General features: G+C 36.2%; 3 protein-coding genes and 1 pseudogene across 5 annotated transcripts; 2 read left to right on the top strand and 2 right to left on the bottom strand.

Annotated features, from left to right (window-relative positions):
• The first annotated feature begins 14,564 nt into the window (after positions 1-14,564).
• Positions 14,565-75,462, top strand: OSTN (osteocrin). Of its 3 annotated transcripts, none has more exons than XM_047732990.1 (5): positions 14,565-14,669; positions 45,503-45,601; positions 47,881-48,095; positions 70,326-70,422; positions 74,313-75,462. In XM_047732990.1, the coding sequence occupies exons 2-4, from the start codon at positions 45,503-45,505 to the stop codon at positions 70,408-70,410; spliced, it is 399 nt and encodes a 132-aa protein (XP_047588946.1). In that variant the 5' UTR covers positions 14,565-14,669; the 3' UTR covers positions 70,411-70,422; positions 74,313-75,462. The 3 variants fall into 3 exon arrangements, with proteins under 3 accessions (XP_047588946.1, XP_047588954.1, XP_047588937.1); XM_047732998.1 differs by lacking the exon at positions 14,565-14,669 and adding an exon at positions 32,828-32,892 and having other exon boundaries at positions 70,326-70,437; XM_047732981.1 differs by lacking the exon at positions 14,565-14,669 and adding an exon at positions 32,828-32,892.
• Positions 65,871-67,162, top strand: LOC125102160 (calcyclin-binding protein). The gene has a single exon (XM_047732966.1). The coding sequence runs from the start codon at positions 66,078-66,080 to the stop codon at positions 66,768-66,770; it is 693 nt and encodes a 230-aa protein (XP_047588922.1). The 5' UTR covers positions 65,871-66,077; the 3' UTR covers positions 66,771-67,162.
• A 2,882-nt stretch (positions 75,463-78,344) lies between the features above and the next one.
• UTS2B (urotensin 2B) lies at positions 78,345-96,920 on the bottom strand. Its single transcript, XM_047731998.1, has 5 exons — positions 96,910-96,920; positions 95,568-95,671; positions 90,594-90,692; positions 87,785-87,880; positions 78,345-78,370 (listed from the first exon to the last, which is right to left on the bottom strand). Exons 1-5 carry the CDS (start codon positions 96,918-96,920, stop codon positions 78,345-78,347), a joined length of 336 nt encoding a protein of 111 aa, XP_047587954.1.
• Positions 96,921-97,953: 1,033 nt separating this feature from the next.
• Positions 97,954-98,765, bottom strand: LOC125101672 (60S ribosomal protein L7a-like; annotated as a pseudogene).
• Positions 98,766-128,019: the final 29,254 nt, after the last annotated feature.

The following is a 128,019-nucleotide window of genomic DNA, read 5'->3' on the forward strand; positions in this document are numbered from 1 at the left end:
GGATCCATATTTGAACTCTCTACTATGTTCCATTGGTCTATGTGTCTGTTTTTGTGTAAGTACCATGCTGTCTTGGTGATCACATCTTTATAGTAAAGCTTGAAGTCAAGCAACATGATGCCCCCAGCTTTGTTTTTTTTTTTTTTTCAACATTTCTGTAGCAATTCAAGGTCTTTTATGGTTCCAAACGAATTTTAGGATTGTTTGCTCCAGCACGTTGAAAAATGTCGGTGGAATTTTGATCGGGATGGCATTGGAAGTATAGATTGCTCTGGGCAGTACAGACATTTTAACAACGTTTATTCTTCCAATCCATGAGCATGGAATGGTCTTCCATCTTTTTGTGTCTTCTTCAATTTCTTTCATGAGTGTTCTGCAGTTCCTTGAGTACAGATCCTTTATCTCTTTGGTCCGGTTTATTCCCAGATATCTTATGGTTCTTGGTGCTATAGTAAATGGAATCAATTCTCTAATTTCCCTTTCTATATTTTCATTGTTAGTGTATAAGAAAGCAACTGACTTCTATGCATTGAGTTTGTATCTTGCCACATTACTGAATTGCTGTATGAGTTCTAGTAGCTTTACTTTAAAAAAAAATTTTTTAAAGATTTTATTTACTTATTTGTCAGAGAAAGAGAGAAAGCAAGCATTCACAAGCAGGGGGAGGTGCAGAGTTTCTGCACTGAGCAAAGAGCACTATGTGGGACTCGATCTCAAGACCCTAGGATCATGACCTGAGCCAAAGGCAGATGCTTAACTGACTGAGCCACCCAGGTGCCCCTTTTTGTTACTTTCAATAATAAAATAGAAAATGGCATATTATCAATCAAGGGCTAATCAAGGTAAATATCACATCACTCATTTAACCAGGGAAAAATTAATATAAAGGATTTTCCATCTGTAGAAGGTAATTAACTAATAAAAGAACCATATTGCAGACAATGGGTATGGCAGGCCTGAGCTGCTTGCAAGTGGTTGATTCTAAGGAAGTAGGGCTGAGGATGGAACTAATTCTCTCTCACTGAATAGTAATAATAATGGAGAACTGGTAGGGACCCAATAGAGAGAGTCTTCCTGCCTCCATCACCTTGCATTTTCACTCTTGTGTCCTTTGTTGATGAAGGGTTATATTCTCTATCTCCCAAGATCCCCACAATCCAGCAGGGCAAAGAAGGGTAGGTGTGAAACTGAGAAACAGGAAGTGGGTCACTGGCACCTATGTGGAAGTACAAGTTTACAGAATGTACATAAGTGTCTCATATGGGTCTTTTAAAAATAGACTCAATTAACTTTTGTCATAAGATTATATCAGATTCAGTGAAGGCATTTTTCTATCAGAGGGCTAAATTTTTGAGACACAGGCTAGCTGCTTCTTACTGATCAAAGTTGATAATAGGACACTGTCTAGAGGATATAGAAGAGTGAGTTGGAAGCATGTTTAGAATAAATATTGCTTTAATTGTAGACCATTTTTTCTCTAGAGAAAAGTTACCTGAAATAAGAAATTTTAAATGGGCTCCAGTTGGTATTAAAATAACAATACCAAATGATGTTCTCTATTCTGATTTTAGCCAGTATTGTAAGTACTTCTAGATCCCTTCAAATTCTACGAACTTATTTTTCTGTTCCCAAAGCGTGTCAGACATTTGCTCACAAATAATTCCTCTCAGTGTTATCTGCCATTTTTTCCCTGTACTTCTCCAGACCAATGAAAAGGAAATGGCTGCTGAGAATGTTGAAATCACCAGAAGCCAGAGAGGCACTATAAAGGCAGCTAGTATACTAGTGCCCACTCCAAAATTGCTGATGCCTACACAGAAGATAGCATGATGTCTATGCTGTTGTCAGAGTTGCCAATATATGCCAAAGCATAACATCTTCCCTCACTTTTACTCTGGTCCATTACTGGAGGGCGTTGCCACTTAGACTACTGTGTCCACCACCACCATGGTTTTTTACACACATGCTGTACACCACATACCTTTAACAGAAAGTTACTCACATCTTCTTTTTTCTGTTCTCATTAGGACTCAAGGACATGTCCACAAGAGAAGGGTTAAAGAAAAATCCCCTCTTCCAATGATCTATGAACTTTTTTTTTTTTAATGAGAATACATTTTTTATGTACCTTAACCTACTCTGCTACTCAGAGTTCTTTCCCATAAAGGTTTTTGGTTTCTTATGCAAAGAAATTCCAGGTGAGTCCCTACTGTTGAACTTCCAGACATGTCTTAAACATATCTAAATTCTATAGTTACAGTGAGTTCCTAAGACATAAAAATTAAGTTTGTTTTTCCACCCCCCAAAATGGAGATTTAACATTTGTCATGTGAATTCTGCTATTACCAAAAAATAATCTTCTTAAGTGTTTCTCCCTCTAGCCAGTGAATTTCTCAAAGACAGAATTGTTATTCTGATTTTCTAGTCATTTTGTAAGCACTTAACACAGTGCCTAGCACAAATAGGCATTCAACTAATGTTTGTTGTTCAAGTTTGCATAGCAATGGACTGAATTAACAAATCAAGTGAAAATCTAATGTTGTCTCCATATTTTAAGGTTCATTGTTTTGGCTTAGTTTACATTTACTGATTCTCACCTGCTTTTCATATATCAACATGTTAAAAAAAAGAATAGAAAAGATTACCCTTAGTAATATGTGTGGAACTATTTCCTTAAACAATTATATTTGGAAGTTTTTTCCACTTTTACACCAAGATTTGGAAACTGATGGAAAAGAAGGGCCAGTAATAGCTGTTGCTAATGGTAACATATCCTGAGGACAAACAGGAGGGAAATCCTGGGAAGCAACATGGAGAAAACTGTAGAGTTACAGGGAGGATATCAGAGTAAAAATAGAATAATTTAGAAATCACCATCTTTCTTTGAATGGATATCCTGGCAGTCAAAATCCCCAAACAGAAGCTACTTGAGCCAAGACTTCCTTTGAAACCACTTCTATTTCATGGAAACTAATTTTTAAAATGCTCAGTGGTTTAGGAACATGAAGAGTCAGTTTACAAATCATCATCCACTTCATGAAAAGAAAAAGAAAAGAAATCATCAAGAACCCGGATTTGAAAACCATATAACGGAGTTAAACATTAAGTCATGTGACAAATTAGAGGGACACCCGAGTAATTTCAACACGGTCAAATCATCAGCCTTCAGTCCTCATAGTGATTATGCTCTCAGCTTACATACATCTCTGCATTACTGTGGCGTCCTAATAACATCTGTTAAAAATCCTGACATGTTGGTAATGTGAGGAGAGGACATCCTTCAGTGTACCTATGCCAATAAGCAAATGTCTGTTCCTAGTTACAGAAGTTTTTAGTTCTTTTGACTATATATAGCTCATACTTTTCTAATCTTTGTACTTCAGAACAGAATAAATATAATAGCTCAATGAAAACAAGCAAGCTGTGATTATTAAATAGTTCATATGTTGGTTTGAAAACCCAGGTCTATGCTAATATGCTCTGATAACGGGCATAAGGTGAATATGTGTTAAATCTAGACTTGATAGAAGAGCTGTACTTAATGTATTTTAAATATGAAGCAATCACCTTGTTATTCAGATTTTTAAATTTTTCCATTTCTAAGATTAAGAGGACATCCCTAATTATTATGTATTCTGGCCCCAATTTAATATTCACTTTTCCCAGAGCATGCATTTTAATCCATGAATGACTTTACATATAGTGTTTCCTCATCACTTAGTATTTTCACACATTCTTCAAATCTTAATTCAAATATCTCCCCCAGGCAGAGGCAACTGGGTTACTTCCTTCCTGTATGTTCCCACTGAAGTTAGTGTAGCCCACTCAACTTGTTTTTCAATCTCCTGTCTCAGAATGAGTTTCTCAAGCACAGGAGTAGCATGTCTTGCCTCTTTAGGCCTCTATTATTTAGTCCAGTTCTGGAACATAATTGAGAAAAACAGTAACTTGTTAAATGAGTTCATCTGCCTTCTGGATCTTCTCTGCTCTAATACCTCATCCCACTAATATATAGGTGTTTTCTTATGTTTCAGACACAGAGGACTATTTACCATTTTAAAATCTTTCATAATTTCTGTTACAATGGCCTTGTTCAAAGACTTGTATCAATCTGCATGGGCCATCTCTTGGTTGAAACAGAAGACTTTCACAGATACCCAACACAGCAACCCGTCACTGTGTTCTCTGTCATGTCTTAAGGGGCTCCTGAGAACTTCCTCAACTGTCAAAACCTCTAGCATCAGAGTATCTTCACTTATATCACTGCTCAGTTCTATTTGAACTTCTAAATACTTCTGAAAAAGATCTACTATTAATCTCTCTTCATGTTAGTGTGCTGATATTCTCCAATGTGCCAATTATCTAAGAATTAGAGGTTCAGCACAACCCCTACAGTGTACTGGATATGGATTTGGAGCCTGCCACTTAACATCTGTTTGTCATAAGTTTTCAACTGAAAAATTGTAATAATGATCGTAAACACTCTGAAATATCACTATTTTATAAAATGCAATCGAATGTGAAACTATAATGATGGTCAACATTTATTGAATACATATTAAGCATTTATATTTGCTTTATGTACATTATTAAATTTAATCATCCCTACAGCATTCCAGAATAGGCATTAGTGTCCCTTTCTACAGAAAATTTGCCCAAACGTGTGTGTGTGTGTGTGTGTGTGTGTGTGTGTCTGTTGAAGAGAACATATCTAGTGCAGTAATCTGGTCAGAGTTATTTGAAATGTAAAAAGTGAACAGCTAGAACAAGGAAATAAGACTATTCAGTTAATATGGATGCTCATCAAGTTTAATGAGGTTATTAAGACATAAACCAGCAATCAGCTTTCAAAAAGGAACTGGTATTTTTAACAAAAATTTTAAAATCTAAGAATATTTTTGCAAATAACCAAAAAGGGCTCATGAGATGAAATTTCTGAAGAGGCCATATAATCCTGATAAAGCTAAAACAAATTGTCAGCTCAGTTAAAGGAAAACTTACCACTACCCAACACAAGTCAGATATCAAGCTAGACCTCTGTGCTGGAGGCAAAGGTGATTATGTGCTATTGTTACTGTCAAAGACCTTACAGTCCAGTGGGAGAATCATAGATGCAATCAAATTTTAAGTTAATAGTGAAGGAAAGGGCACTTGTATTATGGAATGTCACAGAAAGAGAAAAACTAACCCAACTGGAGAGATTAGGAAAGGATTTGCAGAAGAGAGAGCATTTTTGTGGTCTTTGGAAGCTAAGTAACAGTTGAAAGATGGGGAAGAAAGGATATTTAACATAAGGGTATCATGTACTATTTAGAAAGATTATCTTGAGGGTCTAGTCTATTTGGAAAATATTGAGATGTTCTATTCTAGTTAACAAGTATCCAAAAGACATGTGTCCCAAAAATGGAAGCTAAATTCTGAGCAAGTATTATCATATGACCAATACACATTAATCATCAGAATTCAAACAATAAGATAAAACACTGGTTTATAATTTATGTCCCCAGACAATATGTACCCAGAGAGCAGCAAAATCTGTAAAGATAGAAATTAGCTCATGTTTTGCATTTCTTCCTGAAATTTAGCCAAATTTAGAATGCAAAACAATCATACTTCATTCCTCTTTGAAAAGATCTATGCAATAGGAAATGAGAAGAGTGTCTTTGAAAATAAACTAATTGTGGAATTAAATGAAATTTCATTATTCTAATTAACTAAAGTCTATAATTCTAATTTAATACTTAGTGAGTAAATTATATTTTCATACCATTTCTATGGATATTTCTCTTTCTAATCACAATTTCCCTACTTTCTCTACATATCTCACTTCATCTTCATAAAGAAAAAAATAATTTCTACCCCTGGTCAGGTGGAGTATTCTGAATGAAAAGCAATTCCTATTAGGATGTGTTCTGAAATAGAGCTCAGAAGTGGGGGCATTTACCTTGATAGCTTGGAAATAGAGAACAGATGTCAGAAGCTATGCATCAAATATTAAAATCAAGTGGAAATTAAAAAATAAAATAGTCAAATTAAATGGTGAAGTGATCAGTAGGAGTCAGTAAATAAAACTAACTGGTTTGAGAAACCAGAAAAACTAAGCATAAAAGTCATGGAGTGAACAGGAAAGGAATTATAGAAAGGGATTTGTAGAAAGGAAGTGGTCTACAAATGTTCCTGAAATGGATAAAGAATAACTCCAATAAGCCAAACACAGGTTTGGTCAGGTTTGTATGTCAGGAGTATCTGATAGAGCCTGAAATTAGAGAAAAAGTAGCCATCCCTTTACACCAGAGGATATGAATGCTGCATACTTTTTAAACTCTAGCTTTCACATAGTAGCTGAAGTCTATCTGGTCTATCCACAAGGTCCCTAGATGCAAATTTCCTAATAGCAGAGATAAAGTTCTCTGAAGAGAAACATTTGGAAAATCATAGTTTTCTCTCTGCCCCAATAAATAATGAGTTGATAAGGAAGAGAAAATGAGGCCTTTGAGAAAATGAAAGCTAATTTCTAAAGATAGTCTAAATCAGATGAGATGATAATAGAATTGTACTGCTTTTCATCTTTAATTCATTTACAATGCTCTTGAATTTAAGTACAAAATTGTGTACTAGGTATCCAGAATCAATATTTTAAAATCAACTAAAAAAATAGAGTTAAATAAATCAATTTTGCTTGCATTTATAAATGGATAGTACTTTAATTTTAAGATACTAGATCTAGAAAAACATTTCCAACAGACATTTCAGAATAGTTTGATACATCAATAGCATTGCATTCTAAATCCCCAGTTCACAGGGAGCCTTCTCCCTGGGATCTGGAATTCTCTGGACTAAGGGAACAAAGGCTGGGCCAGATTCTATAGCTCTGCATTTGATTTTTCCTTCCTTAATCTACCTAGCCCTACTTCTAAAGAGAGATGTTTCTTCTTTTTTTAATAGATATGTGGTTAGTATAACTTGTTCCATACTCTTTCTCTGAATTTTCCCAAATACTTTCTTTACCTAGCAAGGTTCCCGGGGAAAAAACAAAAGAAAAGAAAGAATGAAAAAATAGGGGTGTTAAGTCAAGGTCACTAGCTCTAATTAAAGGGTGAACAGAAATTACTTGTATTCAGAAGGCATATGGTATATAATTGGAACGGTGGGCTCTGAACAACTCAGGTTGAAAGCCCACCACTATCACTTCCACTTGGGTGACCTATCATAAGTCACGGAAGCGCTTCTTGCCTAAATCACTTCTTTTTAAACTTATGGTTAATAATAATGCCTCCTTCTTAGAAGTACTGTGAAGATTAGACAAGAGAGCTGGCACTGAGAAAGCACTGAGTGAATGTTAGCAGGTATTGTTATTATTAGATCTCACATTTTGGTAATGTGGAAGTAAATGGGCCATTTTTTGTTCCAATTTCCTTTACCTTCACATAAATATCACCCTTCTTCATTCCTACCTTCATAGGAATGCAGGCCCATCTAGTTGTTTAGATCAGTTAATCATAAATAATAAAAAATGAAATAGGTGCTATTTCCTCAATGAGAAAAGTTTAAATAAGTCATAATTACCTAATATCATTATGCCAAAGAAGCTGCAAATAAAATAATTAAGGGAAACAATTTATTGGGAGTTTTGTTGCTTAATGATCTCGGAGTCTTTGAAAAGTGATTTATTAAGTTTTAAAACACCTTATCCTTTATAATTTTTTTTAAGTTAGAAGATACTTATTTTTTTTTATTTTATTTTTTATAAACATATATTTTTATCCCCAGGGGTACAGGTCTGTGAATCACCAGGTTTACACATTTCACAGCACTCAACATAGCACATACCCTCCCCAATGTCCATAACCACACCCTTTTTCCCAACCCCCCTCCCCCATCAACCCTCAGTTTATTTTGTGAGATTAAGAGTCACTTATGGTTTGTCTCCCTCCCAATCCCATCTTATTTCATTTATTCTTCTCCTACCCCCTTAACCCCCCATGTTGCATCTCCTCTCCCTCATATCAGGGAGATCATATGATAGTTGTCTTTCTCCGATTGACTTATTTCACTAAGCATGATACCCTCTAGTTCCATCCACGTCGTCGCAAATGGCAAGATTTCATATCTTTTGATGGCTGCATAGTATTCCATTGTGTATATATACCACATCTTCTTTATCCATTCATCTGTTGATGGACATCTAGGTTCTTTCCATAGTTTGACTATTGTAGACATTGCTGCTATAAAATTTCGGGTGCACGTGCCCCTTCGGATCACTACGTTCATATCTTTAGGGTAAATACCCAGCAGTGCAATTGCTGGGTCATAGGGTAGTTCTATTTTCAACATTTTGAGGAAACTCCATGCTGTTTTCCAGAGTGGTTGCACCAGCTTGCATTCCCACCAACAGTGTAGGAGGGTTCCCCTTTCTCCGCATCCTCGCCAGCATCTCTCATTTCCTGACTTGTTAATTTTAGCCATTCTGACTGGTGTGAGGTGATATCTCATTGTGGTTTTGATTTGTATTTCCCTGATGCCGAGTGATATGGAGCACTTTTTCATGTGTCTGTTGGCCATCTGCATGTCTTCTTTGCAAAAATGTCTGTTCATTGCTGCCCATTTCTTGATTGGATTCTTTGTTCTTTGGGTGTTGAGTTTGCTAAGTTCCTTATAGATTTTGGACACTACCCTTTATCTGATATGTCATTTGCAAAGATCTTCTCCCATTCTGTCAGTTGTCTTTTGGTTTTGTTCACTGTTTCCTTTGCTGTGCAAAAGCTTTTGATCTTGATGAAATCCCAATAGTTCATTTTTGCCCTTGCTTCCGTTGCCTTTGGCAATGTTCCTAGGAAGATGTTGCTGCGGCTGAGGTCAAAGAGGTTGCTGCCTATGTTCTCCTCGAGGATTTTGATGGATTCCTTTCTCACATTGAGGCCCTTCATCCATTTTGAGTCTATTTTCGTGTGTGGTGTCAGGAAATGATCCAATTTCATTTTTCTGCATGTGGCTGTCCAATTTTCCCAACACCATTTATTAAAGAGGCTGTCTTTTTTCCATTGGACATTCTTTCCTGCTTTGTCGAAGATGAGTTGACCATAGAGTTGAGGGTCCATTTCTGGGCTCTCTATTCTGTTCCATTGATCTATGTGTCTGTTTTTGTGCCAGTACCATACTGTCTTGATGATGACAGCTTTGTAATAGAGCTTGAAGTCCGGAATTGTGATGCCACCAACTTTGGCTTTCTTTTTCAATATTCCTTTGGCTATTCGAGGTCTTTTCTGGTTCCATATAAATTTTAGGATTATTTGTTCCATTTCTTTGAAAAAAATGGATGGTACTTTGATAGGAATTGCATTAAATGTGTAGATTGCTTGAGGTAGCATAGACATTTTCACAATATTTATTCTTCCAATCCAGGAGCATGGAACATTTTTCCATTTCTTTGTGTCTTCCTCAATTTCTTTCATGAGTACTTTATAGTTTTCTGAGTAATGATTCTTAGTCTCTTTGGTTAGGTTTATTCCTAGGTATCTTATAGTTTTGGGTGCGATTGTAAATGGGATGGACTCCTTAATTTCTCTTTCTTCTGTCTTGTTGTTGGTGTAGAGAAAGGCAACTGATTTCTGTTCATTGATTTTATATCCTGACACTTTACTGAATTCCTGTACAAGTTCTAGCACTTTTGGAATGGAGTCTTTTGGGTTTTCCACATATAGTATCATATCATCTGCGAAGAGTGATAGTTTGACTTCTTCTTTGCTGAATTGGATGCCTTTAATTTCCTTTTGTTGTCTGATTGCTGAGGCTAGGACTTCTAGTACTATGTTGAATAGCAGTGGTGATAATGGACATCCCTGCCGTGTTCCTGACCTTAGCGGAAAAGCGTTCAATTTTGCTCAATTGAGAATGATATTTGCGGTGGGTTTTTCCATAGATGGCTTTGATAATATTGAGGTATGTGCCATCTCTCCCTACTCTTTGAAGAGTTTTGATCAGGAAGGGATACAGTACTTTTTCAAATGTTTTTTTAGCATCTATGGGGAGTATCATATGGTTCTTGTTCTTTCTTTTATTAATGTGTTGTATCACATTGATTGATTTGTGGATGTTGAACCAACCTTGCAGCCCTGGAATAAATACCACTTGGTCGTGGTGAATAATCCTTTTAATGTACTGTTGAATCCTATTGGCTAGTATTTTGGTGAGAATTTTTGTATCTGTGTTCATCAAGGATATTGGTCTGTAGTTCTCTTTCTTGATGGGATCCTTGTCTGGTTTTGGGATCAAGGTGATGCTGGCCTCATAAAATGAGTTAGGAAGTTTTCCTTCCATTTCTATTTTTTGGAACAGTTTCAGGAGAATAGGAATTAGTTCTTTAAATGTTTGGTAGAATCCACCAGGAAGCCGTCTGGCCCTGGGCTTTTGTTTGTTTGGAGATTTTTGATGACTGTTTCAATCTCCTTACTGGTTATGGGTCTGTTCAGGCTTTCTATTTCTTCTTGGTTCAGTTGTGGTAGTTTATATGTCTCTAGGAATGCATCCATTTCTTCCAGACTGTCAAATTTGTTGGGATAGAGTTGCTCATAGTATGTTCTGATAATTGTCTGTATTTCTTTGGTGTTAGTTGTGATCTCTCCTCTTTCATTCATGATTTTATTTATTTGGGTCCTTTCTCTTTTCTTTTTGATAAGTCTGGCCAGGGGGTTATCAATCTTATTAATTCTTTCGAAGAACCAGCTCCTAGTTTCATTGATTTGTTCTATTGTTTTTTTTGGTTTCTATTTCATTGATTTCTGCTCTGATCTTTATGATTTCTCTTCTCCTGCTGGGTTTAGGGTTTCCTTCTTGTTCTTTCTCCAGCTCCTTTAGGTGTAGGGTTAGGTTGTGTACCTGAGACCTTTCTTGTTTCTTGAGAAAGGCTTGTACCACCATATATTTTCCTCTCAGGACTGCCTTTGTTGTGTCCCACAGATTCTGAACCGTTGTGTTTTCATTATCATTTGTTTCCAAGAATTTTTTCAATTCTTCTTTAATTTCCTGGTTGACCCATTCATTGTCTAGAAGGATGCTGTTTAGTCTCCATGTATTTGGGTTCTTTCCAAATTTCCTCTTGTGATTGAGTTCTAGCTTCAGAGCATTGTGGTCTGAAAATATGCAGGGAATGATCCCAATCTTTTGATACCGGTTGAGACCTGATTTAGGACCGAGGATGTGATCTATTCTGGAGAATGTTCCATGTGCACTAGAGAAGAATGTGTATTCTGTTGCTTTGGGATGAAATGTTCTGAATATATCTGTGATGTCCATCTGGTCCAGTGTGTCATTTCAGGCCTTTATTTCCTTGTTGATCTTTTGCTTGGATGATCTGTCCATTTCAGTGAGGGGAGTGTTAAAGTCCCCTACTATTATTGTATTATTGTTGATGTGTTTCTTTGATTTTGTTATTAATTGGTTTATATAGTTGGCTGCTCCCACATTAGGGGCATAGATATTTAAAATTGTTAGATCTTCTTGTTGGACAGATCCTTTGAGTATGATATAGTGTCCTTCCTCATCTCTTATTATAGTCTTTGGTTTAAAATCTAATTGATCTGATATAAGGTTTGCCACTCCTGCTTTCTTCTGATGTCCATTAGCATGGTAAATTCTTTTCCACCCCCTCACTTTAAATCTGGAGGTGTCTTCGGGTTTAAGATGAGTTTCTTGTAGGCAACATAAAGATGGGTTTTGTTTTTTTATCCATTCTGATACCCTGTGTCTTTTGATTGGGGCATTTAGCCCATTAACATTCAGGGTAAATATTGAGAGATATGAATTTAATGCCATTGTATTGCCTGTAAGGTGACTGTTATTGTATATTGTCTCTGTTTCTTTCTGATCTACTACTTTTAGGGTCTCTCTTTGCTTAGAGGACCCCTTTCAATATTTCCTGTAGAGCTGGTTTGGTGTTTGCAAATTCTTTCAGTTTTTGTTTGTCCTGGAAGCTTTTAATCTCTCCTTCTATTTTCAATGATAGCCCAGCTGGATATAGTATTCTTGGCTGCATGTTTTTCTCGTTTAGTGCTCTGAATATATCATGCCAGCTCTTTCTGGCCTGCCAGGTCTCTGTGGATAAGTCTGCTGCCAATCTAATATTTTTACCATTGTACGTTACAGACTTCTTTTCCCGGGCTGCATTCAGGATCTTTTCTTTGTCACTAAGACTTGTCAATTTACTATTAGGTGACGGGGTGTGGACCTATTCTTATTGATTTTGAGGGGGGTTCTCTGAACCTCCTGGATTTTGATGCTTGTTCCCTTTGCCATATTGGGGAAATTCTCTCCAATAATTCTCTCCAATATACCTTCTGCTCCCCTCTCTCTCTCTTCTTCTTCTGGAATCCCAATTATTCTAATGTTGTTTCGTCTTATGGTGTCACTTATCTCTCAAATTCTCCCCTCATGGAACAGTAGCTGTTTGTCCCTCTTTTGCTCAGCTTCTTTATTCTCTGTCATTTGGTCTTCTATATCGCTAATTCTTTCTTCTGCCTCATTTATCCTAGCAGTGAGAGCCTCCATTTTTGTTTGCACCTCATTAATAGCTTTTTTTATTTCAACTTGGTTAGATTTTAGTTTTTTCTCCAGAAAGGGTTTTTATATCTCCCAAGAGGGTTTCTCTAATATCTTCCATGCCTTTTTTGAGCCCGGCTAGAACCTTGAGAATCGTCATTCTGAACTCTAGATCTGACATACTACCAAGGTCTGTATTGATTAGGTCCCTAGCCTTTGGTACTGCCTCTTGTTCTTTTTTTTGTGGTGAATTTTTCCGCCTTGTCATTTTGTCCAGATAAGAGTATATGAAGGAGCAAGTAAAATACTAAAAGGGTGGCAACAACCCTAGGAAAAATGCTTTAGCCAAATCAGAAGAGATCCCAAATCGTGAGAGGGGAGAAAGGGGATAAAAAGGTTCAGAAAGAAAAAAAAAAAAAAGAAAGAAAGAAACAATTAGAAAAAGAAAACCAATAAAGAAAAAATATAAAAGGAAAAAATATATATATATATATATATATTAGATAAACTAGTTAAAAAACGTTAAAAAAGAAAAGGGTAAAAGTTAAAATAATTTAGCAGAAGAAGAGAAAAAAAATTGGCAAAGAAAAAAAAATTAAATTAACTGCAAGGCTAAAGAATCATGGGGAGAAAGCCAGGAGTTCTGTGCTTTGCTTTCTCCTCCTCTGGAATTCTGCTGCTCTCCTTGGTATTGAAACTGCACTCCTTGGTAGGTGAACTTGGTCCTGGCTGGATTTCTGTTGATCTTCTGGGGGAGGGGCCTGTTGTAGTGATTCTCAAGTGTCTTTGCCCCAGCGGAGTTGCACCGCCCACCAGGGGCCAGGCTGAGTAATCAGCTCAGGTTTGCTTTTGGGAACTTTTGTTCCCTGAGCACTTTCCGTAGAGTTCCAGAGGACGGGAACGAAGATGGCAGTCTCCCAGTCTCCAGCCCGGAGGAGCCGAGAGCCCGGGGTCCCACTCCTCAGTGCACCCTCAGAGAATAGCACCCAATTACTCCTGTCACCCTGGCCTCCGGCCATGCTCCGAGCTGACCGAGCCTCTGACTGGTTCAAGGTAACCCCGAGCTTAGAGCTCACTCCTCGGCTCTGTCTCTGTAGCCAGCTTCCCCATTCTAATACTTGTAAGCTCTGCGAAACTCAGACACCCCCGATCCTTCTGTGACCCTGTGGGACCCGAGGCCACGCTGACCCCGCATGGGCTTCACCCCGGTTAAGCCTCTGGAGCGATGTCCCTCAGTGGAACAGATTTAAAAATCCCGATTTTGTGCTCCGTTGCTCTGCTGCTTGCCGGGTGCCGGCCCTTCCCCCCACGGTCTATTTTCCCGTCGCTTTGGATTCACTTCTCCGCCAGTCCTACCTTTCAGAAAGTGGTTGATTTTCTGTTTCTAGAGTTGCTGTTCTTCTCTTCGATCTCCCATTGGATTTGTAGGTGTTTGCAATCTTTAGATAAGCTATCTAGCTGATCTCCCGCTACCTGAAGTAGTCTCAGCCTGCTACTTCTCTGCCATCTTGACTCCTCCCTCCTTTATAATTTTTAATTAAGCAATTAAGTACTTCAATATTTGAACTTCAATGTTTCTCGTTTTCTGTGATTTTTTAGTTCATTCTGTTTCTTTTATAAAATAATGAAATCTTTTCCAATAATTTAATGTGTTTTTGTTGCTATTTCATGCTAGGCTTTAAACATGAGGGAAAAATTAACACAATAGCAGCACCCCACTGCTGCTCTGAGATGGCCCAATGAAGCTAGAGAGTATCATGGGGCAGACTGTGAAGAGGATGGCTTTGCTCACACCCACAGAGCTTTCATTCATCAACTCCGCACAAAATTAAACCCCAACTTCATATTCAACTTCATATTACCATACCCACATTTATAATTAGATTCATGGCTAAAATATACATTTTAATGAGAGGTATCTGGTTTTGCTTCCATTTGGCAGGTCAGTGAATTCTAGTAACTTGACAGACAAATGAGGGAGAGTTTATTTCAGGTAATGAGCAGTCAGTGTAAATGCTGAAACAGAGACTCAATGTGAAGTGGAAGAAACAGCATTCTTTTATATTCTACGAAATATAGAGAAACAAGCATGTATGATTCCTACTAGAGGAAATACTTCATGGTGATTGCTGTAGGTAAGATAATTTTAAGCCTGCACTTTGATAACTGCTTTTTTCTTATATACATTCATGGAAACTGAAAGAAGATGTGAATGTTGGATGTAAAAAAAAAAAAAATTTACTTTTGTGCATTTATGATTTTAAGTGTGGACCTTAAAGGTCCCTTCTCTAATGTTGGCCTGTGGATGGTAAGATACCTCCTTATTCAAAAAACATGTGTTCACATATTTAATGTTAGGGTGAGATCTGTCAGCCACTCTTCAGGCACCCTGGCAACTAAAGTAATATGACAGAAGGTAAATCTCTCAAATCATGTTTAAAATAGGCTTTCATAAAGTCTTTTTTTCATACCATTTGTATAGTACCAATTGCACTGAAATGTCATTATTTTTAAAATTAACCTCTGTAAGACCTTAAGTTCCTGGAAGACAAGGACTATGTTTTACAAACTCTTTTTCCTGCACGATGACTTTCTTGGGACCTGATACACAGAAGATTCTCCCGAAATATTTATGGAAATGAAAGCTGACAACAGTGTAGATGATGTAGACACAGTGTCAAATAGGCAATTGTCTCACTTAGTAAATGGGAGTCTGGAAGACTGGAAAAGGACTTAGAGATCATTTGAATAAGCTCCTTATTTCACTGATAAAGAACCCAGGAACCCAAAAACGTGATACTTGTTCAAAACCAGCTCAGGATAGTAAAGATCGCATTGACACTTCCAAATTCCAATTACACCAGCTCATGGAAGAAAAAAATGGTGCAAATGAGTATCTTACTTCCAATCCACAAAGGGAAAAACTGTGGGATACTTCTAAATTGAATCATGCCTGGCCATCAGAAGTCCAGTTTTGCAGAAGGCTGTGGGACATGAAGATTCTGCATGAAGAAAAAGGTAGTTTGCTTGCCTCTGATGAACATCTGTTCACCTATAGTACACAAAGTCTTAAAGACATTGTAAATGCTAGTGTGTGTACTTATGCATTTAAGAGGAAGAATGGATAGCAAAAGAGAGCAAGCTTTGAATAAGAAAATATTGCCAAAGAAGTATTAATTATATGAAAATATAAAAATACATATAGCATTCAGACATAAATTTTGACTTGCTAAAAAAAAAGTTGAATGAAAACATTATCTTTACCAACTAGTTTTTTTTTTAATTTTTATGTATTTATTTGACAGACAGAGATCACAAGTAGACAGAGAGGCAGGCAGAGAGAGGGGGAAGGACACTTCCCACTGAGCAGAGAGCCCAATGCGGGGCTCCATCCCAGGACCCTGGGATCATGACCCAAGCTGAAGGCAGAGGCTTTAACCCATTGAGCCACCCAGACACCCCTAGGGTATGTGTTTTATATTTTATATTTTAAAACTTCCATATATATATATATATATATATATATATATATATATATATATAAAGATTTTGTTTATTTATTAGAGAGAGAGAGCATGTGTGAGCAGGGGGTAGGGGGAGGAGAGGAGAGAATCCCAAGCAGATTCCCCATTGAATGCAGGGCCTGATGTGAGGCTCAATCTCATGATCCTGAGATCATGAAATGAGACAAAATCGAGTTGAACCAAGTGAGTCACTCAGGTACCCCTCATATGTATGAATTTTGATCACTATATAAGAGATTATCTAAACAAGCCTTTCTCTCATCTATTTGAACATAAGTATATATTCATTTTTCATTTTTGTTTATTGAATCACAAAGCTTAGAAGGAACTTCTTAATCTCACCTCCCTTTTGCTGTGATAATCCTTTCTTCAGCACATCTGATATTTCCATTTTTTCCCAAGTAGCTTTTGATGTGGGGGCTGTTTTTTGAGAGGAATAGTTTCTTGTTTTGTTTTGTTTTGTTTTTTAGTTTTCCCTGATTTTTTTTTTAGTTTTTTTTTTATTTTTTCAGCATAACAGTATTCATTATTTTTGCACCACACGCAGTGCTCCATGCAATCCGTGCCCTCTACAATACCCACCACCTGGTGACCCCAACCTCCCACCCCCCACCCCTTCAAAATTCTCAGATTGTTTTTCAGAGTCCATAGTCTCTCATGGTTCACCTCCCCTTCAAAATTCCCTCAACTCCATTCTCCTCTCCATCTCCCCTTGTCCTCCATGCTATTTGTTATGCTCCACAAATAAGTGAAACCATATGATAATTGACTCTCTCTGCTTGACTTATTTCACTCAGCATAATCTCTTCCAGTCCCGTCCATGTTGCTACAAAACTTGGGTATTCATCCTTTCTTTTTTCTTTTCTTTTTTTTTTTTTTTTACAGCTTTATAAACATATATTTTTATCCCCAGGGGTACAGGTCTGTGAATCGCCAGGTTTACACACTTCACAGCACTCACCATAGCACATACCCTCCCCAATATCCATAACCCCACCCCCCTCTCCCAACCCCCTCCCCCCATCAACCCTCAGTTTGTTTTGTGAGATTAAGAGTCACTTATGGTTTGTCTCCCTCCCAATCCCATCTTGTTTCATTTATTCTTCTCCTACCCCCTCAACCCCCCATGTTGCATCTCCTCTCCCTCATATCAGGGAGATCATATGATAGTTGTCTTTCTCTGATTGACTTATTTCGCTAAGCATGATGCCCTCTAGTTCCATCCACGTCGTCGCAAATGGCAAGATTTCATATCTTTTGATGGCTGCATAGTATTCCATTGTGTATATATACCACATCTTCTTTATCCATTCGTCTGTAGATGGACATCTAGGTTCTTTCCATAGTTTGACTATTGTAGACATTGCTGCTATAAACATTCGGCTGCACGTGCCCCTTCGGATCACTACGTTTGTATCTTTAGGGTAAACACCCAGCAGTGCAATTGCAGGGTCATAGGGTAGTTCTATTTTCAACATTTTGAGGAAACTCCATGCTGTTTTCCAGAGTGGTTGCACCAGCTTGCATTCCCACCAACAGTGTAGGAGGGTTCCCCTTTCTCCGCATCCTCGCCAGCATCTGTCATTTCCTGACTTGTTAATTTTAGCCATTCTGACTAGTGTGAGGTGATATCTCATGGTGGTTTTGATTTGTATTTCCCTGATGCCGAGTGATATGGAGCACTTTTTCATGTGTCTGCTGGCCATCTGGATGTCTTCTTTGCAGAAATGTCTGTTCATGTCCTCTGCCCATTATTTGATTGGATTATTTGTTCTTTGGGTGTTGAGTTTGCTAAGTTCTTTATAGATTTTGGACACTAGCCCTTTATCTGATATGTCATTTGCAAAGATCTTCTCCCATTCTGTCAGTTGTCTTTTGGTTTTGTTCACTGTTTCCTTTGCTGTGCAAAAGCTTTTGATCTTGATAAAATCCCAATAGTTCATTTTTGCCCTTGCTTCCCTTGCCTTTGGTGATGTTCCTAGGAAGATGTTGCTACGGCTGAGGTCGAAGAGGTTGCTGCCTGTGTTCTCCTCAAGGATTTTGATGGATTCCTTTCTCACATTGAGATCCTTCATCCATTTTGAGTCTATTTTCGTGTGTGGTGTCAGGAAATGATCCAATTTCATTTTTCTGCATGTGGCTGTCCAATTTTCCCAACACCATTCATTGAAGAGGCTGTCTTTTTTCCATTGGACATTCTTTCCTGCTTTGTCGAAGATGAGTTGACCATAGAGTTGAGGGTCCATTTCTGGGCTCTCAATTCTGTTCCACTGATCTATGTGTCGGTTTTTGTGCCAGTACCATGCTGTCTTGATGATGACAGCTTTGTAATAGAGCTTGAAGTCCGGAATTGTGATGCCACCAACTTTGGCTTTCTTTTTCAATATTCCTTTGGCTATTCGAGGTCTTTTCTGGTTCCATATAAATTTTAGGATTATTTGTTCCATTTCTTTGAAAAAAAATGGATGGTACTTTGATAGGAATTGCATTAAATGTGTAGATTGCTTGAGGTAGCATAGACATTTTCACAATATTTATTCTTCCAATCCAGGAGCATGGAACATTTTTCCATTTCTTTGTGTCTTCCTCAATTTCTTTCATGAGTACTTTATACTTTTCTGAGTAATGATTCTTAGTCTCTTTGGTTAGGTTTATTCCTAGGTATCTTATAGTTTTGGGTGCGATTGTAAATGGGATGGACTCCTTAATTTCTCTTTCTTCTGTCTTGTTGTTGGTGTAGAGAAAGGCAACTGATTTCTGTTCATTGATTTTATATCCTGACACTTTACTGAATTCCTGTACAAGTTCTAGCACTTTTGGAATGGAGTCTTTTGGGTTTTCCACATATAGTATCATATCATCTGCGAAGAGTGATAGTTTGACTTCTTCTTTGCCGATTTGGATGCCTTTAATTTCCTTTTGTTGTCTGATTGCTGAGGCTAGGACTTCTAGTACTATGTTGAATAGCAGTGGTGATAACAGACATCCCTGCCGTGTTCCTGACTTTAGTGGAAAAGCTTTCAGTTTTTCTCCATTGAGAATGATATTTGTCGTGGGTTTTTCATAGATGGCTTTGATAATACTGAGGTATGTGCCCTCTATCCCTACACTTTGAAGAGTTTTGATCAGGAAGGGATGCTGTACTTTGTCAAATGCTTTTTCAGCATCTATGGAGAGTATCATATGGTTCTTGTTCTTTCTTTTATTAATGTGTTGTATCACATTGATTGATTTGTGGATGTTGAACCAACCTTGCAGCCCTGGAATAAATCCCACTTGGTCGTGGTGAATAATCCTTTTAATGTACTGTTGAATCCTATTGGCTAGTATTTTGGAGCGAATTTTTGCATCTGTGTTCATCAAGGATATTGGTCTGTAGTTCTCTTTTTTGATGGGATCCTTGTCTGGTTTTGGGATCAAGGTGATGCTGGCCTCATAAAATGAGTTTGGAAGTTTTCCTTCTATTTCTATTTTTTGGAACAGTTTCAGGAGAATAGGAATTAGTTCTTCTTTAAATGTTTGGTAGAAATCCCCCGGGAAGTCGTCTGGCCCTGGGCTTTTGTTTGTTTGGAGATTTTTGATGACTGTTTCAATCTCCTTACTGGTTATGGGTCTGTTCAGGCTTTCTATTTCTTCCTGGTTCAGTTGTGGTAGTTTATATGTCTCTAGGAATGCATCCATTTCTTCCAGATTGTCAAATTTGTTGGGATAGAGTTGCTCATAGTATGTTCTTATAATTGTCTGTATTTCTTTGGTGTTCGTTGTGATCTCTCCTCTTTCATTCATGATTTTATTTATTTGGGTCCTCTCTCTTTTCTTTTTGATAAGTCTGGCCAGGGGTTTATCAATCTTATTAATTCTTTCAAAGAACCAGCTCCTAGTTTCGTTGATTTGTTCTATTGTTTTTTTGGTTTCTATTTCATTGATTTCTGCTCTAATCTTTATGATTTTTCTTCTCCTGCTGGGTTTAGGGTTTCTTTCTTGTTCTTTCTCCAGCTCCTTTAGGTGTAGGGTTAGGTTTTGTACCTGAGACCTTTCTTGTTTCTTGAGAAAGGCTTGTACCGCTATATTCCTCTCAGGACTGCCTTTGTTGTGTCCCACAGATTCTGAACCGTTGTGTTTTCATTATCATTTGTTTCCATGAATTTTTTCAATTCTTCTTTAATTTCCTGGTTGACCCATTCATTGTCTAGAAGGATGCTGTTTAGTCTCCATGTATTTGGGTTCTTTCCAAATTTCCTCTTGTGATTGAGTTCTAGCTTCAGAGCATTGTGGTCTGAAAATATGCAGGGAATGATCCCAATCTTTTGATACCGGTTGAGACCTGATTTAGGACCGAGGATGTGATCTATTCTGGAGAATGTTCCATGTGCACTAGAGAAGAATGTGTATTCTGTTGCTTTGGGATGAAATGTTCTGAATATATCTGTGATGTCCATCTGGTCCAGTGTGTCATTTCAGGCCTTTATTTCCTTGTTGATCTTTTGCTTGGATGATCTGTCCATTTCAGTGAGGGGAGTGTTAAAGTCCCCTACTATTATTGTATTTTTGTTGATGTGTTTCTTTGATTTTGTTATTAATTGGTTTATATATTTGGCTGCTCCCACGTTAGGGGCATAGATATTTAAAATTGTTAGATCTTCTTGTTGGACAGATCCTTTGAGTATGATATAGTGTCCTTCCTCATCTCTTATTATAGTCTTTGGCTTAAAATCTAATTGATCTGATATAAGGATTGCCACTCCTGCTTTCTTCTGATGTCCATTAGCATGGTAAATTCTTTTCCACCCCCTCACTTTAAACCTGGAGGTGTCTTCGGGTTTAAGATGACTTTCTTGTAGGCAACGTATAGATGGGTTTTGTTTTTTATCCATTCTGATACCCTGTGTCTTTTGATTGGGGCATTTAGCCCATTAACATTCAGGGTAAGTATTGAGAGATATAAATTTAGTGCCATTGCATTGCCTGTAAGGTGACTGTTATTGTATATTGTCTCTGTTTCTTTCTGATCTACTTCTTTTAGGGTCTCTCTTTGCTTAGAGGACCCCTTTCAATATTTCCTGTGGAGCTGGTTTGGTATTTGCAAATTCTTTCAGTTTTTGTTTGTCCTGGAAGCTTTTAATCTCTCCATCTATTTTCAATGATAGCCTAGCTGGATATAGTATTCTTGGCTGCATGTTTTTCTCATTTAGTACTCTGAATATATCATGCCAGCTCTTTCTGGCCTGCCAGGTCTCTGTGGATAAGTCTGCTGCCAATCTAATATTTTTACCATTGTACGTTACAGACTTCTTTTCCCGGGCTGCTTTCAGGATCTTCTCTTTGTCACTAAGACTTGTCAATTTTACTATTAGGTGACGGGGTGTGGACCTATTCTTATTGATCTTGAGGGGGGTTCTCTGAACCTCCTGGATTTTGATGCTTGTTCCCTTTGCCATATTGGGGAAATTTTCTCCAATAATTCTCTCCAATATACCTTCTGCTCCCCTCTCTGTTTCCTCTTCTTCTGGAATCCCAATTATTCTAATGTTGTTTCTTCTTATGGTGTCACTTATCCTTCCAATTCTCCCCTCGTGGTCCAGTAGCTGTTTGTCCCTCTTTTGCTCAGCTTCTTTATTCTCTGTCATTTGGTCTTCTATGTCACTAATTCTTTCTTCTGCCTCATCTATCCTAGCAGTGAGAGCCTCCATTTTTGATTGCACCTCATTAATAGCTTTTTTTATTTCAACTTGGTTAGATTTTAGTTCTCTTATTTCTCCAGAAAGGGCTTTTATATCTCCCGAGAGGGTTGCTTTAATATCTTCCATGCCTTTTTCAAGCCCGGCTAGAACCTTGAGAATTGTCATTCTGAACTCTAGATCTGACGTATTACCAATGTCTGTATTGATTAGGTCCCTAGCCTTTGGTACTGCCTCTTGTTCTTTTTTTTGTGGTGAATTTTTCCGCCTTGTCATTTTGTCCAGATAAGAGTATATGAAGGAGCAAGTAAAATACTAAAAGTGTGGCAACAACCCCAGGAAAATATGCTTTAGCCAAATCAGAAGAGATCCTGAATCGTGAGGGGGGAGAAATGGGATAAAAAGGGGTTCAGAAAGAAAAAAAAAAAAGAACTATTAAAAAGAAGAAAGCCGATAATGAAAAAATATAAAAAGACCAAAAAAATATATATATATTAGATAAACTATTTTAAAAACGTTAAAGAAAAAAACGGTAAAAGTTAAAAAAATTTAGCAGAAGAAGAGAAAAAGAAAAAAAAATTGAAAAAGAATAAAAAAATTAAATTAACTGCAAGGCTAAAAAATCATGGGGAGAAAGCCATGAGTTCCGTGCTTTGCTTTCTTCTCCTCTGGAATTCCGCCGCTCTCCTTGGTATTGAAACTTTACTCCTTGGTAGGTGAACTTGGTCCTGGCTGGGTTTCCTGTTGATCTTCTGGGGGAGGGGCCTGTTGTAGTGATTCTCAAGCGTCTTTGCCCCAGGCGGGGTTGCACCGCCCTTACCCGGGGCCGCGCTGAGTAATCCGCTCGGGTTTGCTTTCAGGAGCTTTTGTTCCCTGAGTGCTTTCCGTAGAGTTCTGGAGGACGGGAGTGAAGATGGAGGCCTCCCGGTCTCGGGCCCCACTCCTCAGTGCGCCCTCAGAGAACAGCGCCCAATGACTCCCGTCACCCTGGCCTCCGGCCGCGCTCCGAGCTGACTGAGCCTGCAACCGGTTCAAGGCAACCCCGAGCTGAGAGTTACTCCTCGGCTCTGTCTCTGTACCCGGCTTCCCCGTTCTAATACCGGTAAGCTCTGCGACACTCAGACACCCCCATCCTTCTGCGACCCTGTGGTACCTGAGGCCGCGCTGACCCCGCCTGGGCTTCACCCCAGTTAAGCCTCTGGAGTGATGTCCCTCAGCGGAACAGACTTTTAAAAGTCCTGATTTTGCTCCGTTGCTCCGCCGCTCGCCCGGAGCCGGCCCCTCCCCCCGCGGTCTATCTTCCCGTCGCTTTGGATTCACTTCTCCGCCAGTCCTACCTTTCAGATAGTGGTTGATTTTCTGTTTCTAGAGTTGCTGTTCTTCTTCTCTTCAATCTCCCGTTGGATTTGTAGGTGTTTGCAATCTTTAGATAAGCTATTTAGCTGATCTCCCGCTACCCGAAGTAGTCTCAGCCTGCTACTTCTCCGCCATCTTGACTCCTCCCCGAGAGGAATAGTTTTATTGTCAAAAAGTATTAAATAAAAATGTTACTGATAAATAATCCATTGTTTCCAATTGAATTCAAATCTATCTTCCTGTATTTTACTACTCAAGAGAATTATAATGATTTTTTATAGATATTTGTTCTAAAAAATCCATACTTCTAATGATCCTTAGATTAACTGCTGTACAGACCCAACCCTATGCTGAGCCCCCATTGGGACATTCTACTTTCTTTGTATCTCTGTTAAAGTATGGTACAGTCTTACCAACATAAAATAAGACTATTACCTCTATCCTTTAGATATCATATCCACGTTTAAAAATTTTCTTAACACTTTCAGGCATCTATATCATAGTGTTTATTTATACTGGGTATGTTTTCTTAGGGTAAAGCCTTGCTTTACTAGTTACTTCAAGAATTGGATCACTTTGTGGGTGACACTTCCTACTTACTTGAGAGGTCCCAGTATAAATACTGAACAAAATTTACTTATTTTGATACGTCTGGGGATCCTTCCCAGTGTGCATTCATAGAAACAAGTTTGAGGGATGCATAATTCACAGAGACATTACCTCTTCACAGTGATGGAAGTTGATGGCCTAAATAGATGTATAGCAGGAAAGGCTGGGATGCCCAGAGCTATCATTGGTGTTGTACAGTGTCATTGGTGTAGTGCAGTGGAAAACAGTCTTGAGTAGGGTTTAGAGGAAAGATTTTGGAGTAGTCTTCCAGGCACACAAATCCCAGGTCTCACATTTATACCTGTAGGACTTTGAACATATTCCAAACCAAGTTTCCCCGTGATTTAATTTTGGATAATACCTACCTTGTAAGGTATTCTTTAGGATGACATGGAGAGAAACTACAGAGTAGTTGTTAGAAACAAAAACTTTAACATCAGAAAAGTTTGACTGAAATCTTGTCTTTACTATTAACTAGTTTCTTGACTTCAGCTAAGTTTTGGTTTCTCTGTAAAATGAAGATAATCATAATGTCTCCTTCACCGTATAGAAGTGGAGACTTAAAAACAATGCTGTCACATAGTAAGTTTTCAATAAATGTTGATTATTATAATGACCTCAAAAACATAATGTCTGTATCAAATTGATAATTTGATCTGTATCAAAAAGATAATCAATAAATTATTCTTATTAATCAGTGTCTACCCCTATAATTGTCTATAACTTTTAGACAAAGAATGCCTGACTCAACATAGGAAAACATGAGAAAAACATTTCATATAATGTTGGAAAATGTTCCAGAGTATCAGGTGGCCCTTTAGGGAATTACCTTATAAAAGTAGTGTAAATAAGCTTAAAAAAAAAAAATAGGAGAACTAAAATCTTCGCAAAATAATATGGAGACCATCCTGGAGTTATCTGAATTTCAATTTTGTCTTCTCCATTCAAATATAGGTGCCTTGAGAACAGGGTCAGGACTTCCACAAACCCAGCAAAACTACCTGAATATTAATGCAACAGGTAAATATAAATCTTTAAACTTCAAGTTTTTTTCAACTGTATAATGGTGTTAATAATAATAATTGCCTATTATCTAAGAGTATTGTCGTATCCATAAGAGAACAGTTATGATAGCAGTAATATAAATTACATAACGACTTGTAAATACTGAAGTGCAATATGCCGATAGGTCATTATATCATTCTATGTTTAGGTACTGCGTGTGCATGAGAGAGAGAGAGAGAGAACTAGTATATATATTAGTTGGTCTTCTAGTGAGTTTCTGGTGTCCCAGCATTTCCATGTCCTTAAATTGATTAAGTTAGTGGTTTGAACTGCTAGAATTTAGCAGACAGATTCCTGTAATTAACGTAACCGGTGGGAGGGATCTTAATGGGGAAGGGTGTAATGAGCAGAGTATCAAACAGCAAAGGTACTCCATCAGGCTCAGCAAATGGTGTGGCTGTAAAAACTATTTTGAAATACAGCCAACCAGACCTGTTGAAGTTTTAGCCCTATAAAATAAAGTTAATGTGCTTTCCTCAAAGGGGGTCTGTAAAGCTCTCAACGGTTGTAGAAGACTCTACAGAAAGTACATAGGTGCAGTGTGTTCTAGGTGTGGAATAAATCAAAAATTTAGGCAAACCAGAGTGACACGGAGAGTTCTACAGGGACCAGAGGTAGCGTTCAGTCTTCTGACCCTGAAAATCATATGAAATGAAAATGTGGCTTGCTGGAGTTCACTTCAAGATAAATATCAATGGAAATATGAGGAAGCTTGTGAAAGCAGTTCTCCCACTTATGAATTTTGTTACAGGGATGCTTTATACAGATGATAAATGCAGTAGAAAAGGAAGAACCTAGCTGGGAGACATGCTTTGCATCTCTCATGCAATCTTGCATGCATCTTGTCTGCATGTCTACAAAATTGGGATGATAATAAAAACAATATTGTTAGAAAAAATAAACAGAAAGGGATTATCAAAATATTCCTATACTGCAAAACACACAAAGAATGTAGGGCAGAAGACTTGTGTTTCCACTTAGCATATAGGAAGCCACATGACAATGTCACTTTCCCAACATCAAACAAAGCCACAGTTTTTTTCAGTGCATCAGGAGCCTGAGGTCAATAGACAACCAGGGGTAGATATTTCAAATGGTTACAGCCCCTTTGAGAGAAAAGAGGGTGCACAAATTATTTAACCTTTGGTAGAACACCTAAGGAAGAGGTCACCATAAAAGTGGTTTAAAAACTGATACTTTAATATTCTTAAGTAAATATGTAGGCTACATGAGAATTTATATTTCTTAGAAACTCAAGACAAGCCATAGTGAAATCCTCATTTATTTGCTAGGCCTATGACATGCTAAAATTAAAAACAAAAAGTATCAGGGACTGGATTCAGCATAGGAAACAGTAAGCGAATTTGAAGTTAGATCTATAGAAAATATTTTTACTGAAATACAGAGAAGAAAAAGAGTTTAAAAAAAAAATCAGACCTTCCAGGAGGTAGAAGACGTCAAAGGATCTAATATATGTGTAATTAGAATAACAGAAGAAGAAAAGAAAATGGGACAAAAGAAATATTTGAAAAGATAATGGCCAACTTTCTCCCTAAGTTAATGAAAGAAACCGACCAGAAACTCAGATACCTTCAGGATAAATATAAATAAAACTATAATCAAACACATCATAGACAAACAGATGATAGTAGCCTTTCCATTAGACATGATACAATCCAAAAGAAAATAGAATATGAACATTAAAGTACTGAAAGAAGAAAAGCAATCACCTCAGAATTCTATCCTGAGCAATAATAACATTTAAAAATAAAAATGAATTAAGCACTTCCTTGGACAAAATGCTATAAGAAATGTTAAAGGAAGTTCTTCAAGCAAAAAGAAAATGATACTACATGGAACTGTAAATCTAAACACACACAGAGCAGGATCAACAACAGTAAATGTAGTTAATATGAATTTTTAAACATTGTAAAAATCATTAAAAATAATTAACTGTACAAAACAAAAAGAGAAAAAAAATTGTGGGCTCATAACAGGTAAAATTAAGATGCATGACAGTAATACCCTAAAGAATGAGAGGATAAAGAGGAAGGCTACTGCTGAAGGATTGTTACATTATGTATGAAGTGGAAAAACATTTGAGGAAGACTGTAGCAACATAATGATGCAAATTGTAAACCTGTAGCAACAATGTAAATAATAGACAAGAGGTGTAAATTATAATCCAAAATAAGGCAGAATGAGAGGCAACAGGGAACAGATGAAACAAAACAAAATAATTTTAAAGACTGGGGTTTTAAATATATCAATAACTACATTAAATGCAAAGGTCAAAACACACCAGTTGAAATTTAGAGATTGTCAGAGTGTCAGATGGGATAGATTGACTAAAGGTGGAAGGAGGTAGGGAAGAGATACACCATGCCATCAATAATCAAAAAAAAAGCTATAGTGAATTTATATCTGTCTGAATAATGTCAGAAAAAGTAAACTTCCAAACAAAGATTTTTGCCAAGGATACAGAGGTAAGTTACATAATGATAAAGGGATATAAAAAGGCATAAACATGAAAGGCAAAAGCTGATAGAACCAAAAAGAAAAACAGAGAAATTTTAGACTTGGAGACATTGGCAATCCTTCCTCAGTAATTCGAAGAACAAGCAGACAAAAACCATTAAAAGTATAGATTTGAACATTATCAGCCAACTTAGCTGAGATTTAGAATATTCCAGCCAATAATAATAGAATATACATTATTTTAAAGTACACATGAACCCTCACCAAGGCCAACAATTATATTACTGGCGATTAGACAAATCTTGACAAATTCATAGGACTTAAAATAATGCAAAACATGTTTCCTTAATACAAAACAAACTAGCAGTCAATAACCAAAAAAAATATGAAAATAAGCAAATATTTGGAAATTAACTGACATATATTCTAAAAAATCAGTAGTCAAAATTTTAAAGAAAATTAGAAAATATTCCGAATTACATAAAACATGAAAACAGAGCATATCAAAATGTATAGGCTATAACTAGAGCAGTGCCTAGAGGAAAATATAGTATACTACATGCCTATGTTAGAAGAAAATAAGTATCTATATTCAATAATCTAATCATCCATATTAAGAAAATTGAAAAAGATGAGCAAATTAAACACAAATTAGGAAAAAGGAAGAAAACAATACAAAGTAGCAATCATTAAAATAAAATGACCAAATTATGATTCTTTTAATAGATAAATAAAATTTATAGAATTTTAGAATTACTAATTTAAAAAAAGACTGACAAAATAAAAATAAAAAGAATACCAGAGTTAAGAAACAAATAGGGGGACATCACCACAGATTGCACAAATATCAAAAGGAAAAAAGAAGTATAAATAACTTTAATAATTTCATGAAATGAATATATTATTTGGAAGATGAAAGCCAAGAGAGTGCACTCAGGAAAATCAGTTACAATGATACAAAGTATTACTATACTTACTAAAGAATTTGAAATTTTAGTTAAAAACCTTCCCACGAAGATATTGGCACAGATTACCTCATTTGGCAAATTCTACCAAACATTTCAGGAGGAAATAATATAAATTTCACACAAACTCTTCCAGCAAATAGAAGAGGGTTGTTATTGACAGATTGTCTATGTCCCTGAAAAATTCGTGAATTGAAACTCTAACCCCCAATGTGATGTTATTTGAAGGTGGAGCCTTTGGGAGGTGATTAGGCCATGAAAGTAGAGCCCTCATGAATGAAATATTGTCTTTATCAGGGAGCTTCCATAGAGCTCTCTCATTCTCCCTGTCATGGGAGACCACAATTTAGGAACCAGAAATTAGGTACCCACCAGACACCAAATCTGCAGACACCTTAATCTTGGATTTCCCAGAACTTGGAAACTAATGTTTGTTGGTTAAGCCACCTAGTCTATGATTATTTGTGTTACAGCAGTCTGAATGGACTAAGGCAGCATGTAGTTTTTCCCAATCATTTTATGAGACCTGTTACCAAAACTTGAAAAATATGTTTTAAAGAGATAAAGGACTTATACCCCTCATTAATAAAGATCCTTAAAAAGTAGTATCATGTCAAATCCAGAAAAGGATAATATGTCATGACTAAGTGGAATTGACGTTATAATTCACTAGGGAATAAGGGGTTAAAGGTGGATAAAACTGGTAAAGCAGGTCAAAGGGTCAAAAGGTACAAACTTCTAGTTATAAAATAAATAAGTTATGGGGATATAATGTACAGCAGTAGACTATAGTTAATAGTACTGTACTGCATATTTGGAAGTTGCCAAGAAAGTAACTCTTGAAAATTCTCATCAAAACAAAAAAATTATGATTTTGTGTGGAGATCAATGATAACTATTGTGATCATTTCGTAGTGTACACAAATATCAAATCATTACATTGCACACTTGAAACTAATATATTATATGTCAATTATACCTCAACAAAAAAATTAAACAGGAATAAATATAACAAAATAAGTGCAAGATTTATATGCTTTTAAAAACTAAAAAATTGTCAGTGGAAATCAAAGCTCTACATAAAAGGGATCAGAATGATTTCTTAGAGCACAAAAAGCATGATCAATTAAAAATGCTTAATTGGACTTTATCAAATTAAAAATACCTACTCTGTGGAAGAATATGTTATGACAATGAAAAGAAAAGTCACAGAGTGGAAAAAAATTGTGAAACAAATCTTATAAAATTCTTGTGTCCAGATAGCTCAAGAACTCTTACAACTGAATATTAAGCAAAAGATGTGAACATTCACCAGAAATATACAAATGGGAAATAAGTACATGAAAAGATTCTCAGCAGCATTAGTCATTAAGAAAATACAAATGAAAACACAGTGAGATACCAGGATGCATTTATTAGAATGGCTAAATTTTTGAAAATGGCAAAGAATATCAGATGGTAGCAAGAGTGCTGAGCAAATGGAATGCTCATACATGTCTCGTAAGAATGAAAATGATAGAACCACTTTGGAAATCGGGTTCACTATTTCCTATGAAGTTAAACATACACTCCCAACATGATTTAGGAATCCAGTATCTGAATTTGTCCAGGTGAAATGAAAACTTAAATATCAACTCAAGGACTTCTACATTAATGTTTATGGCAACTTTATTCATAATCACTCCAAAGTGGAAACTACCCAAATTTTCACCGACTCGTGAATGAATAAGTAAATTGTGGTACACCCAATCCAGGAGCACACACTCTTGTTAAGAAGAAAAAAGTGTTGATACATTTAGCAGCATGGATAAATCACAGAAGCTTTATTCTAACTGAAATAAGCCAGACACCAATGACTACACACTGTATAATTTCCTACAGCCTTCTGGAAAAGGCAAAATTACGGGGACAGAATCGAATCGGTGGTTACCAGGACCTGGTGGTTGGGTATCAGTTTGACTGTAAAGAGACAGGAAGGAGATTTGGTGAGGGTCATATAGACAAAGTCTATATCTTGATTTTAGTGGAGGTTACATAATGTTTACATTTGTCAAAACTCCTAAAACTGTACATTTTAAAAGGTCAGACTTTGTGTGTATAAATTGCATATTAATAAACTTGACTTGGAAAAAATGTTAAGAAGTATCAGATTTTAATTCAGGTAAATCGTGGCTTTTGCAGTCACGCTGGTCTTCACAAAGGAATTCATTTTGAATGTCTTTTAACACAGTTTTGAGGTTAAATAATGTGCTGGTTCTTTTATCTACCCCCATTCAATCCCTTTTCCAGTTGGGTTTGACTGAAGGTAAACAAAACAGGAGATTATACTGAGAAAGCAGAGTGAAATTTTGGTGTTTATTTCCTAAGTTCCCTCCTCTGTAGTTTGCTCTTGACTGGCTGTGTCCCTTGAGGAAAGGTCACATTTCTGCCAAGCAACTTTGTCTACCCATATCCCTCTACTTCCCTTTAAGCCTACTTACCTTTAAGCCTAGGGATACCTCCTATTATTGGTTCTGTGAACTCTGCTATCCTCTTTGGTTCCTCTACACCTTGCCCACATTAAATTCTCCTCAAATTATTCCATTTCAACATGCCATCCCTTTACTGTCACAATCCTGACAGATACAGAGGTGAGGTTCAACTCCTGATTCCATCATTTTGTAGCTGTGAGCCCTTGGGCTATGCATTTCACATATTTGAGCATTAGTTTTTTTCATCTGTTAAATATGAATAGTAATACCTCTTCGGCAAGGTTTTTATGCAAATTAAATAATGATACACTAGCTGAAATTTTTTCATTAATATTTTCTCCCTTTCTCATCTTAGTCTCTCCCTTCTATCACTGGATGCATATTCTCTTTCAGTTTCTTCATATGCTCCTGTTTCTACTTTTTCAAGGTAACAGAATTTCCCTATCATGTATAAATGCATAAGCAATTTACATAGGGATATATAATGTACAGAACCCTGTATAAATGGCTTAAATGTTCCATGGTTATGTTCCTGGAATAACCTTGCTATTTCTACTGCTGCAGAACAGTTAAGTCAAACTTTTGAATTAGGTCAACAAAATCCACAAATAGGGTGGAATCTTTGGACTGTCTAAGCAGGGACAGATCTGGAATAAATCAGCCGCAGATATCACTTGTCAGCATGCTGAGAGAGGCATTTCAAATAAGGGTAGAAGGTACGTCAAGAATATTGGCTTCTTGTAGCATTACGATGCATCCGTTAAATCTATACTGAGAGTTTTCCATCATGTGGATTCAAGCTCACATAATCGTTTTATGGCAGTAATGTCTAAACAAGGGTCCACAGTTAGGCTGTATTTTTATCTTGACTTGTGAACTATCACTGCCAACTACTCAAATTTCAAGCTTGTTGAGACATATGTTATCCCTGAAAACCCTTCAAAAAAAAAAAAAAGTATTTTACTGTGCCACCAATTCAGCGTGCTCTGGTCAGTTCCCCATCTAGATCCAAATTAACCATGTAATAGTTTCTACATTGGTGACTAGTATTTTAAATGACTTTTAAAGCAAAACCAAAAAGAACAATTTTATTTCTATTTGCACAAAACATAATCTGGCTTGGATTCCTTTTCTAGCTTTTTAAAAAGTGAGACAGGATGAAGCTGCGGAACAAGAACTGGATATGAAATTAAGATATGCATTTGAAATCTGGTTCTACTACTAGTTCCTAGCTGTGGCCTTATAAAGTCACTTAATGTATCTAGCCTCAGTTTCCTTATCTGTCAGATGGAGACATAGTGTCAAATCAAATGCACTAATAATGATCTAACAGCATAATACCTCTAAGACTTAATAACTTATCTTTTTACAATCTGTGTGGGTAAGCTTGCAAATGTGCTTAGTAGGAAATGGGAAAGAAAATTTTCAGACAGAGGCAGGAATGTTTTGGTGAAAAGGAAATTAAAATACTGGAGAGCTGGGAAAGATAAGAATGATTGCAACATCTGCATTTATAGCCCACATGTCACAGTTCAGTATTTATAGGTTTGTTAGTGACAACCTTCCCAGTATAGCAATGTTAATTCTGAAGTCGCTGTCAGTTTCACTGACACAGCACTGTGCACCTGACCGAGGCTGAAACCACTCACCGTTTCCATAGATGATCATTGCATTTAAAGGTCCAAAAAATACACCAGTAAATCAGTTTGCATTTCTGATTACAATCTCCCTAAATCTTACTTTGAAATACCCTAGTGAGTTTCTTTCTGACAAATCCGAGTGCATTTTTGTTTCCCAAATATGATTTGTAATTATCCAAGCTAGACTAAAACCTCAGGGAGAAGTGATGTGTCTAGGGCTGAACACGATAATAAATGTATACTTAAATTTTCCAGAGCCCAAGATCCTGTGCTACTTAAATACCATGATCAAAGCAATAGATAAAATAAATATGGAGAAGAGTAGGAGAGGGAAAGAGAAAAACTGAGAGAAATAAAATAAGAGAGTTGGGGGAGAGATTGAAGAGAGGCTTGGGAAAATGTTCAGTGGAAAATCTAGAAATGATGTAAGAGAAAGCAAAGGCAGGGATTGGAGTAAGGGGTGTATAACTGAAACTATAAAAACTCAGAGAGAAAACTCACCATCAGGGCTGAGTTTGGGAGAAACTGCACAGAGAGGACTCTAAAGTTAGAATCTCCTGATTTTTCACAAGGTAAGTTAAATTTAAAAGCTATGAGAAAAATTTAGGGTTTTTTTTTTCTTTGAGCTAGTTTTTTTTTTATTTTCACGTACTTCTTAAATGTTTTGATTATATCTTGATTTTGAATGTTTTTGGTAATATTTCCCTCTCTAAAATGAGTAGAAAATCTAAGAAGATAATTTTTAATACAAAATTAAGGAGGAGCTAATTGTTCAGACATTTGATATTTATTAGATTATTCATTGCTTTTCTCTACAATTTCAAAACAAAAAGGACAACTCAAGATAATGATTCTCTATATATGCTAATAGTCTTAAGTTTGCTTTCATTGAAGATGTCCAATTTAGTAAATGCTTAAATGTATAAAAGTGGTCTACTTTTAAAAGCCTAGGTAGAAAAGAAAGGTTTCTCTCATCTTTATTTCTATCAAAGTCGGAGCTTAAGATATATCCCTAAATTAATCAAATTCTAAAGTCAATATTCTATATTCTTCAAACCTAAAGTATCCTCTGTTTTTCTTCCTGTGAAACTCAAATATATACAAGTATGATATTAATAACAGTTTAGAGTGGACTGAAATCATGTCTACCCTTTTGTATTTGAAGTGCTTTTGCTATTGAATGAATTGAGAGTTAATCTGACACATACATTTGAGCTGTGTTTAACAACAAATTTAAAACTTTATTTCAGGTTTTGATCTGTGGGATTCGTGTATACTCAATTAATTCAGTTTTGCCGATGCAAAATATTGTTCCTTCAAATTACAATGATAGACTCTATAGGTTTAGGAATATGATAATTATTTGTTTCTAAGTTACCTTCCTAGAAGTTAAATAATTTTAACAATAATTTATGATAATTTTAATGACCATATAAACTATAAATTGAGAGGTCTCCCCAAAAACTTCAGGCACTGTGTGTGTCATTTTACTTTGATACTACTCTTCATCACTCTTATGGAATTTTTCTAAAGAAACTCTCCCGTGGATATGAATTCAAGTCTCCTCTTTGTAAGTGAATCACACTGTGGTGTCCTTCAATAAGGCATTTGAAGTTGACATTTGTTTCTCCCCCCTTTTTTCTTAGAGTTTTGAAGTGATTCCTATATAACGAATCATGGGCAGTAGAGAAGCAGATATATTTAGCAGACTAGATGTAGGGTCCTCAGAAATATAATTTTAACTTCTTATTCAAATACTTTCAATGACTTGAACTTTTGATTAATAAAATTAGATTAATTGAACTTGTCCCAAAGGAATAGAACTCAAAGTAAGCAGTCCCAAAACACTGTCCCAACTTTGTCACTATGTAGTTTATAACTTCAGGCAAGACTTAAGCCCAGATCTGGACTCAATAATATCCTTTTACTAAAGAAAGAGACAAAAGAGCCGGAAGTACCAGGGCTCTTGAGTGGGAGAATGACCAAGGGAAGCTCCCACATTATCCTGTTTTCCTATATTAGAGAATGAAGTCTCAGTTTCACAGTATCTTGGGCTTCATCGTTACACATCACTTAATTTAATCTTCTTGCCTATATTTCATCTCTATCTACTGGACAACTTGTGCTTAGAGACTCTGCTGGCCTCAGAGAAACATAGTTTTGGGGTCAGGAAACAGACTTCTGATCCCAGTCCTGACTTCAGCTCCTTTCACTCAGCCTTCCCAGGGTTTCATTTCCCCCTGGATACTGGGAGGTAATAAAAGGTGAGCCCTAAGTTCTCTCTTAGCCCTGGATACCTCTCTACACAGGCCAACTTCTCTGTAGCTGAGATCTCTGTTCTTTGGAGGTCTCTTTTAACTGAGCCTTCCCTCTTCTTTTGCCAGATAGTTGTCAGGGTACCTCTCTGAAGCAGTAGTTAGCATCACCTGCCAGTAGTTGCCCAGTGCCTTGGTTGGCTTGAACTGGCTATTGCCCAGCCTTACTCTTATCAGTGTCCCATCAACCCAGCCCTCCACAGGATGCTGCTCCCACAAAAATAGTTCCTCCGCTAAGCTTCCCCATGCTCCCTCCTCTTTTTTGTCCATCTTAAATCTTTCCTTCATCTCTTCTCCCTTGGCCAACTTAACTGTCTCTGAGCCTTGCTCTCTCATTGTTGAGAGTATTAAATTCAACAGTTTCCAAAAAGCATCCCCTCTCTTTCTGAAATTCTATGTTCCCTGACACATAAGGCTGTAACCATGTGGAAAATCCACTTTTTATTTCTTTTTATTTTTTAATTTTTTTACATTTATTTGACAGAGCTCACAAGCAGGGAAGTGGCAGACAGATGGGAGAGGGAGAAGCAGGCTCCCCACTGAGCAAGGCACACAATGTGGGGCTCGATTCCAGGACCTTGGGATCATGAACTAAGCAGAAGGCAGACATTTAACCAATGGAGCACCCAGTTGCCCCTAAAAAAATGAACTTTTAAAATACCATCCATGCATGGCATGGCAATGGCAACCTGGCTGTTGACCTACAAAGTCAGAACTGTGGTTCCCATGAGACCACTTTGGTGGTTGCATTTCCCTGTGAACTCTGACTTGTCTATCCACACCAGAGCTCTAAGAGGCATGCTCTCTTCCTCTGCCTTCTCTGTGGTCCATTCCTTCCCAGCTCTTCCCTGCTAAGTGTAGTTCCAGTGACAAGATCCTTCATTCCCATAATATCCATGGTGGATTTGCTTTCATGACACATATAACTATGCTATACCATCAATATCACAAAAACTGTGAAAATCATCATCTTTTTTTTTTTAAAGATTTTATTTATTTATTTGACAGAGAGATCACAAGCAGGCAGAGAGGCAGGCAGAGAGAGAGGAGGAAGCAGGCTCCCTGCTGAGCAGAGAGCCCGATGCGGGGCTCGATCCCAGGACTCTGAGATCACGACCTGAGCCGAAGGCAGCGGCTTAACCCACTGAGCCACCCAGGCGCCCCTGAAAATCATCATCTTAACAACATACAATTTTTTTAAAAAGTCAATAAAGATTTCTTATGAACTACAAAACAAAAATATGTATCATAAAATTATATTAAAATTCAATTAAAAATTCACTTTTGTTACTGTAATTAGAACTTGAATAATTATGTTTTGCGTATAACTGAGGTTAATTCCCTTTGTTTTTTCCCATTATGATATTCTGTTGTATGCTAATATTTTCATAGACATATTTCATTAAAATATTATTGCTAAAATTAATGATAATGCATAATATTCTGTAACACCAAATGCTGGAGTGGTTGTCACTTATAACGTTGGTGAAATTTCTTCCCTCATTCAGTATTACTTTGTTAAAATTTATTTTCTACCACCTTGTTGTAATTCTAGATTTCAAGTAGCTTTGTTTCTTAAAATGAACAAGGATAAAGAAAATATTTTTCATAACAAAAAAGTAGTATGGCATATTTTGTTAAGTGGCCAGATTTAGAAGGCAATATCAGGATAATGATAGCTATTATTTGCATAATTAATTTGTGCTAGTCACTTGTACTATTTGTAATCCTTATAATAAACCGACAGAGTAAATCTGTGCCCCATTTTCCTGATGAAAATATTAAGATAGAGAAGCTAAGTAGCATGCCCAGTCAAGAATCATATCCATATCTATGTAACTTAAGGACCAACCTCTTTCTACTAATTGACTCCATTGTATTAGAAGGTATATACATAGGACGCCTGAGTAGCTGTCAGTTGACTGTGTATCCTCCGCTCAGGTCATGACCCCAGCCCTGGGATCCAGTTTAGCATCAGGCTTCCTGCTCAGTGGGGAGTCCGCTTCTCCTTCTGCCTACCCCATGCCCCGCTTGTGCACTCTCTCCTTCCAACAAATAAATAAATAAAATCTTTATAAAAAAGAAAGTGTACACGCTGTACAAGGAATTAGGATACCAGTATTCTAAAGTAACTCAGCTTATCTCAGTACATCTATTTTAAAAAGTACAATTATAGTATTTTTCATGTAGATCAAGCATGATTGATGTGGTGATGAAAGGAGATAAATTAATTTCAAAATAATAAAGTGCTATGCAAATGTTTAAAAAATGGTTACTTACAACAATTGTACTTGAAAGAAATGGAAACATTTAGGAAGAGTCCGGTGTTGCAAGAAGAAATTCCAGGGCAGCGCAAGCAGTCCAGGGGTCTCTACTTTGACCAGGCTGGGAACGGTTGGAAGACAGGGAGGGTGTCTTACTCACTTTTATATTTCTGGAGCTTGAGATATAGTATATACCTAATAAGTGCATCCTTTGGAATATGATAAAATTTATATTTTTGCCCTTCACGTACATTTTAGACAGTATTTTTTATTGATTATATTGGTTAGTTTAATGTAATTAAACTGTAAGTTAATATTTTAATTAAATATTATACATAGGTACAAAATGGGGTAAAAGGAAAAGAGGTGGTAATGTTCCACAATATCCTAAGGCTCATATGTGCCATCTTTAATTGCATTTATCCATTGAAGGTCTTTTTATGACAGATAAAAAATTCCCCATGTATCAAATGGCCAAGCAGCACATTTATGTACAACTCTACCAGCTCTTCCCTATCCATAATTTTAACGACTCTTGTTTTTCTCATTTTAAAACATTAGAATTAGACCACATATCCCCTTAGCAGAATTGTCTATAATCATACACTAAATTTTTTTTCTATTTCCAGGTGAAATCATTTTATTTCAAGAAACTTGCATTAATTCAGGGATCTAAACACAAAGTTTTGATAAGGAGAAATCTTAAACACAGCTGGGATAATTATTGGAGAATATTGATTCATGTTGCTTTTGTTAGAATGAGAATCTGAGATGTGAAACATTAATGGACTTACTGGACTTACTGGAATTCTGGCATGAACTTCACCACATATTACTGGGATTGTGGAATTTGGGCAAATCTCTTCCCTTATCCAAGCCTTAGTTTCCATATCAATAAAGCTGGAATGTTAATATCTGCTCTGCATTCCTATTTACCTCCCACATGAGGCTACTTCATTCATTCATTCGTTCATTCATTCAGCACATCATGTTGACTCTAAATACCTTGTTAAATATATTTACCTGAGCTTTTTAGTGATGCAATCTTCCTTCCTTTAAAGTGTCGTCATAGATTTCCTTCTTAAATTTTTGCAAGAAAGAGATTAGTAGTATGATTAAAAATTCCAACCAAGCAAAAAAGAGATTTAACAACAGAATTCTGAAATTTTCGAAGGTTATAGTGTCAAAAAAAAAGGATGAAAAGGGTGCCAAATAGAGTAAAATCAATTAACACATGTATAGTAGTAAATTGTCATTATTCCTGATTCATAGCATTCAGAGAAAGTTCTTTTAAAATGCAGGTGCCTGCCACATGAAGAACACGTCATTCATAAACATTTTACTTTATAAGTAAAATTTACTTTATAAGCAGTTTGTTTTGGAGATGGAAAAATGTTTTAGACTTTTACAAATCGGTTATACTTGAAGGAGAATGAAACTAAGAGTCTGAAAATGTAAGTTGCTTTTCTGGCTCTTCTAACCGGCTCTGTGATTTTAGAAAACTTACTATTGGTGACTGAAAAGCAATGAAAAATGAGAAAGAACACGTTCCTGATATTTTAATTAAAACAAACAAACGAAAAAGGAAATGTTAAACTGCTGTCTCAATTTGCACCTTTCTTTCAGGATCATACTGGAAACAGAAAGCAAAATACCCACCACACAATTTACTGAAAAATAACAAATTTTACAGAAAGAATTTTAAATAAACATCTCAGCAACACAAGCATTTTTCTCCGATATATATTTGTGAGGATCCGAAAGCAATTCCCCACTCCTAAAGTTCTAAGTGCCACAGCTACACTGGGTTCTCTTGTTTGTGGGGCTAAATTCGCCAGAGGCGGGGGAACTGAAGCTACAGGAAGGAAGAGACCTCCAGCTCACCTGGTCTGAGTCTCTGCCTTCCAGCAAACAAGTGTCTCAAACACCTGGCTCTTCCACTCTTCATAGAAAACTAGCAGCAGCCTTCTTACACTCTGTTCAAATATCACCACTCATTGAAATATCAGAATTATCTGTATTACGCCAAACTATAAAATGGCTCTTGGTTGTTTAACATAAATGTTGCACCTCTTAATTGTTTAAAATAAGTGTTGTAGGTTGTCTTTATGAATGCTCCCAAATTTTCAGTTCCCTATTGGGTTGTTGAGTATAAGCTTTATGTTCCCTGGAAGGATTTGGCTTCAAAGATCTACCTTCAGCCTCATTATAACCCTTTTGGTATCCTATAATTAATTTTTTCACATTATCTTATAGTTTGCAAAGCTATTCATGGACAATTTAAAGTTCCCATTGAAAATTTTTTACCTATCATTAAATAAGAATAAAAGTGATAAGGTTTTTTCATAAATAATTATATCTTTACATATTTTCAGTAAATAATATTAAATATACGATTAAAGGCACTTATTGCTGTTATGTGGCAATCCTAAAAACCACCTCCGTAACATTTATGCTATTTGTAATTTAATTAAATAATTTTCAATTAACTGAAATTGAAATGTGAATTCATAAAGTGAGTTTTATTAGACAATTTTGACAATTTAAGCATCTTGTTCAGGGTCACCAGACCAATATATAACACAGCAAGGACACTTCTCTCTATCCTTCAAATCTAATTCTGAGCTTTTTCCTCATCATCACAGAAATATTTTTCTGATGTTATTGAATACTTATTTATTGACTGAGTTATATTTTTAAAAATACTCAGCATAATGACTTAAGCATGATGAAAAAAACAAGTAAGCGTTTGAAAGTACATTAGATGTATCATAGTTCATCCATTCTGATGCACATTTTAACATCTCAGAAATTGGAATGAGTCTTACAATTGATAGCATGTCATAATTTAATTTATAGCATTTTTTCCTCCTAAAATACACGCATAAAATGGGATTTTTTTTTACTATAAATGCCATCTTAAAATGAAAAATTTGGAGGCCCTCCCCCTTTCCAGCTGGAAATACTTTAAATTCAAGAGGAACATGTTCATGTCAAAACCTAGAGACAATCTTATGCATAGACTGGCTGATTTGAGGGACAGAAGAAAGGCCTTTCTAGATAAAGCTGCACCAACTGTTATCATTATGTACAATGTCTGCATTTATACCAGAAAAGAGCCAGATACACCAACAGTCTCTTAAAAAGCTAGAAGCAACATTAGAAGTCATTTAGACCAAGCACATTTCACTCAGCCTAGAAAGGAAAGGGTTTGTCTAAGCGATATGGTCAAGCCAAGGCAGAACCTGAGTCTCTCCAGACCTGGAACAGGTCTTTCTACGACAGTGAGCCACGAGAACTTTGTCTTAAGCATTGTCCCTATTAGGTCCTCTTTTGAAATTAAAAAAAAAAGAAAAAAAAAAAAAAGATAGTCACTCTGTTATCTACTCTTCCTGAAGCTTTCCTTTGTTTACAAAAAGACCTGGGTGACTATAATTTATGGAGCATGGTGCCGGGCACACTGAACTTATTGTTTTATAGATTTACTCAGGGCCAAGCTGACACCAATTGCTTAGATACCCACCATCACTTTCTAACAAGACAGTGAGTAGTGTATGTGTGGAGGGGGGTGGGGGCAAGGCACATAGGGTCATTTCATAGTGTCAGAACCAGGGACACTTTACATGTCCTATTAAATCACACTTAAAAAATGTAAAGTTTTAATTACTTTGTAAGTCTTTTATCCTTTATCTTTAAGCCCTTTGTTTTTAGTTTTTGTTGAAAATAAGTGTGCAGTAAAGTCTATTTTGAATATTTCCAATCAAGTAACTAGGGTAAATTTAAAAATCCCAAAAGTTACTGGAGTAAATTAAAAATTCCCAAACTCAGTACTCTTGAGACTTTCTAATAGATCTACTATCCATTAGTCAGACATTAATGACAAAGACTCAGGTTGAAGGGAAATTTCCTAAATCACCAGAGTAGTTTGTTTTTTTTTTTTTCAACACCAACCCTCAAGATAGATAGTTTAAAAGTGTGATTAAAAAGTGCATGCAATTGGGACGCCTGGGTGGCTCAGTTGGTTGGACGACTTCCTTCGGCTCAGGTCGTGATCCTGGAGTCCGGGGATCGAGTCCCGCATAGGGCTCCCGGCTCTGCGGGGAGTCCGCTTCTCTCTCTGACCTTCTCCTCACTCATGCTCTCTCTCACTGTCTCTCTCAAATAAATAAATAAAATCTTTAAAAAAAAAAAGTGCATGCAATCAGATACTGGTTCACACTCTTTCTCTTTTCAGTTTAACTTCTTACTCAAACACCTCCTCTGATTCCTGTTTGCTCTCTCTTTTAGATCTGTGGTTCTTGATCTTTTCTTTTTTTCTGCCTCAGCCCAAGTGTGAGATCTTTTTTGGTAAGAACAATGACTCATTACCTCACTGATTCTTAACAATGCAAACATCTTTCCTCATTTTAACAGAATTCTCATTTAATTCTAGCCTAAATATAATCAAATAATTTCTTGGCTACTGTACTTTCAGAGCCTTTAATAGGCCAATATGCATGTTCAATGATCCTTTAAGGAATATACAATATGCGTTGCTTCCAAAACTTAAATGACGAAACTTCACACACACACACACACACACACATACACACATGAACAACCTTGCTCTCCTCACTACCATTCCAGCTAGAGTTTGGAGGATCCCTTTGGGTTATAATTTTGACATGTGGAAAGGTCTTTAAGACAAAGGTTGAGAAGTTACACAACATGAATATTTGTTTATTCAGCAATATTATTTAAAAAGTGAAAATGCAAGAACATAGTAAACCAGTGGGCTAACAACAAGTAGAGGAAGCGCCTAATTCTGTAAGGCAGATCCCATGCCCACTGTCTCTGTTGAAGCTCCTCACTAGCCAGAGGAATATTATTCAAAAATCGCTCAATCCAAATTACTGATGTCCTGAAAACTTTGCAAACATCTCTACTCTGGTTATTCCTATAATGAACATCCTTCAGTGTTCTTTCTGTGATTTGGAGTGTACATGGGGCCTACTAGATTTTAAATCATAGGCTATATTTATCCAGTATCAACAAAATAGGGAAATGGAGCTGAACCTACTCTTTCCCTTCCCTCCCTATAATTTCCTCTTTTCTAATTTCGTGGCAATCAAGTTTCAACGAGTTAATCAAATGTCTTTTGTGTGGCAGGTGCCAGGGTGTTTGTTTTTATTAGTGTACCAACTGCCATATTTAGGAACTTGGCCTTTTGGTTAACTGGCTACAAGCATGGGTTTAAACCATTAAATGTGTGTATTTAAACTCAGCACTTATTTTTACATCCCCCTATCCAAATAATCAGGATGTGGTTATCTGTAAGATGATACATTATAACTTTTTTCCTGTATACACCCAAGCACAAAAATATATGCCTCAAACATAATCATCAATATTATAAATGTCCATCATCCTATGCCATTTATAATATTGAAGAAATGAAGAGAAACCTGGTTTGTAAAACATACATAAAAATAGTTAAAGGAAATCCGCATGGCAAGACTTATAAAACTGGGCAGTTTTACACATTGAAACTGTTTTCAACATGATAAAAAAATGAGGGAGGAAAACATCACAATTGTACTTTATCTTTGATTGAATGAAAGAGCTATTTTTAAGAAATAAAGATATGCCAGAAATATGAAATCATTTTTAAAATAGTTAAAGTTTTGATAGATCTTCCTTTACATTGAGGGAAGTTAAAGAGACATCAGCATAATCAGAAGGGAAAAAAATACAATTCTGTGACACATGTTCTGAAGAATAGGTAATGCGCTTTTTGTTCATCTTTTTACCAGATAACTGTTATATTCTTTCTTATTATTTTTCTACTGTCTCAATTTAGAGTCATCAACATGATTTATTACTTTTTGATACTTATAAAAATACTCAGCTCAGATATCAATTTGTCTGAAAGAGAACAGAGAATTTACTGCACCCTTCCAGAAAGGGTGGCATATAGAGAAGAAACTAGTGATTGACATTACAAGAGCCCAAAATATTTATTGGTGTCATACTGAAGAACTAGTTTAGACAACATAACATGAAAAGTGAAATTATATTTGATAAATGTTATCAACATTGCTAAAATATGTTTTTATTTTAAATGTTAATAGAGGTGGTTCACACAGATGCAACCCTGTCTATAAGAAAACACTTATTTGTCTATATTCTAGCAGATAGTCTTTATTGCTAGATCTACAATGTTACACCATTTTATGTTAAAAGATTTTACAATTTTAAAACAATTTTTGTTTACAACAAATTTATAATGTTATAACATTTTATTGCTAAAATCTACAATGAGATTTCACAGTAACAGAATTGTAAGGAAGTCATAAAAAAATCTTGGGTCACACCAAAGCAAATGTATTTACTAAAGAAATACTTAGTAATACCTCATCAGTGTTCTTTCACTTAAAATGACAAATATATTATGGGATAAAGAAGTTTACACAAATCAGTAGAATCCTATCAAAGCTCTTTTGAGGTGAGAATTACTCCTTGCTTCATCAATACTAAAAACAAAGCTCAGTTAGATAAAGTATCCACATCCAACATCACTAATACTGAAAGCCACAAAGAGACTCAAATCCAGTTCTTCAGATCCATCTAAGCAGCCCATCCTTTTTTATCCCAGCAGCTTTCCAAATGACTTTTTTTTGGAAATAAAAGTTTCCTGAAACTTCTCATTCATAATGTATGACCTGGTTGACAGGTTGTGGGGGGAGACTTTTCCGATACCATGTACCAAGTGATGACGTCAAGCCTATTCTATTGTAACCCACAGCCTGCGATCTTCCCTAAACCAGGCAACACCTCCCCTTTCCAGCGGTCAAACTGGCAGCTAGCAGACCCAATATAGACCATAGATTCACTTTAAGTATCTATATAGTGATTTTTTTAATATAAAAAGTCATAAATGTATAAATGACATATCTTTGTGATTAGTACACAGAAGTAACAAATGTGTTATTTAGAAATACCTGCTTTAAAATATATATATATAAAATATATACATATATATATATATATGTATATATATGTATATATAGATAGATAGATAGATAGATAGATTAAAACTAAGTCCCGGGGCACCTGGGTGGCCCAGTTGGTTGAATGTCTACCTTTGGCTCAGGTCATGATCCCATGATCTTGGGATCAAGTTCTGGCCTCAGCAGGGAGCCTACTTCTCCCTCTCCCTCTGTCTGCAGCTCCTCTTGTTGTCTCTCTCTCTGTCAAATAAGTAAATAAAATCTTTGGGAAAAAAAAAACAACAACTAAGTCCTTATGTTTCTCCCATAATCTTATTTACTTTCTTCCCTCCAAAGAGGGAAGTTCCATTTGTTTATACTTTAAATATGTGTATAGATTTCAAAATACGTAAAATTATTTTGTGTATCTGCAATTTAGGTAAATGGTAGCATGTCCTATATATTGTTCTACAACTTCCCACTTCCCCCCAAAGTGACTTTCTTTGAAATCCATGCATATAAATACACATAACATTTAAGCCATTTGTTCTAAGTCCATACTATGGATGTACCTCAACTGATAAACGTATTTCCTCCTGAGTAGAGTACTTGGGTAGATTCCAGTTTTTACCACTACAAACAATGAGTCTGTGAACCTTCAGATATATCTCTCCATAAAAACATGTAAGAGTTCCTTTGGAGTATATATCAAGAAGTGAAATAAATAGGTTATAAGTAGAACATGATCATTTTCAACTTTTCTGGATATTGTCTAATTTTTTCCAAATGATTGCATTCATTTCCAACCCCACCAGCATCACTTGTGTTTCTCTGTTTCCAAACACCATTTTAACATTCACAACGTTCACTTTGAATTTTTGCCAATCTGATGCATGTCTCTCTTTTTTTGCATTAAATAAGTTATGTGTTTTTGGATGATGTATTTTTGGATGCTTATTTTTCATGAGGTTATTTCCTTTTCTATGAAATACCTATTCATAACTTTGTCCCATTTTTTAGTTAATCATTAATTCACTCTTATTTTTTAAATTTTATGTATCAGTTTTTAAATATTTCAAATGGTAATCTCTCATTTATATATTATGTTGAAAATATATTCCATTTTGAACCATTTGAATCTAAAAAATCATTACATAACACAAGGACATAAATATATTTGCCTATTGGATATGTGGTGTTTTTGAATTTGTGAATGTAAATGCTTTTAGACACAGTGCATTTTCTCAGGTTCACACAGACCTCGCTGGACTTTATTTTCTAATACCTGGTCAATTTCATACATTTCCCCTGCATATATGAGGTTATAATCCTTGGATTAGTCAAAGAATAAGATTATACAAACCAGATTTCTCAGACTTTGGCTAGTTCAAATTATGATTATAGTTATACAACCCCAGCCTAGGTTTCCATGGAAATGAAGCCTTAATAGAATTCATTCCAGGAGACTGACAGCTTCTATTAAGTATTATTTAAGTTTTGCAGAGATGTACTCCAGCACCTAGAAGCTGAATAATTTTGTTTATCATCTGCAACTAACAAGCTTTATCGGAGCTTTTGTTTTCTATCTTTATATGCCAAAGTAATAAATGTTGACCTGATGTATGTGACCCTCAGATGCCGGACTGGAGATTGGCAAATGCACATTTTATTCTGGCTGTGACGTTGATGCTGTGGAGTTCAGGAAAAGTACACTCAGTGGATGTAGCAACAGAGGTAATGAAAACTAGCTTAAGGGACCATGTATTTTTTATGAACATAAGCCATTTCTACTAGTGTCAGAAGTAGGTGTTGCTGACAAATAGAGAGATGCCTTGATAACACAAAATCAAGGAAATAGATACTTTTTTTTCCTATTGTTTTGACCTCCCTATAGATTCAGAGAAGGCCAGTTATCTGACTATCAAAAATTAAGCTGGAAGTAATAAAGATGTGTATTCCTTGAACGAAAAAGCATTACAAGAAAATTCATTATCATTTCAACCATATATTTAATTAAATCAATTGCTTTGGCCAAACTTTGTATGACTATACAAATGTTTTCTTGCAACCATGACTAAAGTACAAAGAAAAATAAATGCCCAGACTTCGCTAGACAGAGAAATGTTAATTTGGCTCATTTGATCTTGTTAGAAAGTGTTCTCTGTATTTCACAAAAAACAAGTAAGAATCTGAAGTGCGTTTTACTTGAGTTCCATGATTTTCCCCCCAGGGGATTAAGATTATCTTTAAAAAGGAACAAACTCTATTTTGTATGTGCAGGAGTTGGAAGAATGAAAGCATACTTTTTGGAGGATGCGCTGAGAGATAATAAAAGATCTCCCATCTTTGCCCTTTGAAAGTTGTCTGCTGCTCTTTAAAGTTTCTTTCTCATGATTACAGTGTCTTTCCCTTCCCCAATTTCTGTGTTGTCAAGTGTATGTAGGAGAGTGATAGACGTTGAGGTTTTAAGAGGAGTTTGTGGACCCTGTGGAGTCTACATTGTAAATAACAAGAGCTATGAGAGATTTCTGATTTTCGTTCTACTGGATGAGAGTGTGTTTGGGATAATTAGCTTCCTGGCAAAAGAGAAAAGGGGCGATGGGGGTAGAGAAGCAGGTTATGAGGTCATTAAGAGTGTACATGCACTAAGCAGCAAAGGGGAGCTGATATGGCTCACTAATGAAGGGAATCAGAAAGAGCAAGACAGGTTTACTGGGAAGAACTAACTAGACTTAGTGCAAATTTGATTGGTTTAGGAAACAGCAGACTCAATCGCTTTGGGTCTCAGCGTCAGACTGTATGTATTTCACGAGAGAGTTGCTGAAGCCCATGATGAAAAGGCTTGGAAATGCCACTCTCATTTTACTGGGGAAAATGAAGAACATAGAAAGAGAGTGGAAGAAATAATCTAAGAAGAAAGACAGGAAGTGAAGAAAAAGAGTCTTGCCAAGACCAAGAGTCTGGCTTGAGGAGGAATGTGACTAACAGGAAAGCAGGGAGGAGGTCCCTGGAGCAAGTTTCTTCCCACAGGGCCATATTCTCACTTTCTTAGGAAAAAAGCAATAGCCCCCAGACTCCACAATGACTAGAGACCGTTAATAGGAGCTTTTTTTTAATGCTGTGATCAGGCTTAGGAAAGGAAAAAATAGGCTTCCTAGGGGACACCCACACTTTTATGCCTTGGATGAAGTGCGAAGTGGCAATATATGTAATAAACAAGAAATTTTACATGGGAGGACAGTCATTGGGATAGTTCTGACTCACTGTAGACACTCATTAATGTTTGGTAATACATCACACAGAGAGATGGTAAGCTTCCTGAGGGCAGAGACTGGATTTTGTTCATTTTTGTATCCCTCAGGTCTAATGCAGAACCTGGTACACAGTGGGTACTTAATGGCTTGAATCAATAAGGTATGAATGACTAGTGAAAGATAACTGACATTTGGATTTTCAAAATTCATTCAGTAAATATTCAGAAATTTACTGAGTACTAACTGTGAGCAAAATACTGGCTTAAGCATTGAATAGAGTGAATTAAAGACTAATTAGACATAGGTATTGCCCTCAGATTACTCACAATCTAATAAGTAATGCAAATATATTGTAACTAATCTAATATAAGGGAAAATGTAATGCGTACAATGATGAAAGATAGGTAAAATGGTATGGGAATGTTAAGGAAGGATGCGGCTGTTACTGGGAAAGGATCTAAAAGATGATTAGTTAATGTACTAAATTTTAGAGGCAGGCCTGTGGTTTTTCCTTTTCTCTTGGGTGTTTGCATGTGTGTGTGTGCATCTGTGTCTACGTGTGTTGTTTTAATTGTGCTTAGATATACCTCATCTCTACACGTTTTTGTCCCCAGAAGTCTTTTCCTTGGGACATAAATCTACAAAAAATCAAGTTTCATGACAAGCATGTCAGCTAAAGATAGCAAAAGCCAAATGCAGATGATTATATACTTTGAGGTTTTTTTCTGAACAAATGGAATCACCTTTCTTGCCCTATAGGCTTTTGATTCTGGAGTCATAAATGTGCAGTCACCATCCACAGTCAGGAGAGAGAAGTCAGCTACTAATCTGGCAGCGAAACTCTTGCTTCTTGATGAACTTGTGTCTTTGGAGAATGATGTAATTGAAACAAAGAAGAAAAGGAGCTTCTCGGGTTTTGGGTCTCCCCTGGACAGACTCTCTGCTGGCTCTGTCAATCATAAAGGTAAACAGAGGTAAGTGAACTCTTGGATGAGGAATATTTTTGTTTTTTAATTTTTCCACTATAACTTCAGAAACAGAATTCCATGTAAAAAATATAATGAAAAGTTTGTAGGTAAACATATTTGATAGGGTTTTAGCTAACTTGTGAATTTAATAGTATGGTTTTGAAAATAATGGTTTAGGAAGGAAAATGACTGCTACAGTATGCATTAATATTTTGTCATACCTTTCTAAGGAAGCTTCCATTGCATGCAAATGTGAAATAGTTATTATAAGACATTACAGCATTGGGAGATGAGGGGGGAATGTGTGTATTATGGGATAAATGTTATAGCCACTCGAGTCCTCAATTTAACAGAGGTAACCAAAGTTCCATTTCTATTTTCACCTATGATACAAAGCTGTCAAAATGTGTAAATGAGCCCACTCTCATATACTGAGAGGTAGTAAAGATCTCTCAGGACTTAGAGTCAGAAAATGTACATTTAAATCAAATTTCTGATCATTTCTAGCCATATGACTTGTATAAGAATCTTACTCTCTGTGATCCTCAGCCTATTCATCTGTAAAACGGGGATAATTATTTAACCTCTATAAAAACTCAAATGAGTACTTTGTAAGCTGTTATTATAATAGAATTAGAGTAATTAAAACTCCCTTTAATCATTGTGTAACTATCAGCAACTTAAAGCAGTCATTTTGATCTTGATTCATCTTCTACCTCCTTAGTCTTTGTTCCTGATGCCATACATTTGATATTAGCGACAGCACAAGAGACCACCCAACTACCAATGCCAGGAATCTGAGGAATTTACTAGGAATCCTTTTGTTTACTTTAAACATCCCATTTTTCATGAAATTCGTCATATCCTATTTGCTTTGTATTTCAAATATCTCCAAAATATCTTTTCCCTTTAAGGCTTTCCTAATTCTGGCCTACATTTTCTTTTTCACATTTGTTTTGTCATCCAGTCTTTCTTCATCTCCACCTCTACCACCATGATTACCTCTTTAGCACCAATGTATCCTCTGCTCTGCTACCAGGGGGATCATTTAACACTATAATGTTTTGGTGAAACGTTACTATTGCTTACAAGATGAAAGAAAACTCCTCAGCAAACCCTACAAAGAATTTCAACATCTGGCACCCCATTTTGTCATGCACTCGCTTCCATGTCTTCGCCCCAGTCTCACCTCTTACTTGGAGCTCTGGGACTTGTCATGGTGTGTTCATAGTCCCTTGACTTTGCTGGGCTCCAAGACTCAGCATACAGGATGCGATTTGCTAGATTTCTCTTTTGAGAGTCTCCAAGCCACATGAGGAAATAAAATCACCACTTGGAGAGTATAATTTATCACACCTATACTTGAAAAATAATCCTTTGCCTGTATTTTGAAATTTGGACCCTGTTTCAATTAAACACATACAAATCAGATCCACTTCTTATTCTAGGCATTGTGTTGGGCTCTGGTGGAAAAACAGGAGGAAAATGTAATCTCTTTCCCTCAAAGAAATCACACTGCAATAAGAAATATCAAAATATTTTAATGAATTATAATGCAAAGCAAGAAGAGATATGTTTAGGGCGCCTGGGTGGCTCAGTGGGTTAAGCCGCTGCCTTCGGCTCATGTCATGATCTCGGGGTCCTGGGATCGAGTCCCTCATCGGGCTCTCTGCTCAGCAGGGAGCCTGCTTCCCTTCCTCTCTCTCTCTGCCTGCCTCTCTGCCTACTTGTGATCTCTCTCTGTCAAATAAAAAAATAAAAAAAAATTAAAAAAAGAAGAGATATGTTTATAGGTACAATATCTAAAGAAGGCAATGGAATTCCAAGGAATCAGTGGAATTTTAGAGGAAAAAATATTGTGTCTTCTAATAAATGTGATTTCTTTGATTCCTGGGTCTTGTAACATAGTCTATTAAATAATTGAAAAATCAACATATAGATGTTATATGTGAATATTTAAATATAAATTTATAATAGCATAAATACATAGCATATTTACATAAGTACATAGCTTTAATATCATAAATACATATCACTACATTGAGGTTTCATCCTTACAACTTCTAAGTATAATAAGGGGAGACCATATTAGGAGATATAATCTATCTGACATAGCTCAGTTTGTAAGAAAAGAAGGGAGATTGGCAAGCATTTAATAACCATGTAAACAGATTTTCACAAATAAAGGCTATGAATAAGCTGTTATAAGCATTTAAAAATTAGGGAATATTGTTCCCATGAGCACTTCTTGAGAAAGCTGCTAGATGAGTTTCTTGAACGAAATGACTGGAGAGATACCATTATAAGAATTGGGGAGAGCGTAACTGTGGAATTAAAGTGAAATGACAATTGCAAAGAAAAGAGTGGGGCATGCTATGATTACACAGATCCATCTGACAACACAGTTCCATCAAATATCTAACAGTTAAGGAACAATAGTGAGAACATTTACAATTTAGAATGAGTTTTGATTGTTTCATGGCTACTAACTGGGAATCATAGTTATTACTACAAATAGTTGCTTGGAGAAATGGAGAAGAAGGAAAAAAAAAGATTACAAACTAAACTTAATGAATATTTTACTAAAGAATAAAAGAAAACAACTGAAAAGAGGAAAGACCAAGATTTTCATATAAAATATTAGTATAAAAAGCATAAGAAGAAAAATCAAAACTTTCCTATAAAAGAAAGCATAAAAATGACATATGAAAAACTTCATATAAAATATCAGCATATATAAATATAACACTTAAAATATGATAGATTCCAAAAAATACTGATTATATTAATAGATGTAATGCCTATTAAAATGCAAGTATTTTCAGATTGTCTGATAAAGGAAAACCCAACACTTTTCTGTGTTTAAGATATAGAACTACAAATAAAGATATTTAGAAAAGCTGGCAATAAAAGAATGGACAAATTGCATCAGGAAAATTAAATTAAAATAAATTATAAATAAACAATAAATTAAATTAAAAATTTTAAAAGAGTGCAACAATATTTATCAAAGAGAAACTGTAGGGAATGCTAGAAAAATAGAAACATTAAAAATAGGAGACTTTAATTCATTTCTTAAAATCCAAGGCAGATTATATATTTAAAATTTATAGAAGACATATACAATGTAATCCTTAAAATAGAATTTGTAAATATACTTTGAAATCTGAATTTCAATAATAGAAAATATAGATTCTTCTCAAGTACGTATGATGTATTCACAAAATTTACTGTATCTGAGATGATAAACCTTCTAGAAATTCTAAAGAACAGATACACTAAAAAATCATTCACTAACTGAAATATAATAAACTAGAACTTAGTAACAAAACCAGAAAACAAGAAGCTCTTTTACCTAGGAAGTATAAACCATATTGTTAAATAGCTGTTGAGTCAAAGAAGAATACAAAATAAAATTACATACTTTACTAAAAATAATAATAATGAAAATGTAATATTAGGGGCTGATAAGGCAAATATCAGATAAAAACCATCATTATACCAATAAAAATAAAAAGATAAATAAAGCAAATGACTCACAAAAAATCTAGAAAGAACAACAAAACAAGCCAAGAAAAGCCAGGGGAGGAAAAAAAAAGAGCAGAAACTAGGAACAATGACAAAAGCTGAAATCAGTGTTTGTGAAGCAAAACATAGGATAAAAGAAATCAATGTAAAGCCATGTTTCTTAAATCAAGAAAAATACAAGCCACTAGTTAACCTAATCTAATTAAGAAAAAAGTAGAAAGCAAATTCACAAAATTAGAAATGACAAGATGGGAAAACCAAAATAAAGAATCTTTAAAAAAGAGAACAACTTTGCTCAACTGTATATAAATAAATTGAAGACCTGGAAAAAAAGGATCAAATTTTGGAAAAATATCATTTATAAACATTGACCCCCCAAAAGATAAATAGCCCAGTCATCATGGAGATTTTTTTTTTTTATTTTAAAAGAGCTTGCCAAGAGAAAGCAGACCTAGATATTTCCATGAAAGGATTTTACCAAATCTTAAATTATCAAATACTCCTAAGGTTATTTTACCTTTTCAGATCTTAGTAAACCAAGTAAACTTTCCAAGTTCATTTCCTGATACAATATAATATTGATCCCCAAATCATAAACATTACATTTTAAAAATGAAATTTTAGACTCATCTCATATATGAATATCAATGCAAAAACTATAGATATGAAGTTAATTAACAGAATCTGCTAAAACTTTAAAAATGTAACACATCTTAGTCAATTGGGCTTATTCCAGGAAACTGTCATTCAATATTAGGAATTCCTTTAATGTAATCCATCCTGTCAATAGAGCAATGGAGAAAAAGTATGTGATCATATCCATAGATGGAAGAAAAGGCATTTGACAAAAATCTAACATTTATTATATTTCTCAAAGTACAACAAAATGAGAACTGACAGATAGTTCCTTAATATGGTATGTGTATGTGTGTATGTGTATACCTCAACCCAAAGCCAGTATCTAACCTAATGGTGACATATACTGAAAGTTTAAAGTGAGGAATAGGAAAATCATACCTATTATTTCTGCTACAATTCAGAAATGCATTAAGACAAGAGAAAACATTTGGAGACATAAGAATTGGAAAGAAAGAAGTAAAACTATGTTTATTTACAAATGACAAGTTGGGAGTACTTGGGTGGCTCAGTTGGTTAAGTGTCTGATTTTGCTTAAGTCAAGATCTCAGGGCCCTGGGATTGAGGGAGCCACCATGGTTCCTCATTCAGTGGGGAGTCTGCTTGTGCTTCCGCCCCTCCCCTTGCTCATTTTCTCCTCAGAGACACTGTAAAGAGTCAGCAAGAGTCAGACTATAGGAAATTACAAGATGAAAAATCCAGTTTTTTCAATAAATGAATTACAAGGTTTTGAAGAAAAAGAAAGGGATGGAGGGGAAAGGACATCTTAAAGATTAAAGCAGAATAAAACATTTATTAACCAGTCACATTAAAAAAAAAAAACTTTGTAAGACGCAATTGTGAATGTGAAGAAGGGCTATTTGATGACTTTAAATAATTATAGCGTACTTTTAAATATGAAAATGGCACTGTGGTCACATTAAAAATGAGAGAGATTCTTATTTAAAAGTTTAATTTAAAGTATTTACCTTGGACTTGCTTCAAAATAGTACAGGAATGAGAATGGAATGGAGGAAGCAAGATTTGCCTAACTGATGATTGTTGACATAGAATGAGGGACACTTGGGAGCTTTTTATGCAATTCTATTTGGCAGATGTCTGAAATATCCCATGATAAAATGAAGGGGGGAAAAAAAAACACACACACACACACTACACAATGAGAGAAATAGCAGATTAGATCTGGCCAAACAGCAAATGAATTTATCATATAAGAAGACTATATCAAAAGAGATAGAGAACAGAATGAGAGATTATAACGTATAAATTAATCTAATGAAAGTTCAGTGGGAACAAATAGAACAGAGGGAAGCACTATTTGAGTAGATGATGTGTGTTTTTCAATAATTTTCCGGAAGAGGTAAAAAAAAAAAGGTAATTTTTCATATTCAGCAATAATAACAAATTTTGACTGAAATAACTAGTACTGCTTTTGAAAGGTTAAGTGGATTAAGAACAACTATTCTGTGGAGAGGAACTCATCTAAGAGATGGTTCACAGGCTTGAATGTTCTTGTGAGGCACATTCTTGTGAGGGCTTAATAGCATGGTGTGGGCTTAACAGTAGATACAGATAAGAAGCAGGGTAAGAAGTGAGCCTGGGAAGGAGATTTGGGGTCCCACAGGAAAACTGTGTTCAAAAACTATGTTCAAAAACTGCCATTTCAAAACTATGGAAAACCCATATAAACTCAATCAGTATCTCTGAAGCTAGACAATGATTGCTCCATCCAACGTGTATAAAGCAAGAAAGGATTTTAGTCGAGTAACTGATGATCTTAGAAGGTCAAATATCATAGTTTTCAATTTGTTCTACCTTTTTGTTCTACCTTTACCTTTACTTCTCACTACTTCCAGAAGTTAGAAATGAGTTAAGTAGAGCTAATATATTTGCACAGTAGTTTCCCCATGAGCTTGAAAAATTGAGGATTTCCCTTAATCTAGACTGTTTAATCTTGCTTCACCTCTGGAATTAGAATACAGAGACTAGGCTTTTCTGTACTCACTGGCATAGCAACAAAGGTGAGCTCCAATGTCAGGATTGTTCTATTTAGAATTTATTTAGAATGATGTATACATATTAATAATTTTCTTATGTAGATGTAAGTTATTTTTGCATTTTATATTTTTATTTTCAATACTTGATGTTTTACTCTTTCAAATTAAATTCAAGGGACACATCTTGTGGGAAGTTTTTTCCAATATTTATTTTTTTTAATAAGGGTTCCGTTCTTGGTCTCAAAGTAAATATTAAATTTGGTTTGTATATTAGGAAGGTGGGAAACAATGAAAAATAAATATACTCTTGCATAAAATATTTCTCTACACCTTGAGTTTTAATTGGAAAACAATTATAGATTTTTTCAAAACGTAATGATACCTCAAGATTAAAGATTAAAATTTTAATCATCTGTTACAAAAACATCTTTGTACCATTGAAATGTGTTAATAAAGTGACAGGACAAAAATAGGTATTTTTCCATATTTTGTATAAAAAGACATAGGTTAGAGTTTTGCACCAATTTATAAGAAGTGCATAAAAATTGTAGTAATTTTGCATGGGAGAGTCATATGTAAGGTTATTTGCTGCTCTGTTATCATATTTGAGATAATTGCTTTGGTCCACTAATACAGGGAGCTTTAACCTCTTCCCTATTTATTTTTGGAATTTTCACAAAATTAAGTATTATCATATTACTTTAACATGAGTTTGCATGAGTGTTCACACTTTCTTTGTGGCTTTTAAACATCCATGGTTTTCATGTGTATCCCTTCAAACTTTATCCTTCTCAGGCATGCATTCTCTACTTTCTCATAATCACCCACAGAAGGGCATAGGTCCAAGATCCATTTTCATACTGAAGCCCCAAGATTTCATCCATCCCCTAATCCAGGGACTCAAAAACTTCTTTGGGTCATGGACCACTTTGGTAGTTTGGTGAAACCTATGGACTACTTCTCATATTATTGTTCTTAAGTGGCTAATATTCATAAGAATTCAAAGATTACCAATATATAGAAATAGAATCATCCAAAAATTTTAAGTTAATTAGTATATAGTAACATATAAGCTTATTTATTAATACATAAAATAATAAGTTCTAAGAGACAAGTCCAAAAAACAATCATTTCAAGTAGTGCTGAACATAAAAGCAATTTCAAAGTATCTACAACAACTGAAATCTGAATATATCTGTGATTTCTCTTTGTAACTAAGGTCTAGGTACTCCTAATATTATTGTGATTTGTTCCCTGCATTCATAAGTGAAGGAATTGCTATATTTCAGTTAGAGGGTAATGAAACCGAAGATGTAACATTTTCCCATTACATGTATGGATCCCTGAATTATATTGGCACATGATTCCATATTTAAAAACTTTAACGTTCAAGCAAATGACACACATCATTTTATTTTCAATTATTGTAAAGTATTCAGAAAAGAAAATTTTACACTTTGCTTTTGAGAAACTTCCTAAGAGATGGAAATGGAAAGATGAATTGTTGGGGAAAAATAAAAACAAAAACAATCATGAAAAAGATAAAACAGAACAAAGTCTATTTCAGATCATATTAAAATGATGCAAGGAACCAGCTATTGGTTCCTATTTTGTATGGTGCTTAACTTTTTTTCTACCTCAATTTGACACCAGCTTCATTATCAGATGGATGTGCAAATTAATTCTCAGGGCAAAGTTAACCATGCTTTGAAGTCCAAAGTATTTTCCTCATTCAGTTCATTTGTTTAAAGCCTGCAGTTAATGAATGGTTTTCTCATTTATGCAAATAAAATGAAGCAGCTCTGATTATATCCCGGGCAAAATAGCATCTACTGTATGAATGGCCTTTTAATATTGGAAGAAGCTAATAACTGGCCTGGAATTTCTCTAAAATCTTTTTTTCCCTCACTCCTTCATGCAATGCTGAGAATACCTTGTGGAAAAGGAAACAATACTCATTATTTGTATTTACTTACTACAAGCATCTTCACAACTCTTACTGCTTGAATTCTCTCGTTAATATCTTGAGGTCAGCATTATTGTGTCAGTTAGGGTTTCTGCAGGAAACAGGCAGCACATTTAAACAAGGAAAATTTGAGAAGAGTTTGTTCACAACAGGATTTTTTACACAAGACTGGGTAGAGGGGAATTGTAATGGAAGGTACAACAGCCTGAGACACAGGTCTAAAGAGATAAGGAAGGGAGAGGTTTCCAGAAGTCCAAGAGACAGTCCTGAACAGTTAAATGGGTTGAGAGAAGGAGTGACCTTCACTGGGGGACGTGACCTGGCAAGGCAGGCGGCAGGGGGAATTACCCCGATCTCACTTCCTCTGTTCTTCTAGTCTCTTTCCAAAGTTGCCCATTGCCTGACCTAAACTGAAGCCAGAGACCAGAGGAATTTTTATCTTTTCTAAACAGGTTAACCTCCTGGACTGAAAGTCAAATGAGAAAAGGCAGAGATCGACTCTGGCAAGAGAGACAGAGGTGTAATTACGTTCATTGTAATTATGCACATTGTACAGATTCAGGTCAATAAACTTTGCTCCAGTACACTGTTATTATAACCACTTACTTCAAAGAGAAGGACTCCATGAGGCATACTCAGAAAAACAGTTTTAATCCCCACCTACATGCATTCTAACCCATTCAGTAGGAGCTGCTTCCTACCTCTTAGATAAAAATAAGGGCAGGTGCTAAGGGCTCCACTGGTCCCTTTGAAATAAGAAAGACCCCTCTTGCCACTTTTATTAGAAAACAAACATATATTAGTCATTTGAATAACTATTCTTATATCTTAGCCCAAACCATAAATATAATTGAAGTTTCTCTTCTTCCCTGCTTAGGCCCCATTCAAGTTGTGAAGTTGCAATGGGAAGGGGGTTGCTTGTAGTCAATTTCTTCTTGCCCCTTCCCCTAGGACAGTGGGCTGCCTCTTGCTTCCCTGGTCTTGAGGATGGCAGTGCAGAGAGGCAAAGAAAACTCTGACTCGAATGAGACTTATAACCTGGCTTTATTGCTTTCTGGCCTCAGTAAATGTTCAAAGCTGATTCCTTATCATGGGCTATTCTGGGGGGGGAGGGGCAGTCATCACATAACCCCCATCAGGAACATTGATATAAATATCCTTCCTTCTTGCAGTGCTCTCCCCTGGTAGGTCAGTTTGCCCCTCATCCTCATCCTCCCTTCCCAACTTCTTCAATTGACATCACCACCAGCATCCTAATGAGGTCACCTCACCATCATCCCTGGCAGCAAGGCCCTCAGGGAAGGTGCCTTTCATAGTGAACATCAGGCCAACTCTATCCACAAGCTTGCTCTGCCTCTGCTCCACAGAAAACCCACCCCTTTGGTTCCGGTCACAAACTGAAACAGTTCCTTATGTCACCATCTCTTCATTCTTGTCCGGAGCGAACTCTCAGAGCCTCTTGCTCTTGAGATTTCACAGATGCTGTTCTCTCAGGCCTGCCCTCTTCCATGGGCATATGTCAAGCCATCTAAATTGTTTTCTCGAAGTCTTCCCCACACCCCAGAATAGGAAAGAGGAGGAAAATTACCACTGTTCTCCAATAACTCATTCCACAGAAATTCTCCTTCTTCACCTACTCTATCTACATCTATCCTCTTATTGGATCAAGTTGGGAAAATCAGTTTTTAGGAATCCCCTTTTCAACAACAGCATGAGTCTAGCGTTTCACTTTGGAATGCAAGAAGAAATGCTTGCCACCTACTTCTGTTTTTCCTCAGCTTTTTGAGGTCACAGCCAAAACTGAGATAGAAAAAAAAAATCCCATTTTAACATCCTGGTATATATTTCTTTCTAATCCCTATAACTCCCTAAGAAGATATTATTATCCTCATTTTATTTGCATATTTTCAGGCAGAAAAAATGATTTTCCTGAGATTATCAGCTAGAATGTTAGATGTTTAAGTCCAAGTCCAGTGACTTTACAGATAGATGAAGAAATTAAAGTTCTGCTTCAAAAAGGCACCTATCCAAGAACTGGAACAGCAAGGTTCACTTAGAATGTATGCATTAAATAGTTTTAGAAAAATTATACCAATGATATATGGGTTTCTATCCTAAGCCAGACATTAAATTCAGACTACAGTTGAGAATAGCAATTGCAGTTTCATGTCAGATATGATTGCCCTTCTTGATGACAGTCCCAAAGATTAAAGATAAAAATCCAAACATTTCATATTCCTTCCTAATTAATTGAGAAGCAATGCTACAGACCCAGGCCAACCTAGAAATCTCATGATTTTTGCTATTCCTTTCCAGCTCTTATTTGGTGATGCCCAAAAGATACAGTTCAAAATGGGCTCCATTTCAGAGAAGAAATTCAAGAAAATGATTCAGAGTATGGTGTGTCATTTCCCTACTTCCTTCCTCCTAGTTGAAAAGCCTGGCTATGTAATAGGAGATGCTCTCAAGCATAATGATCCAGGGCCATTGTTCTTCATAACTGTTCTCTGTTGCTGGCCTCTCATCACTGCAGCTCAATACCACAGACTTTTCCTTTTCCTTTGCCTTTGCTCCCTATCCCAACTAGTATATGAATGAGTTTAAAACCTTCTCCCCAGAGCAGCAATATTGATTCCACGGATAGGCTTTGATATGTACATCACCTACTCCCATCCCCAAAAGAAAATTCTAGAAGACATTTTTGTGTAAATCTATTTGCTAGGTAGAAGTTCTGAAAGTTTCATTAGACCCTCACAGAGGTTCATGAGCCAAGCAAATGAAGATCCCCTACGCCTTATCCTAGTGCTTTACAGCAATTTCCAAATCAAGCATGCCTATGTTACTTTACAAAAACTTCAATCTCGTTATTTATTCCAGTGCTTGTGGTTTGTTTCTGCCCATTCCTTGGGATAATACTTTAGAAGGTGACATTATGCTTAGTCAGCACCATCATCATAAATTTAACAGAATCCATTTAAAATTGAATTACTACTTTGAAATAGAATTCCAAGTCATACATCAAATTTCTGCTAAGCAAAGAGTAGCACTTTTTTCCATCTTCCTAAACAGATCCCATTTATTAAGCCTCAAATTTACATGTACAGAAACTCCAGGTAGGGAAAGACTAACTTCTTGTCCTACCCTTGATTCACTCCCTTCTGAAAGAGAAAGCAGTCATTTATCTAACAGGCAAGTTATTGTGGGAGAGTCGAGCATATTTCATTGATTGCCTTTCTTCCTGTTGCTACATGATAACCATGACTAGTGATATAAATTGGTCTAATCCATGCAGGAAATTAGAAAGAAGCCCTTTCAAATGCAGGTGTGAAGCCACATCCTATGTTCAGTCTGATCACTAATAAAAATGACATCTTGATTCTCATGCATTGATCATAGCTTATTTCTTTATTGTTTCTGAATGTGGACTCTGTGGTGGAGGGGACATTGTATATTGGCCCCTAAAAACTACATCATCATTCAGACTTATTGTGGTCCTTCATCCTGATATTCTGGAATTTGAATTTAAAAGGCTAATTTTCTGTTTTAAACACAACTCTTTGGACTTTGATGATAATGCTTTTTCATTCTTTAGAGGGCTTTGCTGAGTCCCTCATTTTAGCCTGTCCTCATACATCAGTCTTTCCAAGTTCATATAGTTATAGCTGTCCTCCTATAGTGATTTCTTCTTCTTTTTTTTTTAAGTTTATTTATTTATTTAAGTAATCTCTATCTCCAGTGAGTGGCTTGAACTCATGACGCTGAGATCAAGAGTCACATGTTCTTCCAACTGAGCCAGCCAGGCTCCCCAGTGTTCAGTCATTGCTTAATTCTATGCCTTAATTATAAATTGCAATAACCAAGATTGGGACCATCATTTGTTTTACTGTTTCCACATTTTCCATAAATTCTTGCAGGAACCCCCAAACTAGATGTGATCTCTTCTCTTGTGGAATTCCAGAGCATTTCGAATCTCACAGTATTAGATATCTTAAAACACTAATAAACACTGATGTTCTCACATAAATTCTGTGCATCAGAATCCAGAAAACTTTTGCCTGAATGCATCTGGCTAAAGGTCTCTCTAAGGATTTCAGTGAAGAAGCTGGCCGGGGCTGCAGTCATCTGGAGGCTATACCATGGCTGGATTATCCATTTCCAAAATGACCCACTCATTATGGCTGATGGCAGGAAGTCTTAGTTCTTCACTGGCAGTTGGCAGGAGGCTTTTAGTTAATTGCTACATAAACCTCTCTATAGGGCTCTTAGAGAGTGTCCTCTGGAAAAGGCAGATGACTTCCCTAATGTAAGTGATCCAAAATAGCAGGGCAAGCTACAATATTTTCATGACTTAGCTTTGGAAGTCACACATCAGTCACAATATACTGCTGGTTACAGAGGTCAGCCCTACTCAGTGCAGAAGGAAACTGTATTATAGTGGTATTATTGGGGTTCATGTTGGAGCCTGGCTACTGTATTCATCTAAGCTGTATGGTATAATAATTTAATAATATGTTTTACTAATCTAGATTACAGAACAATTTAAGGGGCGCCTGGGTGGCTCAGTCAGTTAAACATCTGCATTCAGCTCAGCTCATGATCCCAGGGTCTTGGGATCAAGCCCTGTCTTGGGCTCCCTGCTCAGCAGGGAGCTTGCTAATCCCTCTCCCTCTGCCCCTCTCCTGAGTTTGTTCTCCCTCTATCTCTCTCTCAGATAAATAAATGAAATCTTAAAAAAAGGGGGGAGGGCACCTGGGTGGCTCAGTGAGTTAAAGCCTCTGCCTTCGACTAGGGTCATGGTCTCAGGGTCCTGGGATCGAGCCCCGCATCGGGCTCTCTGCTCAGCAGGGAGCTTGCTTCCGCCTCTCTCTCTGCCTGCCTCTCTGCCTACTTGTGATCTCTGTCTGTTAAAAAAATAAATAAAATCTTTTAAAAAAATAAAATAAAATAAAATAAATCACTGAACTACTTAAAAGAGCATCCTCTATTAACCATTACCATATCTTCCCTTTCTGCATATTACTCAAAGCTGCTGGAGGGGCATGCCCTTGTTGACAGGGCCTAGCATTTTATTGCCCATTTAAGATGTACTGGCAAATCAGACTGTTGTTTTTAGGGAACATTCTCCACACTCTGATTCTTAGGTTTCTTTCCTTGGAACTCAAAATTATAAGCAGGATCAGTAAAAGTTGTTGTTGTAACCAACAATTGGGGGAAAAAATTTACATTCATATGAAATAACTATTAAAATCAATGAAGTTCCAGTCCACAAAATAAGCCTTAAAATTGTTAAAGTCCTGGTTACCATATGGAACATATTTTTACACCATGATATAATTAAATAACAATAAGATAACCAAAACAGAAGGTGCAATCCTCAACTCACTTCATGAGAATGCATTATCTGATCACCAAAACCGTATATGGAGAGAACAAGAAAAAAAATTATAGGACAACTACATTAATGAGAGCAGACACAAATTCCTACAAAAAATTAACAAAACAATTCAAGTAATGTATTAAAAGAACAATACAGCATTATGACGTCCGGTTCATCACAAAAATACAATATAAGGTTGATTTGCTTTGGAAAGTCAATTAACAAAGTTAATAGATTGAAGAAGTAAAGCCACATCACTCAATAGATGCAGAAAAAGCACTCAATAAAATTAAGCATCTATTCATGATCAAAATCACTGATAAACTAATAATAGAAATAGAAGGAAACTTTTTTTTTTTTAACCAAGTAAGGGTCACCTATTAAAAAACCTACAGCACATGTTTTTAAATGATGTCATAACAACAACAAATCCAATAAACTATGGAAGGTCTTTATGGAGAAAATTGCAAATATTCTTGAGAAGTCATGACAGATAACCTAAAGAAAAGATCTTAGATAGAAAGATTTGATAGCATTAAGATTTCAAATCTCTCCAGACCTGTTTATACCTTAGATTCAAAACAATTCAAAGTAAAATTGCAAAAGGATATTCCATGAAACTGAATAAGCTGAATCTAACATTTATAAATAATTGAATATGAATATAAAAAAGACCTTTGTCTCATTCCATAAATAAAAATATAATTTCAAAAGAATTAATAACATAAATGTGAAAAGCAAAACTACAAAAAGAATTTAGTATGAAATAGGAGAATATCCTCATAACATTAGAGCAGAAGTCATTAATAAACAAAAAGTAAAAATACTGATAAATTTAAAAACAATGAAGATTTTCATAAAAGACACAATAAAGAGTAACCACAATGGACAAGGATATTTGCATGTAACTGACAAAATCTAACATTCTGAATATTTCTAACTCTCCTACAAATCAATATTTAAAAGATAAACTAACAGGGGTACCTGGGTGGCTCATTTGGTGAAGTAGACCAATTTTGATTTTGGCTCAAGTCATGATTTTAGGGTCCTGAGATTGAGCCCTGGGCGTGGAAGCTGCTTAAGAGTCTCTTCCTCGCCTGCTGCTTCTCCCCTACCATGTCTCTCCCTCTCTCACTTCTAAAAAAACAATGCACAGAACAAAACAAAACAAAAACTAAACAATAGAAAACAGGTAACAGACTTGAACAGACAGTTCCAAAAGAAGAAATCCAAGTAATCAGTAAACAAAGGAGAAGGGGAGAAACTTATTCAGAAGCAGCAAATAAAACCACAGTGAGACAAAATTATAAATGCTTGAGATCTTGCCATTTGCAGCAACGTGGTTGGACCTAGAGGGTATTACACTAATCGAAGTAAATCAGAGAAAGGCAAATTTCATATGATCTCACACAATTGTGGAATTTAAGAAACAAAACAGATGAACAGAGGGGAAGAGAAGGAAAAACAAAAACAGCACATTGCAAGGGCTGGCCTAGATTTGAAACAACAGGAACTGCCATACTCTGCTCTTGGATATGTAAATTGTTACAACTTTGAAACGGTCTGGCACAATGTAATATAATTAAGTGTAGGCATAGCTGACGATTGTACTTCTAAAAACACACTTGAGAGAAATCCTTAAATGTGCACTAAAGGCAACCCTAAGAAAATTTTCATATGAAGAATACTTAACACCATAAAAGAAAATAACTCAAATTTCCCTCTATGGTAAAATGTCTAAATAAGGTGTTGTATATAAATACAATAAAATATCATATAGCAGGGAAAATAAAGAAATGCAGCTATATATGTCAACGTGGACAAATATCAAAACAAAATATTTGCTGAAAGAAGTCAAGAAAAATTCATACATGGTTTTTTAAAAAATAAAATTAGAGAACCAGCTACACTAAAACAAGAGAGTTTTGAATAATACATAAAGATTATAAGGAAAAGCAAGGGGATGATTAGACCAGAATTCAGTCTACAGATTACTTCTGGGACTGAGGCATAAAAGGGATGCAATTTGGGAGCAAGAACACTGGGGTGTTCTATAGTGTCGCTAATATTCTATTTCTTCATCTGGTGCCAACAGGAATGTTCATTTCATTTTTCTTTTAACTGATCATAGATAAATCTATAGGCTATTTTGTATGTGTGACGTGATTCTCAATAAAACATTTAAATACACATTTCCTAACTGTTGTTTTAGAATGTAAGAAGTTTTTCAGAATCTGCGTTATCAAAGGATATAAATGCTTAAAAAATCCTATTTAACACAAGAAGTATATTTAAGTGGAAAGTTTAAGGTTGTATTTGAAATAACCAATCCATTCTCTTTATTTCAGAATCTTTTAAAATGTAAAAGGTAACATGGATATATATTATAAGCCATGTCATACCATTATATTGTCACAAGAGGGACTAGATAGTCAGAAAGTAGTTTTCCCCTTTGGTCTTAGGAATATTTCAGAATCTTTTAAAATGTAAAAGGTAACATGGATATATATTATAAGCCATGTCATACCATTATATTGTCACAAGAGGGACTAGATAGTCAGAAAGTAGTTTTCCCCTTTGGTCTTAGGAATATTTCACTGTCTTAACATTTATGTTTTACACAATGTTTATTCCTATAAGGGTATGTGTTACAGAGTATAGGACTGTGATATATATTTCATATCAGCAAAAACCTTAAGATAAGTACTAGTATGCCATTTTACTTCTAAATGGATGGAGACTGCATAGAAATTATTTAACTTACAGAGCTATGGTCTTTTTTTTTTTTAATTTAACTGCTTTACAGGAATAATTGTTTTCATTTTGTATTAGTGCTAAAAATTTTAAATACTGAATGGCTTTTCACATGTATCTGTTTATTTATTTTTCTTATTTGATTTCAAGATACATGTGAGCATTTGAAACCAGTCCCAAATTTTAGAAAATGAATCAATGTAATTATGGATCTATGGTTAGGACAAAAACGTTCATATTCAAGTGACCAGTGTTTTTCAAACTCTGCTCTAAGCACTTTTAAGTGTTTCTGGAAGCTCTTACAAAGTCCACAATATAGGACAAGGTGGGACACTTCTTTACACAGACGACTCTTCACTGAACATTTTAGGTACTGAACTCTTTTATAAAGCTTTTATTTGTAGACATAGTAAACTACAAATAGTTTTAAAACCAGTGGACAGGATTGATAGGAAATAATAGTAGAATCGGTTAAAATGTGTAGAATGGGGGCCCCTGGGTGGCTCAGTGGGTTAAAGCCGCTGCCTTCGGCTCAGGTCATGATCTCAGGGTCCTGGGATCGAGTCCCGCATGGGGCTCTCTGCTCAGCAGGGAGCCTGCTTCCCTCTCTCTCTCTCTCTCTGCCTGCCTCTCCGTCTACTTGTGATCTCTCTCTGTCAAATAAATAAATAAAAATCTTAAAAAAAAATGTGTAGAATGATTTCAGGTGTGTTACCTCATTAGCTTTTATCAGGTAATGTATGTTTTATTCACCACTGTATACCCAGTACAGAGAAAAAATATCAATGATTGTGCATAAAGCAATCAAATTTACTTAAGGAATAAGTGTTAAACTGGTCTGAAATATAGGCAGAGCAGCTATTATCTAAATCTCATCAAAAAGGAAAGAGAAGGGATGCCTGGGTGGCTCAGTTGGTTGGACGACTGCCTTTGGCTCAGGTCATGATCCTGGAGTCCCAGGATCGAGTCCCGCATCAGGCTCCCAGCTCCACGGGGAGTCTGCTTCTCTCTCTGACCTTCTCCTCGCTCATGCTCTCTCTCACTGTCTCTCTCTCAAATAAATAAATAAAATCTAAAAAAAAAAAAAAAAAAAAAGGAAAGAGAAGATCAGAATGACAATGGTCCTACAAACGCTTACAGTAGAAGAATCAGGTAGAATCTGTCTTTCATATCCTGGTTCTTAATCAAATTTTGGGGGAAGAATGGAAGGAAGGAACATAAAACGAGGGAAGAAGGAAGGAAAAAAGAATTTATTTTGCTTTCCACCACTACAGCTGCCTCTGAGTTGCTTGAGCAAAAATGATCAATAGTAGAAAAGAAAGAAAAAATGCTGTTTTCATTTATTTTACCTTTATTTTTGAAAAAATGCATTGGTACTCTTTTTTTATTTACATTCAATTAGCCAAGATGTAATACCTCATTAGTTTGCCTTAGTGCTCTTAACTAGTAAATGTTCTGTTCTAATTTATAATGATGCATGAGACCATCATACTTTCCTCTTAAAAAGCAGAAGTGTGGGCGGTGTGGCGGCGACGGCCTCGCGAAGGTTCCAGAGGCGCCGCGTGCGGGAGGCGGGCCGGGTCTCGCGCCGGGTCGGGTGTGCGCGCAGGCTTTGGGGTACTGCGACTCGTGCGCGTGGGGCCGGCGTCCGGGAAAGCGCGTTCGGTGTGGTGTTTCCTGTTCTCTCCCCTGCCCGTCTGCAGCTCGGGCCTTGCTTGATCAGCCCGACCATGGCTTCAGCTTTGGAAGAGCTACAGAAAGATCTAGAAGAGGTAAAGGTGTTGCTGGAAAAGACCTCTAGAAAAAGAGTACGTGATGCCCTTACAGCTGAAAAATCCAAGATTGAGACAGAGATCAAGAACAAGATGCAGCAGAAATCACAGAGAAAAGCAGAACTTCTTGACAATGAAAAGCCAGCTGCTGTGGTTGCTCCCATTACAACAGGATATACAGTGAAAATCAGTAATTACGGATGGGATCAGTCAGATAAGTTCGTGAAAATCTACATTACCTTAACTGGAGTTCATCAAGTCCCCACTGAGAACGTGCAGGTGCACTTCACAGAGAGGTCATTTGATCTTTTGGTAAAGAATCTAAATGGGAAGAGTTACTCCATGATTGTGAACAATCTTTTAAAACCCATCTCTGTGGAAGGCAGTTCAAAAAAAGTCAAGACAGATACTGTTCTTATCTTATGTAGAAAGAAAGCAGAAAACACACGGTGGGACTACCTGACTCAGGTTGAAAAAGAATGCAAAGAGAAAGAAAAGCCCTCCTATGACACTGAAACAGATCCTAGTGAGGGATTAATGAATGTTCTAAAGAAAATTTATGAAGATGGAGATGATGATATGAAGCGAACCATTAATAAAGCCTGGGTGGAATCAAGAGAGAAGCAAGCCAAAGGAGACACAGAATTTTAAGACTTTAAAGTCATTTTGGGAACTGTGATGTGGAAATAATGATGTTTCCAAGGAGGAAATGTTGGTGAGCTGCACAGATAAATTTGACAAATAACTACTTACACAGCCTTCTTCTAAGTAAAGGCAGTGAATTTGCCCATTTCCTCCTGGAAGATTTATTTAAATAAAATATGCTTATTAAACACTTCCTCCAAAGATGGTTTCCTTAGTAATCTGGGCATTTTGTTCAAAAAAGGATAATATCGTATTCTTGTGTGAAATGTAAAACAGCAAGTCTTGCCTAATGATAATGCCACATTGTGTGTATTTTTGTTCAGCTAAGAGGTAGAAAACAAAAGTTCTTGTTTGCGTATAAGTTCCTGATTATCAGCTCTCACCATTGTAAGAGTAAGGAAAAAAAAAAACCTGAATTTTTGCAAAAAAAAAAAAAAAAAAAAAGCAGAAGTGTGACTTTTCCTGCCACCATCCAACCCGCAGGTGCTTTGGGAGGTTAGTTCACATGTGTGGCACTACTCTCTTTCCCAGCTGCCATTTCCTTCCCCTTCTCACCAGTCCTTTAAACACCCAAAGGGGTTGGTTTCTCACTTCCTCTTCTTACTTGTCTGGAACTTCTCCTGAGCACTCTCCTCCACCCTGAGGCGGCTTCTATCTTACCCTTTTCCTGGACTTACGATGGAGGTAGTCAGTATAGGAATTGAAAGGTTCAAGGAATAAAAAATCCTATCAAGTCTGATTTTTTAAAAAATATATATATCAATAATGTTACCCTCAGACATAAGCTCTAAATTACACAGATATATTCATATGTTATTGTTATGGTAATAAATTACCTTAAGCTTCTGGACTTAGAACAACACACATTTATTGTCTCACAATTCTATAGGCCGGATGTCCAATATAACCTCAGCAGTCGCCATATACCAATCTACACAACTTTTCTCCTTTCCAGTTAGGGACAGCCATGTGATTGATTGTTAGGCACTGTGTAGCCTCTAAAATTGTCCCTGCTAGCTGCTCTATGCTTTCTTTTGCCTGATCTGCCAGCTAGCTATGGAAGAAGTCAAGAGGTCACTGGGCTGCTCTCCTTGGAGGTTCTAGAGGAGAATTCATTTCCTACTCATTCTGGTTGTTGGAAGACTTCAGTCTGTTTTGGTTATAGGACAGAATTCCGTCTGTTTTGGTTCTCTTTTGAGAACTTCTAGCAGTCAAAGCATTCCTTTTTTTTTTTTTTTTTTTAAGATTTATTTATTTGAGAGAGAGAGCATATACAAGAAGAGGGGAAGGGGCTGAAGGAAAGGGAGAGAGAGAATTCTCAAGCAACTGCCCACTGAGGGCAGAGCAGACACAGGGACCCTGAGATCATGACCTGAGCAGAAATCAGGAGTCAGAGGCCCAACTGAGTGCGCCACCCAGGCGCCCCTACCATTCCTTTGTTCTTGATTCTTTCCTTCATCCTCAAGGCCAGGGGTGGTGGGGTAAGTCCTTCTCAGTGTGCAGCTCTCTGACCAACCCACTCTTCTTCAGTCATCTTCCACTGTTACAGAGACTGGACTAGATTGGACCTACCTAGACAACCCAAGATAATCTTTTCATCTCAAGGTCCTTTTTAATTCTATCGGTAAAGTCTCTTTTGCTGTGTAAGGTGACATACTTGTGAATTCTGTGGATTATGGTGTGGACATCCTTGAGGAGACCTTATTCTTACTACTACAAAGGAAATAACTGTTTAAAATCAAAGTCTATAAATCGTATGAATAAAAATAAAAAATATGAGTTTTTTTTCTTTTTCCAATAATAATTATTTATAATTACATCAGCATACTTAAGCACTGGTGATATACATATTTCCTATGTCTCATCAACATTTATTTTACACTAATTTTACTAATCCCCTTTGATTATCAAGTTGAAAAATATGTAGTCCACATCGTATGCAAAAATCCAGAAGTACAAATGATGAGCCTCACTGAAGAAGGTATGTTTTTCAGAAATGTGAAGAGTAGGGGCGCCTGGGTGGCTCACTGGGTTAAGCCTCTGCCTTCGGCTCAGGTCATGATCTCAGGCTCCTGGGATCGAGGCCCGCATCCAGCTCTCTGCTCATCAGGGAGCCTGCTTCCTCCTCTCTCTCTCTGCCTGCCTCTCTGTCTACTTGTGATCTCTCTCTGTCAAATAAATAAATTTAAAAAAATTAAAAAAAAAAGAAATGTAAGAGTAGCAGAGGTATGACTAAGTTAAGGATAAACACTAAATATTTTTTTTTTCCTGGATTTTCCTCTATTGATCAAACTGTTGTTTAGCAGACAGCCTTTTAAAATCATATATATGGTGCTATCTGCATTGACTTGCAAAACCAAGAGCCAGCCTGTAAAGGCAGATGGATGTGAATCGACAGAAAAGAACGCTGAATTAGGTAAAAACAAACAAACAAACAAATAAAAAATATAACATGGCCCTGTGCCTGGTTCCTACAGTATCATTGAGGGATAAGTTCCAAATCAGGTTCTTGCCTATTTTTATCATCATTGTCTACACAGTACTAAGCACAGTGCCTGGCATATATAAAGCATTAAGTAAATATTAATAACAATCAAATTTATTAGTTTGATTACAGTCAAGCTGTGTTTATGGAATGTTCTATGTGTAAGATACAGTAATAAAAATATTCCATGTTTCCGTTATTCTCTATATTTCTCAGAGCTTTTAAATTAATTATTTACCTAATAGTGATATGAGGAACACTGATTAGACCTGGTAGTTAAGGTAAAAACTTGGTGTCAGTAAAAATGAGAGATTTTTCCCCCTCTACTTATTTACATTAAATCATTACTCATCTGAGAGTACTAGGATTTTGACTTGGTAGAATGAAGGGATGGCAATAGCAAATCAAATTAATATGTTTCTTCTTTCTAAAGGGAGATTTTACAAAACATAAAAGCTAGAAATCATCTGGTCTTAATAATGAAACTAATTTTTTCCAAATAATATTTGACAAAGAGAATATGTGACAGACATAGACCATTGTGTACAAAGCTTCCCTGGCTAAAATCCAAGTGAAGACATGAGAAGCACACTTAGTCCACAGTCAGTTTTAGCATCAGCACTCTCTCCTCCCCCACCACCATTCTTGCCTAGAAGAGCCATTCTGAGTCAGAGATTGGGGAAAAAAACTGACCTAGTGTAGTTGTTATCCATTAACAGAGGAATACACCAACATTTGAAGAGAGAAAGGGACTTACCCAAGCTAAACACTTAACAGATTGGTATGCTAATAAGACTCCGCTTTTCATCTGCACTGTTGGGTTTTGGATAAGTAACTTAATTTCTCAAAGCTTCAGATTCCTCGGATATAAAAATGGAGGCAGTTAGACCCACTTGACTGATATCCAAAGAATAAGAGATACTGTCTGGCACATAGTGGGTGGTAGTGAATGATAACTATCATGTGTATTCCACCTCCCAAAGAAAACCCCCAGATCTGCAAGAAATAAAAGAGCATAACTCATTAATTGATAACTTGGAGTTTAGCTTAAAAATAATCTCCTTGGTTTGTTTCAGGAAAGTAGTAGATCATCCAAAGAGACGATTCGGTATTCCTGTGGATCGGATTGGTGGAAACCGTCTCTCAAATTCCAGAGGGTAATTGATTCTAACCATGAGTACAATTCAGGTATGTAACAGTATATGCAAGCTTCTGATTAACATTTCACAATGAGTTCATTGATCCATCTTGATTTATAAATTGCCCTTTTAATTTCCTAGCTTATAAATTCACTGTTTCAACTTTTCTGTACTCAATTAGTATATTGATGCAAGTAACTTAAATGACATTTAAAAAGCAAAGGAATGTCCTAGATCTACTTCACCATTAAAAAGAAGATTCAATTATCCCCACAGATTCTCATATAATTAGGGGATACTAATATATGAACAATGTTTAAAATTCTGACGTATTAATCACTTTCGTACATGCACATAACTGTGTAGTAACCCCTCTATTATAAGGAAGACACATTTCAGTGACACACACCATTTTGTTGCCAAAACTACATTCCCAGATTTATGATAACACAGAACACAGGCGAGAGAATGGGGTAGCAAGAAGAGTTTTGGTCATGGAATCATAACACCTACTCCAAATCCTGGCTCTGTCACTCATTTGTTCATTATCTTGTTTCCATATCTTATTTCTCTACATCTTGTTCATTTAAATAGTAACATATTAGTATTGTGAGAATTAAATTAGATGTGTGTTGGGCACACAGGACATGCCAGTAATCTTAGATTTATAGTTCTGAAAATTTACTCTGTGCTGGGCCCTATACTTTGTGCTATGTACATACTGCTTCATTTAATCATCCTTTTCCCTAAAGTAGGTCCTGTTGCTGTCTCCAGTATCTTGAGAAGTAGTGCAGTGTAAGGGGTAAAAGTGACAGCTGGAGAGGCCAGTGTTGTGGGTCAAATCCCGGTTGTTCTACCTGTTAGCTGTGGGACCTTGGTTAAATTCTAAAATTCCCCTCCATAAATGGGAGGATAATAACGAAGTTCCATCACACTACATTGTCCAGAGAACTAAATGCATTGATACATATTAAACATTTAGAATAGTGTCTGACATGTAAATATTCAATAATCATCATTATTATTATACTATATTATATAATATTAGTATTATACAATAATAGAAAGCGTAGATATATTAACTCACAATGCCATAGAGCTAGTGACATAAGTAGCATTTAAATCCAGAAAGATCAAATTCTGAGTTTATATTTTCAAAAGTATATTTAGCCATACATAGTATATATTTTAGATTTTTTTTTCTTAATTTGTCACAGAGAGAGATCACAAGTAGGCAGAGAGGCAGGCAGAGGGGGAAGCAGGCTCTCCGCTGAGCAGAGAGCCCGATGCGGGGCTCAATCCCAGGACCCTGGGATCATGACCTGAGCCAAAGACAGAGGCTTAACCCACTGAGCCACCCAGGTACCCCCATATTATGTATTTTAAACGTGAAATGTTAAACATAAAATCTAGGCAATGTATTTTTTCTCAGTAAAGCTTACAAGAGGATGCATCCTCCATCCCAGGCAGATGAGACAAACTGGAACTGTTTTGACAGTTTCAAGCATGACTTTCATGCTTTTTATTTCTCTCAGGATGATCCTTTGACCAAGGATGCAGAGTCCCCCAAAACATCACATTAACCCTGAACCTCTCAGTTTAAGTCATGCCTGTTTGTTCTCTTCATCAAATGCCCTAAACCACAGTGAGAAGTGAATATTTTACTTCAACTTTCTTATTCTCAGAATGACTTAGTTAAAAGAATTTTTTTTTTCACCATGGAGCTTTTGATCAATGAAGTTATGAAGTTACTGAATGTCCACAGATATAAGAGGACCTACTTAGTATGTGAAGAACAATATATTTTGAGCAGTACCATCTTCAAAATGCAGATTGAACTTTCTTTTTGTCTAGAGATATACCAAGTATGGTTACTCTTCAGTATTGTTAAAAATCACCACATTATATTTGAGTAGGATCTAATTAATTGCTATTAAAAACTGAGTTACTCCTTGAAATCAGGATCACAATCCTCCAGTTTCTTGATGTGTTGAGAACATTCTGACACTGAGATTAAAACAATTAAGTTTGATTAGTTTCTATGGAACTCTACCATCTTGGATACCCTGGATTATCACCATTCTAGTATTTCTGAATTAAACCATAACAGGTTATGATTTAAAAAAAAAATACGTGCAGGAAACTCTTTTTCATTTACATTTTCATATGAAGTTTCAGACCATGTAAACTCCTGATAGCCACTGAACTATGGCAAGGTATTTGAATTAATATAATGTCTCCTGAATCACTATGGGTGAAATCCAAACTCATATATTATATCCTTCATCTAATAGGCTTTGGTAAGTATGATGACAACCACTGTTCTTATTACTGAAGATTCAAGATAGTCATATCACAACATAATAGATTTAGAATAAAATCTAACATCATGTATTTTTTCTTTCCCTTTGTCAATCATTGCAGGGGCACCCATCAACCATTAGGTTTCTAGTCATTATTTCCTGCCACTGTCACCAAGGTTTTTCAGATGCTTTCTTACTTTCTCATGTGAAGTTTTAGGTTTTCAGTTTATGAATAATAAAAAATAAAAATAAATATGTCTAATTTCCATTTAACTTCTCAAAATCATTTTCTGGTACACTGTTTCTTATTCTTAATGACTGATTAAATCACTAAGAGATTCAAAAACATAGTCTCATTTAATCCTACCCTTTTGTTTTTTAATAAATGAGGACACTGGGTCTGTGAGTGGAAAACAATTTGCTCAAAATTTTACACTCTCAGACAGGCAAGATCCAGAGCCCAGGTCTCTGGATTTCTAAGCCAGCATTCTCTTCATGACCTAGAAGGTCTTCAGGAGGTTAAGTTGTCATTGCTGGATGCCAACTTCTCTGCTTACACATTTCTAAAACAAACAGAAGCAGTGTGTCAGACTTTGTGAAAATCTTTGTTCCACTTTTGTGGGAGTTAATGTATACTCTTTTAAAGAAGGTTTATTTGTGGGTTTTCACCTTCTGGGTTTCACAAGTCTTCACCCTAAAAGTGAAACTGGTTCTAATCATGGAAGTTTTGTGTGGTTTGAGTTTAGATGTAGATACAGCTGCTGTATTATACCTAGTTTTCAGAACAAATGTTAACCTCTTCCCAGTATGTGTTTTGGAAAAGAAGATAACCTGGTATTTACAACAATGTCTTCCTCAAATCATTAACATATTTGATCACAATTTTGAGTTTTTTTATAGGTGTCAGCTCTAAGCAACTCAAATTCAGAGAGGGATTTTGTCTAAGATTTTGCAGCTTGTCTAAATGCGGTTAACAATTTCTAAGTCTCTACAATTGAAAACAGGATACCTTCATGATGAGATTGGGTAGAAATAGGACTACTAATTATGCTACCTCTTGCTGCCACATGCGCTAAGATTTTTAATAATACAAGGCACATGTTGATGTATTATATTGACAATTTTTTAAATTTTAGACCAATATTGATGTACTATCATTCAAACATATTAACAGAACTCTTGAAGAGCAGAAAAAAATTATGTTTAAATGCCAGCATTATGCTTGGTCCCTTTAAGAGAGCAAAATATACAAAATTATCAATGTGTTATAGCAATAAACAAAGTAATAGTTAGATTTTCTTTATTTCCTTTTTATGTCATGGCAACATCCTTGAACCAAGATTTAAAACTGAAAAGAAATAGAATATAGCAGGTACCCAAAGAAAGGAACCATGGCTTGAGAATAGGGAACGGCTTATACATTGAAGATGTTCTTTTTAATGTGTTTTGATCTGAAATGATCACTTTGCATTATTGTCTTTGCAATTAAAATATGTCCCAGAAAAAAGTCTATAATGAAACATCATGTAGAGTTTCAGCTCTTCTCAACTGAAGTTGATGGTATTCCCCTTATCTATGGAGTTTTCCGTAGCTGTAACAATTTCAACTTTCCTTTTTACAGACACAACTTCTCCGGTGAAATGTCACAGAAACATGGAAGATGCTTCAGTGAAGTTCTTTACACTCAGTAATGATTCAACATTCAAGGAACTGGCCTTCTGCAAATCCTTTCCACAGTTTGAACTTCAGTCCATCACATCACAGTATTGTTATAACTTCAATTAAATTATGCAGACCACTTCAATGCATGGATATTTTTTTAAATATATATTTTAGTTAATGGGAATGGTTCCCTAGCTCCAAACCTTGCTTTTCTAAGAAACAGTCAAAACACACTATACATGAAATGCTTTCTATATGCATTTACAATTTACATTTATGCAGCTGAAGAATAATAACTGGAGACTGATTTTTTTTTTCTGTACAACTTAGGTACAGTCTGTTTGCTCATTACTGAGAGATGAGGAAAGACAATGCTGTATACGTTCTCTTAAATATTTGATTTCTTTTGTATACTTTGTGAGCCTCTTGGGTAATGATTATGAAATTAGGCTTGTCTTAGCATATTCACATTTCAGTGAGGTTCAGCCACATAAAACATAGCCCCAGTTCTAGAAATAAAAGAAGAATGATTTATAAGTATGGGATAAAAAAAACAGCTAGTAATTAAACCCATCAATGTTATTCTTCCAAAGAATTGAGAAAATACTTGTAGTTCAGAGCATAGTGACAGAATTAGGAAGTGAAGGATATCATTCATTTGTCAAGTTTGGAGATCTCATGTCCTCTAACAACTGTTCTTTTCTCTAAATTACAACTGGTAGTTAATTAAGAGCAGCAGCGGCTAATTACGAGAACAACAGATTGTAAAGAACACAGGAGTAACAGATGAAATTATTGGGGAAAAGCAAAGAATCACTCAGTAGTAAACCACTAGAATAGTCTGGAATTCATTAAATACATATAATTTTAGCATGGTACTTTTTGGCATAGTACAATAAGCCGTCATCTTGATGGTACTGACTCACACAAGAAACTGATTGGTTTCATATACTCTGTTTAATAAGGCATTGAAAAGTATAATGTGTTTAAGAATTATTTCTTTGAAATGATTCATATTATTTTTAATTGATCTATCAAAGCATAAAGTCTCATATTCTGGAAAGCTCAGTTCTCAACAATAGATGTGATGTTACTGCAACTTAGGTAGATAAGCCCATGATGCATTGGGTATGCTTTCAGAATACATAGATAACTTATCTCTTGAATCAGACATTTAGGATGAGTTAGCAAAAGTTCATAAAGGCTCTGGAAAACACTTCTTTCAACCCTCATAATCGCTATCAAACAGACATGATTTATTGGAGGAAAAAAGTTTCGTCAGTAGGACAGAGGTTTATTTTAGCATTAAAAGGAAGAATGTCATGAGAAAGTATATTCATATCTCAAGGGGAGAAAAATGGGTAGTTGTTAATTTTGACTAAAAAGTGAATAAATGTATGATTCAAAGAGTAAAATGAACTCAAAGAAACATAAAAATGACATGTACACTTAGAATACGAGTGGCTTTATACGTATATTCTTAGTTTTGGGAAAATTGTTCCAACTACTAAAAATCTTCAAATTTAAGTTTGCAAAAAACACAATAAATGAACAATTCTGTTAACTGTAATAGATGGGCTATAACAAAGAGAAATGAATTTTGAGAGAGCTAACTAATTCTGTTTTTCATAAACTTGCATTAAAAAGCTAGCAGGAGCACAGGGACAAATATCCTGTAGAACTCACTATTTGAAAACTATTTAAGAAGTTAGAATGTCTCGGGGCGCCTGGGTGGCTCAGTGGGTTAAGCCGCTGCCTTCGGCTCAGGTCATGATCCCAGGTCCTGGGTTCGAGCCCCGCATAGGGCTTTCTGCTCAGCAGGGAGCCTGCTTCCTCCTCTCTCTCTGCCTGCCTCTCTGCTTACTTGTGATTTCTCTCTGTCAAATAAATAAATAAAATCTTTAAAAAAAAAAAAAGAAGTTAGAATGTCTCTTGCCACTTTTCCCCAAACTTCTGTTGAATTATAAAAAATGTATTTATATTCCTTGGAAGTTCTTTCTTCCCTTTTTCTCCATCTGGATATTTGTAAGGTTCTAATCCAACTGGGTGCTGCTGCTTCCTGCATTGACAAAAGGTATTAAAGCCTACATCAGCCTAAAATTTTCTCATGGTGAAGATTTAAAGTCAAATTAAATAAATTGATTTCCTCTCACCTTTATTTTTTAATGCAAAGTTATAGTTATGGCATTCGGTCTAATTAAAATCAGAGGTCACGATATATGGATTTATACTCTATTCTAATCTATAATGCATTTATCTCATAATATATACCCAAGTCTTCAATGAACAAAAAGAGAAAAATGTTTTCTCCCCTTAAGACCATTTTATTTCATATTTTAATTTTTACCACTACTTTATACAAAGTAGAAAACAAGTCAACAGTACCCTAGTTTGAAATAAGGCATTCTTTTAACACCACAAGAAATTAAAACATAATTTCTATTAAGGATGTGATGAGTCATCTCATTCATTTGTGAAGCTTCACAGAGCACATTGTAAACATGGATTTCCGTGTTCTGGCATCAATCACATAACTAATTTTTCATGAGGGATTTCTTTCCTGGTTACATCGTCTCAAAATCTTCTCACACTACAAAAAGTCTAGCAAATTCTACCTTTAATCTACAGATAGTTTTAGGGAATTAAATTTCTCAAAGCAAACTATTAAAAGATGATTTAACGGATTCTTCTAAAAGGAAGAAGTAGCAAAAGCTTTTTTGAGTGACCTTACCCTTGAAGGTTCAAAATGCCTGCATATTGTTTAACTGTTTCAAAGTTAATAAACATGAGATGGTGAATGCAGTAGTTTTTGTCTTTCTTTATAACAATATTATGTTTGTGTTTACAACTAATATAAATATATGGGAATAATTAGCTATTACTGAGCAACTGGTATTTGTGCACATTTGAGTGGCTCTTAACAAGTATACAAATAGCTCTATAGAGATATGACTCAACTTGGTTTGTTTTATGTTTTTTTAACTTAATATTGTTCATCCTCTCTTATGAGATAGTTTTCTCTTTAAGCAGCACAAAATTAATATTATGTAGACAAGCTGCATTTCCCCCATACTGTGTATTAAGGAACTGTGTACAGGCTCATCTGACCATCTATTCTAGCCCTTAATATTCTTTAAAGTTACTTTGGTAATGTTTCTGTGCTATCACAGTTGACAGACAAAATTGAAGTTGAACTCCCAGCCTTGAGTTGATTAAATAAGCTGGTACAGATGTAAGCACGAGCAGTTTGATGTACAAATGTGAAAAAGAAAAAAAAAAAAAAAAGAAGAGAAAGCCAGTGAGTTTTTGCTTTGTTTTGTTTATTTTTTACCACAATGAGTGTCATCTCTTCCAGACATGCTGTGTCTCAAATAGTTCATGATGCTGTGGAGGCAAAGATGAGAATTAAGAAATGAAAAGGCAAATTGCTTTGTAAGAAAGTTTTCTTATTATCTATCTCTGAGACATCTAATATTACTTTCTCTCAGAGTCCAATAAACCATATATTACTGCCTGCTAGTTATCTATTCATTTGGTTGTAGTAGTTTCAGTGAGAGTTGTCCAAATGAACAGAGAAGAGATAATAGCCAGCACAATCATAAGAAAGAGAAAGGACAATGATTCATATTTTTCCATAAATTGAGACAATATAATTTATTTTAATTTTCCAAGATGCTTTTTAAAACACTTCGTTTGTTCAATAGCATAGTTATCACCAGACAAAACCTGATGTAGACGATGAATCTATAGACAGCATACAATAATAGATACAACACTGTCAACTGGAGCGCTACAAGGCCATTTGATAGCCCATGCCAGGCAAAAGTGCAACTGATTTGTCATTATTCACACCTTAAACCTCCAGGATACAACAGGCAGAATAAATGTCACTGTTTCTTTATGCTTAAAATAGCTATAATCCTTAAGCAGCAGGGAATAGCTGTATCTCTTTTTTTCGAGTGTTCTCTTTTTGTATCCAGAGGAAAAAACTTCAGACACAGTATTTCCAAAAGCACGCTAAAAAAGAGAGCAAAATAAATTCCTTATTAGGAGGATATTTGATGAAAACATTACATTTGAATAAAATAGGTTATGTGTACCTCAGCATGAGAGAGTTTTGTAAAAGGAACATTCAATACAGTTGTCATCAGCCTCATGTGAATCTATAAATTGATAAATATTAAATAAAACCTGAAAATTCACCCTCTCCATCACACTAGCCACATTTAGATTACTCAATAGTAATTTGTAGCCAGTGACTACCATAACAAGCCCTGCATTACAGAGTGGTCACCTCATCACAGAAAGTTCTATTGGATAGTACTGTTCTACATGATAATGCATGTAATACAGTTCAGAGAAAACAGTAGGTTGTCCTATTAGATACACCCCTCTGTTTTATATTTGGGGTAACTGAAATCCCAAAAAGGAAGTCACATGAGTAAAAACTGTGATAAATATGTTTTAACTTACTGGGGAGGAAAGGTAGGAGAGAGTTTAAAGTTCACTTTGCAGACCATTTGTTATTTAAGTAATTTAATTGACACAATCAGTCTTCACATTCTGATCATAAAAATGATGCTTCAGAAAAATCAAACCAATTCTAACATTATTTTAATCTTCAAATGTAGGACTGAGTCATTTTAAATCTTCTGTAGGTTATTCCCAATCGCCTGACTTAAAGTAGCTTCATAGACTCATTACAAATTTCTCTAATTTCCTTCAGTCTAAGTGGTTTATAAAATTAAGACCTCAGGGAGACAGGTTCTTGATTCACTATTGATGAATGGGATGCACAATGAAAAAGACTTAAAAAAAAAAAAAGATACTCATTGAAATCCTCTTTGAAATAAATGGTAAAAGTCTGTCTGCTGGCCAGGTTTTCCTCCCTATTCACTCTGTAAACTGTAACCTTCAAGCTCATCACCACCTACACATACAGTGTTGTGACAGCACTCAGAGTCTACTTTTCATTTCTACAAGAGCCCAGCTTCCTTTAAATGAAACCACATTCAAATCCTATGAAAGAAGTTTATTTTCAGACATTAAACTGAGGAGCCTGGCCCATTAATCCAATCTTCTTTTTATAGTGTGCTTTGGAAAGTTATCGTCACTACCTTTTCTGGCCCTTCAGATATCATTGAGTATCTGTCAAGAAAATAGAAAGGCACACATATCCAAAAATTACTCATGAGCAGCTCGATTAAGTATGCAATGGAATATAGTTTGGGAAACTTTCTGGAACTGGATGAAAGGAAGTGTCATGAATGATATCCCCAGTAGAGCTGAATTCTTCAATGCTTATCTATTCTATATTTAATCTGTGTAAAGGAAACTTCTTGCTAGCATTCTGGTGTCATTTGACGTCTCTCCGGTTCACTCTTGTAACCCTGTTTTCAGCAGGATGCTATGTGTTAGACAGCTATATATTTATTTTTCACCTCCCATCCCCAGGTTTCTTCAAATGTGCTGCTTCAATCCTACATCAGCTTATGAATCCAAAAAGCTAAAGTCATTAGGAGTACAACTAAGCAAATAGACCAGAGTGAGAGCTAAGGAGACTTTTTTTTCTTCCTTTTTTAAAAATTTAATAAATTTGACATTATATTTCATAAATTTAAGGTATACAGTGTGTTACTTTGATAAATTTATATATTGTAATATGATTGCCATTGAAGTAGTCTATGTCAGATTACATCATTAGAGTACAATATTATTGTCCCCTTTCATTACATTGTGGATTAGATTTCTGTGACTTATTTACTGTATATTACAAGTTTGTATACTTCAACACCATCAATCTTATCCAAGCCCCTTGCTTCCATGATCTACTGATTACCACCATTTTACTCCATTTTTTCATGGATTTCACTTTTTTAGATTCCACGTATAAGTGATATCATGCGGTACTTGTCTTGCTCTGTCTGACTTATCTTGCTTACCATAATGTGCTCAGATGTCATCCATGTCATTGCAGAAGACAGGATATCCTCCTTTCTCATGGCTGAAATAAAAAATATATATATATTTATAAATTTATATATATATAAATTTATACATAATATATATATAAATATATATAATATAAATATATATATATAAATACATAAATTTATATAAATTTATATATATATAAATTTTATCCATTCATCCATTGATACCTCCACCTGGAAGTGGAATTGCTGGATCATATGGTACATATATTTTTACTTTTTTGAGGAACTCTCATATTGTTTTCCATAGCAGTTGGATGAATTTACATTCCTATCAACAGTGTATAAGAGCTCCCTTTTACCATGTTCTCACCTTCATTCAGTGTCTCTTGTCTTCTTGACGATAGCCATACTAACAGGTGTGAGATGACATTTCATTGTGGTTCTGATTTGCATTTCCCTGCTGATTAGTGATGTTGAGCATCTTTTATGTGCTTTTTTGGCTATTTTGATATCCTTTTTAGAAAAAAAATCTAGTTCTGCCCATTTTTCAATTAGATGCTTTTAGGAGTTTTCTGTTGTTATTAAGGTGTATTCTTTATTAAGTTGTATTCTTTATATTTTTTGGATATTAACCTCTTATCCAATATATGCTTTGACAAAATTTTCTTCCATTTCTTCCATATTTGCAAGAAAATAAAATTTTCTTCCATTCTATAGCTTGCCATTTCATTGCATTGTTTCTTTTGTTGTGCAGAGAGTTTTGAGTTTGATGTGGTCCCATTTGTTAATTTTTCCTTTTGTTGCTTGTGTTTTTGGTGTCATGTGCAAAAAGTCATTACTGAGACCAATATTGATAAGCCACTGAATTATATTTTCTTCTAGGAGTTTTATGTTATCAGGTCTATGTTGAAGTCTTTTATCCATTTCAAGTGAATTTTTGTGTGATGTGATATAAGGTACTGTGATATAAGATACATTGTACTGATGTTTTTCCCGGCATTGTTTGTTGAAGGACTATCCTTCCCCCCAGAGGTGTTCATGGCTCCCTTGTTGAGTATTAGTTGACTCTACATGCCAAGATTTAATTCTGAGCTTTCTGTTCTGTTTCATTGGTCTATATGTATATTTTTGTGTCAGTACCATACTGTTTTTTATTACTATGGCTTTACAGTGTAGTTTTAAATCAGATTTTGTTCTTTTATCCTCAGAATATTTTTTGGCTATTTGGTGTCTTTTATGGTTCCACATAAACTTTAGATTCTTCTATTTCTGCGAAGAATGCCTTTGATATTTTGGTGAGGATTGCATTGAGTCTGTAGATGGCTAAGGGGAATATGGCCATTTTAGCAATATTTATTATTCCAGTCCATGAGCACAGATTTCTTCCCATTTGTTTGTGTCTTCTTCAATTTCTTTCAGCACAGTCTTATAGTTGTCATTGTGCAGATCTTTCACTTCCTTGATTAAATTTTTTCCTAAGTAAATGGGCAGAGGACCTGAGTAAACATTTCTCCAAAGAAGTCATACAAATGGCCCAGAGACATATGAAGAGATGCTCAACATCACTAATAATAAAAAAAATGCAAATCAAAACCACAATGAGATATCACCTCACACCTGTCAGAATGGCTGTTATCAAAATAAATAAATAAATAACAACTGTTGGCAAAGATGTGGAGAAAAAGGAATCTTTGTATACTATTGGTGGGAATGGAAAATGGTGTAGCCACTATGGAAAAGGTGTGGATGTTCCTCAAAAATTAAAAATAGAACTACAATATGGTACAACAATTCTACTTCTGAGTATTTAACTAAAGAAAATGGAAGCAGTAATTTGAAAAGGTACATGCATTCCTATGTTGACTGTAGCCTTATTTACAATAGCAAAGATATAGAAGCAACCTCTGTCCATCAATAGATGAATAAATAAAGAAGATTGACTATATACACACACAATGGAATATCTATTAAAAATTAAATTTTGCCATTCATGACAACATGGATGGACCTAAAGGGTATTATGCCAAATAAAATAAGTTAGACAAAGACCATATGATTTCACTTATATGTAGACTCTAAAAAATAAAACAAATGAATAAATAAAAGAAAACAAAAACAGACCCTTAGGTGCAGACAATAATCTGGCAGTTGCTAGAGAGGAGGGAGTGAAATAGAGGAAGGGAGTTAAAATGTACAAACTTCCAGTTATAAAATAAATAAGACATGGAATACAATATACAAAATAGGGAATATAGTTAAAAATATTTAAACACTTTATATGGTAACAGATGGTGGGTAGATTTATTTTGGTGACCACTTCCCAATGTTGTATTACAATGCTGCATACATGAAATTAAAATAATATTGTATATCAACTATAATTCAACAACATTTTATTACCTAAGTATTTTATTGTTTTTGATGCTATTTTGATTGGGATTTTTTTTTTCCAGTGCTTCATCATTAGCATAAGGGGATGCCACTGCTTTCTGTAAGCTGATCCTTTAATCTGCCACTTCATTGAAATCATTAATTAATTTCAACAAGTTTTTGATTGATTTTTTTGATTTTATATACATAAGATCATACCATCAGCAATTAGTGACAGTTTTACTTCTTCCTTCCTGATTTGGATGCCTTTTATTTCTTTGTCTTTTCTAATTGCTCTAGCTGGGACTTCCAGTACTAAATAGAAGTAGTGAGAGTGGGCAACCTTGTCTTGTTCCCGAACTCCGAGAAATCCCTTTTAATTTTTCTTCATTGAATATGATATTAGCTGTGGGTTGGTTATATATGGCCTTTACTAACTTCAGGCATGTTCCTCCAATACTCAATATTGTTAAGGGTTTTTATCATGAAAAGATGTTGTATTTTATCACATTAGACAGCACCATTCTTAGTGAATTTGGCAGGTGTCTATCAATTATATATTAAATGATTAAAGCAAATTATAATATTCCCAGTAAGTATAATTTACTTTTGCATTAGCTGGATCTCTGTGTCCATTTTACCTTCACACAATGGAATTCATAGTAGAACAACTTCTAGTTACACAATTGAACAACACTTTAAATATAAGGTGGGTTGTTTCTGTGACTTAACCTGGGCATCTACTTCATGTTTATCACCACAAATATTTACTTTATTCCTACTACATACAAATATATTTTAATATCTCCTTGCTTAAAAAAGAAGAAGATTCTTTGATCAGACTTCAAAGTGCTCTAGCTAATATTCTAATTTTTTATACCCTTTAGAACAAAATTTCTCAAAAGTGGTGTCTATTGTCAGTGGTACTAGAGAAATGATAAAAATATTGCTTTATCATATTCCGTTTAGCCCAAAGTCCACCAAACAATTCTTGTCAAAGCCATTAATTATCTTTTATTGCTGTTCAGAAGGAAAGTTGCAGTCATCAACTAATGGGCCTATTATAGCTTTAAATATACTTACACTACTTCCTAGACTGTGAAGTCTTCTTTACTGGTCACTTCCTTCCTTGGTAGCCACTCTATTAAGCCTCCTTTGCTGATTCTCTCTTCTGCCCAAACTCTAACCTTGGAACCACCTGGGCTTCAGCCTTGGCTGTCTTCTCTTTTATATCTAGAGTTATTCCTTAGATGGTTTGATCACAATAACAAGCAATATCGATATGCTGATATAACTGTCAAATTTATATTTCCAATATGAGCTGCTTCCTTAAACTTCAAATTTATATATTCAATAGTCTACTCAGATCACTAAAGAAGTCCCCCCTTATCTGTGGAAGACATGTTTCAAGACCCCCAGTGGATGTCTGAAACTGCAGATAGTACTGAATGCTATAAATACTATGTTTTTTCCTAAGCATACATACTACAATAAAGTTCAGTTTATAAACTGGGCACAGTAAGAGATTAATAACAATAACTAATAATCAACTAGAACAATTATAACAATACACTGCAATAAAAGTTACGTGAATGTGGCCTCTTTCCCTCAAAATATCTTATTATACTCTAGTCGCCCTTCTTCTGGTGATGATGTATATGATACAATGCCTACATGATGACATGAAGTAAGGTGAATGACACAGGCTCTATGACATAATATCAGGCTACTACTGACCAAAATGCTGCTGATATATCAGAGGAGGATTGTTTGCTTCTGAACCATGGCTGAGCACAGGTAACTGAAACTACAAAATATGCATGAGGAGGTTACTATATACTGTGGAGATACTGTTATGCATGGTAATGACAAGCTCAAGATGTCTGTGGTAGAAATATGATTCTCCAAATACCCCTTGTGCTTTTTTTTTTTTTTTTACATTTTCCAGGTGCTTCCCTGACCCTGTTGAGTTAAATTAAGATCATGTGCCTAATTTTAGCAGTTAAGAGTGTGTTTACCTCCATCTCTCTCCCGTTCTACCTCGGGAACACATAGAGTAGATACAGAGTAAAGGAAAATGACGAACATATGCGAGGCTTCATGTAATCAAAACATAAATCTTAAAGTAGCTTCATTACTGAAATCGTAAGGTTGGTTTGCTAATGGAGTTTGCCTAATTTATCCCCAAATACAATTTGACAACAAATACAATGGGAATAAAGAGAGTTCAGAAAACAAGATCTCAAAATGTTGAAAGAACTAACTTCTTCTAGATCCCAAACACTATGAGATTTAAAAACACTCCAAGTGATAGAGCCTCTGTAAATAGCAGTTGGAATAAAGAACTCAGGCCAAAAATCAGACTGAGAATGTAGTCTTTAAGGTATGTTCCAGATACTTTGAAGGCAACTGCTACTAAATTGGGGGTGAGAATGCAGAATAATTAAAATTGCTTTTTTAAAAAGTGTGTGCATGGAGCAAGTACATGAGAAGCTTTCTAATTTTTTGAAGGAACATCAATGTCAAAGAAACCATAGATCCTAAAATAAAAATATCTTCAACATGTAAAGACAAAATAAACCTTGTGCCTCCAACTTTGCAAAAGTAGGACGAGACCTGAGAAAACTGTGCCATCCTGGAGAAAGGAATAATCCCCAAGTGGCACATAAGATGGGTCCAGAGATAAAAACGAAAAAGCAAAAATTTCAAACAGTGCAGCCAGTGGAAACATCACAATGGGCAAATGACTCCTCTTAGATAACACAGACTTCAGTCAAGACACCTTTTTCCAACCCCAGGGTAGGAGACCTTTATAATATTTGTACAGTGGGATTTCAGAATTGCTAGAGGATAGCATTCTGTGTGTCTCTTGGTTTCCTTTATGAAAGGGATTAATAGTTGTGATTTGCCTGTCCTGGTTCTGCCAGTTACTGGATTTGTCTTTTCAGCCAACAGGTCTGTGAATGAAGAAGAAGAAGCCACACTGTAGCTGATGAAGACTGGTAAGTATCTCCTCCTGGAGAGCCTGTTCACTGACTTCTGGGTTCAGTCACTGAAAGAGATCTGGGATTGTCTCTAAAGGGAATGCGTTGAGTATAGTCTATGTGGTTAAGGAGAGATCAAAGGATTGACCGTGTGTGGTACAGGTAGAGCTCCCCAAGTATTATATGTACTTCCTAAAATGCCTCAACCTATCTTGCCAATATTTTGGTGGCAGTCCACATGACTAATTCTAGCCAACAGACTTCAGGAGAACTGATACCTGTCACTGAACTGAGTTCTGAACTCAGGGAGTTCAGAGCTGGGATGTGTCCTCTATCCCTTTTCTGTGTCTTGGAAATATTAGGGGCAGTCAAGATATAACAACCTTCTAGATGATATAGCCAGAAAATAGAAGTGGGTTGTGCAACATGCATTGGACTTTATTATAAAATAAGCCTCTGAGATTTGGATTAAAACTGATACCACATGATAACCTAAACTATGCTAATTGTGGGAAGGCCTAATAAATTTCTATCCCAGTGCTTCTATACCACCAAATGTTCTCCTCTTCCAGCTACCTCTGACTCAATAAATAGAAATTACCCTCTTTTCCTAGTTGGTTAAAAAAAAAACTTTGAAATCACTTTTGATGCCTTCCTTTAAAAAAAAAATGCAATTCTACAACAAATTTTGTTGTTTTTTTTTTTGTTCAACTTATATCCAGAATCAGACCCCTTCTTATACTGCCACCCTAATCCAAGCTACTACCACTTACCATCTAAATGACTAAATTTTCCTCATTAATGGTTTCTCTGCTTCTACCTTTGCCCATCTTTTGCAGTGTATTCTCCACGAAGCATCAGAGTGGCTCTGTTAAAACTTATCTCATATTTCTATTTTGCTACAAGTTTCCAATGATATTTCATTTGATACCCAATAAAAGCTAAAGTCCTTAAAAATCCTGAAGTTTCTCTTCTTTACATCTTCAGTTCATCTTCTACGACACTTTCCTTTAGGATCACTAGCTGAGTCACTTAGCAGTTGGGTTATTTTTGGCACATAATTTCACCTCTCTGAGATATAATTTCCTCATCTATAAAATAAGCATAGGAATAGCTATCCTATGGTGTTTATGATGAAAATAAAATAATAATTATAGTATTGATCAAAACCATAAAAAACAAGTTAGGCTTACTTAGTACTTACTATATACCAGACGTTATTCTAAATGTCTTTCCTATATTTACCTATCAAATCTTCCAGACAATCTCATAAAGATAATTATTATTATAATTTGCAATTGGAGGGAAAGAAAATGAGGCACAAGATGTTTTATAATTGCTCAAGTTCAAACAGGTAGGAAATGTCAATGTTGATTTGAACCCAGGCAGTTTATCTCTAGAGCCTGTGTATTTAACCACAATATTTTGACATATTAGAGTACAAAATGTCTTGTATATGCCAAGTGTTTAAATAATACCAGTGCATCCTCTTCCTACTTACTAGCATTGTGAAATAAGTTTTTGCACAAGTTAAAGACAAATCTGGAAGGAGGGGAGAAATGTAGATAAATAAAAGGAGTCTTAGGAAGGCTCACATTACTATATGAATGGAGAAATATATACACAATTTTTTCAAATATAATAACTAATTCAGCAAGAAACAAGAATTTCCCAAGAAATGTTATAAAAAAATAAGAAGGATCTAAAAGACAAATCTTTCTAAAATTAAATGTTATGATTCAAACCTTGAACCAAGTGTTAGAGCAATGAGGGTTCACCTTACTTCAATAAAGATCTTCTAAAATTTGAATTGACTTAAAAGTTGATTGCTTCTATTTACGATTCTCCCAACTCCAGTCTTTAACCAAAATAACAAGGGTAGGTCACAATTTTTAGCAATAAGGGCCTATTTTACCTAAATCTGGAACATATGACCTTACTATCCACTCCTATAAACATGACAGAGCTCAGATATATTCACAAAGGAACATATTCATTGGCATCTTTTTAGAAAATATGAACCTCGATCTTAATAATCACCATAGGATTAAGAAATGTCAAGTTAATCTTTTCCCTCTTAGTAATAATTGTGAAAGTAATCTTTCAGATGTCAATTTTAGAAATTTGAAATTAAAATTTACCTCGCTTGCTTGGATGGGAAGAAGATGGACCATCTATAGCATAGGATATCTCAACATCTTTTGCCTCCGTGAACTGCTCTTTTAGCTTTTCCAATTGTTAAAAATCAAATATAAAAATTATAAATATTTAATAAGAATGATACTGCTTTCTATTGAAAAAGGAATAATTAGAAAAAGAAAGGAAAATGCATGGAAAAAATGGAAGAAGGAAGAAAGAAAGAAGGAAAAGAAGGAATGGAAAAGGAGAAAAATAATAAAGAAAATAAACAAAAAGAATTAAATAGAAAATTCCAAGGAAACTTGTAGTTAGAGACTGGCTTGGAAAGGTACATGACTCAACAGGAGATAGGAAGAAACAGGTTTATGGTGAAGGAAGTCAACTCCAGGTGTTAATTAATGGGGAGCTTATAAACATAGCCTGTGTTGCTGGACTGGATTTTATGTCACCTATAATGAGCAGTCGTTTTCAAGGAGTTTCAAAGAGTTATGTAAATGTTTGAATTTCCTGAAATATTTCTCCTTTCCATAAGGAAAGGAGAGGTATTTTGAGGCCTTGGGATTTTTACCTGGTATTCAACCCATGTTAATTTTTAGCAAGCTCTCTGATTGCCCATGCCCTGAAGATCTAACTCTACCAAAATAGAGTTCAGCTTGGCTACTGAAGGTGTCCATGTTCAACCTGCTCAAAATGATGAGGTATGATTCTCTCTCCCAAACAGCCACATGGTTTGTATAATAATGAATTTGCATGCATGTATGCGGACAAGTTTTGAAATCATCTAATCTGGTGATTTTCGAATTTTCTTCCCAACATGTCAACCAGTGGAGAAATAAGGCTGCAAAGGGGCTCCCAATCAGGAGGGCTGAGAGCAGATCAGGAAGGTGACACTTCAGGCCTGCAACCAGGTGATTTAAGCAGGACAGCTCCACCTTCATGTGCTTCACTTCTAGGACCACATCCAATTTATTTGGGAAAAAGTATTTCCACTTTTTAAAATAATAACTATGTTATTAAAAATCACCAATCTAAGTATAGCCTCCCATTTTGCAGATGAGATTTAAATCCAGAGAATTTTAATTTATCCATGGTCTTATAGTTAGGTAATTGAAGAGCTGGGATGAGAATCCAGATTTTCTACACATTTCGTCTCAAGACCTCTTCAGCTATAGTTTTGTTTTGGTTTTCTTTTCTTTCTTTCTTTCTTTTTTTTTTTTTTAAAGATTTTATTTATTTATTTGACAGAGAGAGATCACAAGTAGACAGAGAGGCAGGCAGAGAGAGAGAGGAGGAAGCAGGCTCCCCGCTGAGCAGAGAGCCGGATGCGGGACTCGATCCCAGGACCCTGAGATCACGACCTGAGCCGAAGGCAGCGGCTTAACCCACTGAGCCACCCAGGCGCCCTCTTTTTTTTTTAATTTAAGTGTAATTTGACTATTTTTTTCCCCTAGTGAATTACTTTACTCTTTCTCTAGCAGGAATAAAAAAAAAATTAACAGTATAGCACTAATAATTGTTCAAAACTGTGCCCAAAGAAAATGCCTTATATTTATTAATAAAATTGAAATGTAAGTATTGCACATTCTCACCTGCTTAAGTTCTTCTGATTTGCCAGTTGTCTATCTGCAAGATACACTTTTCATATGAAAAATTTCATTGCAAGTAATATTTGATTCACTTCAGGACATGCATTCAGGATCTTATGTGGAAGGCAAAGTCTTTTTTCGTATGATTTAAGACCACCCATCATTCCTAATATAAAACCCAAATATTTTCTCAGTGTCTATAACATTGACTTATAACCAGTTATGTAATGAGAAAATATCTGATTTCTAGTAATAAGCACAAAGCTTTCTAAAATAGACCATAATTCTAACACGTACTATTATTTAGAAATAAACTATTTTACTGATATGAGGAAATCTTATAAAACAATTTTAAGCAAAAAGAGCAGGACACAGTATCTATGTAATTCAACTGATAAACACCTAAAATATGAATAGTAACTCCCTCCGTTACAATTTGAGTATGTTTTTCTTTTGTATAATTTCATTCATTTTTTTCAAAGAGAATATATTACTTCTAATTTTAAAACCTTATATTCTAAAAATATTTATTAAGATATTGTTGTAGTCCGCACATTGTCCCATGAATAGACATTTTCTTTAGAAGACCAGATGTTTTCTGGGAGTATACCACATTGACATATTGTCACATTTTCTCTCAGGCTAGACTTACCAAGTTTCTGACAGTATTTGTCATTTCTTGGGGAACATTCTGATACATAAATTATATTCTTCTAGTCTTTAAAGAAAAAAATCTCAGTTGGTGTAGCATAAATTTCCCAATGGTCTCTACTCTAACCATTTCTCACACTGGGAGAATTTGATTGCAAAATATGCTAACTTAACTGCTATGAGACTGCAGTTAATTTGTGAAATTTCTAATGGAAACCTATGAATGGATGTGAAGCATTTAGTAATAAAAATATATATATATATGTGTGTGTGTGTGTGTGTGTGTGTGTGTGTGTGCATACATATAAACTGTACCAATAAGGACTTGCATAGATATGAAAATATGAGTAAAGATCACTATGGTGTAACTACATGGTTACCAATCCCACTAGGACCTTCTAATTGAAGAAAATAGGATTTTAATATTTGTTAATAATGCCATTGCTTTTAGCATGAATATGAAATAATAAAAACACCTAAGCCATCAGTGCAGCATAAAAGGGAGTAGTTATTATTTTATTTAATATAACTAAACATTTAGAAAGAGCAGATCAGAAGACAGATCTAGACTCACCAATGTTAAAAGGTCTTTGGAAATCAAAATGTTTATTCAGTAGAGCCAGCAGTAGTTCCTTATGATTTGTGTCTTCTTTATCTGGAAACAGTTCATTTCCTGTAATAATCACCTCAATGTAATAAAACTTCTATTTTCTATCTGTGTCACTGGAAGTATTTCTAATTAAATACATTTTACAGGTAACTCTCAGTGCGTATAGTCATCAATAAAAGGCATGTGGAGAAAGGTGTGTAATCAAATAAAACAGGCTGTTAAAAAAATCATTGAATGAATAGGAGCACTCAAAGACAGACTGTGAGAGAGAGAGAAGAGACAGAGAGTATGTCTGAAAGGTGACATCCTAAATTTTACCGCCTTCATTCCTAGGTAGTAGAATTACAGGTAAATTTCTTATTTTTTACCTGCATTTTTGAAATTTTCTACTCTTGTGTTTAATATGAAAAACATAAAAGTTATGTTTTTAAAGAAAAAAACCAATATATTTTTTTTTAAATTTTGGATTTTTATGAGCTATACACATTAAAATATGAACCATTTTGTGTTCTGGAGATTGCATTTAAACTATCTAAGGAATCCTATGGAAGAGGTTGCATGATGTCTATTTTCTCTCTATTGACATCTTTCCATCTTTGTCAGTTTCCCTCCCATTCCATTCACTGACCAGATGCCCAACTCTTTCAGCACCTTAAAAACAGAAATATCACCCAATTTTTTGTAAATATTTTTATTTTATTAAGTATTTTAAATCAGGACAATAACCTTTACTCAAGTTATAAAACATGTAGACTCAATAAGGTAGCTATTAACAAATAACACAATTGAAATAATAACCAGTGTATTACAATAAAATAAACTTTTGTGAGGTGACCTAAAAAATCAAACCTTTATCATAGAACTTCTTTGGATCATTTTTCTTCTACTTCCTATTTCCTCAGACAAGCTGACAGTGTGAGCAGAAGCTAGATTTGTGAGTTTGAAGTTTAGAAGTGAGAGTATTGTGGTTTTAGCTACAGAAATGGCTCATGACTTGACTGTATTATTCCACGAAACCATCTGCCTTTCCTGTGTCTAGAAAATGTTTATTGATGAACTCAAAGGACTGAGAGGCTAATGAAAGAAATCAGAAAGCCTTGATGAGCAAATGGATGACTTGGGGCAAGTGACAGCATTGTTTCCACACTGACCAAACATAGTTCATTGGTGCTCAGTTCTTCAATTTCCTTTACATCATAAACATAGAAATTATCTGTGACATTCTGGGTTTTTTCTATTGATTAATTAAAACACTAATAGATATCATATGGTTTCACTTATTTGTGGAGCATAACAAATAGCATGGAGGACAAGGGGAGATGGAGAGGAGAAGGGAGTTGAGGGAAATTGGAAGGGGAGGTGAACCATGGGAGACTATGGACTCTGAAAAACGATCTGAGAATTTTGAAGGGGTGGGGGGTGGGAGGTTGGGGGCACCAGGTGGTGGGTATTGTAGAGGGCACGGATTGCATGGAGCACTGGGTGTGGTGCAAAAATAATGAATACTGTTATGCTGAAAAAAATAAAAAAATTTAAAAAAAATTAAAATAAAGTTATTTTGTAAAATAAATAAATAAATAAAAACACTAGTAGAATACCAATGGAAATTTTGTTTACCATTAACTAAATGAAGACCCTCAGAGAGAAGTTAGTTTAAGATGTGGCCATGCAATACAATAATTGTTACTACAGTTGTTTATGAAAATGTTAAATAATAAACTTTAAAATGTTTCTGTTTGAAAAAGACATAAGGTACATTTTATAGCCAGATGATAATGGTTACTTGTGTCAGAGAACTGTGATAAAAGCAACTGTTTCATTGCCTTAACTAGAGAAAGTATAAGATAAGAAGGAAGTAAGGAGGAAAAGTAGAGCTGAAGATTTTATGTGCTTAATTCACAATCCACTTCTGCATATTTAACTGGAACATTTTTCACAAAAGAAAATTAACCTATTTGCCTTTCTTTACCACTTTTGCTTGCGGTAACTACACTTGCACAAGTGTCCTCAAAGTCTTGTCACTACCTTTTAAGGCAACCACTGTTTACAGGACTCTCTGAATAAAAAAGTTTTCTCAAAAATTTTTTCAAATATTTTTTGTTCTTAAAGTTAAGAAAATATTGTCTAAGATATATAATAGGAAATAAACCTTTTTTATTCTTGTTTTCTGTAACCATCCCTCAGAATAATATACTGCTTAAAATATAACTTAACTAATGAGAAGTTGTACTGGTCATGCAAGCATGCCTAAGATGACCTTGAGGAAAACCTGTACTAGCTGCAGGCCTCTGGTGGAGGGATGAGAAATGTCCTTGAAACCGAGCAGCTGGGGATGCCAGGCCCACTCCTGGTGGAACAGAGAAAGCCTGCTGTTAAGGTAATCCATTACTTTAAGTGCGCTTGCTCAACTACAAATCCGTGCTGCTGGACCCCACACACCTTACTCCTCTTCTTGTCTACCTCCTTTACCTCTAAGTTTTCTTCTCCTTTGTTGCTATCTTGTATCTAATAAATACGGGACAGAGAAGTTGTTCTGTTGACAGTCCTTTCAGCTGTGGTCCCCTGCTCCCCTCTGTCTTACTGCTGACTTGTTTGTGCCTCATTATTCTCCCGTGCACCCTTAGGAAATCAGCAGTTTTCATTTTTAGTTTTAAAACAGCTACAGTTTTAAAAGAAAAAAAATACACATATTTTGACTATGTTTCTGTCTTTGAACTACAGTTATTTAAAAAAGTGAATTATAAAGGTTAATATTGATAAAGGAAATGTTTGAATAAAAACTCCCTGAGTGTAGATGCACCTTAGCACAAAGGATGGCAAAGTTACCCAGACGTGACTCAGGAAATGCTTTTGCAAATACACAGATAATATTGGTTCATTATTACTTAAGATAGACTTAAAAGATTTTGTTGCCTCCTTGCTTTTTGTTCAAATTTGAAGCATTTTAGTGGAGACAGATGAGAAATTTTTACCAGAAAGAAACCTGGAAACCCCCTCATAATGATAATACCAAAAAATTCATAAATTTTCCATAGTCTTCTGGGTCATGGTAGTCCCTCTTCCGTCTTTTGTGGTAGGTAGTTTGCTCACTGTCAGGTTTACCCATGGAGCCAGGCTTTTCTATAGCCCCCTCCAAATTAAAGCTGGCAGACCGTGCCATTTGTCTTGAATATTGTCTAACACAGAGCAAGAGATGGTAACCCCAACTTTGCTTTCTGTCAGTAGACAAATGCTTATTTGAAAAATGTGTCAAAAAACCACAATAAGTCAAATGTTTGGCTGTTTTGACAAATGTGTGTGTGGAGAGAGGCATACTCTAATCACAGACAATTTGGTTCAAAAGATAACCTTACTAGTAATTTCATCTTTTCCATTCACATACAAGGCAACAGATCCAAGGGAGTCCCAGAGAGAAACCTTTCCAATATGCTGCCAGTGACAGAAGGACATCAATGTGTGGTATTCTGGGGTCAGAGGTGTTAATGTAATTTTAATCTAGAAAAATTCTTTAGAGTTGGATTCTGCTGTATCCCACATGCATATGAAATCAGAAGGTACATTTACCACTAACATCCTAATTTTGCAAAGTCCTCAACGAATGGTCTCATTTTTCCACACATGTTTGTGCTATGATAAGAACATTGAAAATCTCATTATTTCACAGGAAGAGCAATAAAGGCCTACCAAGTGCAATGATTTTGACCCGCCAAAGACAAAATGTGAGCCATGGATAAAATCTAGTCTTTTTGATTCCCAAGTTTCTATTTATGTCTCTGGAACAATTTGTTTTTCAATGGAAAAATCCCTATAAATAAATAACAGGGATTTATGCAATTTTAGTTTCATTGCCAAAAGAACTGCTTTTTCATTGACTTTTAAAACTGCATCTGAAGCAACATGGTCTAGTACAGTTGAATTCCTTCTAAAAGGGAGAGAAACTTGAGCCCTCTTCTCAGTCTAATATTATATAAACCAAATGAATAATGTTCTGATTTGGTTCTGCACCCAATAGGACAAAAGGTTCTTTCCAACCCATCAAGAAGGTCAATTAGATGACAGTAACCTCAAAATCTCAAGCTGGAAGGGAAAATAGAGAGCACTATTTTAAGTTACTATTTTTCAAACATAAAGAATTATATAAAAGTTTCAATGAGGTTGTTTGCCTAATAAATCAACATTAAATTTAGCTCTACTGATTCTCAGATGAAGAGATATTTCCACTACAAAACACATTGAAAATTTTAAAGAAAGATCAGTACAAGTTACAATACTACAAAAGCAGAAACTTATTTTCTCCAACTTTACATGGTAAATATTTGTAGATGTCATAGATTACATTATTTCATTTAACATATGTACCCTAAATATGTTAGAAATCTGATAAATACAGTCAATGCATAATGTAGGTGTTAGCCTCATCCTCCTGAAAATACTGTGTAGATCTCCCCATGCATTATTACTTCCAGATTTCTACAAACACAAATTTCCACCTTAATGAGTTCTTCTCTGAGCCATTCTTCTTTCATAAGTAACTTATTTATAGTCTTATTGGGTAAAACTATTATTTTTCTTTCCCCAAATGTACTTTAAAAATATGCACATGTTAGTTAATTGATTGTGTTACTATTTATACATTCACTACCTTTGGTCATAGAGTAGATGTAAGAAAAAGGTGCCCCATGATTAGAAAAAAAAAATAATAGAATGTAGTCAAAATAAATTTAGTACAGTGGTGGTTAAAATTAATTTACTTGAGCAGAACAACACCACAGATTACGTTTAACTTAAAACAGCAGCTTTTGAAGGGATGTTTAATGATTACATCATAGTAATGCCTTAAAGCATTATTTTAATAATGTCAGAAAAATTAAGACAACGCAAACAGGAAGATAGGGATTATTTACCCATCTGTAGGATTTTAGATTCATGTGTACATACCTTGGGTAAGATATGGCTGTCCATGCACCAATTCCAAAAAACTCATTACAGTTAACAAAGTTAGGAGTCCAAAGCAAAGAGTGGTTGAAAGTGGTTGAAAGGACCTTGTTCATGTTAAAAATCTTCTTCTGTGCTAGCAGAGAAACTGGACTATCCAGGTCAAGATAAATACTTCAGTGGCTCTGGAATGCTGCAGAGATCACTTTTTAAAAGATGGCAAATGTGCTTCAACTACAAATGATCTGGACAAAGACAAAAACTTATAAAATGTAATGCATTCTGTCAACATGATTCACTACTTGGAGAAGTGACAGGTTTGCTACTCAGTCAATTACAGGAAGAACACAATCTATACATCTCATCCCTGCCCATTTCACTAAAAGCACGCATTCCTACGCATGCTCACGCACTCAGACACATGCACAAGCACAGAGCAAAAACTGGCAATGCAGAACTTGTTGGTTAGATTTTCATAACAGTGAAATGGGAGCAATGCCTTTCACTTGACTAATTTAGAGTCCCATGGAGGTCTTCCTAATAGCCCAGGTTATTTGCAACCACCGCTTCATTTTTAACCAACCAGATAGATTAGAGTTGGGAAGAGCTCAATCTGTAAATGAATCATAATGGGAACATTAATGTCTTACAACATTGAAGAAGGATGGTTTCTATTTTGCTGCAACCAGCACTTCTAGAGATTAAAGCTAAATCTAATTAATTCAAAGTTGGCAAATGTGCTGTCAATTGCACTCTTTAATACTTGCTTTAATTGTAACTGCTTTCTTTTTAAGTCAAAGTCTTTCAGTAGATCCACAATTCCAATTTTATGGCTCTGAAGATGTGCTAATGACCTCTGGCCTTGGCATTTACTTCTCTGTCAGGAGAACTTTCCATGCATTAGCTCTAAAACTGACTCAGTTCCCCATGCATAAAGGGCAGCACGTGATAATGTGAAAGAAATGCGATTATCCAACTTTTCACGAACCCATTGCTTTAATAAATTCCCCGAATAAAGTCTCAACTACTTAGTTTGATATTCAGCCTTGTTTTTCCTCCACAGGCTCATTTGCACGGCATGTTCTTCTGCACCAGTCACCGTAAGCTTTCAATTCCTGGACATGCCTTGCACTTCCTCACTTCAGAGCGTCCCTGACACATTCCCCAGTAATGCTTTTAGACTTTATATCTGGATATCAAGCTAAGTGAATGGAAAGAATAATTGCACCTCCTTAAGTGTCTGTTTTCTCCTGAGACTAAAAATTCAAGAACAGTGTCTTTGCAAGTTGATCCTTAAAGTTCATCATACCACAGTGTTTCAAAACCTTCCATCATTCAAACATACCTCGAAACCATCATTATTTATGTAATAAGTTATTTGTATTGGGTTTTTATTTTTTTTATTTTTTTATTTTTTTTTAATTTATTTTTTTTTTTAAGATTTTATTTATCTGACAGAGAGAGATCACAAGTGGGCAGACAGGCAAGCAGAGAGAGAGAGAGAGGAGGAAGCAGGCTCCCTGCAGAGCGGAGAGCCCGATGTGGGACTCGATCCCAGGACCCTGAGATCATGACCCGAGCTGAAGGCAGAGGCTTAACCACTGAGCCACCCAGGTGCCCCATGTTTTGGGTTTTTAAACTCTACAATTTTTAAAGTATGTCAATATGGAAAATGGGAAATGAGTATTACTTAGTAGACAAAGAATATACAACCATGATGAAAAATAGTATAATTGCAAATAATTAGTAAAGAAAAAAGTAAAAACAAAGTATAAAATTCACTGATAATAAATCTGATCAATCATATATAAAATATATTGATTATAAATCTAATAATCCAAAATGAAGGCCTGGCAAAAAATAACAAATAAAGTGTAAGTTAAATATGAGTCAGTATTAAAAACATGTTCAGATCATGGATCCCTAATTTAAAAAAAAAATGTTTTGTTTTGTTTTTTAAAGATTTTATTTATTTATTTGTCAGAGAGAGAGAGAGAGAGAGCACAGGCAAACAGAGTGGCAGAGGGAGAAGCAGGCTCCCTGTGGAGAAAGGAGCCCAATGTGGGACTTGATCCCAGGATGCTGGGATCATGACCTGAGATGAAGGCAGCCACTTAACCAACTGAGCCACCCAGGCGTCCCTAAAAAAAAAATGTTTTTAAATATAAAAAAGATTGTTTGGATTTTTTAAAATTTTGATGTTAAATAGCAGCACAAGGAACCCAATTCCCATAGGGTTTACCTTCTTAAAAGAGGCAACTTAATTTAACTGCCTTCTGTGATAAGTTTGGGTACTGATGACTCATTTCCTTTTTTTTTTTTTTTTTTTTTAAGTAACTGAAGAGAACTTTTTATTACTTTTCTGTACAGAAAATTCAACAGCATCCACTCAGGCCAGTTTGGTGGGTAGTTCTTTAGCTTTTGTCTTCTCCAACTTGGCAATGTGAGCCACAGACTTTGGACACAGGACATTGCCCCCCTCTCCCCCTTCCCCCCCCATGATGTTGGATCTCATCACATCTGTCATTGTACTTGGTCCTGGTGGCTTCCACCAGCTTAGCCAGAGCTCCCCTGTCTTCTGAATTAACCTGTGTGAAGGCAACAGTGGTGCAGGTCTTCCCATGAACCAGATGCCCCAGCCTAGCCTTCCCCTTGGTAATGCGTAGGGAAGCCCACAGCTTAGGACACAGTGCAGGCAGGAAGACAACCAGTTCAATGGGATCCACATCATGTGTAATCACTACCAGCTGAGACTTCCTGTTTCCCACCAATCTCGTGACAAGATTAACTCCAGCTTAAAGGACAGGAGGCCTTTTAGTGGGGATATCCCCTTTCCCAGTGGCCTTCTTCTCAGCCCAGAACCACAATCTCTGCTTCTTCTCTTGCTTTGTCTCTGGTCTGTATATGTGGGCCAGTTTAGGCAGCTGAGTAGCTGTTTGGTGGTCCAAGGCCTGGGTGAACTGGTTAATCATGAGAGGCACTTTTAGACATTTATAGAAAATAGCCCTTTGCTGTTGCAGCCGGATGTAGTAGGACTATTTGTCAAATGAGGTCTCTTTTGGTCAGGATGTCCTGTCTGATGCCAAAATTCTTGGGCCTTATCTCAGACAAGGGATTGACCATCTTCTTGGCCTCCTGCTTCTTTACAATAGCAGGGGCTTGGGCCAGCTTCTTCCCCCTAGCCTTCTGTCCTTTCAGCATCTTAGATGGCTAGAGTAGAGAGTTCTGATGACTCATTTCTAAACAAAATCTTATGTATGACTTTTGCTCCACAAACATTTGCTTCAGGAAATCTCATGTAACCTCCTGAATCTCCTGTCATATATTATCTGATATTGAGGAAGTAATGAAAAATAACTTCCTTATCTGTGACCATTCAATCTACTTTGGGGAAAAAAGCCCACAGAGATCCTTAACTAAATCATTCTCTCTCAATAATCAAAATACTTTACTAAATTCCAGTAAGTATATAATCTAATTTGTTGTTTAAATGAAAACAAATTTTCAAGATTGATTGTATTAAACAGATAAATGAAATTAGAATATTTGTTTCTGGAGTCATTAGTATACACAGTAATAGCACATAGTTGCCACTAATTGAGCAATCATCCAAGCCAGGGCCTGTTCTAAACATTTCACATATATTATCTTTTTAATTCCTACGGTAGTGCCTCAAAAATGATAAAGTTGTTTTGATTTTTCACCTTTTATAGCAAAGGAAGAAAGTAATGGACCCAAAAGGAAACCTAGATCTACCTCAGAGTCATACCCTTATCCACGTTGTCTCTTGTCCACAACTGGGAAAACATAGAAATGGAAAGTGATTGGTCATTCCAATCAGAGAGATCCCAAATTTTAAAGGAAATTTACAACATTTTCCTTCAAATTTTCAAAAGCAATCCTCTTGATCACTTAGTCTGCATCTCAGTTATTATTTCTAAATAACATTTCTATTTTGTCAATGAAGACACTGTCATTATATTACAATGTGTATAGATAACTCTAAGATTCTTTTACATCTTAACTATTCTCATAATGAGTGACAGGAAAAGCACAGATAATCAGAGTCCATATGGGGACTCAAATACATTTGAATAATTACTTTCTGACTCTATTAAACAGTTGGGCTTTTTTTTCCAGTGAGTAAAAAAATTAAACAATTTCATTTTGACCCTCCTCTGACCTCATTATTTCTTGGTAGAATTCCTAACATACAGTTAAATGAGTGAAAGAAAACAGCAGACAGAAGGGAGAAGGCAAAAGTAGAGGCTGTGATAAGTGTGTGCACGGATTTTTTTTTTTCATTTTAAAGAGTTCAGAAAGACTTTATTTGTCAAAATAAAGTAGAAATGTCTATTCCAATAGCTTTATAACTTTTTAAATTGGAATATTTGTCTTTTTATTATTAAGATGTAAGAGTTCCTTATATTCTGGATGCCAGTCCCTTATCAAGTATATAATTTGCAAATATATTTCCACATTTTATGGGCTGTCTTTTTCCTTTCTTGATATGGCCTTTGAAGCATGGTTTTTATTTGGATAAACTGCAATTTGTTTATTTTTTTTCTTTGTGTGTGTGTATTTTTAGTGTATCTAAAAATCATTACCTAATTCAAAGTCATGAAGACTCACGACTGCATTTTCTTTTAGAGTTTCATGCTTTTAGCTTTAAAATCTAGGACCTTGACATATTTTGCACTAAATTTTATATATGGTGTGCCACATGGGTCCTACTTTATTCTTTTACATGTGGGTATCTAATTGTCCCATCACCTTTTGTTGATATGTGGTTTTATTTCTGGACTCTCAATTCCTTTCCATTGATCAGTTTGTCTATCCTTATGTCACCACATGCTACCTTTTAAAAAAATATATTTTATTTTTAAGTAATCTCTATACCCAACTTGGGGCTTGAACTTACAACCCTGAGATCAAGAGTTGTATGTTCTACCAACTAAGCCAGCTAGGTGCCCCTACCATATTATCTTGATTAATGTAGCTCTGTAGTAAGCCTTGAAATCAGGACATGTGAGACTTCCAACTTTGTCCTTTTTCTGGATCTCTTTCATTTTCATATTAATTTTAGAATGAGCTTATCAATTTCTATACAAAGGGCAACTGGGATTTTGATAGGGATAACATTAAATTGTAGATCAATTTGGGAAATATTACAACCTTAAAAATAATTAACTCTTCCAATCCATGAACACAGTCCTTCTAACTGTTTATGTGTTTAATTTCTTTCAAAACTATTTTATAGTTTTTAGTAAACAAGTAATATTGCCAACCCATGGAATTTGTTTATTTATTATTTGATATAGAAATAAAACACTGAGATATTTTGTCACTTCTTTACTAAGGACCATGAGATATAGAAACATCTCTGGCAGAATCCAGAGAAGAGTAATAATCATAATAACATATACACCTCATATTGAACACCAGTAAGAGTTAACATTCAGAAAGGGCTTTACACCAGTAGATGGGCAAGGCAACAGAAATTTCCAGGCATAGACATACTATAATATAGGAGTTTAGTCTGTTTTCAAGTAGCACTTTTTATAATAGTTGAAAGCACAGAAGGTTTCTTAGTAAAAGTGAATAAAGGCTTAGATTCTGGTCAGAATAGAGGCTTAAAAATCAAGGTTCAAACATAAAGTTCTTCCCTTGCAGCACATGATGCAAAAAAGAACATCTTTAAAAAATTTAACTGAAATGAAGGAAACCACAGTCCATGGGAACAGAAAGAGAGGAAAATACAGATTGCTCTAGACAGTATAGAGATTTTAACAATGTTTATTCTTCTGATCCATGAGCATGGAATGGTCTTCCATCTTTTTTTTTTTTTTAATATTTTTATTTATTTATTTATTTGACTGACAGAGATTACAAGTAGGCAGAGGAGATAGGCAGAGAGAAAGGAGGAAGCAGGCTCCCTGTTGAGCAGAGAGCCCGATGTGGGGCTCCATCCCAGGACCCTGGGACCATGACCTGAGCCGAAAGCAGAGGCTTTAACCCACTGAGCCATGCAGGCGTCCCTGGTCTTCCATCTTTATGGGTCTTCTTCAATTTCTTTCATGAGTGTTCTGTAGTTCCTCGAGTACAGATCCTTTACCTCTTTGGTTAGGTTTATTCCCAGGTTTCTTATTGTTCTTGGTGCTATAGTAAACAGAATAGATTCTCTAATTTCTCTTTCTATATTTTTATTGTTAGTGTATAAGAAAGCACCTGATTTCTGTGCATTGGTTTTGTATCCTGCCACATTACTAAATTACTGTATGAGTTCTAGTAGTTTGGGGTGGAGTCTTTTGGGTTTTCCATTTTAAGTATCATGTCATCTGTGAAGAGAGAGGTTTGATTTCTTCTTTGCCAATTGGAATACGTTTTGCTTCTTTTTGTTGTCTGATTGCTGTTACTAGGGCTTCTAGTACTATGTTGAACAACAGTGGTAAGAGTGGGCATCCTTGTCATGTTCCTGATCTCAAAGGGAAGGCTGTCAACTTTTCCCCATTGAGGATGATATTCACTGTGGGTTTTTCATAAACAGATTTTATGAAGTTGAGGAATGTTCCCTCTACCCCTCTACTTTGAATAGTTTTAATCAGGAATGGATGCTATCTATACTTTCTTGCCATCCTGATCAAAATTCCACCAGTATTTTTCAAAAAGCTAGAATAAACAATCCTAAAACTTGTATGGAACCAGAAGAGACACAGAATTGCTAAGGAAATGATGAAAAAGAAAAACAAAACTGGGGGCATCATGTTGCCTGATTTCAAGCTTTACTACAAAGCTGTGATCACCAAGACAGCATGGTACTGACATAAAAACAGACACATAGACCAGTGGAACAGAGTAGAGAGCCCAGATAGACCCTCAACTCTGTGATCAGATAATCTTCTCCAAAGCAGGAAAAAATATACAGTGGAAAAAAGACAGTCTCTCCAATAAATGGTGCTAGTAAAATTGGGCAGCTATGTGTAGAAGAATGAGACTCGACCATTCTCTTATACCATACACAAAGAGAAATTTGAAATGAATAAAAGACCTCAATGTGAGGCAGGTATCTATCAAAATCCTTGAGGAGAACATAGGCAGTAACCTCTTCGACTTCGGTCATAACAATTTCTTTCAAGTTATGTCTCCAAAGGCAAAGGAAACAAAAGCAAAAATGAACTTTTGGGACTTTATCAAGATCAAAAGCTTCTGCACAGCAAAGGAAATAGTCAACAAAACAAAGAGGCAACCCACGGAATGGGAGAAGATATTCTCAAATGACACTACAGATGAAGGGCTGATATCTGAGATCTATAAAGAACTCCTCAAACTCAACACACAGGAAACAGATAATCACGTCAAAAAAATGGGCAGAAGACATGAACAGACACTTCTCCAAAGAAGACATACAAATGGCTAACAGACACATGCAAAAATGTTCATCACCATTAGCCACCAGGGAGATTCAAATCAAGAGATACCACCTTACACCAGTTTGAATGACCCAAATTAACAAGACAGTAAAAAACAAGTGTTGGAGAGGTTGTGGAGAAAAGGAAACCCTCTTACACTGTTGATGGGAATGCAACTCGGTGCAGCCACTTCGGAAAACAGTGTGGAGATTCCTTAAGAAATTAAAAATAGAGCTACCCTATGACCCTGCAATTGCACTACTGTGTATTTACCCCAAAGATACAGATGTAGTGTAAAGAAGGGCCACCTGTACCCCAATGTTCATAGTAGCAATGGCCACACTCACCAAACTCTGGAAAGAGCCAAGATGCCCTTCAGTGGATGAATGGATAAAGAAGATATGGTCCATTTATGCAATGGAGTATTATGCCTCCATCAGAAAGGATGAATACCTAACTATTGTATCAACATGGATGGGACTGGAGGAGATTATGGTGAGTGAAATAAGTCAAACAGAGAGAGTCAATTATCATATGGTCACTTATTTGTGGAGCATAAGGAATAACACAGAGGACATTGGGAGATGAAGAGGAGAAGTGAGTTGGGGAAAATTGGTGGGGGGCAAACGATGAGAGACTGTGGACTCTGAGAAACAAACTGAGAGTTTTGGGGGGGAGAAGGGGGTAGAGTGAGGCTGGTGGTGGGTATTATAAAGGACACATATTGCATGGATCACTGGGTGTGGTGCATAAACAATGAATTCTGGAACACTGAAAGGAAATAAAATAAAATAGAGGAAAAACTAGATTAAAAATCCAGCACTGTCTGTGTAAGAAAAAAAGATTCTCTAAGCCTACAGATGTTAAGCAGCAACAAACCAGACTCTCAGAATTGCATTCAAAGGAAGAAACTGTCAAGAAAAGTGCTTAGGCCTCAGTTTAAAGGAGATTCCCTGGCCATCGGCAAATGGCTCTAAACTCACCCTCTTCCTTCAGCTACCATGGTGATAGTAGCTGTAAAGATGATCTATCCTCACATCAGGAATCAGAACTTCTGTTTGCCACTATAGTTTAAACAAAGGTATTTCTTTAATCTTAAGTAAACTTCACTAGACTACTTACAGTGTCTTCTAACCACTGTCACTGCTTTCTCTCTCCATCAGGGCCAAACTTCCAGAAATAATTTCCTTCCTCTAGTTCTTTCCCACATATTTTCTTCAACCCATTTAAATTTTGGCTTTATCATTCTGTTCCCAGCTCTATAAAACAGCCCTCTCCAAAAATCTCATTGCCGCCAGACTCAATGAACCCTTTCTGGTTCTCCTCTCCCTGGGTATCTTTTTCAGAATCTTCTTGGTTCACCATAGCCTTCACATTGAAAAACTTCCTGCTTTCCTCCTAGTTTGCTAGCTATTTCTTTTCAGTTTCTTTTAACATTTCCTCCTCCTCTGACCTTTGAAAAATGAATTTTGTCAGAGTTTTGTTCTAGATTCTCTTTTCTTATCATGCTTCAATCTCTTCCAGGAAATGCATAACTTTAATCACTGCCTACATGCCAGTGATTCCAAAATGTTTTCCTCTTTCCTTACCTCTTTTTTGATTACCATACCTGGATTTTTTACAGGGTTCTCAACCACATTCAAAAGTGAAAAATGAACCCTTCATTTTCACTCTAATGTTTCACTTCTCTTTAAAGTTTACTACCTGAGTGAGCAGCATGGCCACTTACTCAGTCATTCATTCAAGACCCTCTTCCTCTCCCTTTCTCCCCAAACTTTTCTACCCAACTGCAAAGTTCTGACATTAAACCTCTTAGGTATTTTTCAGTCTTTCCACGTCTATCTTTTTGGCACCTTTGTAGACTAGGAAGCCAATGTCTCACACCTACACTACTGACTTACCATTATTACCAAATTTCCTTATACCCACCATTGCTCCTCTTTAATCTATTCCCACAAAGCTCATAGAGTACTCTTCTGGAAATGCAAATATCAATCCATAATATTCCTATTTAAAACCCTTCAACTTTTTTTGTTACACTTGAGATAAAGATCAAATGTAATAACACTGTCTATAAGGTCCTGCATTATCTGCCTCTACCCACATCTTCAATTTGTCCAGATCCATCTTTCCCTTACCACAGTTCAGCCACAATGATCTTTAATTCCTCAAAAATGTCAAGCTACTTTCTCCCACAAGGACTGGAATTCCCTCTCCCTACTTACACACACACACACACACACACACACTACACACACACACACACACATTCCATTTTAAGCCTCAATTAAAATTCTTCAGCAAAATCTCTCTGATTTTTCCAGACTAGGTTAGTCTGCCTGTCATAGTTCTCACTGTGCTATACATTTCCTGATTGGCCCATGTCTCAACTCTGAAAAATTACTACATTGTGTTTTGGTGCATTATCTCTCTTCATTGCACTATCAGATTCAATGTGTTATGTTTTCTGTTTGCCATGTTTATAACCACATTGTCAACAACACAAGAGGACCTGGTACATAATAAACCCTAGCAAAATATCTAATGATTAATAAAATGAATAAAAAAGTTGAGTAAGAGTCCATTTGTAGTGCTGTTTTTGCTTGGGTACCTCCCATTAGTTTGACTATTTCAAATCCACCTGCTAAAAGGAAGAAGGCTACTGACTCTTCTAGATGCAGAATAAGACTATCTGAAGGAAGATGACAAGACAAATGTTTCTGAGATAGGAAGGGCTGAGATTTTCAAAGTCAGAGTCTCAGTGTTCAGAGGAGAAGAGGGCAAGAAAAGGCAAAGCCTGGTATATTTCTGTTGTTGTTTTTCTCCCAAATAGAGGAAATAGGAGATGTTGAGCAAGTGAGGGGAAGGGGAAGCAAACATGACTTTGATGTAATAGGCAAATTAACTAATATGTGAACTAATATGTGCATAGGCCATACAATATACTGTAATGATGCTCGTTATGCTTGAGAGAGAATGTGATATCTGTGAGGAAGAACAATGTTGAAGGCAAGAGATGTCAGAAAAGGAAACTGGCAGGCATCCTGAAGATTCATTGAAGGACTGAATCAAGGCTTCTTCCAGAGGAGATTGGGAGCAAAAAGAATTTTTTTTTTTATGAGAATCTCTTCAAATGAAGAGGTTCCCTGTAACTTTTGTGCCTTTTCTCCTTGAACGTGACTCTTGGACTTGAACTACAGATTAAAGGGTTTGTCCCTTAGAAGTGTCTAACTCATAGAAGAATACATCTGTTTGACCACTTTCCTGACTTGACGAGTTTTAGGAACTAATCCCAAGAGTCCTGTTAGCTCTTCCCTGACCCTAATTTCAGCTTTTTCCTTTCTCTTACTCTGAAAGCTGATTTAGAACTTGCCTCACTATGCAGTGGAGACATGAAATTATTTTCAAGAGACCATTCTATTGTTCACATAGTTCCCCTTGCTTAAAAGATCCTTATCCTTCATTATTCTACCCAGGAAACTCATTAAGAAGGAAAAAGTCAGAGGTCCAAGATTATATTTTCCAATTAAGAATTCCTTGATCTTTTTTTGGGCAGAATTGATTGCTTCTTCTTCCATATACTTAAAGAGATAATATACTCATGTTACTCTACTTGCTGCATTATGTTTATTACTAATTAGGTCTGTGTGTGGATCTCTCTCTAAATCTGAATTGCTTAAGCATAAGGATAATAATTTGTTATTGTTCATCATAACATATATCTTCCATCCTGTGGTAGGAATTAAATGAAAAAATAGATGTAAAATATTTAGCATGGCTCCTGGGACATAGGTTGTGATCACAAATGCTAGTTAAAGTGAATAGTAATTCCACCATTGATTATTCTCATTTAAATAATCTCTGTTTACTAAGAAAATTAATTTTAAGAAAACATAATTCATCATAATAATGCATTTAATATTTACATTGTCATCTAGCCAGGCTAAATGTTCTTTGGTCACCTAGTTAAGAAAAAAGTTAACACCTTCTGCCTCTGCCATGTAACATTGGTACTTCCAAGCTCTGGGCTTCAATCTCTCATGTAAAATGTTGGGGTTAATTATATCCAACATCTCTTCCCCTTGAACATTCCATGGCAATATTCTGCTGAATACTTTCTTAACCTATGCTTCTCTACTTGTAGTATGTATAATCATCTATATTTTAAAAAAAGAAAAATATAATTCAGGATTGTTTCTATACATTAGCACACCAACATAATATCTTGCACAATAAGGGAACTCACAAAAAATTCATTGATGCATTATGAAAAAGTCGCTGCTTTAACTCCGAATGAGTGCTCTTTTTGCTCAGTAAATCTATTTTTTGTATGTACTTGAGTTTTTCACTTCCTTTTCTTTCATTTATAAGAGTGATTTCCTGGTTACCCATAATATGTCATCTTCCTCTCCTTGATTGAGCCACCTCCTCTTTTTTAGGTGAATTCCATCAAGTCATTTTGGGTGACCAGACATATTTATGAATTTACATAAGTCTTAGTCAAACCAACAGAACTTGTCTCATTCTAGCTGATGGCCTGAAGATTTGAATGAAAAACAATAAGTTAACATATCCTTGGCTTTGCATAATCCATTTTGCTTGGTCCTATATGATTCACAATGCTACCTCGCCCTCCACAAATTTCCTTTCATTTCTCACCACAATATTTTTCAAGATCTCACTCTGAGAAACCTTCTATATTATCAATACATTAGATAATGAATGAAGATAGATATTCAACAATTCAGTCTTATTAACTAAATTCTTGTTGATATTGATACATTTATAGAACTTCAGTCCAAAGAGCAGTGCTTTAGGGAGAAGATGCCATTATCATAATGAGATTTCTTCCTCTGACACAAACCATTAGGTGGAGTCAATATTGATGAAGCTTTTATCCTGACTTGGGTAATTTGTAACTCCTGCCTGGGTATGACTTTTCAGCTCAGTTGTTCTTAAGTCCATTAACTGCTATAACAGGATGAATTCAGATTTATTGTCCCTGGAGCTTTGCAAAGAGTTGTGAGTTGAGAGGAAGAGAGTCCTTGGAAATTGGAGGACACAGAAAAAATCAGTTTTGTTGGCTGCTGAGATTCAGCCCCATAGATAGTTTTGGTACAAGATACCCCCATCAGGCACAACTTACATCCCTTGAACAGATATCCATTCCCTCTAAGACGTAAGAATTTAAGACAAGATTTGGACAGGAGTATCTAAGAACACATTCCCTCCCAAAAAACCCTCACAGTTGATTCACAAGTTCCTATTTATCTCCAATATTATGACCATCAGTTAGGTAAGTGATATGAGGAACACAATCATTCAAGAAGCTGTGCTCCGTAATGGAAAGGACCCATCAAGAAGATTCACAAGACCTGAATTCAATCTCTGATACACTACCCATGAATGTCATGACAACTGATGATTCCTGATTTCTTTTTCTTCTTCCGCATCCAGTGTTCTTCCTAATATTTCAAGCTGATGGTTCGGTGAGCAGTTGTCAATGGAGAAATGTGTGCTTGACCCTGACCCACATCCAAGCCATTTGTAGTTAAGTTTTCACTCTAGCAAGACATCAAGGTGAGCATACTTGTTTAGATGCAAGTTGGTACCAGATCCTTCACTGGAAAATTGCAAAAGAGAGAAATGGTTGATGGTTTTAAAAAGAAATCTAGTAGAGCTCCCTGAAACAGACTTCATCCAGTGAAAGACAGGGATGTAGAAAATAAATATGCTAGCTTCCTTGACCTTACCTGGGACAATTGTGCAGTTGTGCTTCACTGTCACCCCAAGTTCCCCAGTGGATTACACTCTGGTTGCACAGGGTGGTAACTTGCTTGATGACATACTGTTTGGGTTTTCTCTCTTTCCCAGTCTCACTTCTCCTCTCCCTGTCAGATCTTTTCTGACATTTCCTCCCAAATACACTGCTTTCATTTGAATCCTTGTCTCAAGATATACTTCTGCAGAAATCAAATCAAGAAACCACTAACACAATGTGAATATAATATTCATATTTCATTTTAACCTTGATAAGGAAACTCACCAAACATAAAATATATTTATATCATTTATGTTTCCCTTCATTACCACATAAGATAGACTACATTGTGTAAAACATAAGGAGTGCAAGTTAACTTTAGAGATAAAATCAACCTGTTCACTGATTTCATTGTCTGTAAATTAAACATAATGATGTTTGAACTTTAGCACATTCTACAGTCTGTTTGTCATGTATTTTGTTAGTTTGTAATTATTCTTGCTTTACCCCCAAAACACTTACATCAGAAATGTAAATAGCAACAAGTTTCCACAATAGCTTCGGAAATTGCCCAAAGTCCTGTAGAGATACAGATAATAATACCTAAGACATGCTTGGGGGTCCTTAGGGTGTTTGAGCGCTAAAACATCTCTTCTGGTCAGGAGGAGACATTTTCATGCTTACGGTTGCTGCAGATTCCCTACTAACTAATTCCCTAAAGAAGCTCCAGTTCACTTCTGGCAGGCCTTTACTCCTCAGCACATGAGGGATGGGCTGCTGACAGAAAGCAGAGTACACTCCACATAATTAAGCAAAAGAGAGATTCCTAGGAATTACGTGACAAGAAAGAATCAGCAATCTCTGCCGCCCAGTTTAATTAGCTAGTGAATGCCTAGAGAGGCACTAAGTCACTTTATTGATGCAGAATTCTGTTCCGACCTCTCTGTGTGAATACACAATCATAGATTCTTGAAACCTGAGCTTCTTTTGAATCCTTAGTTTGACTTTGAAGGTGCTCCATGCACTGGCCTCAACCCGCCTCTACAGTCTCCCTGCTGACCACGGCTCCATATGCCCTCCATACTTCTAATACAGTGTGTTTTAGCGCAAGTTTTTCCGAAAAGAAACCCTGAGACAAAATTATATCTGATGCTTTACTGGTGGGTACTAGAGGATGGCAGAATACACCACCTCAAAATGTGCCACTTTGACATAAGGATTATTTAGAGGTCAAGACCCTTGAAAATCAGCAGGTGCAAGATGGGTGCTGCGACTCTTCTTTTCCTACTTGAAAGCCGGAGATTAAACCCCAGATAGGAAGTATCCTTCCGGCATCAGGAGAAAACGGACATTCTTACCACTGAAAGAAATCTATAAAAATAAATCTTGTTAAACTAAAACTTATCTCTCTAGTCGCTTCTTGACCCAATTAACTATCCTAGCCCAAGCCCATATGCATTGTCACATTTTCACAACTTAGTACTCTGTCCAATTCAGTGTAGACACACATTCAAATCTAACTGCTTCTTGGGGTCTTCATTTACTTATGAGGGCTCTCTGTCATGCAAAACTTTAATTAAATACATCTTTATGCTTTTCCCTAGTTAATGTGAATATGTCAGTCCAATTCTGAGTCCCAGTCAAAAGCCCTAAAAGAGTTAGAGCTTCAATTTTGCCTCCTCTGCAGTACAAGGAAGCACAGGATGAAAAAGAAAAGTAAGGCATGAAAAAGGGAAACCAAATACACAGTGATGTGTTTCTGTGCTGGCTATCATATCACCCAAAAATGTGTTTGACTGCTGAGTCCTGTAGGATAAATCTGGACTGACGGGGAATCACGGTACCTTACAACAGTCCACCATGAATCAGAAGGGCAAGGAGATTTTCTCCTGCCTCCATCTCATCTTGTGTATCTTCGGTCTACCCCCTGGAGGGTCAACACCCCTGCACTTTCCGGCTCTATTATTCCCCTCTTGGCTCTCAAGGCATCCAGTTGGGAAGGTAGGACATTCTCAACTTCATTGCACCAATAGGCTTATTACAGTGGTCTCTCCTTGTCAGTCAATACCTTGCACAGGTCCTTTTTTGTTTGCATGGGTGGGACAAGCAGGAAGAGTTGGGCCCTTATCACCTTGGTAATGGTGAGAGCTATTGCTAAAACAGCTATGGCTCAGAAGGAAAGCAAGTGCTAGGGCCAGGAATAAAAGTAGAGCTAAGCCACATGAATATGTTGCACGTGGTAGGGAGCTGGCACTACAGTATGGGCCCAACTGTGGAACCCCCTCTTGTACAGGTCTACACTAGAAATGTGCAGCCTCAAAGTCACTTCATGAAAGGGTCTCCTAGTATTACCAGTTCCCTTAAATGTTACCTCTAAAATTCAGAACTAAAATCCACATACACGATATCCTTCTTCCTTGCATAGAATTTGCAAAGGGCAACATCATAATTATTACTTTAAAACAGAGTTTCTCAATCATGGTATCGTTGAGATTTGGGGTTAGATAATTCTTTAGTGAGAGGGGTTTTCCTGAACATTGTAGGACATTTGGTAGCTTCTCTGGCCTCTACCCATTTTTGTTGTTACCCTGACTTCAACCCCCGCTTGCTTTACTGACCACTCGATGCTATACCCTCTCACTGATTTTTGAATACCAAAATGTCTCCAGACATTGCCTAATGTCTTCTGAAGGGAAAATCATCCCCAGTTACTAACCATTGTTTTTAGGCATGACTCAGTATGCCCCAGATCACTAGACCCTAAGAACATTACCCCTTAAATTTTAGTGGGTTTTATTTCCACTTTCTGACACACATCTTACGAGAGTATTAAGGATATTTGTCACCTCCTGCTTATGAAACCAATCAGAATGATACCATCTACAGAATTGACCAGCAGGATATTGTGCAGAATGTGAGAATGATCATCATGGTCAGGATACCTGAGGATTGAGGTACATCCTAGGGATGATATTGTAAAAATAGGACAGTGACATAGCCATGAAAAGGCAAGCTGTATTCGATCGTCCATGCTAAAGGGATCACTTATTTGATAATAGCATACCAAATGTCAGAGGTTGGTTAATGTGCTTCAATAAAGGTAATGCATCTGCTATTGGGAGTCAATTCTCAGTGGGCACCCTACATTTTGCATATCCTGTGAGTAGAGGAACTGACTTTCTTTGTTCTAGACTATTTTTAAAGGATGTTTTATAACAAACAGCTTTGCAGGACAGGAAAAGCATATCCCTTCAGAACAAATGGTAGGTTTATTTACATTCTAATATAAGAAAAATAATATCTCCCATCAAGGCAAAGGATAAGCAGGCTTACTTCCCATTACAAAAGATTCAGGATCCCAAAGATTGAGATTCCTCTCTTATAACATGCCCCACTGAGTGTGAAGAAATACCTGGCTCTCTTTGCATCACCTTGTGTGAGTTGGGCCTGATGTTCTGCCTACTGCTATTTCTGTGAGTAATAAACTGCATTTGCCTCCAGCTCAGGAATCTCGAGTTTTCTGCCAGCATCCATGAAGCTGTGGCAGGCTAACTTCTTAGCTTGCCAGTGGAGTAAAATCTCAGAGCTTTCCCAGTTCTTGACATCCAGCAAGACAGCAGTGATCAGAATCATAATTTGGTTAAGGCTATAGCAGTCCCCATCATCCAGTATGATCCAAGTGGTTTCTCAGAGGCCAGAGATGAAATGATGAAGAACACGCTGGTATTTAACTTTGCTTGTTAAGTCTTTGATGGTGGCTCAAATCTCTTCAATTAATTTAGAATGTGCTATTGCTTCTTATTTTCTACCTTTGAGGTAGGGAAGGGTAGTTGCAGAAGCATCCAACTGGCACCTCTCGATGGGTCTTATTCCAAAGGTCAGAGAATGAATCTGAGTTCTGTCACCTGTTACGTATATCCATTCTTTTCTATATCATTGTTGACTTTGGAAATAACTATAAGCTTATTCTATAGATGCACTGGGCCCACTGAGAGACAGACTTGGATCAAAACCATATTTAACAACTGTCCTCTATAAGATCCTTCTTTTGGGACTCCTGGGTGGCTCAGTTGGTTAAGTGTCTGCCTTTGGCTTCAGTCATGATCCTGGGGCCCTGGGATCAGGCTCACTGCTTAGAGGGGAGTCTGCTTCTCCTTTTTCCTCTTCCTCTCCCTCCCAGCTTATGTGCTCTCTCTCTCTCTCCCTCTTGCTCTCGCTCACTCTCTCTCTCTGAAATAAATAAATAAAATCTTAAAAAAAAAAGATCCCTCTCCCATCATGGTCTAATATGGCATTTCAGGTTCCCTATGAGTCAGTTCAAATTGCATATAAGTCTTTAAAAAATCATGTAGGACAAGCTATCTTGTCCAATAGCTGCAAGTCCTATGGAAAAGGTCAGAAGACATTTACTATACAGGCCCTCAGGTCTCCAGCCTCTCTTTCAATCAGTTGGACCTAGCTCTGTGATTAGACTTAGATATAGAAAGTGAAAGAAAGACTATGACTTTCCAATGTGGCATTCAATGTCAGACATCCCCCACCTACCTTCCTTCCTTCTTTCCTTCCTTCCTTCTTCCTCCCTCCCTCTTTCTTTCTTTCTTCCTTCCTTCCTCTCTCTCTCTCCCATATATATATATATATATATATATATATATATATATATGTGTGTGTGTGTGTGTGTGTGTGTGTGTGTGTGTATAAAACAACTGTCATCTTTGTTACCCTTTAGGAAAACAATAATCTATTAGCTGTCAGCATAGTTCTCTGGCAGTTAAACTCCTCTCACCACCACTCCAGAATTTCTAAATATTAACTTTGTACTTAGCCATTCCAGAATCCCATTTTCTTCATGTGTATTTAATCAGCCCAGTTTCATAGCATCTTCTCCCACTGATGAAGGAAGTGACCCCTGAGCTTTTTAAAGATGTCAATGCCTTTCTCACCTGTGCATTCATTATTGCCTCGGTAAAGGTAGTATTCTTCCAGCTTTAGGTAGTAATTCTCAGGTGTTGTCTTTCCAACCTCTCTACTTCCCTGAGATTTCTGACAAATTCCTCAATAACAAAGCATGGACGCTTGGGCATCTTGACTTCATTTACCGAAGGCCATTAACATTGTCAGGTTTTAAGAAACAACACCCGCAAATTCCTAGGCTCATACTTCCCTACTCAGGTTGTACTAAAATCTGATTCTCGATATCAGCCCTCAAGACCATGAGGAATGGAAGGATGAATCCTGAGGATGCCAGTAGTAATATGGTTAAGTCACTATTTTGAGTAGTTATTGCATGGTCTTTAGGTTATGCTCTTTTCCTCCGGCAAGTAGGAAGGGCTGATTGGGCTGGCCCTTAAAGATCAGAGAATGTAGGAGGCTCGCATTCCCAAATATCCTCATTTCTGACTTCAGAGACCCCAATTTCTTTCATTTGTCCCAAGAGACCCATCAAGTCTGCCCTTCCTTCTTTTTTGCAGCTCTTGCAACTTTGTAATTACAAATGGCTCTATCCTAATCAAGTGTAATAGCCACTTGCTCTCTCTCTTTTTTCTTTTTAAGATTTATTTATTTATTTGAGAGAGATAGCAAGCCCAAGTGGAGGAGTGGGGCAAATGGGCCAATGGAGAGGGAGAGAGAGAGAATCCCAAGCAGGCTCCATGCCCAGGTAGGAGACTAATGTGGGGCTGGACCTTATGGCCCCAAGATCATGACCTGAACTGAAATCAAAAGGCAGCCACTCAACCAACTGAGCCTCCCAGGTGTCCCACCACTTGACCTCATATGCCCTTCCTTATTTTTCACTTCATCCCACTTAACTAAAGGTGAAAGCTTGGATCGTTGTAATTCCATCCCAGGCCAGGAAGTTTTGCTGTTCCACTTAACAATAGCAATGGAGTGAGTTGTTTTGCTCCAGAACATGAGTGATTTAACCTCAAAACCTCATCTTGAGGATGGGCTTTTGAGGGCCATTTTTTCTATCAGTTATGTTTGCCTCAAGCCATCAGAAAACAGAATGTTTGACAAAACTTAGTATATGTTAACACTTTTGATGAGGTAGGAGGACAGCAGGAGTATAGAGAAAAGGAAAATGAAGCAGAACTACTGTAAAACATACAAAGTGGTGTTTTCTTTTCAGGTCACATTTTAACAGAAAGTGAAGGGTCATAATTTACACATGTATTTAACATTAAAAACTGTTAGTATTCTAAAAGTGTTGTAAGAGTTCATACTCACAGTACTAATGTATGAGTTCCAATTCTTCTAGCTGTTGAAAAGCCTGAACTATTTTGTCATTTTTATGAAAAAAATCAATTAAATGCATATATTTGCTTCTTTTGGGATTATCTATTTCACTGAAGTATTTCCTTATGCCAATACTACATTGGCTTGATTATTGTAGTTTTATAGTTAGATTTTAAAACAGATAGGATAAGTTCACCAATGTTGTTCAGCTTCAAAACTGTTAGACTATTCTAACCATTTGCATTTCTATATTAGATTTAGAAACAGATTGTCAATTTTCACAAAAAAAATCTGTTGGAATTTTAGACAGAATTTAATTATGTCAATACATTGATTTTGAGACAACTGGCCTCTTAAAATATTAATTCTTCCAATTCATGAACACAAGATGATTCTCTACTTTAGATCATCTTCAATTTCTATGAGCAGTAGTTCATAGTATTCAGACTGGAAGTCTTGCATACATTTGTTAAACTTATTTCTAAGATTTCATGAATCTTGATGCTATAGTAAATAGATTTTTAAAATGTTTATTTCCTAACTGTTATTAGTACATAGAAATACAATTGATTTTTATATATTGAACTTCTACTCTGTCCCTTTGCTAAACTTATTAGTTCAAGCAGTTCCTTTGCACATTTCTTAGAGTTTTCTATTTAAACAATCATATAATACATAAAATTACTTCTTTCCCAAACTAAGTGTAGTTTACTTTCTTTCCTTTTTATTGCACTGTGGAATATTGCATAGTAAGATCTTGAATAAAAGTAAAGAGACCTCATGTCCTATTATTGTTCCCAATCGTGGAAGGAACCAGTGCAATAATTCGCCAGCTTGTGTGTTCTTCATAGACACATCTTGTGATATTGAGGAAGCTTCCTTCTATTTCTGGTCTTCTGAGAGTTTTCTTAAAGATTTTTTTTTTTTTTAATTTAACATAGAGAGAGAAAGAGAAAGAGAGAGAGAGCACAAGCGGGGGAATAGCAGGCAGAGCAGGTAGAAGGAGAAGCAGGCTTCCTGCCCAGCAAGGAGCCCAATGCGGGACTCAGTCGTAGGACCCCAGGATCATGACCCGAGCTGAAGGCAGCCGCTCAACAGACTGAGCCACCCAGGCATCCCAAGAGGTTTTGTTTTTGTTTTTGTTTTTGTTTTTTTTAAATAGATTTATGTTACATTTTACCAAAATTGTTTTTGATAATATCTATTGAGATGATTAAGACGTTGAATTCCATTGGCAGATTCTTGAATCAATTTTGCATTCATATTCCTGGGAGTAACTTCAGTTGGTGCTCATGTGTTATTCCTTTTGTATACTTCTATAATTGATTTACTAATATTTTGTGGAGGACTTTTGCATCTATCTTCATAAGGTATATTGGTCTATACTGTTCTTTTCATATCTCTGTTAGTTTTTGTATTGGGTGCTATGTTGGACACATAAATAAATTGGTTCATGTCTCTCTTAATTTATCTGATCTTTTATATCTCAATAGCACAGCAATTTAATTTCATTTATCCACCCATGACTTTGCATTTCTGTGGTCATGAATTTTACCTCTACATACTTTACAAACACTAACTGACAATTTTATTTATTTACTTTCTGCTTTAAAAAACAAATTATCTTTTAGGAAAATAAAGTGAAAAGATATAAGAAAACAGATTCTTGAAAACTTATCCTCATATCTAGACTTTTCTTTCTTTAGATCTGAAATTCTATTTGCTATCCTTTCTTTCAGCCTCTTGAACTTCTTTTTGTATTGCTTAAAGTTTAGGTATGGTGGTTACCACTTTTCTGTGTTTTCATTTATTAGAAAATTATTATTTTTTTATTTTTGAAGGACTTTTTTGTTACATATTGAATACTGATTTGATAGGCATTTTTTATTGTTGTCACTTTAAAGCTGTAATTTTATTACTTTCTGGCCTGTATTGTTTCTGATTAGAAGATAGTCATCATTTATATGTGTTTTCTTATATATCCCATTTTTTCTTGGATGCTTTGAAGATTATCTTTTCACCTGGGATTGTCAGCCCTTTGGCTAGAATGGCCTAGTTGTTTTTCTTTGTATTTCTCCTTTTTCAGATTTCCTGAACTACTTGGATCCATAGGTTGATGTTTTCAAATAAAATCTGGGAAACCATCAACTATTATTTTCATTAATATTTCTGCCTCATTCTCTCTCCTCTCCTGGGTCTCTAAGTACATGTATTATAAACAGAATGATATTATATCAAAGGTACCTGAGGCTTCTCTTTAAAAAATCAGTTTTCTGTTTTTTCAGGTTAAATAATTTCTATTTATCTGTTCAAGTTCACAGTCTTTATTGTACCATCTCCATTCTACTATCAGGCCCATTCGGTGATTTTTTTTTTTTCTTTACTTCAGATATTATATTGTTTGCTTTCAGAAATTCCATTTATGTTCAGATTTTATCAGAAAAATTTCTAGGTCTGTTCACTGATTTTTGTATAGTTTCTATTGTCCACTGAGATTCCCCAGCTGTTCATTCCTTATGAACACATATTTTGCTTTAAATCCATGAAAATATGTATAATAATTGATAAAAAGAGCTTATTTTGTGTCCTTGCCTTCTAATTCCAACATCTAGGTCATCTTGGCGTCTGTGATCCCTGGTGCCTTTTTGTCTTAATTATTCACCACATTTCCTGAACTCCTTTGCAAGTCTAGTAATTTTTGGTAGATAACTTTTTTTCTGAACATTTTGAAAGATGCATTTTTAATCTAATTTGGATTAGATTGCGTTTTTTTTTTTTTAAATAAATCTATTATTGACTTTTGTCCTTGAAGATCATTATTTACTAGAAGTTCCCTTTCTTTCTGTGAAGGTTCGGTTATAGACTTTATTTGATTAGCTAAAGAGTAACCTTTGCAAGTAAGCTATTCATATAACTTATGGTCTCTTTGGTAACTTCTCTGAATACTGGATGTATTAATGAGTTCTTGCCATTCTGAGTGGGTCTTTAATCTGACATTTCTATCATCTAGTGACCTCTTGAATTACCATCCCATTCTCTATTCCAGGGATACTGCTCTCTGTTAGGCCTCACAGAGTTTCATCTTACATATATGCAAGCTTTGTCCAGTACTTGAGAAATCCTATATGCAGCAAACTCTTCAGTACCCTACTGCACATGTTCCAATTGTGTCAGCAGCTCTGCACCCAATTCTGTGCCTCCCCAGAGAGGCTCTGCTTGTATTATATGCCCCCTTAATTAATTAATTAATTAACTTATTTATTTATTTTTATATAGAAAGAGTGTGCACATGAATGGGGGCGGGGAGCCAGAGAGAGAGGGAGAGAGAATCTCAAGCAGGTTCCATGTCCAGCATAGAGCCCCATGTGTGGCTCTGTCCCACAACACTGAGATCATGGCCTGAGCAGAAATCAAGAGTTGTATACTTAACCAACTGAGCCACCCAGGAGCCTACACCCTCTTTATAAACATTAGAAAATTGTACCAAGCTATAGAACTGTCAAGAGACTGGGAGGCTCTTTCCATGTGTCTTTCTTTCCTCAGGAATCATACAACCTATTGCTCAGTACTTGAAAACAGTTGCAATGTGTTTTCTCTAGCTGTATAGTTGCTTATGGAGGGAGGATGTGTTTAGAACTATTTACTCTATCTTAACCATAAATGCAAGCTTAAATAGGTTTTTAAATTTTGAGTTATGAAAAACATATTTCCTATGTGAAGAAAAAAATGGAAAATAATATAGTCACTAATGTGCCACACCCAGATTCAAAGTCAACATTTTTCCAGATTTGTCTCAAATATGTGTCCCTTTCTCAAAGAATTGAATCTTTGAGAAGTGTTGAAGTGTCCTCTTTTGGTCATCTGTGGATACATGATATACCATTCTATAGCTTATTAGCTTTAAACAATAACATTCATTTGTTTGTTTAACATTCTACAAACTGAGCGAGATCAGTGAGGACATGGTCCCACATGCCTCTACCTAGAATGTCTCAGCTGGGTTTTGAAGAGAATGCTTGGCAATCTTCTTGGCGTTAGCTGTCAATTGAGCGCTCCACTAGAGATGTTGGCTGGGCATCTTTCGTCCCTTTCACCTAGCCTCTCCATGTAACTCGTTGAGTTTCTCATAACATAGAGATATTAGGATAGTCAGATTTCTTACAAGTCCGCTGACCTCTTTCAGAGCATGAAAGCAGAAGTTGCCTAGTCTTCTTAGTGCCAGAACTTACAAGTCTCAAATGCCACTTCTGTTGCATTTCATTGATCAGTGTCATTACAGGTCCAGCCCAGATTCAATAGGAGGAGAATTAAACTCCACACTTTTTTTTTTTAAGATTTTATTTATTTATTTGACAGAGAGAGATCACAAGCAGGCAGAGAGGCAGGTAGAGAGAGAGGAGGAAGCAGGCTCCCTGCTGAGCAGAGAGCCCGATGCGGGGCTCGATCCCAGGACCCTGAGATCATGACCTGAGCCAAAGGCAGCGGCTTAACCCACTGAGCCACCCAGGCGCCCCTAAACTCCACACTTTGATGGAGGCTACAAAGCTGTTTTGAAGGAGGGCATATGTGATAGGAAATGATGCTGTGGTCACTCTTGCAGATACAATTTTTGGCACATTTTCCTCACATCCCCTACTTCTTTCCCTCAGACGTAGGCACTGTAACTGATATGTCTTCTTCTTATTTATATTTTTATACTGTTAGTATTACTCTCTCTAACACTGAATCCCTTTTACACATCAAGCACTGTCCACATAGAGCCAAACAAAACATTGAGGAAATTTCACAAATGTGTGATAGAACAGGGATTTCCTTGATGTCTTTAGCCAAAAATTTGCTAAGGCCATCACATTGCTGATAACTTAAGCTTCACAGATTCATCCTTTTTCTTTCCTCTCAATTTGAACTTATAACCCTGCCCTTCTAGTTACAAATATGATGGGGGAAATCACATGTAGAAAAAGTTTCCTAAATTATGGGTCTCCTGCAGAAAAAGAGACAGTGTGGTTCATCCTTTCAAGGTAGATTCCAGTCTTTTCCAGTTTGAAGCTCTGCTCTTAATTAAGACCTTCCTCCATACATAATTTTCTAGTTGTTGTAACTGTAGCATACTAAGCCCTGAGGTTAGGCACATTTTACCATACCTCATACTACTGAAATTTGCTTTCTCAGTGTTAGTTCATGTCTCTCCCTATGCTATGCTCCTTGCACTAGTCAGTACTTGTGCCGGTATGCTTAACATCCCTGTATGTGAAAGTGGTTGATGTTCTACCCTAGTCCCTGTCAAGTCTTCTGGATGAGATTCTCCTTCCTCACTGTTTCTTGCCTGCACTCTTGTGGCAGCCATGGAAACGCCTCCTAAATGACAATGGTGTCATAATTCTTTTCCACATTAGAAATGTATTTATCTGCAATAAATGAAAGGACTTTAAACAAAAAATAGGCTTCAGGATACAATGGTATATAAGCTAAAGATTTCTCTTGCAAAGTAAGATTTCTGTCTTTTAAACCCATTTGTTTCTTCTAAAAAATTTTAGTTACGTCTACTGTCTATTAAGGTCTTGGTTTTTTCCTTAAAACTCATTTCCAAAAAACACATTTTTCCTAAAATATTACTTTTTAGGGGCGCCTGGGTGGCTCAGTTGATTAAACATCTGCTTTCAGCTCAGGTCATGATCTCGGGGTCCTGGGATCAAGTCCCGCTGTCGGGTTCCCTCCCACCCTCCTCTTGCACGTGCGTGCATATTCTATGTTTCTCTACCTTTCTGTCTCTCTCCAATAAACAAAATCTTTTTTTAAACTTACTTTTTAAAAGATATTATTTGATTGGCATAGTCAGGATCTGCTTTAATAATCCTTTACTAAATGCTTTATCTGTTTATTCAACACGTATGTTATGAGCAGATACTGTGTGCCAACATTATTCTGAGGATATAGTAGTGATTCATATAGACAAAGTTCCACTTTGATAGATTGGATGGACACAACAGACAAATATTTAAACATACAAGATCTGCAGAGATAACTGATTTGGAGAGAAAAGAGAGTGAGTACGATATGGAATGACAGGGACACCTGGGTGGCTCAGTTGTTAAGTGTCTGCCTTCAGCTCAGGTCATGATCTTAGGGTCCTGGGATTGAGTCCCACATCGGGCTCTCTGCTCAGCAGGGAGCCTGCTTCCTCCTCTCTCTCTCTCTCTGCCTCTTTGCCTACTTGTGATCTCTCTCTGTCAAATAAATAAAATCTTAAAAAAAAAAAAAGATATGGAATGACAAAGATTAAGTTATTATTTTAGATAAAGTCCAGGAGGTCTCTCTGAGAAAATGGCATTTGAGCAGCTACCTGAATAAAAATGGAGAAGCACATCCTGCAGTTATTTGGCAGGGGGTGGGGCAAGGGTAAGGGGCTTTCCAGGAAGAGGGGCTGGTTAAGTGAAAAGGCCTTTGGGAGGAAATGAAGTAAGAAAAATCCCAAAAATGAAACAACAAAAATATTTCAAAAAGGAAAGTAGGATCATATCTATTAAATAGTAGCAATAGGTTAATTAAAGAAGGACTGAAAACTGAGCTCAGGATCTGTCATCATGAAGTTCATTGTTTACATAATAAAAAATTTTTGGAGTCGTGGGCCTAAAAAATCTCTGACTGGAATGGGTTCAAGGAAGGATGGGGAAGTAGCAAGAGGAGGTCATTGGAACAGTTGAATGTTTCAAAGAGGTTCTCTATAAACAGGTACAGAAAAATGTAGTAATAGATGAAGGGGAATTTTAAGTCAAAGAAAGTTTTTGTTAAGGTGCAGTAGTACACTTGAATGTTGTAAAGTATTTACCAGAGAGGAAAAGTGATTACTGTTGGGGAGTAATATCTGTGAAAGAGTGAGAGGATGGGATGTAATCAAGACTGATATTCAACAGATGTGAATAACTACAGACATAATGATTGCCAAAATAGTAACCCTTTCTGGCTGGTTTATAATTTAATGCTGTCTTAAGCCCCCTGACTGCCCCCACCCCCACCTGGACCACATCTTCTTTTCCTTGGGACTCCCTAGATCTTCTCATTATCCAGAAACCAAAGGGTGACAGCTGGCACAGGGGAACTAACCACACCTGCTCGGTTGTCATGTTTGTACTTCTGTCATTCTGGTTATTAAGTGTTTTGAATATGGGGTCCCTGGGTGGCTCAGTGGGTTAAAGCCTCTGCCTTCAGCTCAGGTGGTGATCCCAGGGTTCTGGGATGGAGCCCTGCATCAGGCTCTCAGCTCGGTGGGGAGCCTGCTTCCCCCTCTCTCTCTGCCTGCCTCTCTGCCTACTTGCAATCTCTCTCTATCTGTCAAATAAATTAAAAAAAAATCCTTTAAAAAATTAAAAAAAAATGTTTTGAATATCACCCAAGGATCCAGTGCACAATGGAGGTGTTAATCTTATACAGGAGAAATAGACTGATGGATTGATAGATTTGGAAAGGGTGAGGTTGAAAGTCCTCTTTTCAGTGCTTTTATTTTCTCAGTAGTCTAAGAAACTAAGAGTAAAGAGGGACAAGGGTCCATATAGATAGGAGAAAAGAAGATGTACAATTAGTGTCTAATGGCATAAGAAATAAATTGGCCTGGGAAACACACAGAATTTATAGTCAATTAGCCATGGTTGGATTATTGCCATGCAAATAAGAAAGAGGAAGACAGACGTAAGGGAAGTGAGAGTGTCTTGTAGGGAGTGATTACAAAAATAGGCCATAAACTAGTTAAAACGGAACTAGGAGTATAGGGGCAAATGAGAATCAGTACCAAGCTGGTAGGGCAAAGAGATAATAAGTTCTGCTGCTGTTGAAGAATTATAGGAGATGAGGTATTAGTAGGAGTGAATTGGGGAGATAGAAATGGTAGGTGGAGAATGGCTGTTCAAGATTGATGAAGGAGAACAGGTTTTAGTAATGCCAAATTCTAATGAATGACCCTGGGAGTTTTGGGCTGAGATGGGGTGGAGTAAAAAAATGCTGGGCATAAGGAGGTTAAGAAAAGAGATCAGGTTGGGAGAAGGGCTATCTTTGTATACACTGAAATCACCAAGTTGCATGGTGATGGACACAATGAGAAAGCAGCTATCATCTTGAAGGATCAAGAAGTTACCAAGGGTATGTAAATAACTACCATGAGAGATGTAGGGGGTCTGAGGGTATGAGCTTCAAAGATGCTAGACATAGTTAAGAATAGGGAATAAATATGTTCCGGGAGAGGCAATAAGATAAAAAGAATACATTGGGGAGGGTATGTGCTATGGTGAGTGCTGTGAAGTGTGTAAACCCGGCGATTCACAGACCTGTACCCCTGGGGATAAAAATATATTATATGTTTATAAAAATTTTTAAAAAATAAATAAATAGATAAAAGAATCACCAAAAAAAAAAAAAAAAAAGAATACAACCATAGCACCTCCAGGCCCAGTGCGGGTATAGGGCATTCGAGAAGAGACCCATTAATTTTGAGGGCTGCTGGAAAAACAATGTTCTTGGGTGACAATTAGGTTTCAGTGAGAAGGTGGCCATGTGTGAGCCAAGGAGAGAGGCCTCAGAAGAAACCAAATCTGCCAATACCTTGTTCTTGGACTTCTAATCTCCAGAACCACAAGAAAATAAACTGTTGTTTCAAGCACTCGGGCTGTGGTATTTTGTTATGACAGTGGTAGCAGACTAACACTGTCTGCTTAGTGGAAGTCACATAATTAGTTCTAATTACAGCCTTTTTTGTGGGGAACTACTTTCTTAGGTAGATTGTGGTGGTGAGATAGAAGCCCTGGATGCCAAGAAGAAGGGGTCTCTCTAGGAGCATGTGTAACATTGTGGGTCCCCTTTCTTGTTGTATCAAGGTCCAATGTGACTCATTTATTTGACCATATTGCTTTCTTTTAGCTTTCCTTTAATTTGAGATTCTTATTAATAACACAACTGGGTAGATATATTCATTATTTATTTAACAAATATTTATTGAGTGTGTCTTGTGTGCCAGGCACTGTTGTAGGTATTAGGGATAGTAGTGAATAAAACAGATAAAAAATCCCTGCCCTTATGGAGTTCACCATCTGGTACCACTTGGCTGTTGAATGTTCTAGTTTTCCAATTTGACTTCTTATGGCTAAACTCTCCCTATTCCAATCCACATGTTCATTATTCCCAAATTAACCCTCTTCATGTAGAAAATGTATTATATGACTTTCCTTTACAATAATCTACTCAATTACCTTATAAATAAGGTATTTTATTACCTTATAAATAAATCTTTATTTCTACCTGTGGCATTTGAGTTGCAATTTAGCCCTGAATTGCTTGTTTGAGATCTGCTACAAATCAGGGATTTATACCTCCTCTGGGAAGCCCATCTTTTGCTACTTTTTCCTGTAAAATTGACATTTTAGGACATTAAAATACATAAACTCTTTATAGGAATTCAATATACATTCATTTCCTTTCATTTATTTTATCTCATTTTTTTTATTAACATGTATTATTAGTTTCAGGGGTACAGGTCTGTGATTCATCAGTCTTATACAATCCACAGCATTCACCCTAGCACATAGCCTCGCCAGTGTCCATCACCAGCTACCCCATCCCTCCCACACATCTCTATTTCAAATTCCCTCAATTTGTTTCCTGAGATTGAGTCTCTTATGGTTTGTCTCCCTCTCTGATTTCGTATTGTTTCATTCTTTCCTCTCTTCCTCTATGATTCCTCTGCCTTGTTTCTCAAATTCCACATATCAGTGAGATCATATGATAATTGTCTTTTTCTCTGATTGGCTTATTTTGCTTAGAATAATACTTTATGCTCTAGTTCTATCCACATCATTGCAAATGGCAAGATTTCATTTTCTAATGGCTGCATAATATTCCATTGTATATATATACTACATCTTTTTAATCCATTCATCTGTCGATAGACATCTTGGCTCTTTCCGTAGTTTGGTTATTGTGGACATTGCTTCTATAAACATTTGGGTGCATGTGCCCCTTCGAATTGCTTACATTTGCATCTTTGGGGTAAATACCCAGTAGTGTGTTTGCTGGGCTATAGGGTAGCTCTATTTTCAACTTTTTGAGGAACCTCCATACTGTTTCCAGAGTGGCTACACCAGCTTGCATTCCCACCAACAGTGTAGGAGGGTTCCCCTTTCTCTGTATTCTTGCTAACATCTGTCGTTTTCTGACTTGTTAAGTTTAGCCATTCTGACTGGTGTGAGGTGGTATCTCACTGTGGTTTTCATTTGTATTTCCCTGATGCCAAGTGTTGTTGAGCGCTTTTTCATGTGTCTGTTGGCCATTTGGATGTCTTCTTTGCACAAATATCTCTTCATGGCTTCTGCCCATTTCTTGATTGGATTATTTGTTCTTTGGGTGTTGAGTTTGATAAGTTCTTTATAGATTTTGGATACTAGCCCTTTATCTGATATGTCATTTGCAAATATCTTCTCCCATTCTGTCCATTGTCTTTTGGTTTCATTGTTTCCTTTGCTGTACAAAAGCTTTTATCTCGAAGAAGTCCCAATAGTTCATTTTTGCCCTTGTTTCCCTTGCCTTTGGCAATGTGTCTAGGAAGAATTTGCTGCAGCTGAAGTTTAAGAGGTGTTCTTCTCTAGGATTTTTGATGGATTCCTGTCTCACATTTAGGTCTTTCATCCATTTTGAGTCTATTTTTGTGTTTGGTGTAAGGAAATGGTCCAGTCTCATTCTTCTGTACATGGTTGTCCAATTTTCCCAACACCATTAGTTGAAGCTATCACAAAGCTGTAATTATCAAGACAGTATGGTACTGGCACAAAAACAGACACATAGTTCAATGGAACAGAATACAGAACCCAGAAATGGACCCTCAACTCTATGGTGAACTAATCTTCGACAAAGCAAGAAAGAACGTCTAATGGAAAAAAGACAGTCCATTCATTTCCTTTTAAATCATAAGATATTTAGTCATTTCACTCCTGTGCTAGAAGGTGCTGACCCTGTAACGTGAGCTCTAATTGCTCAGGTTGAGGGTAGATACAGAGTAAGGATGGAGGTGGGGAAGGATAGCCTGACTTTTGGGAGGATTTTAGGGTCATTTGGTCCAGTAACAGAAAGGGGCTTCTGGTCACTTTTCATTACTTTTCCTGCTGAAGTCAGCTGATTCCTGAAACAGAAACATGACTGTATATATTTGTTTTTCTCTAGGACAGAAATGTGGATGTTTTTAAGGAAAACAAATCAGTGACCCTTGGTCATATCTTATTTACCCTATCAGTCAGAATCTAGGCAGAAAACCGGACACATTCAAAATGGTTTAATTGAAAAGAATATAATGAAGGACTATTACAGAGGTGTGGGTGTGGTTCAAGGAACTAATAATAGTAGTAAGCCTTTACAACCCTAGACTGGAAGGGGCACTGGAAGAAAATGATATTATTAGAGCCCATGAGAGCTGTAGCCATGGAAAAGAGGCTTTGGTAGAGGTGTTATAATCTGAAGGCCAGGGTATGGCCAAAACTTTGGCCTAGTTCAAGGGGGAGAGGAGTGTAATTCATAGGCTGGTATTTCTTTACTCCCTTCTTTTGATCTTATGACAGTGCTTCCCTTTGGTCCAACTCAATAGGAAGCACAAGGCAAGGAGGTCCTGGTGATGTTGTATTCATAAATGTCAGCTCCTAGGGCAGAGCATGGCAGAGAAGTGGAGAGAATGGATTTGGAGAGGGAAACCAAAAATATCTTTTACAAACATTCTCTATGACCATAAATTTAGAAAAAGTCAGTAGAAGGCAAGGAACTTAAAAATCACCATAAAACTACCTTTCTAATATTATCACCTTCCTATTCCAACATTTAACTTACCGAGTGTTCTTTCTGCCTAGTACAACTGGTCAGCAAACTTCTTTGGAAAAGGGTCTAATAGTAAATATTTTAGATTTTGAAACCTAAGAGGCAAAACTGAATGTATACATTATATTGACATAACCACTTAAAATGTAATCATTTAAGCATATAAAATGCAGTCATTAAAATCCAGTGGGCTTGGGGTTCCTGGGTGGCTCAGTCAGTTGAGGGGCAGGATTCTTGCTTTTGGCTCAGATCATGATATCAGGGTGGAGGGATCCAATCCCACTTCAGGATCCATGCTGGGAACCTGCTTGGGATTCCCTCTGCCTCTTCCCACTTCTCTCCTCTCCCTCTCTTAAAAAAAAAAAAAAAAAAAAAAAAAAAAAAAAAAAGAAGGAAAGAAAGAAAGAAAGAAAGAAGAAAATCCCGTGGGCTAGATTTGGCCTGTGAGCCATAGTTGTTCACCCTTTGGCCTAGAAAGTCCTAGAAATTCTTCTCCTAAATTTTTGTTAGCCTACATTTTGTTACCCTATTTTTTTTAAATGTCCTGTCCAAATAAAACCTCTTCCATGTGGCCTGTCAGACTGAGACTCTTTGAGTTATGAATGGAGGAAAATCCATTTTTACACGCTTGAGAGAGTAAAATTACCAGCATAAATTTGAGAGGATGTTGGAGGTAGATCCCAGAATCCAGGAGCAGCAGGCATCCCAACTATTCCAGGGACCTGGTTTGCTCTCATATCAGAACATGCCCTCTTTATCTCTCTTTCTCTTATCTTTGCTCTGTCTGCAGTTTGGTTTCATTGTTTACTAGTGAGCGCAAAGCTTCGCCATAGAAAACAGAAAGTATCTGTCCCTCTTTAGGCAAGAATCCCAGGGAAGTATACTGCTTGACCTGTATTGGTCGCACACCCATCCTTAGAGGAACAGGTGTGGGTGGTGGTGGGCGTGGTGGTAATAGGGAGGTTCTACGATTGCACACTCTTAGGAGAGGAGCCCACTGCTGAGGACGGAGTCCCAAAGAGAGGGAGAATTCTGTTGCCAGAAGATGCATAAAAGATGTCTATTTTTGGGAGAAGAAAATGTCACAATTATAGTCCAATATGTGATAATGTCTGGAACGTCTGAAACACCCCCAGTACCTAACATCGCATTTGGTAGACAGTCATGCGTTTTTTGATGAATGAATGACTCAGTTCCTCCAGCTGGT

Source organism: Lutra lutra, chromosome 1 (assembly GCF_902655055.1).
Source record: "Lutra lutra chromosome 1, mLutLut1.2, whole genome shotgun sequence".
Lineage (NCBI taxonomy): Eukaryota > Metazoa > Chordata > Mammalia > Carnivora > Mustelidae > Lutra > Lutra lutra.

Bases quoted from the DNA above. Each gene is read 5' to 3' on its own strand.
- OSTN (XM_047732990.1), top strand. From the start codon at position 45,503: ATGCCGGACTGGAGATTGGCAAATGCACATTTTATTCTGGCTGTGACG. The intron at 45,602-47,880 runs GTAATGAAAACT...CTTGCCCTATAG, and splicing joins CAGTGGATGTAGCAACAGAG to GCTTTTGATTCTGGAGTCAT. The intron at 48,096-70,325 runs GTAAGTGAACTC...GGTTTGTTTCAG, and splicing joins AATCATAAAGGTAAACAGAG to GAAAGTAGTAGATCATCCAA.
- LOC125102160 (XM_047732966.1), top strand. From the start codon at position 66,078: ATGGCTTCAGCTTTGGAAGAGCTACAGAAAGATCTAGAAGAGGTAAAG.
- UTS2B (XM_047731998.1), bottom strand. The intron at 90,693-95,567 runs GTATGTACACAT...TGATTATTACAG, and splicing joins ACAGCCATATCTTACCCAAG to GAAATGAACTGTTTCCAGAT. The intron at 78,371-87,784 runs GTAAATTTTAAT...TCTCTTTTTTAG, and splicing joins TTCCCATCCAAGCAAGCGAG to CGTGCTTTTGGAAATACTGT.